This window comes from Cornus florida, unplaced genomic scaffold (genome assembly GCF_030987335.1).
Source record: "Cornus florida cultivar Cherokee Brave unplaced genomic scaffold, ASM3098733v1 CherokeeBrave_3.0.0_Hap2_Chr09, whole genome shotgun sequence".
Lineage (NCBI taxonomy): Eukaryota > Viridiplantae > Streptophyta > Magnoliopsida > Cornales > Cornaceae > Cornus > Cornus florida.
In genome coordinates this window covers 64,155,942-64,290,594 of record NW_026775579.1, presented here as the reverse complement: position 1 = coordinate 64,290,594, position 134,653 = coordinate 64,155,942, and the positions used below count along the sequence as shown (strand labels likewise).

The 134,653-nt window shown below is 36.8% G+C and overlaps 5 protein-coding genes across 7 annotated transcripts; 3 read left to right on the top strand and 2 right to left on the bottom strand.

The window, feature by feature from the left end:
- Nucleotides 1-18,875: 18,875 nt before the first annotated feature.
- Nucleotides 18,876-19,544, bottom strand: LOC132272720 (uncharacterized). The gene has a single exon (XM_059773815.1). The coding sequence runs from the start codon at nt 19,542-19,544 to the stop codon at nt 18,876-18,878; it is 669 nt and encodes a 222-aa protein (XP_059629798.1).
- Nucleotides 19,545-31,528: 11,984 nt separating this feature from the next.
- On the top strand, nt 31,529-37,478 carry LOC132274140 (putative late blight resistance protein homolog R1A-3). Of its 3 annotated transcripts, none has more exons than XM_059775317.1 (2): nt 31,529-34,012; nt 37,230-37,478. In XM_059775317.1, exons 1-2 carry the CDS (start codon nt 31,758-31,760, stop codon nt 37,300-37,302), a joined length of 2,328 nt encoding a protein of 775 aa, XP_059631300.1. In that variant the 5' UTR covers nt 31,529-31,757; the 3' UTR covers nt 37,303-37,478. The 3 variants fall into 3 exon arrangements, with proteins under 3 accessions (XP_059631300.1, XP_059631299.1, XP_059631298.1); XM_059775316.1 differs by having other exon boundaries at nt 31,529-34,097; XM_059775315.1 differs by having other exon boundaries at nt 31,546-35,184.
- Nucleotides 37,479-50,734: 13,256 nt separating this feature from the next.
- Nucleotides 50,735-51,511, top strand: LOC132274139 (lysine-rich arabinogalactan protein 19). The gene has a single exon (XM_059775313.1). The coding sequence runs from the start codon at nt 50,918-50,920 to the stop codon at nt 51,311-51,313; it is 396 nt and encodes a 131-aa protein (XP_059631296.1). The 5' UTR covers nt 50,735-50,917; the 3' UTR covers nt 51,314-51,511.
- Nucleotides 51,512-54,491: 2,980 nt separating this feature from the next.
- LOC132274138 (uncharacterized) lies at nt 54,492-55,748 on the bottom strand. Its single transcript, XM_059775312.1, has 2 exons — nt 55,698-55,748; nt 54,492-55,399 (listed from the first exon to the last, which is right to left on the bottom strand). Exons 1-2 carry the CDS (start codon nt 55,701-55,703, stop codon nt 54,770-54,772), a joined length of 636 nt encoding a protein of 211 aa, XP_059631295.1. The 5' UTR covers nt 55,704-55,748; the 3' UTR covers nt 54,492-54,769.
- Nucleotides 55,749-62,327: 6,579 nt separating this feature from the next.
- LOC132272719 (uncharacterized) lies at nt 62,328-63,452 on the top strand. The gene is made up of 3 exons (XM_059773814.1): nt 62,328-62,544; nt 62,680-63,170; nt 63,222-63,452. Exons 1-3 carry the CDS (start codon nt 62,328-62,330, stop codon nt 63,450-63,452), a joined length of 939 nt encoding a protein of 312 aa, XP_059629797.1.
- Nucleotides 63,453-134,653: the final 71,201 nt, after the last annotated feature.

The following is a 134,653-nucleotide window of genomic DNA, read 5'->3' as shown; positions in this document are numbered from 1 at the left end:
GCGTCCAAGCACAAGTTAAAAGTAATCCACAATTAAAACTAGGAATTGAATGCAAAATCAACCAATGGCGGAAAGACAAAGGACATATGGTCTCAATGACCAAACAAGTGATCTCGGGTTACTAGCCCGCAAGGTACTACCTAGTGCGCACTATATGTTGTAGAAGGAACTCTCATCCCTTGTACTAGAGACATACTCTAGCCTTAACATATTACAATATCCATACAAGTTTTCCAAAAATTATCAAGTTGTGCAACAATTATATCACATATACACAATGCACATTGTCAATTACCATGCACAACCAAGTCATGTAATACACACAAGATATGCTCTAGGCCTTCAAGCTACAATGACATATTAAATGTCATACAAATATAATGTGTATACAATAAGTTAAATCATAACTTCTACTCATGGAATACCATCTTGTAATCATACACTAAGTTACAAATTATAAATTAAGCAAGAATATAACATCAATACTTAATTACTTCAATGAAAGCATACAAATGGAACTTAATTGAATTAAATAATTAAATTCTCAAGATTACAAAGCAACTCCAAAAATTCTAAATATATTATATGTCAAAGGTCATAGCAAAACCTAATTTAATTTCAAGTTACAAGCCAATTCTACCTTAGTTACAATAAGGTAAATTAAGATCAATGCCAAGAAAATAATTAAATAAATTTCTCAAAACTCTTTCAAATATTCTCTATTTAATATATATGAAAAAACATGTCAAGACATTGTTTAAAATCAAGTTACAAGTTAATTCTACACTAGATACAACTAGGTGAATTAAATTTTATACAAGAAAATAATTAAATAGAGTTTCCTAAACTCATTCAAATATTCTTAATTTAATATATGTTAAAGAACATACCATACTCATTACATATATCAAGTCAAATGTCAATTTAAATGAATGTAACACTTGAATAGAAATTAATTAAACTAACTAATTAATTTATCTAGAATTTAAATCAATTTCAAATGACTCCAAATAATTATATGCCAATGGTACTATCATGGTAATCACATATATCAACTCAAAAACTTAATTAAGTAAGTGGAATAATTAATTAGAAATTAATTAATTTTAAATAATTAAATCTCTAGATTCTAAAATAACTCCAAATGACTTTATACTAATACAAGTTATAGATATAGTCATGACTTTCAAGAATATCATGTCTTAGCTTAATTTCATGCAAGGTACTACATCCTATTAATTTAAAAAAATAAGTATAAGACATGTAAATAATTTATTATAAGCTATAAAAATAATTAAAACACTTAAATTAAAAACCTAAATCACTCCTACCTCACAAGAGGATTGTTCCTCTTGAATCCAAAGCAAACAAAGGAATTTTACAATTTCCTTCAAGGGTTATATAGAGGAAGGTGAGGCAAGTGTTTTGTGTTTCAAGATTTTAGGTCTAAGGTGAGTGGAAGGAGATGAAAACCAAGGTTTTAAGCTTATGTTAATGGTTTCTTTCAATGGTGGCTAGGGTTCTAAGTGAGGAAGAAGAAGTTTAATGTGTAAAATGAAGTAATTAAAACAGTTTAATGTATTCCTCCAGTCATTTGGTCAATGGAAGTCAAACACACCTAATTTTGCACCATCCCCTCACACACACAAAAGCTAGACTTTAATTAGAAGCTTACACTTGTCATTAATCCAATGGTTCATTCTAGGCTTAATTTAAAGCCTACACTTGTCAACAATCCAAGCCAACAAGTGCACCAATGCTAGGCCAACAAGTGGGTGAATCTCCACCCTCTACATGTCATCATCCAAGGCTTCCAAGTGTTAACCAATGAGATGCTTACAAGTGGACTAATGAGAGCGCGACACTTATCATACTTTTCGGTAATTATAAAAAGGTCATTTTTGAAAAAATCTTCCAAAATAAATTACAAAAAGGTCCCAAAAAAGAAAAATAATTATTTTCTATAATTACAAAAAAACCCCCAAAACAATAATGTTTCCGAAGAAACTATGCATCCATGCCCTTTTATATAAAAGTAAACAACTAGCATACTTTTCTAGAAAAGTAAAAATACACAAAGCATGTAATTTAAATATCATGGATACATGCAAAATGGGAACCAAATCCGAGCACAAAAAGTGAGGTTACGCGAAGAAAATCATTCTCGGGAAAAAGACAAAAAGTGAATAGTGTCAAAAAAATAAAAATGTGAAAATGACTCGGTCCTTAAAGGAAGTTGTCAATCCAAAGGAAAGAGTCTCGGAAACCATTTCCGAGCACTTGAGATGACACTAAGTGATGAGTAACCAAACTCAGAAAAGAAAATTCAACGTAAAAAATTTATCCATAAAATTTCAGAAAAAGGAAAGGAATGAAAATGACCGTGTCATTACAATGGAAATATTGGCATCAAGTGTAAGGCTAAAACAAAGAAATCTTCTTCATTATGGCACATGAGATTAGGACATATCTCCTTACAAAGAATTAAAAGATTAGTAAATGATGGAGTACTTGACATTTTTGATTTTTCTGTTTTTGGTAATTATGTAGACTGCATAAAGGGTAAGTAGACAAACAAAACCAATAAGGGTGCCAGAAGGAATTCTCAAGTTTTAGATATCATACACACCGATATATGTGGACCTTTTCAAATTCCATGTTTCAATGATCAAAAATATTTTGTTACCTTTATTGATGATTGCACATATTTTATGTATTTATACCTTCTAAATGATAAAAGTGAAACACTTGATGCTTTTAAATTATATAAGGTGGAGGTAGAGAAACAAAAAGAAAAACAAATCAAGAGAGTGCGATCAGATAGAGGTGGAAAATATTATGGTAGATATACAGAGTAAGGACAAAGGCCAGGTCTATTTGCAAAATTCCTTATGAAGAATGGCATTATAGCGCAATATTCAATGCCAGGCACACCAGAACAAAATGGTGTAGCAGAAAGAAGGAATCGAATGCTAATGGACATGGCAATAAGAATTACTAATCATATTTATGGAGTGAGGCCTTAAAAACCGTTATGTATATCTTAAACAGGGTTCTATCAAAATCGGTTCCAGAAACACCCTTTGAGTTATGGAACGTTTAGAAACCAAGTTTAGGACACTTACGCATATGGGGTTGTCCAGTTGAGGTCAGGGTGTACAATCTTATAGAGAAATAGTTGGACTTTATGACAATAAGTTTTTATTGGCTATGCAGAAAAGTCTAAGAGTTTCAAGTTTTATTGTCTTTCACATAAACCCATTGTTTTTTAGGCAATAATGCTAGGTTTCTTGAGGATGTTGATATTAGTGGGACTGAACAACCTCGAAATTTAATTTTTGAGGAAACACGGGATTTTGGTTGATAGACCTGTGACTAAAGAATTTTTATATGTGCTTCAAGACATTTCTCAAGATGTTATTATAGAAGAACATGTAAATCAAGAAGTTCCTACCCACGTGGATTCTATTGTCAGTGAACTTGTTCTAAATAAACAGATAGAGTTAAAAAGGTCCTCAAGAGTTAGAAAACTTATAATTCCCTCCGATTATGTTGTATATCTACAAGAAATTGACCATGATATTGGAATTGATAAAGACCCAATTACGTTTTCATAAGCCATGAGTGGAGCAAATTCAAGGTTATGGTATGATGCCAAGTTAGAGGAACTGGACTCTATGGCTAAAAATCAAGTCTAGGATTTAGTTCAATTGCCAGAAGGGGTTAATGCAGTTGGCTCTAAATAGGTTTATAAGACTAAAAGAAATCTAAAAGGCAAGATTAAATGATATAAGGCTAGACTTGTAGCCAAAGGGTATACCCAAAGGGAAGACATTGATTACCATGATACAATTTCTCCTAGCATAGAAATTTTAATATGAAAGATATGAGTGAAACATCCTATGTCATTGGCATAGAAATTTATAGGGATAGATCCCAAAGGTTGATTGGATTATCCTAAAAGGCCTATATCAATAAATTTTTAGAGATATTTCTTTTGTTGGGTTGTTCTTCAAATATTGCTCCTATTGTCAATGGTGACAAATTTAGTTTAAATCCATGCCCAAGATATGATTTGGAAAAGGAAGAGATGGAAGTCATTCCTTATGCATCTGCAGTAGGATGTTTAATGTATGTGCAAGTATGCACTAGACCAAATATTGCATTTACAGTAGGAATGTTAGGCAGATACCAAAGTAATCCAGGGATAGATCATTGGCGAGCTGTAAAGAAAGTGATGCGATATCTATAAGGGACAAAGAATTACATGCTGACATACAAAAGATCAAATTTTTTGGAAGTGGTTGGATATTCTAATTCTGATTTTGGAGGATGCATTGACTTTAGAAAGTCAACATTAGGATATGTATTCCTCTTTGCAAGAGGAACTATATCATTGAAAAGCTTAAAATAGAAATCAATCACTTCCTCTACTATGGAGGCGGAGTACGTAGCATGTCATGAGGCTATAGGATATGCCTTATGGTTACATAATTTTATCACAGATCTTAAAGTTGTGGATTCTATCTCTAAACCATTGAGAATCTATTGTGATAATTCCGCTGCGATTCGTTTCTGTAACAACAATGTAAGTGGGAGTTCAAACAGGTGGATTGATATAAAGTACCTTGTTGTTAAAGAACGAGTTCAGAATCATCAAGTGTTGGTAGATTACATAAGAACAAGGTCAGTGGTCGTAGATCCTATGACAAAAGGTTTGCCATCCAAATTGTATAAGGAACATGTAGGACATATGGGACTTATTGATATGTCTTGTGTTTGATTTATTGAGACGCTTTAACGTTTGCAATTGCATTTATGTTCTGATGATTCTTAATATTTATTTGTCATTATTTAAGGAAGTATACATAAAGTTTATAAATGATACATTATCCTTTTGGATAATAAAGTAGGACATCGGAATAGGCTTATGGGAGCTTCTTCATACAGATAGTCCATTGGGACAATAAAGTTGACTTTCTTGAATAATTTTTTATTTTTATTTTTAAAATAACTATTTATAAAGTATTACCACATAATGATGTTTATCTAAGAAAGATGGTGATATAATGATACATGGAAGGTAGCACTCATATGTAGAGTGTAATTTCCGTCATGATTTTATACACTGAAATTCTATAGATAAAATTTTTAGTTCTTAAACCCATAAGGGAAATGAGTGTGTTAATATTGGCCAAGTGGGAGAATGTTAGACACGTTTATTCATTAAACGTGATGTGGCCTATATTGCCACACTATATTGATATTCTAACCCACTTAGATTGACACAACGTTAATGGGAAGTTACAACTACGTGGATTTTGGGAAGTTACGTGGTTTAATAACTGTCATTTTGAATCAAAATAAAAGGAAGACTTATATGATCGATGTGTAGACACCCAATTTTGCCCTTACCCATTTGTAGGGGTATTTCGGTAAAACTAGTTTGGCTAAGCTAAGAAAATCAAAAAATCTGACCACCATATCATAAAATGGATGTCACCATTGGATCCGGAACATCCTAAAATCTTAGGTTACACTTAGAGTCAAGTTTGTAATGTGACTCCTACCACTAGATCAAGGAAGGGGTAAAATAGTAATTTTGCACCCCTAACATGTTCAAGTTTGAGTAAAACTTGAGGGGATAAACCAATTTAATATTCACATAAATATATATAAATAAAGTAAATAAATAACACATATTAATAAGCATATAATAAATCAGTGATGTTTGCCCAGAATATTATAATTTGTTCAAAACAGGATTTGCATTAAGTAAGGAAAATAAATAAAATAAAAGATATGATATATATACACACACACATATATATATCATCAGTTAAACTCTTGAAAGTTGGATCTTGGTTTAAGGTTGATTCAGTCCAGACATTAAGCCACGGCTAGGGATGGTAATTTGACCCGCCCCAGCGGTTATCCGCCCCACCCTGCCCCATTTTTGGCGGTTTTGGGGGACCATTTAGCTAAATTGGGTGGGGATAGTTTGATATATTAAAAACTCGCTCGGGTTTGGTGCGGGGGCGGGGGGAGGTCGCCCCGCCCCGTTTAGATATAGAAATTACTTAACTACCCTTATTTGATTATTATATATATTTATTATTTCCTATTAGAAACCCTAGGTTTTCTTAACACTGTAACGACCCGGTCATTTACCTCCCTTTCCTTTTTCCTGAAATTTTACGAATGAATTTTTTTTTTTTTTCGTTTAATTTTCCTTTTGAACTCTGTTTCTTATCACTTAGTGTCGTCTCGAGTGCTTGGAAATGATTTCTGAGACTTTTTTCCATGGATTGACAACTTCCTTTGAGGACCGAGTCATTTCTGCATTTTTACTTTTCGAGCACTATGCGCTATTTCGTTCTTTTCCCTATTCTGTCTTATCTCCGTTTGTCACTTGTTTGGCAAAACCTCACTTTTCGTGCTCGGAGTTAGTTTTTGACTTCACGTGTCTTTATCTTCAGTGGTTTTCCCGAAATACGTATCTTCACTTTTGCAAGAAAATACTTTGGTTGCTCCCGGTGTCTACAGGGGCATAGATGCACAATTCTTCAGAAACTTTTTCTTTTCTTGGGGTGTTTTTCATAAATATCTTTTGAAGATATTTTATTTCAGGGGTATCTAAGAAAATATCTTTTGGAAGATATTTTCATTCTTGGGCAGTTTCGCAGTTAACCCTTTTTGTAGAGGCCATTGTGCAATTAACGAAAGTTATTGCAAAATACCTCGTCTGGAGCCTGGATCCTCGTACGAGATTCATTTTCACATTTCGTCAAGTCATGGACTCTTGGAATTCCGTTCTGGTCATTTTTCTTCAGTTTCAGAGTTTCTAGACCCGGTTGCCGCCGAACTTGTTCGGGGCATAACTCTCTGCTCGGAACTCAGTTTTTGATGCTGTTTCTTCCGTTGTTCATATTTTCTCATTTTGAATCTTTTTCGTTCACGGAGTTTTACCGTTTGAGCGCGTTTACTCAAAATCCACTTTTCCGGACCAGGCGGGGCCCTTTCGGGGCAGTTTTTGAGACCTACTATAAATAGGATGCCCTAAAGTGAAAAATCAGATTTTTACTCATCTTCTCCACTCTCTTGGCTGGCAGCCATGGGAGCTCCTTGGCTGCCACCCTTTCTCCTTCTCCTCCACTTGATTTCCTTGGTAGAAATCCTTCGGCCTTTACATTTATTGTTCCCCTCGACGTGTTCTATCATTCCCCCTTATTAGAAATCATTTCTGACCATTTCTTGAGTTTGGGGTTGAGGTCAAGTTGTGTATTTCATGGGGCTTCCTACGGATTCATGTAGATCGTGTTGTCCCCGACAAAACCCTTCAGTTTCGGCGAATTCGGAACACTTTTTTTTTTTCAGTGGGGATTTGAGGTTTTCATCTCAAATTGAGGTAGGGGGTATTTTAGGTTATATTCTTGCTATGTTGCATGCTATTGATGTTTATACAACTCATATGTTCACTTTTGGTTCAAGATCTAGAAATTGATTTAAATGTGATTTAAATTCTCCTTAATTGATTTAAAATTTTCAATTTTGACTTGATATATGGCATGGCCATGACTTAGTTCATGTTATATAAAAATTTTGGATCATTTGGACAACCTTTGAAATCTAGAGATTTAATTAATTTTAAATTAATTAAATTTCACATGTTTATATCTTGCACACCTTGTAAAATTGATGTGATATTTGCAATCATCATGAAATGGACATTCACATATATTATTTTGAGAATTTTTGGAAAACATTAATTTCTAGAGAAATTAATTAATTAGCTTAATTAATTTCTACTTAGTATTCTAATGAATTAGACTTGTATTTCATGGGGCTTTTGCCTAATTATCATGTATCATGACTTGTTGCAATTTAGCTCTATTAATATGGTTAATGAACTTGCACCCTTACATTGGAATGATTTAGTTGTTTAAGAGTCGTCAAACCAATAATTAAATCATTAATCTTATACTTGAGGTATATTCACATCAATGGATTCCTTGTGTTTTAAATCCTAGTTTGTAGTTTATATCGATGCACTTGATGATTTCTTGACATTTCACATGCCATCATAGTTGTGAATCTAGGGCATGACTTGTGTGTTCCAAAATCTTGGTTGTGCATGGAATGTGGTTTAATGCATTTCTTGTATCTTGATACTATCTTGACTTGCACAACTTGTTGATTTTGGAACTTGGGATATCAATTAAGAATTGACATGGTTAAGACTTGGTTCTAGTACGGGGGAATGTCCCTCTGCAACTATAGTGCGCATTAGGGGAAAGGTACTCATGGGTTAGTAGCCCTAAAGTGATCTCAAGAGTACGGTTTTAATCCAGGCGATATCCAAGTTTCCACATTGGTTGATTTCACTCTTTAAATTGCAAGTTGCTATTCCTTGAAGATTTAAACTTGTCGTGTAAGTGAAATGCACCAATCTTGTCTCATTGCATAGATTTTATGCTTCATTCGTGATTTAATTCCTTAAATTTCAAGTGTTGTATTCCTTGAAGATTTAAGACTCTTTTCGTGTTATGTGGTAGGTTCTACCCATGTTAAATGCATAGATATTATGCTTTGTTCTTGAATCCATGTATAACTCTTATCTTGTCAATCGGAATGTTCTAATCTTGTTCATTTACATAGATATTATGCCATGTTCTTGATTCCATGGATGACTCTTTTTGTGTTTCATGTAACGTCCCATTCTTGTTTAGTTGCATAGATATTATGCCTTATTTTTGATTTCATGTATGACTCTCTTCGTGTTTCATGGAATGTTCCATCCTTGTTAATTGCATAGATATTATGCATTGTCCTTGAATCCGTGTTTAACTTGCATAGATATTATGCCTTGTTCTTGAATCCGTGTTTAACTTGCATAGATATTATGCCTTGTACTTGAATCCGTGTTTAACTTGCATAGATATTATGCCTTGTTCTTGAATCCGTGTTTAACTTGCATAGACATTATGCCTTGTTCTTGAATCCTTGTATAACTCTTATCATGTTAATCAGAATGTACTAATCTTGTTAATTGCATAGATATTGTGCCACGTTCTTGATTTCGTGTATTATCCCTATCGTGTTAATTGGTATATGCCAATCTTGTAAATTGCATTGCTTTATGTGATCCATGTATTCTAGTATCTTCTTGTCGTGTTGTATGGATTATTCCAAATCTTGCTTAATTGTATTGAAAATGCAATTCATGTTAATCTATGTTCAAGCATTCTTCTTGTCGTGTTCTTTGGATTATCCTAACCATGATTCGTTTCATATACGTATGTATAACATGATTCTTGTTGCTTAAACTCTAAGGTAGCTTAGGATGCTCCCTGAGTCTCACTTGGATGTCGTGTAGTTTTCAAGTTTCCATTTCATGCAAATGTTAGCATGAAATGTCATTTTTTAGCCTCACATGTAAAACTTATATTCTTTGATTCCATGTATGTAATGTGTACTTAAGTAGACTCTTTACAATGTATTTGACATGTATGAGATGAGGCCGGAGTCCAATGACTATTATATTGTATTCTATGTACTTTTTAACTTCATGAAATATTATGAAAATTTTGAAAAATCGTAAGTCATTGCTTCACCATGGTTGCATCGGGTGTGGGAATTTTATTCTCATTCTTTCATAGGGTCTTATTAATCTTGTATGAAGTGTGGCCAAGGGTCAAAGGGTCATTTGACCTCATTTTATATTTTTGGATTCCATGTTTTCCATTTTAAGTCCATTTTTGCCTTTTCGGCCGTTGGGGGGTCGAATTTTGCATCGGCGATATTTTTAAGCCATGGACCATTGTAACGTGCCTAAATAGGTAAGTTACGTTTGCGTGCATGGTCGTTTTCGGGCAAAACCTCATCGTTTGTGTTTTGAGCCTTCTACGGACTCATTTTGCGCTTTTGTTGCATAGTCTGATCTTGGGGCATTCTAGATTTTTCACTGTGGTTTTATTTTTTTCTTTCAACATAGTTGAATAGAAAACATGATTTTAGGGGGGGGTTTCTTTTTTGTGTTTTTTCAGAAAATATCGTTTTTGTATCGGAAATCGCTTACGAAGTTCAGCCTTCAGTTTTTTCAATTTAGTAGCTTTTTGGATCTCCATGACCAGATTTATTGGAGGGGCATTTTGGGCATTTTACATTGCTTTTTTTTTTTTTTAATTATCCCTTAAGTCACGTAGAAAACTAGATTTTGAGGGGGGTTTCTTCTTTGTTTGTTTCCAGAAAATGTCATCTAGGCCCTCAAATTTCCATTTTTTTTCCAAAAAAACCCCTGCTTTTTGCCTTCTAACCGGTTAGAAAGATTTCCTAACCGATTAGATGTTTATGGGTTGTCTCTTTTGACCTTTTTGCCCCTGTTTCTTCCGTGAGCCATATCTTCTTCGTCCAGACTCCGAATCATGCGATTCTTGAGTCCATCTTGCTTGATTTTTCATTGTCTTTCCAATGGTGTGGTCGGTAGAACCCACTTTTAGGTTGGAATTGCCATTTTGCCCCTAGGTTCATTCTTGTCTCTTTTTGTAATGTTGCTTCTGCATTTATTTTCTTTGGATTCCGTGACCTCATTGAGGGTCACATTGGTATATTAGGGATGTGTTGTTTCTCTTGAGACCGTTGTTTGTCTTTTGCTTCCGCATTTCGGATCCGTTATCGGGTCATCTTTCGGTTCATCACTGACGCACCGGGTTGAAAAATTTGGGCCGTCACAGGTGGTATCAGAGTGTTCGGGTTCGAATACCTTGGACGAAGGGTTTTAGGTGCATATCATGCTTGTGTTGTTATGCTTTACGTGTTTAAATGCTTCTTGATAACATGCCTTGTTTGATAACATGTTTTGTTTGAAAACATGTCTAGTTGATAATATGTCTTGTATGATAACATGTTCACATGCTTAGGTGTTGTGAGATGCCTATTATTATTTGTTAAGCATGCTTGATGTGTATATATGCTTCTTGATAACATGGTCTGTGTAGCTATCATGTCTGTGTTTCTATCATGTCTATGTGCTTGTGTTAGCATGACCGTATGCGACACATACCTTACGTTTTCCATTCACGTGTATTGTTATACCATGTACTTACGTGCTTTTTGATAACATGTTTTGAGTTGACAACATGTTTGTTTACTTATGTGGCAACTTGTTTAGAAGCTTATTTTGATTATCTTAGCGTATGATATATGCTCATTTGCCTTACATGGTACCTATTTGTTATCTTAGCACGTGGTGTATGCTTGTCTGACTAAGTATATTGTATATGCTTATTCATCAGGATATGATTATATGCAGCATATCATCATACCTTACGTTCTTTTCCTGTATACACTGACATGCCTTTTATGATCCTATTACTTGTTTGAGCAGGTAGTCCGTTGCTATGTTGCATGCTAGCTGTTTACTTTTATGTCAGGTTTTAATATTATCTCGTAGGATCTGTCGTATCCCTTGGATGCATTCTTGTTTCACGAGCTTCTTCCTTGGATAGGAGAAATTCATTCTGTAAGGACCCATGTCGGGAACCTTCTTGTTTGTTTTCTTGGTTGGGTGTTTCGTGACCTTAGTCTGTTCTATCGATTGATGCGAGTAAGGCTCATGTAAGCATAGAGGACTGCGACTCATCCCTTTTCCTTGTCTGGTGGAATGAGACGCGGGCCAGAGAGGCACCGTTTCATTTCCTTTTCCTTCGTGGCTTCTGGATCTAAGGCCTTAAGCATAATGGTGCCAGTGTCATTGTTGTCAGAGTTTTGGGATTAGCTACCCCAACTCTAGCTGATGCCTGGTTCCCGTGGTGTTTTTGGTAATGATCATTTTTGACATTGATGTCATCCGTATTAATAGTTTTATCAGAGTTGACCTGGTTTGGGGAATGTCATGAACTAGTGCCTTATACTGTCATGCTACCTTACTGACGAGTAAGTGTGGGCGAGTTCTGGTCGCTGTTCGTACTTCCTTGTCACTCTCTTCTTTCATCATGTTTCAACGTTTCGTTGTCTTGGGATTCTCTCGGTGGTTGACATTGAGTTAATGTTCCGATTCATATGAGGTGTTGCCTTAGTTCTTGGTTTCGCGTTCCTTCAGTTGATCTTGAGACTTCTGTACTTGTTCTTCAGTGCTTTATGAGTTGTCTTTCATTTGACCTTTTGTTTGGTCCTTGTTTTGTTCTTCTTCTGGTGTGTTCTGAATTTCGGGGACGAAATTCCTTTAAGGAGGGTAGGTTGTAACGACCCGTTCATTTACCTCCCTTTCCTTTTTCCTGAAATTTTATGAATGAATTTTTTTTTCATTTAATTTTCCTTTCTGAACTCTGTTTCTTGTCGCTTAGTGTCGTCTCGAGTGCTTGGAAAAGATTTCAGAGACTCTTTTTCGTGGATTGACAACTTCTTTTGAGGATCGAGTCATTTCTGTATTTTTACTTTTCGGACACTATGCGTTATTTCATCCTTTTCCCTATTCTGTCTTATCTCCGTTTGTCACTTGTTTGGCAAAACCTCACTTTTCGTGCTTGGAGTTAGTTTTTAACTTCACGTGTCTTCATCTTCAGTGGTTTCCCCGAAATACGTATCTTCACTTTTGCAAGAAAATACTCTAGCTGTTCCCGGTGTCCACAAGGGCATAGATGCACAATTCTTCAGAAACTTTTTCTTTTCTTGGGGTGTTTTTCATAAATATCTTTTGAAGATCTTTTATTTCAGGGGTATCTGAGAAAATATCTTTTGGAAGATATTTTCATTCTGGGGCAGTTTCGCAATTAACCCTTTTTGTAGGGGCCATTGTGCAATTAACGAAAGTTATTGCAAAATACCTCGTCTGGAGCCTGGATCCTCGTACGGGATTCATTTTCACATTTCTTCAAGTCATGGACTCTTGGAATTCCGTTCTGGTCATTTTTCTCTAGTTTCAGAGTTTCTGGACCTGGTTGCCGCCAAACTTGTTCGGGGCATAACTCTCTGCTCGGAACTCAATTTTTGATGCTGTTTCTTCTGTTGTTCATATTTTCTCATTTTAAATCTTTTTTGTTCATGGAGTTTTGCCGTTTGAGCGCGTTTGCTCAAAATCCACTTTTCTGGACCCGGCGGGGCCCTTTCGAGGCAGTTTTTGAGACTTACTATAATTAGGATGCCCTAAAGTGAAAAATCAGATTTTCACTCATCTTCTCCACTCTCTTGGCCGGCAGCCTTGGGAGCTCCTTGGCTGCCACCCTTTCTCCTTCTCCTCCACTTGATTTCCTTGGTAGAAATCCTTCGGCCTTACATTTATTGTTTCCCTCGACGTGTTCTATCATTCCCCCTTATTAGAAATCATTTCTGATCATTTCTTGAGTTTGGAGTTGAGGTCAAGTTGTGTATTTCATGGGGCTTCCTACGGATTCATGTAGATCGTGTTGTTCCCGACAAAACCCTTCGATTTCGGAACACTTTTTTTTCAGTGGGAATTTGAGGTTTTCATCTCAAATTGAGGTAGGGGGTGTTTTAGGTTATACTCTTGCTATCTTGCATGCTATTGATGTTTATACAACTCATATGTTCACTTTTGGTTCAAGATCTAGGAATTGATTTAAATGTGATTTAAATTCTCCTTAATTGTACCATGCTTGTTTTCCAATTTTGACTTGATATATGGCATGGCCATGACTTAGTCCTTGTTATATATAAATTTTGGATCATTTGGACAACCTTTGAAATCTAGAGATTTAATTAATTTTAAATTAATTAAATTCCACATGTTTATATCTTGCACACCTTGTGAAATTGATGTGATATTTGCAATCATCATGAAATGGACATTCACATATATTATTTTGAGAATTTTTGGAAAACATTGATTTCTAGAGAAATTAATTAATTAGCTTAATTAATTTCTACTTAGTATTACAATGAATTAGACTTGTATTTCATGGGGCTTTTGCCTAATTATCATGTATCATGATTTGTTGCAACTTAGCTTCATTAATGTGGTTAATGAACTTGTACCCTTACATTGGAATGATTTAGTTGTTCAAGAGTCGTCGAACCAATAATTAAATCATTAATCTTATACTTGAGGTATATTCACATCAATGGATTCCTTGTATTTTAAATCCTAGTTTGTAATTTATATCGATGCACTTGATGATTTCTTGACATTTCACATGCCATCATAGTTGTGAATCTAAGGCATGACTTGTGTGTTCCAAAATCTTGGTTGTGCATGGAATGTGGTTTAATGCATTTCTTGTATCTTGATACTGTCTTGACTTGCACAACTTGTTGATTTTGGAACTTGGGATATCAATCAAGAATTGACATGGTTATGACTCGGTTCTAGTACAGGGGAATGTCGCTCTATAACTATAGTGCGCGCTAGGGGAAAGGTACCCATGGGTTAGTAGCCCTAAAGTGATCTCAAGAGTACGGTTTTAATCCGGGCGATATCCAAGTTTCCACATTGGTTGATTTCACTCTTTAAATTTCAAGTTGCTATTTCTTGAAGATTTAAACTTGTCGTGTATGTGAAATGCACCAATCTTGTCTCATTGCATAGATTTTATGCTTCATTCGTGATTTAACTCCTTAAATTTCAAGTGTTGTATTCCTTGAAGATTTAAGACTCTTTTCGTGTTATGTGGTAGGTTCTACCCATGTTTAAATGCACAGATATTATGCTTTGTTCTTGAATCCATGTATAACTCTTATCGTGTCAATTGGAATGTTCTAATCTTGTTCATTTGCATAGATATTATGCCATGTTTTTGATTCCATGTATGACTCTTTTTGTGTTTCATGTAACGTCCCATTCTTGTTTAGTTGTATAGATATTATGCTTTATTTTTGATTTCATGTATGACTCTTTTCGTGTTTCATAGAATGTCCCATCCTTGTTAATTGCATAGATATTATACTTTGTCCTTGAATCCGTGTTTAACTTGCATAGATATTATGCCTTGTTCTTAAATCCGTGTTCAACTTGCATAGATATTATGCCTTGTACTTGAATCCGTGTTTAACTTGCATAGATATTATGCCTTGTTCTTGAATCCGTGTTTAACTTGCATAGACATTATGCCTTATTCTTGAATCCTTGTATAACTCTTATCATGTTAATCAGAATGTACTAATTTTGTTAATTGCATAGAAATTGTGCCACGTTTTTGATTTCGTGTATTATCCCTATCGTGTTAATTGGTATATGCCAATCCTGTAAATTGCATTGCTTTATGTGATCCATGTATTCTAGTATCTTCTTGTCGTGTTGTATGGATTATTCCAAATCTTGCTTAATTGTATTGAAAATGCAATTCATGTTAATTTATATTTAAACATTCTTCTTGTCAAGTTCTTTGGATTATCCTAACCATGATTCGTTTCATATACGTATGTATAACATGATTCTTGTTGCTTAAACTCTAAGGTAGCTTAGGATGCTCCCTGAGTCTCACTTTGACATAGACGTTAGGTAGCATGAGCCCCTTTAATATGTTTCACCTTAAGGTGATAAATTTGTAAAATGCTAGGTCGATGCATGCCCATTTCCTACGAGTAGCTTTATGTTGCTCACCCCAAAGTTACTGGGGCATATTTTAGGTATGAAGACTTGATTCGTGATGCTTAGCATTCCTTGAATGTCGTGTAGTTTTCAAGTTTCCATTTCATGCAAATGTTAGTATGAAATGTCATTTTTTAGCCTCACATGTAAGACTTGTATTCTTTGATTCTATGTATGTAATATGTACTTAAGTACACTCTTTACAATGTATTTGACATGTATGAGATGAGGCCAGAGGCCAATGACTATTATATTGTATTCTATGTACTTTTTAACTTTATGAAATATTATGAAAATCTTGAAAAATCGCAAGTCATTGCTTCACCATGGTTGCATCGGGTGTGGGAATTTCATTCTCATTCTTTCATAGGGTCTTATTAATCTTGTATGAAGTGTGGCCAAGGGCCAAACGGTCATTTGACCCTATTTTATATTTTTGGATTCCATATTTTTCATTCCAAGTCCATTTTTGCCTTTTCGGCCATTGGGGGGTCGAATTTTGCATCAGCGGTATTTTTAAACTATGGACCATTGTAGCACGTCTAAATAGGTAGGTTACGTTTGCGTGCATGGTCGTTTCAGGGTAAAACCTCATCGTTTGTGTTTTGAGCCTTCTACGGACTCATTTTGCACTTTTGTTGCATAGTCTTATCTAGGGGCATTCTAGACTTTTCACTATAGTTTTATTTTCTTATTTCATCATGGTTGAATTGAAAACATGATTTTAGGGGGGGTTTCTTTTTCTTGTTTTTCCAGAAAATGTTGTCTTGGTATCGGAAATCGCTTACGAAGTTCAGCCTTCAGTTTTTCAATTTAGTAGCTTTTTGGACCTCCATGACCAGATTTATTGGAGGGGCATTTTGGGCATTTTACATTGCATTTATTTTAATTATCTCTGGAATCACGTAGAAAACTAGATTTTGAGGGGGGTTTCTTCTTTGTGTGTTTCCAGAAAATGTCATCTAGGCCCTAAAATTTTCATTTTTTTCGAAAAAAACCCCTACTGCCAGGTTTTTGCTGAGTTGTAGTACAAGTGTACGGATGATGAATCTCGTAACCGGTTAGATGAGTGTGGGCAGTGAGTTGGTCACTGATTTTTGCCTTCTAATCGGTTTGAAAGATCTCCTAACCGGTTAGATGTTCATGGGTTGTCTCTTTTGACCTTTTTGCCCCTGTTTCTTCCGTGAGCCATATCTTCTTCGTCCGGACTCCGAATCCCGCGATTCTTGAGTCCATCTTACTTGATTTTTCGTTTTCTTTGCAATGGTGTGGTTGGTAGAACCCACTTTCAGGTTGGAAGTTACCATTTTGCCCCTAGGTTAATTCTTGTCTCTTTTTGTAATGTTGCTTCCGCATTTATTTTCTTTGGATTCCGTGACCTCATTGATGGTCACATTGGTGTCTTAGGGATGTTTTGTGTCTCTTGAGACCATTGTTGGTCTTTTGCTTCTGTATTTCGGATCCGTTATCGGGTCATCTTTCGGTTCGACACTGACGCACAGGGTTAAAAAACTTGGGCCCTCACAAACTCTCTTATTCACATCATTACTCTCAACGGCGCCTACCCATGTTGAAGAAATTGTGCAGCTATGGAGACTCATGAAGAAATTTATGAGAAGATTGTTTTGAAATCCGAATTTTCTGATAACTTTTTGCCATTGTGTAATGAACTATCTTTATTTTTTATTTTTTATTATTATTAAAACTCTTTTGGGAGGCAATTTGGAACAATGTAATTTGGCTTGTCTGGTTTTGGTATGTTATTTTTTATGAAATTGCTATTATAGAATGTTTTTAATGTTAAAGTAACATTTATTGCCCATTTTTTAATGAATCTTTTTAATAATTATATAAATTTTAGTTGATAAAAATATTAAATGACGGAGAAATTTTGGTTTTAAACGGGGCAGGGCGGGTACCTGCGGGGGTAAAAATGTTAAACGTGGGCGGGGATGGGGTGGAAAGTCCCTCTGTTTTTGTGGTTTTGGGCGGGGACGGGGGCGGAGTTCTAAACGGTTATGGGTGCGGGGGCGTGTACACCCGCCCAAACCCGCCCCCGTTGCCATCCCTAGCCACGACCAGGGTCATGATCTCTATGGAAAGAGTGGTAACATAAATAAGTTAATAAAATAAAAAAAGAAAGGAAAATATAATATAATATTATATATATATACACACGCATACATACATACAGGCGCACACATGCATATTAAAAAAGGAAACCGGTAATCGGTTTTTTGACCCATAAACCTATTGCACGAATTGTGGCACCATTTAATGAATATCATGATTGGTGATTAAGTAATTAAGGAAAGAAATTCGAAATAATATAATGTCTGCAATTCTTTTTGTAACCGCCAAACATTGCTTGTTCACCGATCCTAATTGGCCTTTTAAATACTAGGCTTCACATTGCTACATAGAGGGAGAAAAACCCTAAAAGAAAGGATACACACTAATTTTCAGATCCGTGTTAACCCTGCGGCAATAAGCCCTTCTCCAATATTATCCTCTTTTCTCTCTAATTTATGTCGGCAGACCAATGATCCACTGCACACCAATTGTCAATATATACTGCACAGAAAGCCTCCAATATGCAACTTTAGCGTATAGGCAATAACCTTCAAGTTCCCAGAAAGAAGTCGAAGCTCTGCCCAAAGGTTCCCGAAAAACAAAAATATTTTGATGCCTACAAGAGGTATTTTTCCTAAACTTCTCTTTGTATAGATCTCTATTTATTTATTTAGATTTTTCTAAACTCTATGTTTCATTAGATTTATTTTATGCAAATTATTCATAAATAATTATTTTTCTCTTAAGTATCATTATTTTTAGAAATAATATTTTCTAATCTAAAGAACATGTTGATTTTTGGTGAACATTCTAATCTGTCTACTTTGTGAAATGGGTTGGAGAGTATCAAATTTCTCTTAATTCTTATCACACTAAATTTATTTCTCTTTCATACAAGAGATTATTTATGTTTGTGACGTTGTTCATTTTCTAAGTTCTTGAATTTGATGTGGTCATTTTAATCATTGTAAACAATGTGATTGATGAGAAAGAATCATTGCAGCCAATCCTTTATGCTACGTTTGGTGTGTAGGAATGGAATGGAATCCAAGTGGGAATGGAATGAGAATGGGAATGGAATGGAATGGTCATTCTCATTCTATTGTTTGGTTGTAAATATGAAATGTGTAGGAATGGAATGATAATAACCATTCTAGTGTTTGGTTGGACCAATTTAAAATTTAGAATGGAATAAATTTCTAATTAAATTCTCCAAAATATCCCTCTTAGTAACAAATAAATTAAATTAAATTAACGATTATGGTGGTGGCGGAAGGCGGCGGCGGCGGCGGCGGCGGCGGCGGCGGTAGTGGTGGCAGTGGCGGCGGCGGTAGTGAAAGGCGGTGGTGGTGGTGAAAGGTGATGGCGGTGGTAGTGATGGAAGGTGGTAGAAGGTGATGGCGGTGGTGGAAGGCAATGGCAGCTGCGTTGATGGTTGTGGAAGGCGGTGGTCGTTAAAGGTGGTGGTGGCGGTGGTGGTAGTGGTGGCGGTAGCTGTGGCGGTGGCGGTGGCAGTAGTGGTGGCGGTGGTGGTAGTGGCGGTGAGAGGCGGTAGCGGCGGTGAAAGGCGGTAGCAGTGGTGAAAGGCGGTGGTGGTTGCGGCAAACGGTGGTGAAGGGCAGCGGTGGTGGTGGCGGTAGCGGTGGTGAAAGGCTGTAGTGGTGGCGGTTACGGTGGTGAAAGGCGGCGGCAGCGGTTGCGGCAAACGGTGGTGGTAGCGGTGGTGAAAGGCGGTGGCGGTGGTGGTAATGGAAAGTGGTGGGCGATGGTGAAAGTCGGTGGTGGTGGAAGGAAGTGGTAACAGTGGTGGTGGTGAAAGGCGGAGATGATTGTAGTGGAAGGTAATAGTGGTTTTTGGACTTAGAATATGAGGGTATTTTGGGAAGTCGATTTTTAAAAATAAATTACTTGAGAATGTAATGGCCATTCCATAGGTTTAGTTGTGTAATGGATTTTCATTCCAATGGAATCGTCATTTCCACTTTAAGTTGCATACCAAACAAAGGAATAGCTAGAATGGGCATTCCATTCTATTCCATTCCTGCACACCAAATGTAGCATTATAGTTAACAATTTGAAAGAGTGATTTATTGAGTAGCTTAACTCTTGTTTTTATTATATACGTGTGTATGAACATGTCCTAATGAGCATTAGGACATCTACTTTATACAAAATATATTAGTTTAAATAATTATGTTTCTCTTAAGAAAAATTATTTTCTAAAACAAGCTATTGTTTTCTATTCTTAATCATGTCTTTATAAAATAATAATATTTTTAGTGTCATGCTTATTAAATGATTATTTTTCCTTGCATAATGTTTCTTTTAGAATCGTATTTTTCTAAGAAGCGATTATGTTTTAGAAATCATATTTTTGAATTAAACACTCATCTTGAAATCTCTAGAAGTAATATTTTCCAAAAATAAAGTTGTTTTTTTACTAGGGCAATTGTTTATCATAATTTAAACACCTTATAATAGGAGATAGGCTGGATTCAACATTTACCTACATTTTTTGGGTGAAAGGAATTATATGTTGATAAGAAGGATATTTTTTATATTTAGAAATAAGAATTCGGAGGGCATTTTGGACTTAAATAATAATTCTTGATATTATCTAATTCAATCAAATTAAAAATTTAACTTTAGAAATAGATTATTTTTATATTTAGGGCTCCTAACTTTATTTATGTATAATTTTTTCAAAAAAAATAATTTATAGTTTTTTTTTTTTTTTTTTTAACACAAAAATAGATGTTATGTCCCCTTAAATCAAGTTCTCGAATATCTAATTTTAAAGATGAAAGCTTTTAATTTGGATAAAATTTGGTTGGTTAGAAGAATTCAACTAGGTGTAAATATTATATAGATATTATGAATGTGTGGTAGTGGGCAACATGATGAATGTGTGGTAGTGGCAACATGATGAATGTGCAATAGGTAACACATCACTACACTTACAACAATTACATGGATGTAGGTGCAAAATTTCGCTCAACCAATAATGATTAAGAAAAATAAAACAACTCACTCAATTAATAGTAAAATAAACAAGAACAATATATCTCGAAGCATAGAATTGCTTGATCCCTTTATTGGAGATCTAAGCATCTATTTATATACAAAAGATTGTAAAATTATGGTAGGACTCGCGTTGCTTGCCCTCCAATTCTTTCTATATAAACATTCTTTACTAATAGAGTTCTTTCCATTGTCTAATTTTCCATACATAGAACTTGCCTTGTACAGAACTTCCTATCTCAAAATTTTCCTTCTACGGTAAATCCTTCAACTGGTAGGACTTGTGCATTTTTGAATAACTGGGCTGAACATATTTTGATCCGGCTGGGCTTGAATAACGGACCGGATGTTAAATATTAACAAGTTGGGCTGATGACCTCTTGATTCAGCCTTGATGGAGGTTGGAGGACAAATAACAATGGTCTCGGGTTATAAATACCCTCAATTTGGGCTTGAGTATGATGGGCCTTATATGTCCTTGGAATGTAGATATGTGTAGTGATGACGTGTGCGCTTTTTATTGGAGGGAGTTTTTTTTCCTCCATACTTTGCCCTAAATTTCATTTTTAATTGAGTGACGGCTCCTATTAAAGAGGGAATTGAAATCGGTTTTTTACTTTGCTTCAGAAACGGTTCGAGGTCTTTCTTTATTACTCCGTCATACAAGATTTTGCAAGAGTTACATTCGCCCTTGCTGCACTTCTGCGTTCTTCATTCCATCGCTTTGTCAGGTTAGTTTTTTTTCGCATCTTTCTCTTCAATCTTTCATTATGAGTACTTTATCTACTCCCGAACGTATAGACATTGGGGATTCTGAATCCACACCTTTATCTTCCCCCGTTTGCATTAGGGCTCCCCCTCCTAGGGTTTCTACATATCGTCTTTCGTTGAATCAATTAGGTACTTCCCCCCTTCCAGCCGAGACATCCACCTTAGGCTCTGATTATGTTCTTACTCATGAAGAGAGGAAAACAATCATCTCTATTCGCCGCATCAAGTTTTCTATTGCTTCGGTAATGGAAGAATTTGATATTCCTGAGGGAGTAGAAATTGCAGAATATCCCGAGGGTGCCGATTTTACCTCCGGCGAGGGAATTGAAGAGAGTGAATTGCTTCTTTCGGTAGGGCATCTTAACGCCCTCCGATTCCCTCTTCATCCCTTCTATCATTTAGTTTTCAACAAGTTAGGTCTTGCCCCCCTTCAGGTAAATCCTAATTTCTTTCGCATCCTTTCGGCACTGTTGGTGCGCCGAAAATTAGAGGCTCTGGATTTGACCCTTGCCGACCTTCTGCTTACTTACAATATATCTAAGCATGGGACTGAGCCTGGTCGCTTCTTTTTTACCTCTCCCCTTCATCAGAGGATATGCACGAACCTTCCTTCATCCGAAAAGAAGTGGAAAGAAAGGATGCTTATAGTTAAAGGAAAATGGTTCGTGCCCCAATCAATTACGCTCCCCATCCCGCGTAAGTTCGGGAAATTAGGTATAGAATACTTAACCTCCCTTCATACCAAGTGTTCTGGCTGTTTTCCTTGCCAAGTCTTAATGTTTTGCCGTACTTATGAGTTTCTTGGTGTTTTTTCAGCTACATTCCCATCCTCCGCAGCAAGGAACAGACTTTCTTTTCTTGAGGAACGAGTCTGGAGTGACCCCTCGCCTATCGAGGACCTGCTAACTTCTTCAAACCTCAAGGATATTGCCTCCAGTGCTGTTGCTGCAGACCTCATGGATCTGTCTCTACCATCCTTTGACAGTTTCCCCATGACTGAGGAGGAGATACGGAGGGCTGAGGCTTTAAAAAAGAAAGCCAAAGATGCCCAACCCTTGGTCGTTATTAGATCTACTGAGGATGAGGTGGAGGCTGAGGAACCACCAATGAAGAAATCTCGCCTCAACCCCCCATCCTCTGGCAAGGGCAAGGTCCCTTCTAAAAGCAGAAGGAAAAAGGCTGGAGAGGCCGAACTTGAAGATGAAGTCAGGGCCTTTGTTTTGGCTGAGACTGGGGCTCCTTGGACTCCTTCCTTCACCAGGGCTGACAAGTCAGTCCTGCACTCAGGGGATTCTGTGATTACAGACCCTTCAGCTGCACTGGCGGTGGCTCTAGGGATGTGGCTCCCAAAGGACGAGGAAGCCATCAGCCAAATGGGGTTGGAACAACTACTCCCCTTTGCCCCGGTCCGGGCCATAGAGGTTCGCATTGCTCCTTCAGAATTATGTTACTCTTGCTTGCTTATGTTTCCATTTATGCTCATATTTGTTCCTCTATTATACAGAGTCTATACCACACCATGGCCCTCTGCGCCACTGCTGAAGCGCAATCCCTCTCCATCAAGAAGCTGGAAAAGGATCTTGACAATGCAGAGAAGAGAGCCACCACTGCCTCTACCAATCTGAAGATAGCTTCTGAAGCCAAGGATGCGTATAAGAGGCAGTTGGCAGCCTCTGAGGCTAAGGTGGATTCTCTTCAGGCCGAAGTTTAACGCTTGACCGAGGCTCTTACTACTTGCTTCAAGGTGGGGAAGCAAATGCAGGGGCGCTACTCCTGTCTGGCACACCTGGCTAGTGCTAAAGCGTTCCGGTCTGGCTATAATCAGGGCTCAGGCCCTAGGACGATGGATCCGGACACTTTTGACAAGCAGGTGGGGGTGCACTTCCCATATGATGAAGGGCCAGAGGCTTTGGAAGCTGAAATCCGCTTTGCCGAGATGGTGAAGGCGCACCTGAAGGGTATTCCTAGCTCTTCTGCCTCTGCGGCTTCAATTCCTCCTACCCCAAGTCCTATTGTAGTGGATGCTTTTGAATCTACTCCCTTTGATCCGAAGAGGAAGTAGAACCATGTATTTTGTTTTTATGGACAGCATGTTTGGGATAATGAATATAATTTTTTGTTTTAGGCTTTCAATACCTGATTTGTTTTTGCTGTATGCTTTTGATACTGTTCATATTTTTCTGACTGGTAATGTGTTTAAACAAAACACATTGTCTTTATGCCTCGGATTTATGCTATCCGAGAAAAAGCAAGGATGGTGGGAAGAAGGAAATCCTTTTAACAGTTTAGTTGATATCTCAGGATGATTCATATGGACAATGTTTTAACTGTTAAGTGAACTCTCATTGCCTTTTACTTGCCTGCAGTAGACGTATACATACTCTTTGCTTCTCGTGTGTTCCTGATGTGGGGTGGATCTTGATGAACTTATGATATATCCACATCCACAGGGTATTAACCACTTGGAGTCTGGAGGAAAGAGTTCTGATCCGGGCACCAAAGGTCTGAAGCGAATTATTCCTCGGCACTGAGTGTGGAGGAATATTGTTGAATAGGACACTTAGGGTCCGAAGCTGTCTCGGACACTTAGGATTCGAGGCGGATTGTCCCTCGGCACTAAGTCGTGGAGGAATAGTGTTGAATAGGATACTTAGGGTCCGAAGCTGTCTCGGACACTTAGGATCCGAGGCGAATTAAACACTCTCTGGCGCGGAGCCGGAGGGGAGGTTTTGCCGAGCCGGACACTTAGGGTCCGGAGCGAGATTTTTGCCGAGCCGAACACTTAGGGTCCGAGGTTAGATTTTTGCCGAGCCAGACACCTAGGGTCCGAGGCGAATGACCTACTCCCCGGCGCTGAGCCTGAGGGGAGGTTTAAATCAATTATTCCCCGGCGCTGAGTCAGAGAGGAGGTTTTGCCGAGCCGGACAATCAAGGTCCGAGGCGAATGAACTACTCCCCGGCGCTGAGCCCGAGGGGAGGTTAAATGAATTACTCCCCGACGCTGAGCCTGAGGGGAGGTGTTGCCGAACCGGACACTCAAGGTCCGAGGCGAATGAACTACTCCCCGGCGCTGAGCCTGAGGGGAGGTTAAATGAATTACTCCCCGGCGCTGAGCCTGAGGGGAGGTGTTGCCGAACCGGACACTTAGGGTCCGAAGCGAATGAACTACTCCCCGACGCTGAGCCTGAGGGGAAGTTCGTTTATATTTTTTCTCAAACAACTTATCATGAGGCCGATGATTCAAAAATGATAAGAGGCCAAGAAAGCGAGTAACAGTGGCTGTCAAGTTTCCTATTTGTTGACTTTGGAGACTTTCCTCCTCCACTGATACTCCCTTCTTGGCAACCAAATGTTGTGGACCACGCATATATGAACCGCATTTCTTTTCTATTTCTATCCGATGTGGGATATAGACTAAATTTTGTCAAAAAGGTTGGTGTAAGGAATGCCTCTGGTATCGAGCTTGATAGCCTTAAATACCAGTGGGCCCTCCTTACACCGTAATTAACTATTTGAATATTCCCATATATAACAGAATGTAGCACATACTTTTTTGTCGATGTGGGATAGAAAGTTTTAAGCATAGGCCATAACTCATGTTTTTTGTTTTTGTTTTTTTTTTTTTTCCTTAAAAATCATTGTGACGAGCAGCTTGCTTCTAATTGCATAAAAATTGCATAGTGCGACTTGGCATGCATAAAAATTGCCTAATGCGATGCATGTATAAAAGTTGCATAATCATAGAGTAGTATGGCCCCCATTTTTATAAAAAGAAACAAAAATAGAGTAGAGTTGTACGGAATAGAAGCAAAATAAAGAAAAGTTTGGCTGACTGTGGACATACTCAGCCTTATTTGTGAAGAATTTGTAGCAAAATTGACAAACTTAACTAATGGAAATACCTTTTCAGGTGTATTGCGTTCCAAGGACGCGCAATGGGACGTCCGCCAGCTTCGGCCAAACGATATGCTCCTTTCCCCACTACTTCTGTAACCCTGTAAGGTCCGGTCCAATTAGGTTCCAGTTTCTTTACATGAGCTGTCTCCTGCTTCAAAACCCAATCGCCTACCACAAAGCTCCTGAATCTGACGCGTTTGTTATAACTGTTACAAACCTGCTGTTGGTATGCCGCGAGCCGAATTGCTGCTGCATCTCTCCTTTCGTCCACAAGATCAAGGCTATGTTCGAGGTGTTGCTCATTGTTCCCTTCCAGTACCAAGGATGTCTGAAGGGTTAGGATTATGGACTCGGTAGGAATGACAGCTTTGGACCCATATGCCATAGCAAATGGGCTTTCTCCCGTGGGTCGTCTTGGAGTGGTTTGATAGGCCCAGAGCACTTGAGGGAGATTCTCGTACCACTTTGTCTTTAATTTCTCCAATTTTTTCTTTAAGCACCTGAATATCGTGCGATTAGTTATTTCAGCTTGCCCATTGCCTTGTGGATGACTAACTGCAGCCAATTTTTGCAGGATTCCATGTTCGCTAAAGAACTTTCTTGTACTTCTGTTATCGAGGTTCTTACCATTGTCCATTACGATGACTTTTGGTACCCCAAACCGGCAAATAATGTTGCTTCAAATGAAATGCTTTACTTCTTCGTGGGTGACGCTAGAGAAGGCTTCAACTTCCACCCACTTGGTGAAGTAATCCGTAGCCAGAAGCACATGCTCCTTTTTTTCCATGGTTTTGGGTAACGGTCCTACTACTTCAATCCCCCATTGGGCGAACGGCCATGGATTAGCCATGGCGTGCAAACCTTCGGCAGGTTGATGCTTTATTGGACCATGGCATTGACACTTGTCACATCTTCTTGAGTATTCTTCGGCATTCCGAGCCAAGTATGGCCAAAAATAACCTTGGGTTAGAATTTTGTGTGCAAGGGATCTTCCTCCCGAGTGATTTCCACAATCTCCTTCATGAATTTGTTTTAGAATTGTGAGAGCCTCAGTAGGGGTTAAACACTTGAGATAAGGACCGGAGAATGACCTTCAGTACAACTGGTTATTGATGATTGAGTACTTAGCCGCGGTAAGCCTAAGCTTCCTTGCCTCAGCTTTTTGATTTGGGAGAACTCCCTCCTTGAGGTAGGCCTCGATTGGATCAATCCAGCATGGCTCGCGTGGAACTTCCGGGATCACCATCACCTCTTGCCGGGGATTAATGCTGGGTTCTTCGAGAACATCGATTGGAACAAGCCGAATCAACTCTTCGTTTGAAGATGATGCGGCTGCGGCCAATCGATCTGCTTCGGCATTTTCATCTCGTAGTACCTGATAGAATTCGATTTGATCGAACTCCCGGATATCACTCTCTACAGCATCTTTGTATGACTTCATACGTTCCTCCTTGGGAGAATAGTGCCCTGTCACTTGATTGATCACAAGTTGTGAGTCACTAAAAACTTTTAAACACCGTACCTGTAGCTGTTTAGCTAGCCGAAGTCCGGCAAGCAACGCCTCATACTCGGCCTCGTTATTAGTAGCTGGGAAATCTAGCAAAATTGACTGCTGCAGCTTGGTACCCTCGGGTGTTGTGATGTCAATCTTGGCCCCTGCCCTTTTCTGGTTGGAAGAGCCATCAACCCGTAACTCCCAGTACGGCTCTTGAAGTGTCGGTTCCTCAGGTTGATCTTCATACTCTAGTAGGAAATCCGCTACTGACTACCCCTTGTGAGATACCTTCGGTGCATTGGTGATGTCAAAAGAGCTAAGTTCAATAGCCCATTTTGTAATTCGACCAGACAAGTCTGGTTTAGCTAGGATAGCCCGTATAGGGTGATTTGTAAGTACCACTATGCTGTGAGATTCGAAGTAATGTCGAAGTTTCCTCTTGGCATAAATTAACGCCAGGATTACCTTTTCCGTCTTGCTGTACCGTGTCTCGGCATCCGTCATCGTTTTGCTTGTGTAAAAGATTGGGTGCTGAACCTTGCCTCCTTCTTTGATCAACACTGCGCTTGTTGCTACAGCTGATACTGCCAAGTACAGGATGAGAGTGTCTCCGGGCGTTGGAGCAGAAAGGATTGGGGGTTTTGTCATGTAGCTTTTCAATTGATTGAGAGCTTCCTGCTGCTGAGGTCCCCACATATCTTTGTTTTTGGATCGAATAGCATCAAAGAAAGGTTTATACTTATCAGATAATCGGGATATGAACCGGTTGAGAGCTATAATTCGGCCGGTTAGAACTTGCACTTCCCTGCGGGTTTTTAGCTCTTGGTTTTGTATGAGTGCCTTTGCCTGAGCTGGGCTTACTTCTATCCCTCTTTTATTTACAATGTGCCCGAGGAACTGTCCTGAAGAGACGGCGAAGGAGCACTTGGTGGGGTTCAGCTTCATATTGTACCTCTTGAGAGTATCAAAGACCTCCTGGAGGTGCTTCGGGTGATCCTCTTTCCGTATACTTTTGACCACCATGTCATCGATATAGGCTTCAACTGTATTCCCCAGTAGATTATTGAAGATTTTATTGACAAGTCGCTGGTAGGTGGCTCCGGCATTCTTTAGACCGAAGGGCATCACTCTGTAGCAGTAAGTGCCTGTCTCTGTGATGAAAGCGGTTTTCTCCTCATCTTCAAGATTCATGGGAATCTGATTATAGCCGGAGTAGCCTCTCATAACCTGTCGTAGCATCCACCATTTGATCAATCTTGGGCAGAGGGAAGCTATCTTTTGGGCAAGCTTTGTTAAGGTTGGTATAATCTACATATACCCTCCATTTCCCATTCTTCTTTTGAACGACTACTACATTTGAGAGCCATTGTGGGTATTGCACCTCTCGAATGAATCCTGCTTGTAATAGTTTATTTACTTCCTTGGCTATTATGCGATTCCGTTCAGGTGCAAACCGTCGGTGCCTCTGCTTGACTGGCCTGAATTCTGGGTTAACCCTCAAACTATGGCATGAGACCGAAGGATCGATCCTTACCATGTCCGAGTGATCCCAGGCAAAGGTATCTGAATTGCACCGAATGACCCTGATCAATGCTTACTTCTCTTCGGCTATGCAAGATGAGCCAATGTAGGTGACTTTCTGAGGGTCTCCGAGGACTACCTCTATAGCTTCGAGGGATTCCTCGGTAGGTGCTTCAACCTCGGCTTCTTCCTCTGCCTTGAGATACTTGGGCAGAGGATACTGTAACTGCTATTTGATTGCGTCTTTGGGATTCGCCTTTAACGGAGGTGATTTCGACGCCTTCTTTGCTTCATGTAGCGTTAGCATGTAACATTCTTTTGCAGCAACCTGGTCTCCCCAGAGGTCGATGACCTCCCTGCCATCTGGGGATAAACACCTCATTACTTGATGAAGGGTAGACGGGACTCCTTTCATACGATGGATCCAACCTCTCCCCATAATGAGGTTATAAGATGGATGAATTTCTGTCACTACAAAGTTCTCATTCAGAGTCCTCTTTACTGCAGTAACGGATAGATCGATCACCCCAAGCGGATTCACCTTAGTACCATCAAACCCCATTAGGGGGCTAGAAGTTGGCCTGATGGATGATGGTGGGACCCCCAGCTGATCGAAGGCTACTTTTGTAATGATGTTGGTGCTACTTCCTGGATCTATAAACACCCTCCTGATCATATAATTCGCTACCAGGAGGCTGATGACCAAGGGGTCCTCATGCGGGCGCTGGACTCTAGACAGATCATTGTTACCGAATCCAATGTTGATGCTGCCTGGTGCAACCGTGTTTACCGAAGACAATCTTCGTAACTTATGAGCCTTTCTCAGCCTGGATCTGTACAATTCTTCAGACTCTTCATCATCCTCTGACCTTCCGTGTATGGCATGGATAACCTTTACCTGACCGCCCTCCACCCGTCGAGGGTTAACCTCCCGAGGTTTTACGTACTCCTTCGTGGCGAGATACTCCACCAACTCTCCTCTCGCTATCATGCTTTCTACCTGTCGCTGAAGGGACCTGCAGTCATTGGTGGTATGCCCATAGTCTCTATGGTAGGCACAATGTTTGCTTTTGTCCCTCTGCTCCAAGGGTTGTTTCATGGGCTGAGGAGTTGCGAACCTCGTCTTATTCTCTTGGAATAGGCGCGCTAAGGTAGTACGGAGAGGGGTAAGCCTGTCCTCTGTCCTTCGCCTCTTCTCAGGCGCTTGGGTGACTTGTGTGGCGGTATGAGGAACCTTCTGCATCCTTGTGCTTGCAGCTTTCTCTCGAGACTTGTTTTCCATTGTGACGAGGGTAGCGTGCTGTGCACGGTGGGCTACGTTTTCCTCCAACAGAATGTAGATTTGTGCCCTAGCGTTCAAAGTCTGCAAATCCGGGGGGGAATATTTGATCAAGGATGTGTGAAACTTGGTTCCCTGGATCATTGCTAACTTAAATGTTTCGATTGCCATGGCAGGGTGGCAATCTGCTATCTCCGAGGCTTCCATGTTAAACCTGGATAAGAAATTTTGCAGAGTTTCTCCCTTCCTTTGCCTTATGGTGAAAAGGCTGGCGATACTTTTCTTCTGCTTCTTATTTCTACAATACTGGGCTAAGAACATAATACACAAGGTCTCATAATCAGGGATAGACTTGTGTGGCCTATTCCTGAACCATTCTAACGCTACTTCGGTTAAACTGGTAGGAAAAACCTTACACATCCATGGATCGTTATGATCGTCCAGTGCCATCTTTTGCGCATAATGATCGAGATGCCGAGAGGGGTCTCCTGCCCCATCGAACTGGGTGAAGGATGACATAGTGAACTTCTTTGGTCTCTCCACAAGGTACACATCATCAGTAAAGGGGGTCTTGACCAATGAGTTCTTGTGCTCTCTAGCCATCTCGGCTGGTGTCTGAACTCTTAATAGCTTCTTTTCGTCGAAGGCATCTTGTACGCGTGCGCCATCTGGAACGCCATTGGACCATACCGTAAGCCTATGGCTGGACTCGGCCTGTTCGTCCTGTGTGCGGCACGGGAGATTATCTGAAGCAACCGCCTCGGACCTCGTCCCTTGCTTTTGCTGAACCTCATTAGGTCGAGCCCCGTTGGGTGGTGTCCCGTTGGCCGGAAGCTCGTGAACTGGAGGTAAATTCTGGGTGGGGGGTGGTGCTGCAGCATCGCCTGGTGGTGGTTGTGGCGTTAGCCTGGCCATTGCCGTGTGCAGCGTATGAGTCTGCTGCTGAAGCGCAGCTATCTGGGCGACACTCGTATCGTTTGCTTGCCGGAGTGTCTCAAATTGGTGCAAGAACTCCTCTCGCATCTTTTGCATCAATTCTATCTGTTGATTCATTGCCGACTCTCCGTTTGACATTCCAGATACGACTAAGGATTTGATTTGAAGAACAAGTGGGAGTATATTTTTATACGATTCCCACAGACGGCGCCAAAGCGTAGGTGCAAAATTTCGCTCAACCAATAATGATTAAGAAAAATAAAACAACTCACTCAATCAATAGTAAAATAAACAAGAACAATATATCTCGAAGCGTAGAATTGCTTGATCCCTTTATTGGAGGTCTAAGCCTCTATTTATATACAAAAGATTGTAAAATTATGGTAGGACTCGCGTTACTTGCCCTCCAATTCTTTCTATATAAACATTCTTTACTAATAGAGTTCTTTCCATTATCTAATTTTCCATACATAGAACTTGCCTTGTACAGAACTTCCTATCTCAGAATTTTCCTTCTACGGTAAATCTTTCAACTAGTAGGACTTGTGCATTCTTGAATAACTGGGCTGAACATATTTTGATTCGGCTAGGCTTGAGTAACGGATCAGATGTTAAATATTAACAAGTTGGGCTGATGACCTCTTGATTCGGCCTTGATGGAGGTTGGAGGACAAATAACAATGGTCTCGGGTTATAAATACCCTCAATTTGGGCTTGAGCATGATGGGTCTTATATGTCCTTGAAATGTAGATATGTGTAGTGATGACGTGTACGCTTTTTATTAGAGGGAGTTTTTTTTACTCCACAATGGATTTTAAAAAAAAATTAATATATAGTTGACAGTAGTGAATAACTTATTAACACAACACAATTAATAAGGATCTATGTGTTAGCAGTAACACAACAATTAGTTGATAAAGATCATCCCTAAACATTAATACAACCCTCTGTTCATCATTTATGCGTCTGCGTGTGAAAAAGGTCAGCAGTCAGTCGACAATGGTGGGGCCAAAATCATGACTTTAAGGTACTCCGCCTCCGCGTGTGTAGTTTCTTCACCATCCGAAACATTGAGTCAATCCGTGTCATTGACAATTACCAGAAAATTAGTAATTCATCAAGTGATGTATAATTAGTTACAACAAAAGAGAGAAACATATAATTGATGCAAATATTTTGAAGGGAGGGAGATCATCTATCAATCTTGAGAGAGAGAGCTATGACAGACAGCGCGCTGGATTTTCTGTTGGAACACATGATCCAGCTAATGAACTCCCGGAAGGAATTGATTGTGGTTGAGAAGGAGCAAATGGAGTGGGTATACGAACAGATAAAGTTCCTGCGCCAGTTCCTCAAGGATTCAGATCAGGACGTGATTCGCGCCGAGGTGAAAGAAGTAGTGGCAAAGATTAGAGATGTCACTTACCAAGTTGATATTATTATCGACTCCTTTGTACTCATCAACACTCTGTGGGAGATGGATCTAAACTCGGCATTCTTTAATTTTCGTGTCAAAATGAGTATTACATCCCAAATTGAGGAGATGATGAAAAATACTTACAAGGAATGTGTCGACCAGTCTAAGAAAATTGAAAACGGCTCTAAGCTATTGATGGAATATACTGATTGTATCAAATTGATTTCCAACGCAGAGATGATGGAGATTCTCTTATGGCTTGAGTCTCAGAAAGTTCATCATGGACGACGACATGGCTCTAATTCTGAATCTGATGACGTTGTCATAGAAGTAGAGGAGATCAAGTCTCTCATAAAGGAGGTGGTGGATATTTATGACATGGGGGGATCATCTTCTGATGAAATTCATCTCCTCCGCAGTTTTTCCGATAAAACATTACTCATGTGGAGTTCCGGTAAGCCATGGTTTACTCCTCACTCCCTTAGTTTTTCCTATCAAACTTTATCACTCAAGTGGCCTCGCCGTAAGGAATGGAAATTGCCTCTCTTCTTTTTTAGATTCAACGACATGGTCAAGCTAGCTCAAAAAATTAATCATGAATTTGGTGGCATCACTGAAAAGCTCAACCCAATTATGATACAAGTAATCAATATTTATGACAAGGGGTTGAGTGTCACATGGCCTCAGTCTCACATGCCGGATCGATTTCGTCTCCTCGTCAATAAGTTCCAACATTTGATCAATCTGGCTCAGAAAATTCACCATGAATTTGGCAGTGTCATAGAAATGGAGGAGGCGCTTAGGTGCCGAGTTATTGAAATTATGTCACCAACACTTGCCTATGTGAATATGCATCGAAATTTAGGCGACGTGACGGAGGACATCAAGTCTATCAAGAGAGAGGTGATGGAGATTTATGAGAAGAAGAAGGTGCATGGCATTGGAGAAGGAATCCAGCAGATCACGAGTTCTTCCCGTGGAGTTTCATCAAAAACTGCCAACCCCATAGCAGTGGAAGAAGAAGTACTTGGTTTCGATGAGGACATAAGGACATTAATGGAGCTGCTTGCCGGAGACCATGAAAAGGATCTTAAATACATCCCCATTGTTGGAATGCCTGGACTAGGTAAGACAACTCTGGCAAGAAAAGTGTATAATGATCCTTTCATAGTGTATTACTTTCATATTTGTGCATGGACCTATGTCTCTCAAGTCTACCAGAAGAGAGATATATTGCTTAGCATTATAAATTCTGCACGCATTCCTGTTTTTGGTAATATTGGCAACATGAGTAATGAAGAGTTAGGTGAGCACTTTTACAAAGCTTTGAAAGGAAAGCGATATCTTGTTGTCATTGATGATATATGGAGTATCAAAGCTTGGGATGTTCTGAAAAGGTATTTTCCAAATGACCGCAATGGAAGCAGAATTGTGTTCACTACTCGACTTGTAAATGTTGCAATGGCTTTGCAGGCTAAACCTCACCATTTGAGTTTTCTAAATGAAGATGAAAGTTGGAATCTATTATGTTTTAAGGTATTCCAAAAAGAGAGTTGTCCTGTAGATTTGATAGAAATTGGAAAGGAAATTGCAAAAAAGTGTGGAGGATTGCCACTTGCGATTGTTGTAATATCAGGGCTTCTCGCAAAGAAAGACAAGAATTTAGAGTGGTGGAAGCATGTCAGTGGAAGTGTAGGTTCCTATATTATTAGTGATCCAAAACAATACATGGACACACTAGCACTGAGTTACAACCACTTACCTCAGCACTTGAAACCATGTTTCCTCTATTTTGGAGCATTTCCAGAAGACTATGAAATCATTGCGAGGCAATTGATCTCTTTATGGGTCGCTGAGGGATTTATACGGCAAAATGAGCAGAAAACCTTGGAGGAAGTGGCAGAGGATTACTTGATGGATCTAATTGACAGAAGTCTAGCAATTGTTTCAAAGAAAAGGTCTGACGGTGGAATCAAAGCATGTCGTGTCCATGACCTTTTGCGTGATTTATGCTTGAGAAAGGCACGTGAGGACAATTTTCTTGGACAGATTTCCAGGTATGAACAGAGTTCTGCATATAAGCAATGTCGATTGTGCATCCATGATAACCTTGTTGATAATGCTTCTTTCAAGCCTTATGAGGTATGCACCCGATCTTTCTTGTCCTTCGGTCGTTCGCCTTTTAATTTACCTATGATTGAGGATGATTCATTCATCTGTCAAGCCTTCATGCTTCTTCGGGTGTTGAATTTATTATCCATTAAGATCTTCTCTGTTTCACTGGCATTAGAAAAGTTAGTTCACTTAAGGTATTTAGCACTTCATGTTGAGGGAGAGTCTGTCAGTCCAGAGATATCCAACCTCTGGAACCTCGAAACTATTATTATTAATGGATCGAAAGGTTCATTACACTTACATCGCATCCAGAAGATGGTGAATTTGAGGCATGTGTATAGTACCCGTCCTATAAAAATCCTTAGTGACTCTCTATTCATGAACCTGCAAAGCACAAGCGAACTCCCTGGCTCTCCCTCGGTATTTGAGAACCTGCAAACCATAGGCAAACTCCATGGTGGACATGATTTGGAATGGTTTCCCAATCTTAAAAAATTAAAATGTGAACATGACAATTTTCCAAAATTGGACTTTTTAGTTCACCTTGAAACACTAAGCTTAATTTACAATGGATACAAAAGGTGTTCCCATCTTGATAGGTTCCCCCCAAAACTCAAAAGCCTCACTTTATCGAACTTCCGTCTACCATGGGATCAAATGTCAATCTTGGGGAGTTTACCCAACCTCGAGGTTCTCAAATTGTCATACAAGGCATTCGAGGGACCAAGTTGGAGCACAAGTGATGGGGAGTTTCGCAAACTCAAATTCTTGAAACTCCGGGGCTTAGACATTAGGCAATGGAACACCTCCAACAGTCACTTTCCTAACCTTCAAACATTGGTGTTGGATGACTGTGAACTACTTGAGGAGATCCCATCAAGTCTAGGGGATGTATCTACTCTAGAGATGATTCAGGTACGTTGGTGTAGCCGCTCTACGGAAAATTCTGCCCGACAAATTCAAGAAGAACAAAAGATCATGGGAAATGATGGGCTTAAGGTCGTTATCTACTCTTTACATCATAATGAGGTAGTCTTTGAGGATGTGGATGAGGATGACGATGAGTGAAGCACATTCCACCTCATTGATCATGCAAAAGAGTCAGCCAATTTAGGTATGTTTTAATGAATGTATTAACTTTTGAAGACTGCAATTTGCAGTATTTTTTTTTTTTTTGGGTGTGTTTTCTTGTATTGACTCCACAACATGTATGATAATTTTAGAAAATGCATTTCAAGTGTTACGCCCAAAACAACAGCTCCCTCTTTCTTGGGAAAAAAGATTGACTAACTTTTTGGCCTCTATGTTGTTTTTCAAACCATTGTTTAGTTTCTAATCAACCCCATTAATTACATGTCTAGGGGGCATCTAATATGATGAATGCACATGCTTTGGTAGAGTCCTCATTTTTGTGCATCACTAGCTTCAGGATGATCACGTTTGAATTTCCACATAAATTTTAGGCTCCATTTGATTGAGTTGTGCTATTTAAACCGAGGAGATGGGCGGAAATACAAAGCCTGAATAAAGAGCTGTCTGAAAACTTAATGGAATTGAGTCTGCTCCTGATGAGTTTTTTTCTTTTTACAACTTAATCAGAGCCTGGGGAGATAAAAATTTCACTCTAAAGAATTTCTTTACAAGAAGATAGTGTAAACAGAAGCATTGAAAGCAAGCTAAAAGTTGAATGGGCAGGCATTAGGAATGTTAAGGTAAGAATATTGAGTCGATTCCTATTTCTTGCCATCAAAGTAGAGTCACATTGCCACTAGCTCTACCTATAACGCATTTCCTTGTGTAATTTATAAATAGAAAAAAAACACCAGATACAATTCACGGGACGCAAGGTAATATGACTGAATAAAATACTTCATAAATAACATATGATAAATATACGAAACATGTAAAATGTCACAAGAAACAATATGGTTCTTGAAACACAACTCATTAATTAAAGTAAAATAAGGGACATAAACAAAATTTACTTTCTTTAATTTTTATCCTATGTTAATTTTGGTCGCCCTCTCGGAGTCTTCTACCATTCAAATTAGTCTTCCTCATCTTACGTGCGCTTCTATAGGTCTTCTTTGTACATGTTCATATCACTTAAATCTACTCTCTAATTTTATCGTTAATAGGTGCCATTTGTAAGTTCTCCCTCAAATTTTGACCAGAAGGCTATCAATCTATGACTATCCAAAGTCAGACTACTGATCTGCCAAGAAAAACACATTTGATTCTATAAGACTCCAGCGGAATGCATCAAACGCATACCGCTATGCTTTAAGAGGCCCCTGAGTAAGAGTATCAATAACAGAATTCAACACTAGAACATAGAAGGTTCACAGCTCAGGACACTCTAATGAGCATCACAAATCTTCACGATGTAAGCCCATAAATGTATGGCTAGAATTTGAATTCCCCATTCCAATTAACAAAATTCTATACTAAGATCTGAACTAAGGGAGAAACATAATCCAAGGATCCCTTCTGTTGTTACAGTTGCCTATTATGCTCAAAGAAAAATGTTGACAAGGGTAATAATAGAAGCAAATAACAACAATAAATCTCATGCATGCATCATCCCTCCATGTTGCAGATAAACAAAAACCAGTGAGCAAATGAGAGCAGAATACAAGTAGATCACTACGAGCCTCCATGAAAAGGATTTAGTTGGCAAGAATACATTAAAAAATCCCTCATTCTCTGCACAGCCACCTATTAGAGGGGGAGCTAATGACATTTTTCAGAAAACCAGTTTGTTTCCTGACTACTTCTACAATGTACTTTTGAAGAGTAGTTGTATCCTTATATTCATTGGTATATTTTCCAGGTGACGTGGGATCATGATATCTTGTAGCCTGCCAGCGCTTGCCTAAATCCAGGGGCAGAGGCAGCATGTGCCCGGGGGGCAGCTGCCCCCCCTGCCCATGCTGCCCCACTAGAATATATATATATACAGCGATTTGTATGGTATCTCTACTTAGGCTGAGACAGACCTATTGGGCTAGTGAGCGTCCTATAGTGTGTATTTATACTTATATGGACTACTTTAGTTATTGTTGAGCTATCTAGGATGTATCTGCGTATTAGGTTTCTGTATGGATTGTTGTATGATAGAACTTGCATGTGGGCTTGACCTACTCTCATATTTTTCAGGTGTTCCTCAGTTCCAGGGTTAGAGCTTGATCGTGCTGAGCAGATACAGTCACTCATTCCTCCGACTACGTAGGATTGCTTTCCATATTTAGCTTTGGATTTTGTTTCAGTTGTTTCCTTTTCAATTTGGGATTTTGATAGGGGTCCACTAGATGGATTCCCGAATTGTTTAAGTAATGGAGGTTTTGGATTATTGGATTTTAATTATATTATTTTAAGGATTTTTAATTTAGAATTCTTTCAGCTTTATTATTTTATTCTTATTTCATTTTTGTATTCCGTGCTTATTTAGATTTTAATTGTTTGGTATCCCTCGGATTTGTGCTCAGACTTGATCACCCGTGGCTCTAGAATCGAGGGGTATCACAGTTGGTATCAGAGCACTCCAGGTTCAAGTGTCTCTAGGATTTTGTCGTATAAGACTTCCGTGTAGCGTTTTCTCTTGTTTAGAGATTAAGTTTAGGATTCATTGTATTCCTTTACGGTTCGATTTAAATCGTAGATATCTGTCTTTCTATGTTAACAGAATGGTTAACGCTAGAATCAGACGGAATAATCAACGACAAAGGGAAGCGGCCTGTAGGTAGTAAGATCTCCTACAGCGTCAGCAAATTAAGGAAGAACAACAAATGCCTAGGTTTCAGGATGATGATGGTTAGTTCTACGAGGAGCAGGAGGAAGTTCAGCAAACTTAAGATCAAGGGGGAGATCCAAAGTATCTTCCTCATATCAATGACATCATTGCTCGGGCTATAGAAGCAGGTGTGACAGCTGCACTTCGGAATCAACCACAGATTCAGCAGGCACATGTATCAGCACCAGTGGTTTAGACTGATCCTTGAGAAAATGCTAGGAGTTCTTTCACAAAGGGAAGCCCACTTGAGTTCACAGGCTCCACCGATGCGAAAACAGCTCAGCAGTGGAAGAAGGATATTGAGCGACATCTTCGAATAGTTTAGTGCACGGAGGTTCAAAATCAGATGCTTACTACATACAAGCTGGTCGGAGATGCACTACAGTGGTGGGAGTCAGTTACCACCACAGATGAGAGGATTTCATTGATTTATGATCAGTTCAATGCTCGCTTCATTAAGAAGTACTTTCCTTATGCAGTTAGGACAGCTATGAAGACCGGGTTCCTTAATCTGCAGTAGGGGAACATGACAGTGATAGAATATGAGCAACAGTTCACGCACTTATCTTTTTTTGTACCAGAGGAGGCAGATATAGAGGAAAAGAAATATAATAGTTTCGTTAAGGGACTGGTGTGGTCTATTAAGTGAACTATTATAGGTAGTCCAGCTTACACTACTTATACTCAGGTGGTGGATGCCGCTCTACAGCAGTATTAGTTGATCGTGCACTTCAGACAGGTTAAGGGTGAGAAACGGGGTGACAGAGACTCTGCAAATCAGTCAGCTGAGAAAGGAAATGGCAATGGACACCGACAGAATGACAAGGGCAAATTCCAGGGACAACAGTCTTAGAAGAAGCACAAGGGTGGTTCAGATGCTCACAGGGATGTGACACATATTCAGAGGCAGCAGAATGGGGGACCACAGGCAGTACAGGGTCAGCCACAGGCTAACCGACAGAGGAGGCCATTTAGCACTTTCCAGGGTAGTTGCTACATTTGTGGAGAGTATGGTCATACTTCCAGGCAGTGTCCTAAAGCAGGACAGGGACAGGGACAACATGTGCAGCAGGGACAGAGGGCATCGGTACCTTTACCTGCTCCAAAGGTTCCACGGATTCAGGGACAGACATATCCGGCTTTACCAGCACCGCCATGCCTCAGGGACAGACACCGCAGCAGTTGCATTATGGCAGGGTTTTCAACCTCATGCCGTAGGATGTTCAGGCACCTCAGGTTGTTGATGGTATGTTTCCTATTCATGGATCATTGGGTCATGTTTTATTTGATACGGATGCTACGCACTTATTTGTATCTAGATCTTTTGTTACTTTATCGGGGATGACGACGCGGGTATGCAGTAGACCTCAGGGTATTTCTACACCTTTAGGCAATACAACCATCTTACATGAGAGTGATGGGCCTGTGACATTAGATATTGGTAGACTTAGATTTCTAACCAATCTATTGGTCCTGGACATGCACACTTATGATGTGATACTTGGGATGGATTGGTTATTTCACTACCATGCCCAAGTTAATTGTTATGATAGATCTATTATTTTTACCATACTTGGTCAGGATATGTACGTCATTGCTATGCCAAGGTCTAACGGGGTCACTAGCACTTACTTGTTCCATGTGGAGGAGGAAACGGAGGAGGGGATTACTGGTGTGTCCTTGGCTCAAGGTCGTATTAACACACAAAGTTTCAATAAAAGTGTGGCCAAGTTTAAATTTATAAAGGGCCACTATTACCTCTAACTACTAATATAGCTAGGGTGAGTAGGGATCGTCCCAAGGGATTGGGGGCAACCTTAATATGGAAACACGGTCGGATTAGTAGGTCAAATGATCAAAAGATTGTTTGTTTGGTTAATTAAACTACAATGTAAATGAATTCAATATAAAGCAATTGAAATAAATAAAAGGGTAGAGAACAAGAGAGAGAGGTCTTGGGATCTAGAGGTCACCACTAAACATCACCATTCTAAACATTCAATGTGTAATAAATGAGGGGAAACATGTTTTGCAATACAATAAGGTGTGATTAATTGAATCAACAAGCATAGATTGACTAATTAAGTATACATTATCTACACAACCTAGTGAATAGTATAATATATCAAACTAAGCCATTATTCCTTCCTTTAAGCTCTCAATCAACACATTAACAATTTAGAGAATCATACTACTTGCATTCACGAGTATGGAACATCAAATAATAAGTATGGATTATCTTCACATCTAAGAAAGTAAAGCAACTACATTACTTATAAGCTAAAGACATAAGAATTAAACTAATTAACTAAGGTAGAGGCACAATCCATCAAGAAATGAGTATGAACCATCAAACAAACCACAAAAGTATACCATTTAAGCACTATGCCTTGACAATCTCTAGATTTATAGCATCAAAGCACATAGACATGCATCAATATCATAAAACCAAGAGATAAACACATGAACATCTACTCTAGCATACATAGACATATGGATAGAATGAAATGATCAATTAGAAGTATTAATGAACACAAATCATTGTAAGAACAAGAGTCATATATAAATCAAGTGTCAAGACAACATTACAACACAAATTCACTCAAAATACAAAGCATTAAGGTCTAGAAGGCATGCTTAGGGCTAACTCTAGCCCCAAAAAGATGTTTAGCCACTCATTGATGTAGTCATCCAACCCTCAAGGGCCATCTCTATGGTAGAAATGCTCTTCTTTTTTATGAAAACTCTAGAAGAATGGAAGAACTCCCAAAATAGTGTATGTCTCTCTAAGCTCTAGCCTCCTCTCCAAGATATGTGATTCTAAGTTATGTTCTCTCAAGATATGAAGATATGATGTAAAAATGGCTCAAAATCCTTTTATAGGTAACTCAAGTGTGACACTCAATGGTCAGGTCTCGTGCACTAGGGTCCCTTCAATGATTGCACCACGAGCCATCTTTTAATGAGCTGGACTCTATTTTAATTCGGACTTGAGAGGAGGTTCGATCGATCGAGTTCAGATGAGATAGATCGAACTGTGGCCAGATCAATCGAAGTTAGGCCAGATCGATCAATCCTTGGGGGTGCTTTTCTAGAATAAGACAAATCTGAGATATTTTTGGGATATTTTAGGAAAAAGACAAAAGTGGTAGGTGAGGATAAGATCAAAGAAGTTCGATTGATCTGAAGAAAGTTGGATCGATCGAAGATGGAAATTCTTTGAGGATAAGGACAAGGGGTCTGATCCATTTTGGTGAGGTGAGATCGATTAATGTGAGATCGATCAAAGGTATTCCTGATCGATCGAAGATTGCTGATTTCCACCACTTTGCTTCCACTTTGCTCCATTCTTCCATTCAGCTTGAGATTACTTCTTTTATGCTCTAATTTGGCTGAATTGGCTTATTTTGAAAGGGCAATAACATGAAATTAGTCTAAAATAGGAAAGTAAGATAGATAAAGGTCCTAGAATACTTGAGTTTAAGGGGTTTAAATGCGTATTTTTCAGCGCTAATCACACCCCCAAACTTAAATATTGCTAGTCCCCAACCTAACAATGAACTACAAAGTAAAGGAATGAAATGAACATCTATATAAGTATGAACTAGAAAATAATAAAAAGATAACGCCACTTTCATAGGGAACACGATTGCATTTAACATATGCAATAAGCCTTTTAAACCCCTAAATTACCCCTAGTGAACGAGTGAAGTCTCATGAGAGTTTGCAGAAATGATACCCACAAACATTAAGCTCTTTCTCACTAAAGAGGCACCAATATTCCAAACAAGTATTGGGAGAAAACTACCTCAAGTATGCAATTTTTCAACCATTTCCAAGCAATCTCCCAAAATCTCAACATCAAGCAAACAATATGATCCTCCACACATCAAGAAAATGATAATGCAAATCAAAATAACACTAGAATCCTTTTTGAGTGGACCAATATCAAATATGTTGCTATCTAAGCCAACTAGAGAAATGATCACATCCTTACTCTCAAACTAGCACACAAATCTAGTACCGATTATCAAAATAAAGATATGACCTTTTATTAAAACTTTATTGATCTATGTGCACTTCTCCTTCTTTTTTTTTTTTGGTAATCCTAAGGATTAAAGATGGAAGCATAGTGTAATGTGTTGATCTATTAAGCTTTCTAGCGATCCATGAGGTCGAGCGTTAGGTCAATGACTCTCAAACCAGACGGCTTTAGGGCACTAGATGTTCAAACACCCCTAAGGACTTACAAGGTCAAATCAACTAGGCTACAAAACAAAACAACCTCTATCTAATCATTTTCCACTTCTCACCTTTTTGAAGAAGTCCTTACCTTCTTTTTTTTTTTTTTTTTTTTTTAAAGCAAGTTCAATTGTTAACCTAGAGTTTGGGCCCTCCACCTTTCGGCGCGAGAAATTCAGTGCTTGATGAGGCTAGAATCTTGGTTACTCAATGAAAAGGGTTTGTTATCCACCTTTATCAAAATGAAAACTTTCAATGCACTACTAGCTCAATTGGGATATAACCAATTCAATAATCAACGAAGCACGTACCCCACAAATGAATGCTAGTGTGTATCTGTGCTAGTGTAAAATCCTAGAGTGAATCTCAAAACAATCACAAAATCAGGATGATATGGACCACAAGTACAAGCAAGATATCAATCTTTCAAAAAATTTACTCCTAAATGACATCCACAAAGCATACAAGGAGTATTAAACTCTCAAGTCAAGCAATTTTTAAATTCTAAGCAATATAGTCCTCAAAAGATTAAAATCACAGCTAGCATGGATCTCCAATCTCAATCATGCATTTAAAACTCAATTTTAAGTAGAATGCAACAAAGACACCTTACCCCCAAACTTAAACCGCACATTATCCTCAATGTGCAATGAGAACAATAGAAAAGATAGAAAGAGTATACCGTAGTGGCGAAAACATGAAGTTCGGCAATGATTCAAGTCGAAAGACGTCTCCCCTAAATTTGTAATCAAAACTTACTTGAATAACCACATTAGCAAACTCACATCAAATATCAAATAGGAAAAGATTAATCAAATTATGCATTCTAAGGCGATATAGTATAAGATGGTAGAGATAAGAGAGCAAACCCTACACTAAACATGAAAGCATGAATACACACAAGGGCATAATGGTAAAAAGGGTTTTATTTTATTTTTTTAAATGAAAGCAAGATTAAACAAAATGCAAGAAAATATGAACAATGATTGTTAAGTTTAACGTTTCTAGCTAGACAGAATGCTGCTTTGAAGTTTTTTTTTTTTTTTTTTTGTAAGGACATCCTGATCGATCGAGTATAGATCGATCAAATCTTCGATCGATCCAACTGGTGAAATCCTGCAGACATGTTCGATCGATGCACACAGAGGTGATATTTCAGAGCTTCAAATTTTTTTCTAAGTATAGAACTTCGATCGATCCAAGAGATACCGGATCGATCTAAGAATTTCAGATCGATCGAGAATGAAGTTCGCACGATACACAGAGAGCTGAAATATGCAGGAAATTTACGCACGATAGGATAAAGAGGTGATTGGATGCATAGATGACTGTTCGATCGATCGAACTTCTTTTGAGATCGATCGAACATGCAAGAATATGCAGGAAATTGAACTTTCTCTTGGAACCACTGAGTGCATCAATATATCTCTTCATAGATTGGATCTACCAAAAGGGCAGCTTCCATATGTCTTTGAAAAACTTATCCCTCAATGTAGGGTTTCAACCTTTGCCCATTCACCTTGAATGTGTTGCCATTCTTTAGACTTTGAATTTCAACCGCCCATGAGGCGCAACAGAAACGATTTCATAAGGACCTTCTCATTTGGTCCGCAACTTTCCGGGAAAGAGTTTTAATCTAGAGTTGAAAAGCCAAGCTTTTTGACCAGGTTCAAAAAATTTCTTCACAATGTGTTTGTCATGAAAAGCTTTGGTTCTCTCTTTGCAGAGTTTGACATTATCATAGGCATTATGTCTCAACTCTTCCAACTCACTCAATTGGAGTAACTGATTCTCTCTAGCTTTGTTAAGATCAAGATTGAGCTTTCTAATCGCCCACATGGCTTTGTGTTCTAGCTCAACTGGAAGATGACAAGGCGTTCCATAAACAAGTCTATAAGAAAGACATGCTAATGGGAGTCTTATATGCCGTTCGATAAGCCCACAAAGCATCATTCAACTTACGTGACCAATCCTTCCGGGTTGTGTTAACCGTTTTCTCAAGAATATATTTAATTTCCTGGTTTGAAATTTCTACTTGCCCACTTATTTGAGGATGGTAAGGAGTGGCGACTTTATGAGTAACGGAGTACTTAAGAAATAATTGCATTAAGAATTGATTGCAAAAATGCTTTCTTCCATCACTAATCATTGCTCTTGGCATACCAAAACGAGTGAATATGTTGGATTTAATGAATTGAACAACCACAGAGTGGTCATTGGTTTTGGTAGCACAAGCCTCTACCCATTTAGAAACATAATCAACGGCAAGCAAAATGTATTGAAATCCATAACACATAGGAAAAGGACCCATAAAATCAATGCCCCAAATACTAGAGATTTCAACAACAAGAATATTTGTCAAGGGCATCATATCTCTTCTCGACATTGATCCAATTTTTTGACATCTTTCACACTCCTTGCAAAAATTATAGGCATCTCTATGGATGGTGGGCCAAAATAGCCCACTTTGAAGTACCTTCAAAGCGGTATTCTTTGCACTAAAATGCCTACCACATGCAAGGGTATGGCAAAACACAAGCACACTTGGAATTTCACTCTCTGGAATGCATCTTCTCACAATTTGATCTGGACAATATCGAAACAAGACAGGATCTTCCCAATAGTAATTCCGGATGTTAGCAAAGAAAAGCTTCTTTGCTTGCTTTGACCAATTGGTCGGAATCTTGCCAATTGCAAGAAAATTCACAATGTTGGCAAACCAAGGCATTTGTCCATTAGAAACTTGGAATAGTTGTTCATCCGAAAATGAATCATGAATTGTTGGGCCAGGGGAAGATTCTACTACTAATCTTAAAAGATGATCGGCAACCACATTTTCGGTGCCTTTCTTATCTTTGATTTCAAAATCAAATTCTTGAAGAAGCAAAATCCATCTTATTAAACGAGGCTTTGTTTCCTTCTTAGTCAAAAGGTGCCTTAAAGCAGCATGATCGGAATAGACAATGACATTTGACCCTAAGAGATAGGACCGAAATTTATCAAGAGCATACACTACGGCAAGTAATTCCTTCTCGGTAGTAGAGTAATTCAATTAAGCTCCCGAGAGGGTCTTGCTTGCATAGTATATGGCGCATAGAAGTTTTCCTACCCTTTGCCCCAAAATTGCTCCCATGGCATAGTCAGAGGCATCACACATGATTTCAAATGGTAATAACCAATTGGGAGGTTGCATAATAGGAGCAGATGACAATAAGTCACGCAATTTATGAAAAGCATCAAGGCATGCTTGATTAAAGACAAATGGAGTTTCCTTAGCGAGAAGATTGCACAAGGGTCTAGTAATTTTGCTAAAGTCCTTGATGAAACGGCGATAGAAGCCAGCATGACCTAAAAATGAGTGAACCTCTCGCACCGTAGAAGGTGGGGGTAATTCAGAAATGAGCTCAACTTTCGTTTTATCAACCTCAATTCCCCTTTTTGAGATGACATGACCCAAAACAATACATTCTTAAACCATAAAATGGCTCTTTTCCCAACTAAGAATAATGTTTGTTTCACGACATCTTTTAAGCACTGAGTTTAGATTTTTGAGGTATGCATCAAATGAAGACCCAAAGACAGAAAAATCATCCATAAATACCTCTAGATACTCTTCCACCATGTCCGAGAAAATTAACATCATACACCTTTGGAATGTTGCGGGAGCATTGCACAAACCAAAAGGCATCCGTCTATAAGCAAATGTGCTAAAAGGATAAGTAAAGATGGTTTTCTCTTGGTCTAAAGGGTCAAGGGCTACTTGATTGTAACCCGAATAGCCATCAAGAAAGCAATAATATTGTTGCCCGGCCAATTTCTCTAGAATTTGATCAATGAATGGCAAAGGGAAGTGATCGTTTCTAGTGGCGGCATTTAATTTGCGGTAATCAATGCATACACGCTGTGAATTGGCGGTACACTTAGGAATTGCCTCACCTTTTGAATTTTCAACCACCGTAATCCCCGATTTCTTGGGAACTATTTGAGTTGGACTCACCCATTTGCTATCAGAGATTGGATAAATGATACCGGTATCTAAGAGCTTAACAACTTCTTTCTTAACCACTTCTTTCATGTTTGGGTTTAATCTCCTTTGGGCATCCCTAAAAGATTTTGCATCCTCTTCCAAAAGAATACGATGCATACAAATGGAAGGGTCAATTCTCTTTAGATCCACCACACTCCATCCAATAGCTTCTTTATTTTCTTTAAGCATATCCAAAAGAGAATTCTCTTGATCTTTTTCAAGATTTGAAGTGATGATGACCGGAAGAGTCTCTTTCGGGCCTAGAAAGGCGTACTTAAGATCAGGATGGAGAGTTTTAAGCTCAAGAGTGGGTGGAGATACCAAAGATGGGACCGGTGGAGTGCTAGAGAGTGGAGGAAGATGTTCTTTTAGAACTTTCTAAGGTGGAAAACCTAAACTTGCAACGGATTCCATTAGGTCATTAACCTCGCTCAAACCCACAACTTTCATACATTTCAAGGAGACAAGATGCAAGAGGATCCTCGGCTAAAAGAGATAAAAGATTATCTTTGGTTGGTTTTTTTATAACCATGGAAGGAATGGACTCCTCCACAATCTCATCCAAGACATCTATGAGGCAACACTTGTCTTCATCTATGGGATGTCAACTTGCATTGAATACATTAAGCTTAATCATCATGTTACCAAAAGAAATGTCTATAACCCCGGATTTACAATTGATAGTTGCATTTACGGTGGCAAGAAATAGTCTTCCCAAGATGATTGGGATGTGATTGGTAGGATTAGCAACCGGTTCAGTATCAAGAACCACAAAATCAATCGGGAAATAGAACTTGTCAACCTTGATGAGAATGTCCTCAACCATGCCCCTGGGAGTTTTAATGGATCTATCGACTAATTGAAGCACCACCGAGGTTGGCTTCAACTCATTCAAACCTAGTTGGATATACACGGAGTAAGGAATCAAATTGACACTTGCCCCTGAGTTAAGAAGAGCTCTACGAACTTCATGGTTTCCAATTACACATGAGATGGTCGGAGCACCGGGATCTTTGAACTTAGGTGAAGTGTTATGTTGAATGATGGAACTCACTTGCTCCGTTATGAACATTTTTTTAGGGCCTTGTCCCTTGCTCTTCCTCTTTTGCGTGCAAAGATCTTTCAAAAATTTTGCATAAGGCGGAATTTGCCTAATTGCATCTAAGAGAGGAAGATTTCTGTTAACTTGTTTGAAGACTTCCATCATGTCATGGATTTTTCCTTCTTGCCTCCCAAAAGATGAAGTCTCTTTCAAAGCATAAGGAAATAGAGCTTTTGGATCATAAGACCTTGCAACTTGAGGGGATGATGAAGAAGCTTGAGATTTCTTAATGATTACACTTTCCTCCAAGGAAGTAGGAGTAGGGTTAGAAACAGGACGAGTATCAACTGTTGGTTGCACCGGTTCACTATCTTCAATTGGTTGCTTAACCCTATTGTCAACTTGCCTACCACTTCTTAAAGTAGTAATGGCTTGCACTTGCTCTTGGGAGGGACACCTCGATGTAAAGTTTGCTTCCACAAGATATTGGGCTTTTGGGTTCCTTTTGGGTTGATTAGGCAATTTACCCATTTCTCTCGCATTCAATGCATTAGCTATCATTCCGATTTGAGACTTAAGCTTTGATATTGATTGAGAATGAGAATGTAACAAATTGGTGTTCATTTCCAAACTATTCAAAGCCACTAAGACCTTATCTTCAAATGTGGAGTTACTAGAAAGTACATGAGGATGATTAGAGCTACTTTGAGAATTATAAGCTTGATGATGAAAGAAATGATTCATTCTTTGATGATAAGAAGAGAATGAAACAAATCATTTTGAACCTTTATTTCTTTGATGAGGAGGAATATATTGATTTTGAAAATTTTTAGCTTGAAAAGGATTTGAATGTTCATTTCACACCGGAACATAAACATTTGAAAGAAGGTGAGCAAATGTGACATTAACTTGTTCATAGTGTTCATCAAGCACATGTCCATGGGGACAATTGGAAGTAGTGTGCAATACACTTGAACAAGTCATGCATGGATCACAAAAATGATGAAAATGGTGATTAAGAAGAGGAGATGATTGAGTTACCAGTTTTTGACTCAATAGAAATTGATCAAGTTTTTGAGTATAAAACTCTCGCCCAAACTATTAAAATGCCTCCAAAACTGTTTTAAACGAGACAAGTGCTCGACGGAGTAAGCTATTTTTTCGTCCCTTAAATTCCTCTAGGCCCAACTCAATGCAAAACAAAATCCTCTAGGCCCAACTCAATGTAAGTCATGGGTCTCAAAGGATCTGATTAGAGTGGGAAAAAAAGAATGTGTTGGGTCTGAAAAATAGGACAAAACAGAGAGTTCCCACAGGGCACGGGGTTAGCGTCGAGCTTGGTGTCGAGGATGGATTTGTCGACGACCTTGAGAGCAAAGGGGTAGCAGGTAGTGGCAGAATGGTCATGGACAATAAAAACCTTGCCTATTGCACCTTTACCCAATACTTTGATGGCTCTAAGTTTGTTCAAAGAGAGGAGAGTGATTTTTTTTGGGTAGGTGTACAAATATTAGATAGAAAGGGTAAAATTTTCAATTCATACTGACTTAGTAGATTTAAATGAAAATGGAGCAATGTGATATTGTTTTTATATTTCAAGGGATCGTTTAATTTTAGTAGGGGGTTTTTTGCACTAATTTCAAGGTTGAGGGAGGTTATGTGATTTTACCCCTAGATTTTATTTATTTATTATGTGATTCCATACGGTGTTGTGCACTTAAGATTAGGAGGGGTTGGGATGGCAAATGGGACAGTCTTGGAAAGGATCCCTTCCCTTTTTCGGTTTAAGTTTTTCGTCTTGTCTCAAAACCATTTACCTAAAACACCCCTATACTCAGTGGCCTGCACCTATTTAAGTTTCCTCACTTCTCCTTTTTTTCAACTATTTGTTTCTTCTAATTTTCTCATTCAAAATTTTAAAACTCATACTTAGGTATATAAATCAAATAAATAAATTTTTTCCAAAATTCACACAATTGTACCAAATTAACCCAATAAACATTAGCATTCTTCAAACAATAAGAGTAGTTTTGTATATAACACAAGGTATAAGAGAAAAATAGTATTTTGCTTTGTTTCATTATAAAACCCTCACCCAAACTACTAAAACAACCTCCAAAACTGTTTTAAACGAGACAAGCGCTCAACGGAGTAAGCTATTTTTTCGTCCCTTAAATTCATCTAGGCTCAACTCAATGCAAAACAAATTTATTTCGCTTTTAATCCAAGCTTCTCAGCCTGATTCTAATTCAACATTCAAAATTTGAATTTAGGTTAGAAAAATTGGTTGGAAGCTGGATTAATCTCGAAAAAATTTCTATATATATGTAAATTATAAACAAAATTTTCAAAAAAAAAAAAAAAAAATCTAAATTTTAATAGGCAATAAGTTAAGATTTAAAGGAAAAGAAGTTAAATGATAAAAGACTCGCAATTATAAATACACATTTTTTTTTTCTTGTGATCCACATAAAGATGAAAAATTAAACTAAAATTTTTTGACAAAACTTTCGAAATTAAAAAGACTCTTTGACAAAAAAAGTCAAGCAAAATCTAGATGGAAATTAAAAACAAATGAAAAAAGAGTATTTTTTTTGCAAGGTAAGGTTATATAGATTAGTAGATGCAAATAGTTGAAGTTTGGCATTCTAAAATTTACAGAAAATAAACCCAATGAGCTATCGAGGCATCTGAAAATAATAATAATAATAATAATAATAATAATAATAATAGTATATTTAGTTACAGGTTACGTGAGAATTTGACAATCTAATCAACAATTTAATTTGAACATTGGCTAAAAGCCTAAAATCCCATAAAATTCTCAACAACCAAACCTATAAATTGATACGAAAAAGAGCTAGAAACCTAAAATCGCCAAAACTCTCAACAACCATAACATTTCAAGCTGTTTAAATTCCAAAAACAATTATTTTAAAACCCACAAAAGTGGTACTAATAATGACATGATAAGATTATAATAATATAATATTGATTAATGTAGAAAATTAAATACAAAACAAAATATTAAGGTATGTGATCTGTAATTTGCCCGTTGGCGTCATTTATTGACAGTCCACAAGAAACAATAAAATAATCTACCGAGAACGTGCCAATCATAACCGTTACGAGGAGAGATATATATATATATATAAAAAAATATATACTATTATTTTTTATTTTTTTATTTTTAGGATATATATACACATTTTTCTATAAATTATAAATGATCAACGGTAATAGAGAATCGTAGATCTAATCTCAACTGTCTAATTATCAACAAATTGGACGGCTGAGATTTTCCATCAAAGACGTGGGCGGTTAGGATGCTTTGAGGCTGAAAGAGAAGTGAACAACCGTCTGACATAGCGACCCACTGAACGGGTGAGATTTACGATACAAAACGTGGACGTTCCAGATGTGTGCTTCCCGTAAAGTAATTAAAAATAACGGCTAGGATTCGATGAGAGTTTGCTGAGTTGTCAACTAATGATTAGACAACAGAGAAAAATTAATTAGTTCTAAATTAATCGTCCACACCCCGACTTAGAAAAAAAAAACGGAGTCTCTTTTTCTTCAATCCTATATAAATACTCCTCCTCCCTGTCGCTTCAGTTCTTAAAACACACACACTCTCTAGAATTACAAGTCTCTCTCTATAATTACTTGTGAATCTGTGATCGTTAGGTTTCTCTCTCTAAAATCCTGTTTTCAGTGTTTGAAGAGAGAGGAAAGCGACGAGAATGGCTTACTCGAGAGTGGTGTTTGCTGTGATTTTTGCTCTGGTGGTTGGATCTGCTCTCGCTCAGGCTCCGGCGGCTACGCCGACCGTTTCGCCGACTGCTTCTCCGACTAAGTCGCCGGTGGCGGCTCCCGCTCCCGTCGTGGCGCCACCGACCTCCGCGCCAACAACCTCACCGCCGACCTCCGCGCCAACAACCTCACCGCCGACCTCAACTCCTGTTACTTCTCCGCCAGCTCCTCCGTCTCCCGCATCGTCTCCCGCCGCCAATTCTCCATCGATCTCTACTACTCCCAGCGAATCTCCGTCGTCGACTCCGAATTCCGCCGGTCTGATAAGAGCTGCCTTCGGCGGATCTGTATCTGCACTCGTGTTCGCTTCGGCGGTGTTGCTTTAGATCTGATCTGGATGTTTTATACTTTGCAGTAGTGGATGATTTTAGGGTTTATGTAGTGGTTTTATTTTATTTATTTTTTATTTTTTATTTTCTTTTGTAGTAGACGTTGATGATGGCGATTATATGGTCTGATTTACTGTTGATTTTGAGATCTTATTCTGTTACTGTTAATTATTTTATGGATTCAATTTTGTGATACATATTTCTATTTATTTATTTATTTATTTTGAGAAATTATTACAAATCACATATATGTGACTATGTGAGTGAGTCAACTGAAATTAGCTTTGATGGAGATGTTCTTGTCACTTTGCACAGCTAGAAACTAAATTGAAATTATTAGGTTTTGTCACTTTGTGTACAAGAAATTAGATTTTGTAATTATTGTTTTTAAAAAAAATAAAATTCAATGTAATTTAAAATATATTACATATTAATTAAGAAATAATATAATTTTTTAAAAATAAAAAAAAACAAACATTTAATTCTAAATTTAAAATTATTAATTTATTTATAATTATATGTACAAATTGTAAAAATTATATTACTTTTATATAAATTACATTAAATATTTATGTTTACGTATATTTATTTCGAGATAAATAATAATTTATTATATTTTGAAAAAGGATTTATAAATTGGGATTATGTAATTTTGGACTCTTATATTGTAATAAGTAGAATGAAAGCCAGCTGTGATCCACATAATAGGGGACAAACTTAGAGGAGGACGCAACATGTATTAATGAGAATGCTAAAAACTTAATGTAACACATTTTATCTTAAAAATGCTTAGTTAATTTGATTGATGCAACATTTTATATATATATAAAAAAATAAAAAAATAAAAACAATGGTGTGACACACTTTATTGGTGTTGTGTACTTTTGGTTTCTTTTTAAAACTTTGATTTTTGTTTGAAAAAAGAAGTTTCACGTGGGTCACAGCTGTTACTGTACCTGGTTTGTGCTCTCACTTTATGTAGTCCCATGTGCAGTTGTATCAGAAGACAGACAACAGATGTATTAAGATATTTTAGCTTGAAAGGAGAGCATGGTTTTTAGGGATTGTTTGGTTGGTTATCTTAAAAACAGTTTCAACCCAAACAAAAAATGATGTACTGTGCATATGGTTGCACATATGCATGTATAACTTTACACCTTCTTCGTTTTTGTTTTTTTTTGTTTTTTTTTTTTGGAATAATTTGGGGTATTCGAAATTTCACCCCAACTGATTTTCGATAATGCAGGAAGGGCGTCTCCCCATCTCGGACGGGGTAAGTTATTGAGTATGGTTATGGAGGCGTAGCCTCAAGCAATCGTAAACTCCTCGTGGGAATAGAACCCTAGACCTAGTATTAGAAAGATATCAAAGCCCAAGTAATTTTATCACTAGGCCAACCCCTTAGAGTTGTTGCATGCATTACTTCATCTTACAAAGATGAGCATGTAATTTTTTTTTTTTTTTTTTTTTTTTTCTGTTAATGGTTAGATCTAGATTTTGAAAATATTTTAAGAAGGAAAAATTATTACATGGTCATTAGCTTATTTCTTGCACGTACCAATCGAAGTATTTTGAGAAATGAAAACAGAAGAATAAGAATGAATGCTTCCTCGGCATGGTCAATCACTATTTTTGAACGTAAGTTGAATAAATCTTATACATTTTTGATACATTTATTTAAATGTCAATGGTGATGGATCGGAACCATTAATACTGGAAAGAAGTTATTACATGATCCTGGAATTAGTTGTTCGGAGTCAATCATCATTGGACACATAAGCGATTGTGTCGAAAATGTGTAAGATTTATTCAATTTTATCTTAGGTGTCTAATGATGATTGGCGGGAACCAATTATGTCCTGAATCATTTTGGACATAAATCTAATTATTACATGGCTTGACAATCAATATTTAATCTGATTTTGGAGTCATTTCACAATTAGAATTTGGTTAGTTTTTCTTTTAGTTTTTTAATTCTTGGATAAGAACTAGGATTAGGTTCTTAGTTCGCACATACTTGCAGTTTTTTTTTTTTTTTTTTGTTTTTCAGAATTGGGGTTGGGTTAAATCAAATTGTGCTTGAGTTAAGCTATTAACATACGATTCATGTTACTCAGCCTAAATAATTGAAAAAATACTTAATTGTTGTTGTTTTGGATTTATATACTTTCAATTTATTTATTTATTTATTATTATTTTTATTCTGGCTACTTGGGCTGGCTTGGCCCGATTTGATCACTCACACAGTGGTGGAATCTCCCTTTCATGTGAGTGCTCGGCATGGACCGAGTCGGCCCTAAAAGCATTTTCAAATTATTTATTTATTTATTTTTTTTTTTAAATGCACTCTAGAATCATTCAAGATCAACTAGAATTTAACGATCGAAGCAATACATGTTCGTATGCCCATTCCAATCTTATCCAACTTTACTAACCCTCCCTCCTTGTCGTATTCTATTTTTTTTTTTTTGGTGCATGTGGACGGAAAATAAGGTGAGGGGAAATAATGAAATTTTTTAGAGTGTACTGGATTGGATGATTGAGAGAGACAGGAAAAGAAAAGAAAAAGAAAAGAAAGGATAGGGTTTAAGTGTGTTTGGGTAGTTTAACGAGGGAAAAAAAGGAATACGAAGATATAGGGGTTATCCCTCCTTATTCCTCATTTCATATCTCTCAAAAAATGAGGAGATAAGGAGATAAATGATACTGTTTAAGTAGTATTTTTATAATCCTGAAAGTGCCTTTAACAATTAAAAAGAAAAAACTATTATTATTTCACTTATATCTCTTCTATTTAAAATGATGTGATAATAATTTGATTGTTATTAATTCTCTTTTTTTCTCTCTTATATCATATACAAACAAGATTACTTTAATTTCTTTTCTTTTCTCTTCTATCTATCTAAATATAAATACAAATTATTGTTATCCTTTCTTTTCTTTTCTCTCATAACTAATACTATCATTTCTTTTTTCTTCTTCCCTATGTATCCAAACAAAACCTTAGTAATTTGACAACAGTAATATTTTATGAGTATATAGTTGAAAAAGAACTAATTAGTACTGTATATAAGTTAAAAAAAAAAAAATTTATTCAATGTAGGTCCTGCATGTGTCCGTATAGTGGATTATGAGAGTGAAAAAGCCCGACACCACCATCGTCCAACAAAAAAAATAATAGTAATAGTTTTAATACATTAATGTGTAATTTTTCAGTACAGAAGAAGAAAAGATGGAGCATTACATGTTTTGGCTAAATATAGCAGTACCCTAGACCAAGCCCATTGACATTATTCATATAATATTTCAAAAAAAAAAAAAAAAATTCAGAGGACAAGGAAGTTCAATTCTGGCGGGCAATCTTGTGAAGTTAGGGAAATTGCAAAGCTGATGAGTGACCCTTTTTTTTTTTTGTTGGTTCCTCTGCATCAATGATTATTAGTAGTATACGTTTCAAGCACTTCTCTCAAGCATTTCTTGATACCTTTTGAATGAAGCCAGCTTCTGCATTCTCATTTTCTTATGAAACTTCATGATAAACAAGTCGGCTACGTGATCAATCTCGTCTTCAAGGCTGAATTCCTCTCCTTCCTCCTTGGAATTCCTCACCAGATCGATCACTGATCCGTTGGGATCGCCCAAGTCCAGCTCATCAGCCTCGTCAAACAACGAGTGCCTGAGATCCGGATACTTACCATCATCATCATCATCCTCGTCGTAGTATACATAGCCCTCCAGCCTCTTACTGGGCTGCAGGGTGTTACTAACTGAACTCCCGTGTGGCTCCGAGGCGTTGTATAGCACGATGGCTCTGCTCTGATCACTCTCGTCGTGGCTGCCTCCCCTGTTTTGCTGCCCTAGTATGGCATGAATCCTGTGAGTGATGGAATCGAGCGAGAGCTTCTTGTTCTTCACCAATGAGAACACGATGAGCCGCGCTCTCATAGCGTCCGTTTTGCTTTTGATGGCCATTGATTTATTTTTGGCCATAGAACACAACACAGAGATCATGTGTTTTAAGTAAACAGAAGCACTATTCTTCATTTTTAATTGTGGGAAAAAATTCTTCATTTTTAACTTGAGCTACAACAAAACAAAACACGGTTTTAGCTACGGAAAAATATCGTAGCAAAACGATTGAATCTAGAAGAAAATATAGAAAAATTGAACTATGAGAGCTATAGTATAAAAGAAAGTTTTTTGAAAAAAAAATTAAAATTGATTGAAGTTGGAAATTGAAGTATGAGAGAGGTTTGGTAGAAAAGAGAGTGTTTAAAGAAATGTTTGGCATGAAGGAATACTAGAGCATTTGATGGGTTTTTATAGAAGTTAATGGGCTCATATCTAAAGCCCATTTAATAAAGGTGAAAGAAAAGCAAACCTGCATACTAGGGAAATTGTGTCTTTCTATGAACCTTCAAGCTTACCATTCATCAACAATGGAGTTAAAAAAAAATGGAAAGAAATGATTTAAAACAATTTGATTTTGGTATTGAGCAATCCCGGGACGCCACGTTGGGTAAGAACCAGATTCTTTTCCTGTTAGGCACAGCCTTTTTTGTTGTTTGCCTAAAAAATGAAGATGGAAACACTTTAAAAAGGTGAAAGATGAAAAACCGAAAGCAAAATTGCAAAAGCAAACTACAATCTTTTTTTGTCCAATTATGCAGTCAAGTGGCTTTTGACAAAAGAAAAGTGTAATTTCCATTTGAAAAAATATGATTGTAAATTGTAAAGCATTCTATATAAAATGTATCAAGTGATATAGAAGGGTTCTCTGTTCACTTTCATGTCTGGTTTTCACATGTGGATCCACTGAACAATATTTTATGATTCAATCTGTAGCCATGGAATGGCTTACTTATTGGGGCCAACAGAAGCAAAACCACTTTTGTAGGGGTATCATTTTCACCTATCAGTTTGTGCAATGTGTGTTGGATGAGTGCAATACAAAAGAGAGCTTAATTTTTTTATATTTTTTATTTATTTTTTATTATTACATTCTGCTTTCTTCTGCTGCTGAGTTGGAGTGCAAGTACCTAATTAACATCGGTCTATGCTCCTAGGTTAAAATTTCCTTCCCCCATCCCCATTAAAGAACCTAACTAACATCAATCATAAAACTTAAATGTACTATTAGTGATAACTTAGGTTCCGCGGAATTGCTGGAGTAGTAAAGGATCAGTACTTAACTGCCCCCGTCCTATGCTCCTAAGTTTGAATCCCCTTTCACTATTCCCACTAACTACTAACTTTCCTTTATCTGTATGTATGTTCTATGCTAATATTAATAATAATAATAATAATAGTAATAATAATAAATCACAACATGAATATATATATATATATGCTAAAACTTTGCTTACCATACTTCTAGTCTTCTAGCTGTCTTAGTTATTAAAATCTATTGTGTCACATTTGCATTACTTTAAACACGAAGAGCATAGTGATAAAATAATATTCAAAGTCACATAGTATTTCTTGTTTCTCTTAACATTCAATGGAAACAATAAAAGGGGTTACTCATTTGAGTTCCGATCAACCAAACAAAAGGTCTGTGCATCTTCTAATTTTTTATATTTTATTTTATTTTATTTTATTTTTTTTTGTGCGGAGGGAATCCAATGCTTTGCACCAAGCATTGGTGCACAACACCACACCCAAGGTAGGCTACGCGGAGCTCCAACCGGCCCGTGTTGAGCTCCCGCACGAGAGGAATGATCTTACAAAACAGAACATTGGCTTTTACTGAAGCTCACTACCTAGCTACTTGTTGAGCAGAGTGAATAAAAAATATATATTTAAAGAAAAAATATATAGTAGACGACATTGTGACAGCGACTAAGAGATAAAAGAGGTGTGAAGCAGTATCAACAATTATAGAATTACTTTTAAGTTATATCTAAATCATTTGCTTTAACCTCAAAAAAGAAACCAGAATAATAGTAATACTAACAATAATAATGAATGCACACATACTTTTCACTGGCTGTCAACGGTTCCTTAATAGAGAATATTTCAACAGCTAGGAATTGGATGCTTTCGTTGTTAGAAAGTAAATTCCTCGCAAATTTTTTTTTTGGCTTGACAAGAAAAGCGTCATGCGGCATTTACAGGAAAAGAGAACACAAAAGCATCCATACAAGAACCACAACGATCCACCAAAACAAAAGCTACCAACAACAACTAACACCCATGGCAAGATCACGGTCTTGACAATAATACAGATTTGGATAACCTCATTGTGGAGGGAAAAAATCCCCCCTCTAATAAGAATCATCCACGTCATCACACTATAAATTTATATTAAATATAACAAGGGCCCGATCGGTATCAAGCCCAAATTGGGAGAACCCAATTCGGATCAAGCCCAGGCAAAGTCTTGCTTCCATATAGACCACTGACTCAGGCCATTCGGCCCATTTACTAAGCCCAGACGTCAACAGCCTGGGGCGCCAAGTATAATACCCCTAATTTTAAACGGACAGTTCTGGAATTTAATTATTGTATTTAATTGCATTTTATTTTATTATTGTATTTAATTATTTTATTGGATTATTTGCTTGATAATTGATTATCTGCTTGTTTGTCCTTTTATTTGAATTAATTGTTTTCTTTTATTAATATTATTGTTTTTGTTATTGGATTATTTTGAATTGGGTTAAGTTAAATGTTAATTTATTTTAGATTAGGATTATATTTCTGTGGAAGTTATTTAAATGTTAAATTATATAATTAAGTTGATTTACGTATATGTCAGTTAGGGTTGGAGTTACTGTAGCCGACCTAGGTTGTATTAAGTCGCCGTGTATTATAACTTGGACATTTGCATGGGCCGACTAAGGGTTTGCATTAGGGCTCTAGCTATATACGGATTAGGGTTAGAGAATTAAGCCTATAAATATATTTCTTCATGTGGGTTTAGGGTTTAGCAAACAAACATCACACAACCTGCATTCACGTATCAGGTTTTCAGAGAGGGAAAAACAGAGAGTTGTAGAGAGTTTCAGAGAGAACCTTTGGGGATTAAAGGAAGAATTTAAGGAGAAGGTTGGGGATTGAATTAGGAGCAGCAGAGGGAGTTAAGACAACCATCGTTGCCGGAGTTGACAGGGGTCTGCAGTTCCACAGTCTGAAACTGAAGGCAAGTTTCTGTTCCGCTCTATTCTCTTTAACCTGTGTTCTGTACATGCTTAGCAAGACTCCAGGAATTAAAATCAGACTTAATTGCATCTTTTCTGCATCTGTAATTAGTGTTTAATTGCATGAAAGTAAATTTGTTAATAGTTGTTTAAAAATTCAATCTGAAACTTAACTGCCGTTGTGAAACAACTTATGTTTTAAATGCAATTTGTGTTTTAAATTCATGTCTTGATTTAATATCATTGTGTATGACTAATCTGGAAGAGGATGGGACTTTCAAACATGGATAAAACTAAGTTCAGAGATTTGAATTCACCGGAGTCAGAGAAGACGAGAGGAGAACAGGCTACGGCTCTTAGGGGTGAGAGCAGGCTCAGAAAAACGGAAGGAGCCTGCTCACACAAAGCTAGAGCCGGCTCTCTAGGGTTGAGAGCCGGCTCTCAACAACCTAGAGCCGGCTCCCAAGGGTGGGGAGCCGGCTCTCCTTGCCCAAAGAGCAGGCTCTTCAATTTTTAGAGCCTGCTCTCTCCTATTTGTGCGTCTATTTTGGATTTTAAGGATTGTTTGGTTAGGACTGATTTTTAAAGCTATCTTAAAGCTACTGGAGGGTGAATTTCACTGATAAAAACTTGTAAAACAATAGTGAAACATTAATTTATAAATTGATTTAATCAAGGAATAACATTCAGTTAGGAAAACTAGTAACCTTCACACTGTCTGGTGGGTTTTATATTACTGGAATTTGGCAGAGTGTATTTATATAATTTAATTATGTATAATCATATATTTTTCCAGCGTAATAAGTATAGTGAATTAATTATGTTTAACTATACTTGGGTTGGATTTACATTGGATACTCAAACGGTTGTAGTTGTATCGTTTTATTGACTGATTTAGACAATAAACTATGTATTGGACTGTGGAATTTCTGTATTATATAATTTACTGTTTTATTGTATTTATACAGAAGTATAAGAATAGTAAGTGCGTGAAACTATCTGTTCTTGATTTGGAATGAATTGATAGGGTTGTTTATAAACTCTATCAATCTAAGGATTTTGTGGAGGATTAGAATACTGCGACTTGTATTAGCATTTTAAAAGATTAAAATGTGATATTTGGATTCTGTAATAATTCTTATTGTCTTGGTATATGTTTTAAATGGTATTGATACATATTATGGATAATAGTTGATGATTATTTAATGTTGTTATCAACTATGGTAACCGAAGGATGGTATGTACCGGTATGGGACGGTGACATACTAGGTATAAACTAGATCAAACACTAAGTTCTAACTAATTTGGATTAAGGTATGGATTAACCATATGGGTTAAGTCCATCACCTACTTGGGTCATATCAATTGAGAATTGAATGAACTACTATGGGTTCAGGATGGATTTGTTATACAATATATCAAACTGTTACAAAGTTGGATGGTATTTTGTATTAGGAGGAGTATGGATTATATATATATATTTTATAGTAATATGGTATGAGTTTGAGTCTCAGGACCATAGTTAGGGCGCGTATATTGCCTAGGATGGATAACTAGACATAGGTGTTGTTCCCTGGTAGGTCTAGGTACTCATGCCCACCTTAGGGTGCGTATTCGCATGTTGCATTCTATTCAGGCTGAGACAAACCTATTGAACTAGCGAGCATCCTATTAGTGTGTACTATATAGATATGGACTACTCTAGATATTGTTGAGTCTTCCTAGGATGTATCTGCGTATCGGATTACTGTTTGGATTGTAGTAGATCAGGACTTGCATGTGGGCCTGACCCACTCCTTTATTTTTCAGGTGTTCGTCAGTTCCAGGGTTAGAGCTTGAACGTGCAGAGCCGATACAGCTACTCATTCCTCCCACTACGTAGGGATCTACTTTATGTTAGCTTTAGTTTTATTTCTGTTATTTCAGTTTCAGATTGAGAAGTTTAATAAGGGGTCCAATTGATGGATTCCCAAGTTGTAAACTGATGGAGTTTTGGAGTTTGGGTTTGATGGATTTTAATAATTATAATATTTTGCGGATTCTACTTTTAGTTCCTTTCAGCTTCTATTATTTTTATTTCTTAAATCAATTTTGTATTCCGTGTTTGATTTAAAATATTAATTGTTTGATATCCCTCGGGTTTGGGCCTGGGCCTGATCAACCCGTGTCTCGGATCCGAGGGTTATCACACCAAGGTTGAATTCCAAGCCTATTTACCGAGTTATTTGGATCAACCCATGCACTGCCCAATCTCAATTAAAGGTAGACCAGTCCTGCTAGACAAATGATTCAGCAAAGAGAGCAAGTTCTGTGCAAGGTAAGTTTTGTATGGAAAGAATTGTAAAAAGGAAAGGATTATAATTGTAAAGAATGTCATATATGGAATGGATTGGGGGACAAGCCAGGTGAGTCCTACCATAATTCCACCACCTTGTTTCTTATAAATAGAGGCCTATCGAGCATTATACACTTATCTCTGAGTATTATAATTGCTTGTTCTGAGTGAGTTGTATTTTTCTTTTTATTTATTTTAATAGAGAGAAATTTTGCACCTACACTTTGGCGCCGTCTGTGGGAAACGTATAGAAATATAGTCCCACTTTTGTTTCAAATTGTTTTTGTTTCCACGATCTGGAATGTCGAACGGAGAATCAACGGCGGCTGATAAGCAGATGGAGTTGATGCAAAAGATGCAAGAAGAGTTTTTGTACCAATTTGAAACACTTCGTCAGACGAACGAAGTCAGCGTAGCCCAGATTGCATTGTTTCAATAGCAAAACGACACCCTTCAAACTGTTATGGCTCAGTTGACACCTCAGCCACCACCAGTTGATGTGGTTGCGCCTCTTCCTGACTAAAACGCTCTTCAGGTTAACGAGCTTCAGGTCAATGGGGTTCGGCCTAATGAAGTTCGGCCCAGCGAAGTTCAGCAAGAGCAGAGGACAAGGTCCAAGGCGGTAGCTTCGGACACTCTTCCTCGTCGCACGCAGGACGAACAGGCCGAGTCCAACCGTAAGCTTATGGTACGGTCTAATAGTGTTCCAGATGGTGCAGGAGTAAAGGAGGCCTTCGACGAAAAGAGATTTCTGAGAGTTCGAACGCCTGTCGAGATGGCCAGGGAACATAAAAATTCTCTCTTGAGGACCCCATTCACTGATGATGTGTACCTTGTTGACAGACCTAAGAAATTCACCATGCCTTCTTTTACCCAGTTTGATGGTACGGGAGATCCTTCTCGGCACCTAGATCACTACGCACAAAAGATGGCTCTGGACGATCACAATGATCCATGGATGTGCAAAGTTTTCCCTACCAGTCTAACAGGGGCTGCGCTGGAGTGGTTCAGGAATAGGCCACACAAATCTATTCCAGACTATAAAACTCTGTGCGCTATGTTCCTGGCGCAGTATTGCGGTAATAAGAAGCAAAAGAAAAATATTGCTAGCCTTTTCACTATAAGGCAAAAAAAAGGCGAAACATTACAGGATTTCTTGTCCAAATTTAACATGGAGGCTTCGGAAATAGCAGATTGCCATCCTGATACCGCAATAGAAACGTTCAAACTTGCAATGATTCAGGGAACCAAGTTTCATACATCCTTAGTTAAATATTCCCCTCCGGATATGCAGACTCTTAATGCTAGGGCACAGATCTACATCTGGCTTAAAGAGAATGTGGCCCACCGAGTGCAACATGCCACCCTCGTCATAGTGGAGAACAAGCCTTAGGAAAGGGTTTCAAACTCAAAAAGCCGAAAAAACCAGCACGCTTCAACATAAGTCATTCAAATACCCGAGAAAAGGCAAAGGACAGAGGAAAGATTCACACCTCTTCACACAACCTTGGCTCGGCTATTCCAAGAGAATAAGATGAAGTTTGCAGTCCCTCAGCCAATAAGGCAACCTTTGGAGCAGAGAGACAAGAACAAGCACTACTCCTACCATAGAGATTACGGGCATACAACTAATGATTATAGATCCCTTAGGCGGCAGGTGGAAAACATGATAATGAGAGGTGAATTGGCAAACTACCTCACAACAAAGGAGTACGTGAAGCCCCGGGAGGTCAATCCTCGGAAAGTCAAAGGTAATCAAGTAAAGGTCATCTAGGCAATACATGGAAGATCGGAGGATGATCAAGAATCAGAGGAGGTATATAGATCCCGACTGAGGACAACCCATAAGTTAAAAAGGTTATCCTCAGTGGACACTATCGCTTCAGGAAGTATCAATATTAGGTTAGGCGATGAAAATATATCTAGAGTTCAACTCCCCCACGAGGATTCGTTGGTCATCAGTCTTTTAGTGGCGAATTGCATGATTAAGAGGGTTTTGATAGATCTAGGTAGTAGTGCCAATATCATCACAAATGCGGTCTTTGAGCAGCTGGAGATTTCATCATCATCAATTCGGGCCACCTCTAGCCCCTTGATGGGGTTTGATGGCACAAAGGTGGACCCCCTTAGGGTAATTGACCTATCCGTGACCACGGCAAAGAGGACACTGAAGGAGAACTTTGTTCTAACGGAGATCCACCCTTCTTATAATCTTATTATGGGAAGAGGTTGGATCCACCGAATGAACGGGGTTCCATCTACCCTTCATCAAGTGATGCAATGCTTGTCTCCGGACAATAAAGAGGTTATTAATCTTACGGGAGATCAAGTCGCTGCCAAAGAATGGTACATTTTGACACAGAATGAAGCAAAGAAGGTAATAAAACAGTCCCAACCAATCGCACCTCCTGGGAGCATGTCCAAATAGCAATTACAGAACCCTCTGCCCAGGTATTTGAAAGCAGAGGATGAGGCCGAAGCTGAAAAGCCTACTAAGGAGGCTCTGGAGACTGTCGAAGTAATCCTCGGCGATCCTCAGAAGGTCACCTATATAGGTTCTTCCTCCACAGCGAAAGAAAAGAAAACATTAATCGATATCATTCGACAGAACGCAGATGCATTTGCTTGGGAGCATTCAGATATGGTGGGATTCCTTTAATCTCATGCCATAGCCTGAAGGTGGATCCAACGTTCAAACCAGTTAAGCAAAGGCACAGAAGGTTCGCTCTTGAGCGCAACCAAATTATAGCTGAAGAAGTAAGCAAATTGCTTCAGGCGGGTTTCATCCGAGAAGTGCATTACCCACAATGGCTCTCTAACGTGGTAGTAGTTCAGAAGAAGAATGGAAATGGAGGGTGTGCATAGATTTTACTTAGCTCAACAAAGCCTGCCCTAAAGACAGCTTTCCATTACCCAAAATAGATCAGATGGTTGATGCTACTACTGGTTTTGCAAGGCTCACATTTCTTGATGCATACTCTGGCTATAACCAAATCCCAATGAATCCAGAGGACGAGGAGAAAACTGTTTTCATAACAGAGAAAGGCACCTACTGTTATAGAGTCATGCCCTTCGGACTCAGGAATGCCGGGGCAACTTACCAGCGTCTTGCTAACAAGATCTTCGACGAGATGTAGGGAAAGATGGTCGAGGCCTAAATCGACGACATGGTGGTCAAAAGTGTGAAGAAGGAGGAACATCCTAAGTACCTCCAAGAGGTCTTTGACACTTTGAGAAGGTATGATATGAAGCTAAACCCTTCGAAGTGCTCCTTTGTGGTTTCTTCAGGACAATTCCTCAGCCATATTGTAAACAAAAGGGGAATTGAGGTGAGTCTGGCTCAGGTTCAAGCCCTTATACAAAATCAAGAACCAAAAATCCGTAGGGAAGTACAGGTGTTGACTGGTTGAATCGCAGCTCTCAGTCGATTTATCTCTCGATTGTCAAATAAGTGCAAACATTTCTTTGATGCAATAAAGTCCAAGAGTAAAGACATATGGGCACCTCAACAGCAGGCTACTCTCAACCAACTGAAGTGCTACATGGCTGAACCCCCAATTTTGTCGACTCCGAAGCCTAGTGAAACTCTTATCATGTACTTAGCAATCTCCAACATAGCCATGAGTGCAGTCTTGATTAGAGAAGAAGGTAAAAATCAGTATCTAATCTTCTGCACCAGTAAGACAATGACAAATACAGAAACACGATACAACAAAGCAGAGAAGATCATACTAGCATTAGTGTATGCAAAGAGAAAGCTTCGACACTACTTCAAGTCGTACAGCATCAGAGTTCTTACCAACTACCCCATGCGAGTCATTATTTCCAAGCCAGACTTATCCGAAAGAATAACTAAATGGGCAATTGAACTCAGTTCCTTTGATATATCCTATGAACCAAAGGTGTCACATAAAGGACAAGCACTGGCTGACTTCCTCTTGGAGTATGAGGATAAGCCCGAAAGGCCAGGTCCTTCCCAGCCACAATGGGAGCTTCGGGTGGATAGTTCCTCGAACCTGATTAGTGCCGGGGCCAGAATAGTTATCATAACCCCCGAAGGCACCAAGCTGCAGCAATCAATCCGTCTAACTTTTCCTGCTATTAACAACGAGGCAGAGTATGAAGCCTTGCTCGCAGGACTTCGGTTAGCAAACCAGCTCCAGGTAAGGTGTCTAAAAGTTTTTAGTGATTCTCAACTTGTTGTGAATCAGGTAATAGGCCAGTATCAGCCCAAGGAAGATAGAATGAAAGCCTACAGGGAGGCTGTGGAGAGTGCCACGCGAGGGTTCGATCAACTCAAATTCCATCAGGTACCTTGTGAGGAGAATTCCGAAGCAGATCAGTTGGCTGTTGCAGCATCTTCCTCAGATAAAGATTTGGTCCAGATCGTACCAATTGACATCCTGGACGAACCAAGTATAAGCCCTCAGCAGGATATAATGGTGATCCCAGATGTTCCATGCAAACCATGCTGGATGGATCCATTAGAAGCTTACCGATCATTAAGTACAAATATCATTGTTGTATTGTTTGGTCTACTATTTTTTATGGGTTCAACTTGTTTATGGAATAACTCAAGTTCTGTTTGGCTTCTGGGAAAGTAAGGAAATGACAGTGATGTTAAATTTTGAACTTTATTAATTATGCAAAACAGTGATAGCAAAAAGCAGCATCACAGTAAACTAGTTACCACCCATTTTCCCCTTGCCATTTTACTAATTATTTTAATAAAGAAAAAGGGTGAGGCCATTTGTGATGGCTAAAATTTGTGTCATTACTACTATAAATAGCCTGATTGGTTTTTGAAATATTGTCTTATCATTATTCTATTATATATATAATTTTTTCAATGATTGAAGTATTCTTTGCGAATTGATAAATTTCAAGTAACTTTAAATCTAGGTCTAAGTCAAAGAAGCCTGAACAGGCTGGCTATCTATTTTTTATTTATTTTCAAAACATCTCATCATATATATATATATATATATATATATATACACCAAAAATAATAGTCAATAAATTCTTTTCAAGGAAAAAAGAACTTTGTTTTCACTTTGGCATTCCGGATCCGAAGCTTGTTAGGATTGGTTCCATAGTAGCTAAAAGATGTATTACTTAAAAATCAAAAGAAAAGTTGAATAGTATTTCTATAAATAAAATATAATAAATCATATTTCCAAATAAATTAACAAAACTGTCCCAACTATTACTTTCTAAAAAATCCAAATAACGAATCTTTACTAAAAAGTCAATCTCTCCTAAAAAATCATATCGTTTATTTTAATAAGATCAAATATTTTCAAAAGTCATGTTCTTAAAATAAAACTTTTTTCTAAAAGATACTATTCTTAAAATAAATCTTTCCTATAAAGCCATTTCTCTCAGGAATCTTTTCCTATTTTTCTTAAAATAAAGCTTTCCTACATTAGAAAAATTATTTACTTTTTTATTTCATAGATATTTTAATTCTTAATTTAAAATTAGAACTTAATCATAAAAGTTTCATATTTTATATTCTCTAAAGAAATCATATTTTCTAAAATATTATTTTCCCTAATAAATACTTTCCTAGAAAAAAACTATATATATATATATATATATTATATTAGCTTATTAAAGCATACAAGTTTTCTTATACACACTTAAATTACAAGATTCCTTATAAACATTATTATTTTTAATATAAGTTTCCTTAAAAGACTGTCCATTAATTTTTAATTGAATAATACATTTGTAAATGTTAAAGCTACACATATTTTATTTTTTGGAATGCAATATAGAAATTAGGTAACTGTGTTTCACGGGTGTTGTGGGGTGTCTAACACCTTCCCTATGCACAACCAAACCCCCGGACCCATTAATCTATTTTTCGTAGACTAAAATGGATGTCAAATAAATATAGTTTTTTTAGTCCATAGACATTACATAGGTGACCTAGCACACCAATAAACCCTATGTTAGGTAGCGACTCCAAAATTAATAATTTGACCATAGTCACTCCATCGCATCAAGCCCCATTTTCCTAACCCCTAAGTATTTAATATAATCCTTATATGAAAGGGCGGGGGGAAAATTCGGGCGCGACACCATGTAAAGATCAAACTTAAACAACATAAAAGCTGCTGGAGCATTGGTTAAACCAAATGGCATCATTAGAAACTCATAATGGCCATACCGTGTGCGGAAAAGCGGTCTTGGATACATCCTCATCCTTAACCCTCAACTGATAGTAACCTGATCTCAAATCAATCTTCGAAAAGCATGTCGCTCCCTTTAATTGATCAAACAAGTCATCAATCCTAGGCAAAGGATTCCTGTTTTTTATTGTGACGTGATTCAGTTTGCGATAATCGATGCAAAGTCTCAAAAACCCATCCTTCTTCTTCGCAAAAAGAATCAATGCTCCCCAAGGTGAAGCACTAGGACGAATAAAGCATTTAGCTTTCAAATCATCTAATTGACCTTTCAGCTCATCAAGCTCTGCCGGTGCCATAGAGATCGGCGTTGTACCGGGAATGACCTCGATGGCAAAAATAACTTCTCGAAGAGGAAGAAGCTCGGTAAACTCCTCTGGAAAGACATCCAGAAACTCCACAACAACTGCTGGAAGAACACAGCCCAAACTGCTATCCTCGTCAGCTAACAGGCTAGCCAAGTAGAACCTGTGGCGACTTCAGTCACCAATGCTGAAAATCATCGTCGAGTGGGAATCGCTCCGATCTCCCACGAAGTGAAAACAATCTCCCTTGGGAATGCAAACAGACACTCGCCCGCGGAAGCAATCGATTGTGGCTTTTAAGAAAGACAACCAGTCTATCCCGAGAATGACGTCAAAGCCTACTATGTTGAAAATGACAAAATTGAACTCTAAAGTCCGCCCAGCTTTCTCGATAGCATAACCCTGACAAATATGGTCCAAAAGCACTTGACCCATAACTGGTGTGTCAACACAAATAAAACCATCCCACTGTCCGACCTCCAGTCCCAATGAATGTGCAAATGAAGCAGATATGAATGAATGTGATGCACCTGTGTCAACAAAAACTCTAACCCAAGAACTGAAAACTGGAAAGATACCTCGAACTGTAGAAGTCCCAGTAGAGGTATCAGCCTGTGGCAATGCGTAAGCTCGTCCCTAAGCCCCCAATTGCTGAGAACTGCCCTGGTGGCCCGACTGATGTCCGGAAGCAGTAGGCGTAGAACCCCTACTCGGATAAGAACCAACCGGCGGTGCCATTGGCTGTGGTGCTTGAGACACCTTGAAACCTAACTAAACAACTGCAGATTGTGCTTGTGTAGCTGTGAACCAGTGACACCCTGTACTCTACTCCGTGGATGAGGGCAATCCTTCCTCATATGACCGGGCTGCTTGTAATAGTTACAAGTCCCCTGAAACCCCTTTGTCGAAGCTGTAGGCTCACTAGCCTGTGATTGACTGGTCTGTGGCTGAAGCTATGGGCAGCGAGGCTTGATATGCCCCGGCTGCTAACAATTGTGACAAATCACTTTTCGGGCTGGCCCCGAAGATACTGGAACTGCATATGCAAACCGAGCCTGCTGTAACTGTCCTTGAGTGCGTAAACTGTCCCCAGCCTTAGCCTTCTTCCACTGATTCCCAGAAGATGACGGAGCGTCACTGCGAGGCTACTTGTGTGAACCCCTGATCCATAACTGATCCCGTTCCTCTGCCTCAGCTAGCATAGCCCTCTGGACTACCTCTCTGTAAGTCCTCAAGTCAATAATTGAAATCCGTGGCCTGATGTCAAGATGTAGTCCATCCTAAAATTTCATTGCCCTGGCCTCATCTGTTGCCACCATATTTTCGGTATAACGAGAGAGAGAAGTAAATCATGTCTCATACTCAATGACACTCATAGTGCCCTAATAAAAACCTGTGAACTGTATCATCATCTCCCGCCTCATAGCCCTAGGAAAGAAGCACTCGTAGAACAATTCTCTGAACTCATTCCAAGTCATCGCCTTCACATCGTGGATATTGGTCCTAGACCTTCACCAGATATTGGCATCTCCCATGAACATAGAAGCTGTCAAGGAGATCCTCAATCAGTCTGTAGGCACTGCCATGCTATCAAGCTTGTGTACCATGAGATCTAGCCATGCCTCTGAAGCAAGCGGATCCATACTCCCTGCAAACTGGTCGACCTTAACCCTCTGTAACTTCATGAAGTAGTCCAATGCCTCATTAGCAACTGGTGCCGGTGCTGGTACCGGTATCGGGATCTGCATCCCTGCAATATGCTGACGAAACATCTACTGAATAGACTCTGACATTCCCAGAGCCACTCCATGTGCAATCTGTTCCTCATAAATTGGCGCTCGTGGTGGATTAGGATCCACACTACGAGGTCGAACCCTGGGCCTCCCTGGACCCCGTGTGAGCCCAGTGTCCTCAACTTGCTCATCCACTCCATCATGACGAGAAAACTCTCCACGAGTCAAGACCATGATGCTAAACGCACGAAAGGAAGGAGGTCAACAATAACACAAGTTATTATGACCAAATGCAACTCATGTTATGAATGCACGAAACAAGAAACATGTCAATGCATGTGACATACAGTGATGCTAAAGCAGGTAAGCATATACAACGTGCTAAACAGATACTGAAATCCTCTAGGTACTTCAACATGTAAGCACATAGACATATTATCAAACTAAGCACGTAAACATGTTATAATACTAAAACATGTTATCAAAGCATATGAATAAATCAAAGTACACCAACAAAAACATGATATGCGCCCAAAACCCATCGTCCTAAGGTTTTCAAACCTAGGAGCTCTGGTACCACTTGTCGTGACCCGAGTTTTATCCAACCCAGTACGTTGGTGATGGCCCAAAAATCGACCCGATAACGGATCCTAAATGCGAAGCGAATGACAAACTAAAGTCTCTAGAGATAGAAGTCATCCCTAAGGCACTAATATGACCTTCCATGAAGTCACAGAACTCAAGGAAAGTCAAATGAACAAACGAGAGTCGAAACGAGTAAAAATCGTTAATTAAGGGCAAAATGGTTAATTCGCAATTAAAAGGAGATAAATGACTCTAAACAAGTCAAACAAGGTGAATATGACCTAATCTAATCATTTTAAGACATTCTAAGAGGTTCTAAGAATTTTAAACAAAATGCCCTTTTCCTGGTTTAAGCGAAAACAAACACCCTCTCACTAAAATATGAATAACTCTCATTTTGATTGGAAACTAAGAATGGCATTGGTCCCATTGGAAAGCTGACTCAAAATCCATGAATTTAGGCTCAAGAATCACCCCATTTGGGTCAGAAACGAAGAAGTTATGACCTTTTGAAGTTGGAACTTCAATGCTAAAACATAACAGAGGTGTTGTGTATATGAGGGCTATTATGGTCGACCAAAACTCACGAAAACTTTTCTGAAGTTTTGTTGTTAAGTGAAGGTTGGTTTGGTAGACCGAAATGAGCCATCGGTCGACCAAAATAGGCCATCGGTCGACAGAAATGGTCCTGAACAGTGCAAAAGCCTACTGGAAATGATGATTTACTGTGCATTGACGCTTCCAAAAGCCATCGGTCAACTGAAATGGAGTTTCGGTGACTGAAAAACTACGAAAAGCTGCTATAAAGCCTACTATATGCCAAAGGTGTTAAGGTTCAACCCATGCTTTGAATCATATGATGATTTGGTTAAAAAATAAAGGTTTATGTGATACTCCTCGATTACAGAGCCACGGGTAATCAAGTCCGGGCACAGATCCGAGGGATACCAAACAATCAATATGTAAACAAGCAAGAATACAAAAGAATTTAAAATAAAATAATACGCAGAACAGAAATCTAAATATAAAAATCCTCCAATATTAGAAGTCTAGTAAATTTTAAACCTCCAAATCCGTACAACTCGGGAATCTAACTAGTAGACCCCTAATTATCCCATACTATAAATAAATTTACAATATTAAAATCCAAAACTAGAATAAGAAAGGAAATCCTATGGAGTCGGAAGAGTGAGTGACTGTATCTGCATCACCACAATCAAGCCCTAAACCTGGTACTCACGAACACCTGAAAAATAAGGGTGGGTCGGGCCCACATGCAAGTTCTGTACTACTACAATCCATACATAAACTTGATACGCAGATACATCGTAGATAGTTCGGCAATAGCTAAAATAGTCAATATAGATATAGATACACACTATAAGATACTCACTAACCTATAGTCATCACACCTGAGTAGAAGGTAACACGCAAAACGCCGTAGCGTAGTCATGCACACCTAGACCTACCAGGGAACGTCATTAGGTCCAGTTATCCATCCAAGTGATATACGCACCCTAACCATGATCAGGAGACTCAAGCTCATATCACAGTACCATAAAGAGATATATATTTAAAGATCTATCCTACCCATCCATAAGAAAACCAGTCAGTCGTTCAGCTGATTCAACTGCATAGACTAAACATCCATATGAAATCCAGTTAGCCGTTCAGCTTATTCAACTGCACAGACTAAATACAAGTAGGATTTTATATTCATAATCCATTTCCTTCATTCTATAGAAAAAATAAACAAATATCCATTATGTCATTCAACTGTTTTAGTTGACAGGACATGCATCCGTGTAGAATTTAACTGTTTTAGTTAATCCATTCCGTATGTATAAAGAGGTAGGACTTAGCTTTTTGATCTAATCCATCTCCGATATGCCACCGTCCCACACCGGTGCATATAATGCATATGATCCAAGAATGATGCACACTCCAAATGAACATCAAGTAAATCCAGAAACTAACATAATAGAAATCAGATATTGATAAAATCCTATCATGCATCCAGTATATGATTATAATCATAGATCCTCATTTTAAATTGTTAAAATAATAATAAATAATTTACACCATCCATTTTCATATAATTGACAGAACAGAAATTTAATGCAGTTCAGCAATTAACATCCATAGCATGTTATAATGATTATCAGAATTATAAACTGAGCAACATTATATTATAATTCCCCACCAATTCTTCCATACTAGTTTATTTACATTGCTAAAACGAAGACTAGCATTTAAAACCTTCTCAATCCTTGACGACATGTAAATTAATATCGAAATTTCATGACATTCCTTTCCAGATCACACCCACATTCCTCGGTCTTAATTATGCATTATATATCTTTGATATAACATCCCTAAAACATCTTTCATTTCAGTCCATTTAATTGGCTAAACAAACTAGAAATTTAAGTCTTCTTCCTTCCTGGACAGCATGCACATTAATCTTTAAAAATTCATGATGTCCATTAATATTAACAAACTAGCATATACTAACTAATTTAAGGTTTTAATAGGTTAATTTTAAACATTTAAAACCCCACATCACTTTCCAGAAATTTCAATTAAGACCCAGTAATAAATAAAAAATCAGCAAAACGCGCACAAAAGTGTGGAGCCTGCTCTACCCTCTTGGAGCCGCCTCCACAAAAGTTTGGAGCTTGCTCCACTTCAATGGAGCCGGCTATATTGAAGGGTGGAGCCTCCTTCACTCTCTCAGCCTCCATTTTTCCTTCTCCGTTTCCTCTGTTTGCCTTCTCCGCTTCCGGCAAAGCTTCAGTCCTCTGTCCCACTTTTGTTAAAGATTTTTAAGGTTCAATTTAAGTCCTAAAAATCCTAGAAACTTCTCCAATTCCAGTATGAATTAATTGACAACAAACATAAACCATAATCAAAACAGTTTATGCTTCATCTGTTTGTCTTCTCTGCTTCCAACAAAGTTCAACCCTCTGCTCCAGAATTTTTTTTAAAGTTCTTACAGTTCAATTAAGTCCCAACCATCCTAAAGACTCCTTAAATATCAACAAGCATTACTTGACAAAAATTTAAAAGCGAACAAAACAGTTTATGTAAGGAACATAATTTCAGTTCACCTAAGCATACGAACAGTTTAAATTCTGTTACCATGAACCAAAATTCCATTTTAAAGTTTAATTAACTTCCTGGAGACTATATAGAATGCACAGAACACAAGTTTACAGGAAGGAGATAGAATGAAACTTGCCTTTAGGTTTTGGTTTGAAACCTTTCAATGCCGTCTCTAAAGTTTCTGATGAACTGACGACTACCGGCAACCCTCCTACTGCTCCAATTCTATCTTACAGTAAACCATTCCTTCCTCCTTGACACGACCTTTAGTCCATAGCTGAAAGCCTTTCTCAGTTTCCCTTCGTGGTTTTCCCCTCAACCTCTTTATTTCTCTCTTCTTCTAGTTAAGGGGAAAAGGGTTTTTAAAACCCTTGCAGACACACAACTTATATATATAGACTCATGCAAAACCTTAATCCTAATCACAGCCTACTCATACGTCGGCTACCCTAATTACATAAATTAAAACCCTAAACTTAAATATATGCAAACACTGTATTAACAAATGACCAAACAGTTATATCCATTACATTTAAATAAATAATTACATAATGACATTTAAAACAAATAAACAAAGGAAAAAATAAATAAATATAATTAACTAAATCATTCAAAACATATAAACAATTAAATTAAAACAATTTATAATTAACAATTAATTTAAATACACACAATAATCAATCAAGCAAATACACATAAAATAAATTCATAATTAATCAATTACGGAAACAAAACACATAAATCACATAATTTAATAAAATGCAATAAAAATCAAAATTAAATTTCCATTTTATCCTTTTGAAAATTAGGGGTATTATATTCTTCCCCCCTAACAAAAGGAATTCCGTCCTTGGAATTCACGAAACTCTGAATTAATGTCTGTGGAAAAATTTATTTCTGTTTTCGTGTGGCACAATCCCTTTAGATGAGCTTCATCAAATTTCAACATATCCAACCATATACAAGATTCTATGTATAAGCAATAGCATAAATGTACAACGCTTAGGTTGTATCTATCAACAATCCAATCTTACCCAATATTTAGTGAAGGGTAACGATCTCTATTCCTCCAAGTCCCATAGAACAGACGCATAAAATTCCTATGCATCCAGCGCTAGCTAATTGGTAGCGCTAAGCAACAGACGACTGCCTAAATCGATAAGCAAAATCCGTAAAAAGTCAGTGCAATATGTAAAACTGACCTTACTCCAAAACTTATTGCTTCCTTTATGGAAGTCCCCTCAAATAACCATTTCCTGATAAAAACTCTTATGTACGAGCTCAACTATCTACAAAATCCGACTGCCGCCTCCAAACCGCGCGCAATTTGGTACCAAAAGAGAGTATTTATCCCCGATGTATCCTTAAATAAAGACAAGGTCTTATTATATAACCTCACTTCCATGCCAGACCAACCAGTGAGAGATCTGTACAACATACTATCCAAAATTCCAAACATTGTCGCACTAACCTCCTTATGCCAACAATAACACAGATAATAACTGAAAAGCTAAGTAACGTTTTCAATCACCCATGCCAACCTAGGATATATATCCTAAGCATATTTGTCATGATTCAATATTATATTGCGATCAAATTTCCCATCTAGAGATGCGAAGCATAGTTGTTGCTCCAACATGTTTGAAAACTCCGTTGACATATCAGTGTTTAACTCCCATAAGAGATAACCACGTACTATAATTTCATTATCAGTGCAATGTAGAACTGACACGACATGTCAAAACAAACCCGACTAACAATGATGTCCACAATCGAACTTGCTTGATCCACGACTCTTAATCCATATGGAATTAAAATTCCAACCAATGTCGATACTTTCTACCAACCATCTACCTCCTGATTAGTCCTACTTCCCTGTTGATATAGGAGGTGGCTAAAACCTCCAATGATATCCAAGCCTCAATTTTCCACCTTGTTAGCAGGTAATACACTTGGAGACAGTGATATACATGTTTCTACCATACCGGATCACTAAGACGAACCTGGTAAGTCGTGCTGTAACTACTATGCATTTGACTGCACCGTAAGATTTAAGAATTTTACATCTCAGTCACTCCGGCCTTCTTGAAATCAGAAAGACAACTACTAATCCTCCTTCAGTACCCTAAACTCATCTGAGTAAGATACTACCTCCTGTGGGGTCAATCCAAATATTCCAAGTTAACCGCCTCCATTTCCTTGGTAATAGCAAGTGTTATTATTTTCACGTGCTAAAATGCAACAGATTGCGCAATAACCACCGCAGGTTCAATCACCACATCGGTTGATAAGATCATCCTCCACCCTATTACTTCCACCCAACAAAACTTAATGCAAAGTGTGAATCACCACATCTATCCATCTAAGCCGTCTCGTGATACGTGCTATTCGTAGGAACTGATTTCTTACCAGTTCCAAAATAGACAAAATGAAGCTGATTTAATTTTATCAATCAAACAATATCCCGACTAGGATCCTGACCCTTGTGTAAAATCAGAGATCTCTCATCTAGATCCTTGGAAACTACCCTATCAGTCCCACTCTAGTATTAGAAGTAGCTGCAAGGATCTAATGATCTCTAACGGTCCATTTAGATTATCTACCAGATATCAGACTTTGAGACAAAATCACTACGTCCCTCCTCTTACCTACCTCCAAACATCTGCTTCCCTCGGTGAAGCATCATGTTTCCTCCAAAATCAATAAAGAACTAAGAGTGGCGAACCTCAGTCCTTACATCCTTCTTCCAATTTGTCTAACGAAAGTATCATTAGTCTGGTAGCACCAACTTCCATATTTAGATGTTCAGTTTCACATTCAAGTCTGTGCCATCCTACTTCTCTAACTCAAGTAAGTGTCGATTAGACTTCCTGTCTAACTTTAAAAGAATATGGAATCTTTCCATTCTCCAAATAGTCAATAATTCCCAGCAACAACTATTTGTTGCGAACTGGGACCTAAAAAAAAATTCCATATTATTTGTGCAAATGAAGAGACTTGCTTCCTCCTCGATACGGAACTCTAGCAATGCCTCCTAATGACACCCCCTCATGAAAAAAATTCTTGATTAAGGATAAATTAATGAATAGTTAATCTGTATACTATCCTCAGTCGGTGGTGTTCCAATAAGTACCTAAACCATCACAAGATCCTCCTGCTGACTTGGGAATACCTTTTAAAATTCCCGAGAAGCTATTCAGTAAAGTCAGTTCCTCCGATAAATCAACGTGGCTTTAAAGTATATCAAATGAATCTAGATTATTTGACTCATACCGCAGGGTTAATTATCATATCCTGAACATATACTATAACTACGCATGTCTAGGTTCCTTAGGTTGGTTAAAGTTAGGTATACTTACCAAATCCTATGACCAGATGCCCCAAAAATCCTAGCGTAATTAATGTTATTCATCCAAAACGGTAGTTGACTGATCACTCACTTGTGTCCCTAACTAAACCGTATTCCCGATCCTAAATAATTTACGAAAATGAAACACATAATACACACACAATAAAATACAATATAATCCTACGTAAAACATCATTCTTCCCAGAAAAGAAAGTTTCTTTCCGAAATCAACTTTACTCGATTGGTTCACAATCTCCTTTTACAGTTTCGGAGGTAATCACCCAACCTCGAAACATAAGCTCAAACTATGGCTTAAAACAAAAATCCATTTGCCTCAGCAAATTCCAAAGGCTTAACCTTCATCCTCCTTATATGCGGAATGCATACCGTCTAATGTAGCTTAACAAAGCCACCTAGACTGTCACAACTTAATCCCCATACTCCCCAGAACGTGATATAAAGTTACTACCTCATTCTGAGAAGAACCCCATCCGATCCTAATCTCCTGAAGTATATTTTTTATCTACCTTTTTTAAAGGTAAAACGAAAGGTTAACTATATATAGATCGATCCACACCACCTCTACAAGTTTCGTTCACTATACTATTAGCGAACCACATCACCCTCGTGCGATCCTTGATTTTCAAGATTCAATACCATCTTTCTTGGGTATGTTGAAATCTCCTCCACTAGAATCCTCTTCGGACTCCTAATCCTCATTTGTCTCCTTTATGAGAACAACTGCAATCGTGTTGGTCCCTTTATGCGGTGACCTAAAACATGCTCCTAAATTCTTCCTTGGCTTATACTTCTAAAAGTAACACCAACCGTAACTAAACCTTCGATCCCAAATTCTGCTTCTGATAAAGAACTCGATAACGTACTCCTTTACTCCTTTGGGTCTGTATCGATTTCGCTTTGGACCCCATCCTTCTCCTAGTGTCAACCACTTCATAATTATAAAATATAATTAACATTAGCTACTCCTCCTGACGAACCGTAAATAGAGTACAACGAATCTTAACATGGCTCTAAGTTTTAAGAGACGTAACGCGGAAGCCGTATAACGAAAGACATTCCTAAGGACACTAGAACCTGGAGTGCTCTGATACCAACTGTGATACCCCTCGATTCTAGAGCCACGGGTGATCAAGTCCGGGCACAGATCCAAGGGATACCAAACAATCAATATGTAAACAGACAAGAGTATAAAAGAATTTAAAATAAAATAATACGCAGAACAGAAATCTAAATATAAAAATCCTCCAATATTAAAAGTCTAGTAAATTTTAAACCTCCAAATCCGTACAACTCGGGAATCCAACTAGTGAACCCTAATTATCCCATACTATAAATTAATTTACAATATTAAAATCCAAAACTAGAATAAGAAAGGAAATCCTATGTAGTCAGAAGAGTGAGTGACTGTATCTACATCACCACGATCAAGCCCTAAGCCTGGTACTCACGAACACCTGAAAAATAAGGGTGGATCAAGCCCACATGCAAGTTCCATACTACTATAATCCATACATAAACCCGATACGCAGATACATCGTAGATAGTTCGGCAATAGCTAAAATAGTCAATATAGATATAGATACACACTATAGGATACTCACTAACCTATAGTCATCACACCTGAGTAGAAGGTAACATGCAAAACGCCGTAGCGTAGTCATGCACACCTAGACCTACCAGGGAACGTCATTAGGTCGAATTATCCATCCAACCGATATACGCACCCTAACCATGATTAGGAGACTCAAGCTCATATCACAGTACCATAAAGAGATATATATTTAAAGATCTATCCTACCCATCCATAAAAAAACCAGTTAGTCGTTCAGCTTATTCAGCTACACAGACTAAACATCCATATGAAATTCAGTTAGCCGTTCAACTTATTCAACCATGATGAGCGCTAAAAAGTACACATTTAAACCCCTTAAGTTTGAGTATTCTAGGACCTTTATCTATCTTATTTACCCGTTTTAGTACTTATTTGTGTTTTTGTCTATTTCAGGTCAATAATGTTAAAATGGGCTAAAAATGAGTTCTTAAGGCCTTTTTGGAGTCAAACTAAGTCTTAGCGATGATCCGGAGCAAAAAGAGGCTGATTTGGAGCAAAAAGAAGCTGATACTGAAAAGCTGAAAAGTTGGATGGATCGCAGAAAAAGTTGGATCGATCGAACTTTTAGTTGGATCGATCGAAAAATAAGTTCGATCGATCGAAAAAAGTTGGATCGATCGAAAAAGTTGGATCGAATGAAAATAAGTTGGATCGATCGAACTGGACATGCTGGCAGTAAGCTGTCACTTTTTCCGTGCGCGCCCAAAAGTTCACCTACCAAAAAGTTGCGGGATTAGATATTTTTGGGCATATATTCTAGACTTAGTGACTAAGAAAATGACTTTCTATATAAAGAGAAGCAACCCATTTGTAAAAGGGGATTCTTTAAGCTTTTATCATTTTTATTTTCTAGATTGTAATTTTTATTTTTCTCTCTCTAGAAAAGTTAGAGATTAGGGTTAGAAGAAAAGAGAGAAGTGGAGGCACATCTCAAGAACACATCTCTAAATCCACTATCTCTCCATCTCTAGAGCTTCAAAGAAGAAGAAGAAGATGGAGCCATGTTTGGAGCTTGATTCCATGGCTACATGCACCTCCTCCATGATTGACTAGATCTACACTTAGGGCTTGGATGAGCCCTAAGTCTTGTGTAATCTAAACCCTTGTATTTCTATTTTTGGGGATTTTTATATATATTATTGTGATTAGTGTTCTAGCCTTGTGAATTTCATGAATCTTGGTATATTTCTATGATTTCCATGGTCTAATTCTTCCTATTAATTCTCTAGTTTATTTACATGTCTATGTGTGATTAAATTAGGAATTATGTCTCACATGATTCATATGGGTTAATACTTCCATTGATTCTTTATTTTAATTACATGTTGTCTTATGTGTGATTATTTGGGGAATTGATCTCTACACTAGTTTTTCTATATTAATTGCATGTCTATGTGTGGTTGATTAAGAATCTAGTGATGGCTAGACATTAGTGCTTAATGGAATGCTCTTGTTATGTCTTTTGATGGTTCATACTTATTCCTTGATGGATTGTACCTCTCCCTTAGTTTATTTTCATACTAGTAGTGTAGTTGTAGTGTAGTGTTAGATGGGGGAGACAATTCATGCTTGTTCTTTGATGTTCTATGTTTTTGAATGCAAGAAGCATATGCTCTAATATTGTGGTGTAATGGAATTTTGAGCTTAATGAAGGATTAATGACTTGTTATGATATATTGTATCTTTCACATGTGTTTAGACAATATATTACTCTCCCAATAGATATATTGTGGCCTCTCACATGATGTTTAGACAATACATGTTTAACTAAGTCATCCTTGTGAATTATTTGGACTATGAGCTTAATGAAAGGTTTAATGACTTGATTTGATATTTTGTTCTCTTCACATGTTGTCTAAACAATATATTCCTCTTCCAATAGATATATTGTAGCCTTTCATATGTTGTTTAGACATTATACACTTGTTGAGTCACCTTTGCTAGTCGAACCAATTTTGTTCACAACAATGTATTCCCCATTGATGGAAAGCAAGTGGTTAATTACATGAGCTTAGTGGTGATTCCAACACCCTAAGTCCTCTCTTCTCATCTCTTAAATCCCTATCTCCACTTAGTTTTATTTTTATTGCATTTTAATTAATTCTTTTCTAGAAGTAATCAACCAACCCAACTCTCTTTTGCAATCATTTGGTACGCTAGAGTCGAAGTTGAAATTCCAACACGTATAATCCCTTGGGACGATCCCTACTCACTCTTGCTACGTAAGTAGTGGTGTTGGTAGTGGTTTTTATAAATTTAAATTTGACATAAAAGGTTTTTCTTGAACTACACATTCACTACATTTAGTTTGGCGTATTGGAACAGCCGTCGTCAGATTTTGGCGCCGTTGCCGGGGATTAACGGTTTTGTTGGAATTAAACTAGACAATAGTGTTCATTAGATTGCTTCTATTTTTATTTTATTTTCCATTGTATATTCTTTTCTCTTGATTCTCATTATTATTTGTTCAATTAGGTACTTGACTACAAGGAAGGCAAACTTTGGAACTTAAAGCAATCATTGGAGCTTAAAAGCTAAATTTGGAGTTGAAGTGCTAAAGGACCATTGTGAGCAATTCTTGACACTCTTGTATTTTAATTATTTCACTTCTTTGTATGCTTGTGATAGCCCTTATTGAGGCTCATTTTATTGCTAAATTTTTGTCCAAGCATAGGCCCTTGTTGAGGCCAATTTTTTTTTTTTTTTTCTTGCATTTGGGTTTTAATTGTGAATGGAGGAATTGTTTGATCCAAGTTTGGGGGGGAATTACATCCCTTCACTTTATGCTCCTCCATCACATTTTAATCCTTATGAGATTGAGTCCAATTCATTTCATGCATCATCTTATTATGGACTTGATCACTCATTTAATCCTTCTTATGACTATTGCCCTCCACCACCATTTTATGATGAATCAATTCCACCACATTCTAAGTACTCACCCGGATTTAAATAAAAAGTGTTAGCTTTACTTGATGTGCATATTTCACACACTTCACTTATTAATTCTCATTCTCAAGCTTTAGCCAACTTAGAAGCTCAAGTTGAGCAAATTGCAAGTACTCTTTCTCATCAAGAGGAGGAGGAAGAGGCAAATGAAAAAATGGCAAGAACCTCAATGTATATAGATGAGGATGATGAGAGTGAGGAGAATGAAACAAGTGAGCTAATGCCTAGCACTCTATCTTGTATAAAGGAGGAAGTGGCAAGTGAGTTAGTGGCTAATCCAATAGAACATAACATGATTAATGAGGACTTTCCTTGTTTTGATTATGATTTTATCTATGATATGGCTACTCTAGAGAGTGAGGAGATGTTGACCACACTTGAGGTAGGAGAGAAGGAGGAGGAACTTGTTGAAGAGGGCCTTCCTTCTATTATCTCTAATGACCCTCTTGAGGAATGTCTTTTGGAAATGTATAAAAATTGTGGTTTTGACTTTAAAAGCTCTAAAAATGAAATAAACTCTCTAATGGACTCCTTAGCTTACTTAGAAGGTGAGGAAATGGTAATTTATAAGGAGAAGAAGAAGGACGAAGAGAGGGTGTTTCTTATTAATCCAAATGAGTCTTTGAAAGACAATGCCTCACCAATTATCAATATGGATGATCATTTGAATGTGTTTCAAGAACACAACAAAGAGGCAAGCCTAACCATGATTGATTTTGTTTTCAAGACCGTGGATGAAAGGAACAATATCATCTATTTTATTTCTTTTCAAGTCATTCTTTTGGAGGATGATTTTATTGTCATAAATGGGACATTAAATGAGAAAAGTGAAACGAGGGTCAATAAGGATGTTTCATATCCAGTTTTTGATTCATTTGATTAGTGAGTTGACTTAACGTCTTACTAGAGATGTTAAACACTAGTATTCGTAGAGTTTCATAACTCTATTACTCCCTCATTTCTTTTTATTTTTCATTCTTGTGTACATTCTTCCATCTATTTTTCAAATTTTCATTCTTGTTACCATCATTGGGGCTTAGCATAGGATTTTCTGCACTTTCAGTTCAAAATTAGGCATTTGGTGCCAGTTCGATCGATCACAAGAGCACCTTCGATCGATCGAATTGTTCTTCGATCGATCCAACATGTGGTTCGATCGATCATGAGTCCCAACACTTAGAAAAATTTTGGACCTGCATCCAAATTCTAAAATGCATGCTCTCGGGATCTCCAAATTTTCAAAAGTTCGATCGATCGTAAACCATTTCGATCGATCGAACTACCTTTCGATCGATCCAACATGTGGTTCGATCGATCATGAGTCCCAACACTTAGAAAAATTTTGGACCTGCATCCAAATTCCAAAATGCATGCTCTCGGGATCTCCAAAATTTTACATATTCGATCGATCGAATTTCATCTCGGATCGATCACAGCTATGTTCGATCGATCGAACTTCATCTTCGATTGATCACAACTTTGCCCCTTTGACCCTTTCACATTTTGACTTTTTCCTATTTCTATTTTTATTTTATTTTATTTTTTTATTTTATTTTATTTCATTTAGTTACCTTTCTCTCTTGACTAAAAAAAAAAAAAAAAAAAAAAAGAAGTTTTTGGAAATTTGTTAAAAACACAAAAATATTTTTGTTAATTTTATTTTATTTTCAAAAATTCCAAAAAGATTTTTATTTTATTTTCATTTTTACTTTTATTTCCAAGCTTTATTTTTATTTTTATTTCAAATATTTAAAATTAAAAAAAAAAAAAAATCAAATCCCAAAAACATTTTTCTTTTATTTTATTTTATTTCCTTTTATCTTATTTCCAAAAATCCAAAAATATTTTGTTTAACTTTAATTTTTAATTCTTCCTATTAAAAAAAAAAAAATGCATTCTTTATTTCCTTACATTTTTACTTCTTGCATTTTTATTTTTATTTTTATTCACTTGTCTTTTTATTTTTGTTTGTGAACATATTTGTTTTGTCTAAAAAAATAATAATAATAATAAAAAAAGACGGTTTTTCAAAGAAGCATTCCGTCTTACTAGAGACGTTAAACTTAGCACCCATTTTGCATATTTCTTACATTTTTTATTTTTCTTTGCATGTTTTCACATATATATATATATTAAAAAAAAAAAAAATGAAAAACAAAAAGTAAGAAAATTTTGTATATACTTGCATTGTACATATTCTTTCCATTTTTTGCATTGTACATGTTCCTTTTCATTTTTTACATTGTACATATTCCTTTTTCATTTCTTGCATTGTACATATTCTTTCATTGCATTTTGCCTTATTTATTTTTCTTTTTTGTATTTTGTTCATGCATTTTATTCTTTGTTTTTCTTACATTTTGTATATACTTGCTTTCATTAAATGAAAAATATAAAAAGATTCATCATTGTGCCCTTATGTGTAGTCATGCATACTTTATGCTTTAGTTAGGGCTTGATCTTATATCTCTCTTGCATCATGTGTTACATTGCCTTAGAATGCTTGATTTGATTATTCTTATCCCATTTGATATTTGATGTGAGTTTGCTAGCATGGTTATTCAAGTAGGTTGTTGATTCCAAGTTTGGGGGAGACGTCTTTCAAATTAGCTCATGACCGGGCTTCATGTCTACACTACCACGGTATACTCTTTCCACTTTTCTTTTTTCCATTGTTCTCATTGCACATTGAGGACAATGTGCGGTTTAAGTTTGGGGGTAAGGTGTCTTGTTGCATTCTAATTTAAGATTTGAGCTTTAAATGTATGATTGAGATTTGAAATTGATGTTAGCTATGATTTTGATCTTTTGAGGACTATATTGCTTAAAATTTAAAAATTGCTTGACTTGAGAGTCCAATACTCCTTGTATGTCTTGAGGATGCCATTTAGGAGTAAATTTTTCAAAAGATTGATATCTTGCTTGCATTTGTGGTCCACATCATCCTGAATTTGTGATTATTTTGAGATTCATTCTAGGATTCTACACTAGCACCAGTGCACACTAGCATTCATTTGTGGGGTACATGCTTTGTTGATTATTGAATTGGTTATATCCCAATTGGGCTAGTAGTGCATTGAAAGCTTTCATTCTTGATAAAGGTGGATAACAACCCCTTTTCATTGAGTAGCCGGGATTCTTGCCTCATTAAGCAGTGAACTTCTCGCGCCGAAAGGTGGAGGGCCCAAACTCTAGGTTAATAATTTATTCAAAAAAAAAAAAAAAAGAGAAAAAGTTGCAAAAGTAATAAAAGTGAGGACTTCTCCCAAAAGGTGAGAAGTAGGAAATGATTAGATGGTTATTGTCTTGATTTGTAGCCTAGTTGATTTGAGTTTGTAAGTCCGTAGGGGTGTCTTAACACCTAATGCCCTAAAGCCATCTGGTTTGGGAGTCATTGACCTAAAGCTCGCTACATGAATCTTCTAGAAAGCTTAAGAGATCAACACATTGCACAATATTTCCATCTTTGATCCTCAATAAAAAAAATAAAAAAAAAAAGAAAAAAAAAATAAAAAAAAAGAAGAAAATGAGTGAAAAGAATAAGCGCACCTAGAAGAATAAAGCTTTAATAAAAGGTCCACTCTCTTATCTTGATGATCGGTACTAGATTTGTGTGCTAGTTTGAGGGTAAGGATGTGATTACTTCTCTAGTTGGCTAAGATAGCAACACACTTGATGCCGAACCTCTCACATGGATTCTAGACTTGTTTCGATTTTCATGATCATTTTCTTGATGTGTGGAGGACCATGCTTGCTTGTTTGATGTTGAGATTTTGGGAGATTGCTTGGAAATGGTTGAAAAATTGCATACTTGAGGTAGTTTTCTCCCAATGCTTGTTTGTAATATTGGTGCCTCTTTTGAAAGAATGAGCTTAATATTTGTGGGTATCATTTCTGGAAACCCTCACGAGACTTCACTCGTCCACTAGGGGTAACCTAGGGGTTTAAAAGACTTGTTGCATATGTTAAATGCAATCGTGTTCCCTACGAAAGTGGCGCTATCATTTTATTGCTTTCTAGTTCATAGTTGTTTAGTTGTTCATTTCATTCCTTACTTCGTAGTTCATTGCTAGGGACTAGCAATATTTAAGTTTGGGGGTGTGATGAGCGCTAAAAAGTACACATTTAAACCCCTTAAGTTTGAGTATTCTAGGACCTTTATCTATCTTATTTACCCGTTTTAGTACTTATTTGTGTTTTTGTCTTTTTCAGGTCAATAATGTTAAAATGGGCTAAAAATGAGTTCTTAAGGCCTTTTTGGAGTCAAACTAAGTCTTAGCGATGATCCGGAGCAAAAAGAGGCTGATTTGGAGCAAAAAGAAGCTGATACTGAAAAGCTGAAAAGTTGGATGGATCGCAGAAAAAGTTGGATCGATCGAACTTTTAGTTGGATCGATCAGAAAAGTTGGATCGATCGAAAAATAAGTTCGATCGATCGAAAAAAGTTGGATCGATCGAAAAAGTTGGATCGATCGAAAATAAGTTGGATCGATCGAACTGGATATGCTGGCAGTAAGTTGTCACTTTTTCCGTGCGCGCCCAAAAGTTCACCTACCAAAAAGTTGCGGGATTAGATATTTTTGGGCATATATTCTAGACTTAGTGACTAAGAAAATGACCTTCTATATAAAGGGAAGCAACCCATTTGTAAAAGGGGATTCTTTAAGCTTTTATCATTTTTATTTTCTAGATTGTAATTTTTATTTTTCTCTCTCTAGAAAATTTAGAGATTAGGGTTAGAAGAAAAGAGAGAAGTGGAGGCACATCTCAAGAACACATCTCTAAATCCACTATCTTTCCATCTCTAGAGCTTCAAAAAAGAAGAAGAAGAAGAAGAAGAAGAAGAAGAAGATGGAGTCATGTTTGGAGCTTGATTCCATGCCTACATCCACCTCCTCCATGATTGACTAGATCTACACTTGGGGCTTGGATGAGCCCTAAGTCTTGTGTAATCTAAACCCTTGTATTTCAATTTTTGGGGATTTTTATATATATTGTTGTGATTAGTGTTCTAGCCTTGTGAATTTCATGAATCTTGGTATATTTCTATGATTTCCATGGTCTAATTCTTCCTATTAATTCTCTAGTTTATTTACATGTCTATGTGTGATTAAATTAGGAATTATGTCTCACATGATTCATATGGGTTAATACTTCCATTGATTCTCTATTTTAATTACATGTTGTCTTATGTGTGATTATTTGGGGAATTGATCTCTACACTAGTTTTTTCTATATTAATTGCATGTCTATGTGTGGTTGATTGAGAATCTAGTGATGGTTAGACATTAGTGCTTAATGGAATGCTCTTGTTATGTCTTTTGATGGTTCATACTTATTCCTTGATAGATTGTACCTCTCCCTTAGTTTATTTTCATGCTAGTAGTGTAGTTGTAGTGTAGTGTTAGATGGGGGAGACAATTCATGCTTGTTCTTTGATGTTCTATGTTTTTAAATGCAAGAAGCATATGCTCTAATATTGTGGTGTAATGGAATTTTGAGCTTAATGAAGGATTAATGACTTGTTATGATATATTGTATCTTTTACATGTGTTTAGACAATATATTCATCTCCCAATAGATATATTGTGGCCTCTCACATGATGTTTAGACAATACATGTTTAACTAAGTCATCCTTGTGAATTATTTGGACTATGAGCTTAATGAAAGGTTTAATGACTTGATTTGATATTTTGTTCTCTTCACATGTTGTCTAGACAATATATTCCTCTTCCAATAGATATATTGTAGCCTTTCACATGTTGTTTAGACATTATACACTTGTTGAGTCACCTTTGCTAGTCGAACCAATTTTGTTCACAACAATGTATTCCCCATTAATAGAAAGCAAGTGGTTAATTACATGAGCTTAGTGGTGATTCCAACACCCTAAGTCCTCTCTTCTCATCTCTTAAATCCCTATCTCTACTTAGTTTTATTTTTATTGCATTTTAATTAATTCTTTTCTAGAAGTAATCAACCAACCCAACTCTCTTTTGCAATCATTTGGTACGCTAGAGTCGAAGTTGAAATTCCAACACGTATAATCCCTTGGGACGATCCCTACTCACTCTTGCTACGTAAGTAGTGGTGTTGGTAGTGGTTTTTATAAATTTAAATTTGACATAAAAGGCTTTTCTTGAACCACACATTCACTACATTTAGTTTGGCGTATTGGAACGGCCGTCGTCAAACCGCACAGACTAAATACAAGTAGGATTTTGTATTCATAATCCATTTCCTTCATTCTATAGAAAAAATAAACAAACATCCGTTATGTCATTCAACTATTTTAGTTGACAGGACATGCATCTATGTAGGATTTAACTGTTTTAGTTAATCCATTCCGTATGTATGAAGAGGTAGGACTTAACTTTTTGATCTAATCCATCTCTGATTTGCCACCGTCCCACACCGGTGCATATAATGCATATGATCCAAGAATGATGCACACTCCAAATGAACATCAAGTAAATCCAGAAAGCAACATAATAGAAATCAAATATTGATAAGATCCTATCATGCATCCAGTATATGATTATAATCATAGATCCTCCTTTTAAATTGTTAAAATAATAATAAACAATTTACACCATCCATTTCCATATAATTGACATAATAGAAATTTAATACAGTTCAGCAATTAACATTCATAGCATGTTATAATGATTATCAGAATTATAAACTGAGCAACATTATATTAGAATTCCCCACCAATTCTTCCATAATAGTTCATTTACATTGCTAAAACGAAGACTAGCATTTAAACCTTCTCAATCCTTGACTGCATGTAAATTAATATCTAAATTTCATGACGTTCTTTTCCAAATCACACACCCACATTCCTGGGTCTTAATTATGTGTTATATATCTTTGATATAACATCCCTAAAATATCTTTCATTTCAGTCCATTCAATTGGCTAAACAAACTAGAAATTGAAGTCTTCCTCCTTCCTGGACAGCATACACATTAATCTTTAAAAATTCATGATGTCCATTAATATTAACACACTAGCATATACTAGCTAATTTAAGGTTTTAATAGGTTAATTTTAAACATTTAAAACCCCATATCACTTTCTAGAAATTTCATTTAAGCCTCAGTAATAAATTAAAAATTAGCAAAATGCACTTACTGTGCATTTACAAAAGAGGAGCCGGCTCCACAAAAGTGTGGAGCCTGCTCTACCCTCTTGGAGCCACCTCCACAAGAGTATAGAGCCGGCTCCACTTTAATGGAGCCGGCTCCATTGAAGGGTGGAGCCTCCTCCACTCTCTCAGCTTTCGTTTTTCCTTCTCCGTTTCCTCTGTTTGCCTTCTCCGCTTCCGATAAAGCTTCAGTCCTCTGTCCCACTTTTGTTAAAGATTTTTAAGTTCAATTTAAGTCCTAAAAATCCTAGAAACGTCTCTAATTCTAGTATGAATTAATTGACAACAAACATAAACCATAATCGAAACAGTTTATGCTTCCTCTATTTGCCTTTTCCTCTTCCGGCAAAGTTCAACCCTCTGCTCCAGAATTTTTTTTTAAATTCTTAGGGTTCAATTAAGTCCTAACCATCCTAAAGACTCCTCAAATATCAACAAGCATTGCTTGACAAAAATTTAAAATCGAACAAAACAGTTTATGCAAGGAACACAATTTCAATTCACCTAAACATACGAACAGTTTAAAGTCTGTTACCATGAATCAAAATTCCATTTTAAAGTTTAATTAACTTCCTGGAGACTATATAGAATGCACAGAATACAAGTTTACAGGAAGGAGATAAAATGAAACTTGCCTTTATGTTTCGGTTTAAAACCTTTCAACGCCGTCTCTAAAGTTTCTGATGAACTGACGACTACCGGCAACCCTCCTAGTGCTCAGTTCTATCTCACAGTAAACCGTTCCTTCCTCCTTAGTTCTATCTCACAGTAAACCATTCCTTCCTCCTTGACATGACCTTCAGTCCATAGCTGAAAGCCTTTCTCAGTTTCCCTTCGTGGTTTTCCCCTCAAACTATCTGTTTCTCTCTTCTTCTAGTTACAGGGAAAAGGGTTTTTAAAACCCTTGCAGACACACAACTTATATATATAGACTCATGCAAAACCCTAATCCTAATCCTAGCCTACTCATACGTCGGCTACCCTAATTACATAAATTAAAACCCTAAACTTAAATATACGCAAACACTGTATTAACAAATGACCAAACAGTTACATCCATTACAATTAAATAATTAATTAAATATTGACATTTAAAAAAAATAAACAAAGGAAAACAAACAAATAAATATAATTAACTAAATCATTCAAAACACATAAACAATTAAATTAAAACAATTTCTAATTAACAATTAATTTAAATACACATAATAATCAATCAAACAAATACACATAAAACAAATTTATCACTAATTAATTACGAAAACAAAACACATAAATCACATAATTAAATAAAATGCAATAAAAATTAAAATTAAATTTCCATTTTATCCTTTTGAAAACTAGGGGTATTACAGTTTAAAACTGATTTTCAAGGAGATTTAAGTAGGTGAACATGCCAACAACCTTAATATGAATAACTGAATGCAAAACATTGGCTCATGGCCTCACACATGTCAATTATAAGAATCTCATTTGCTAAACCTTCAAGGTTGGTTAAAATATGTTTTTAAAGCAAACTATTGCACTAAATGAATACAAGTGCTAAAGTAAATATGTTTGGTCCTTAGCCTCATTACAAATATATCCGTAGAGTATCAAAAGGTGCACTTAAGTGCACATTACATGGTTTGAATAATAAATACTTATTTTGTCGTAATAAGCAAAATGAAGTGTGATATGCTAACAAGTGCATATTCTAATATAGCAAAAATACTCCAAGTAGTCTAGCAAGTCTAAGATTGTTATGCATCCCATAATATTGCTTCTTTACCTAAAAAACACCCGGTAACTTGGGGTGAGTAAACAAGTTTACTCGTAGGGAATGAGCATGCATAAGTTTAACTTATTACAAGGTTGCAATTTAATATAATTCAATCCATGCTATTAAAGTAACATTGAAACTTTCAACATAGCATAATGAGATGCAAATTCACAAAGTTAACAACTTGGAATTTAAATGCGAAATCAAACCAAAGTGGATATTTGGATATTGCCCGGATTAAAACCGTACTCTTGGGATCACTTTAGGGCTATTAACCCATGGGTACCTTCCCCTAGTGCGCACTATAATTTAGGGAGCTCTCTATCTCCCGTACTAGAACCAAGTCCTAGCCTAGTCAAGTTCTTGATAATATCCCAAGTTTCCAAAATCAATAAGTTGAGCAACAAGTCATAATATATGTTACAAACATAAAAGCTCCATGAATTTAATGACTAAATCATTAGAACAATGAAATGGAAATTAATTAAACTAATTAATTAATTTCCTCTAGATATCAAGAGTTATTCAAATAATCCCAAATGAATATATGACAAGAACTAAGTCATGGCCATGCCATATACCAAGTCAAAATTGGAATACAAACATAGTACAATTAAGTAGAATTTAAATCAACTTAAATTAATTAATTCTCTATATTTAAAAACTCATTTAAATCGTGCCAAATTAATATATAACAAAGATCAAGTCATGGCCATGCCATATATCAAGTCTAAAGTGAATTATATGCAAACTACCATTAGTCATTTATTTCTTAAATTAACATAGAACATGCATACAACTTTTATATCATTACAAGAACAATTAAATCACTTGGAAAAATAAATTATAACACCCCCTACCTCAATAGAGAATTGAATCTCTATAATCCAAGGCAACCAAGCTTAAAAATGGAAAACCAAATAAGGGTTTTATAAAGGAGAGTGAGAGAAAACCAAAGTATTCCAAGCTTATAAGTCTAAGGTGAGTGGAAGGAGGCCAAAATGAATTCTAAAGCTTTAAACCAAGCTTAGTCTTCAATGGTGGCTAGGTTAGGGTTTTTGAGAGGAAAGAGATGAATGAATTAAATGTGAAAACCCTAAGTTAAAATGGTGTGATTCTCCACTCACTAGGTGCTCTTGCACTACCTCTCACACACACACTTGCAAGACTAAAGGTGAGTCCTACACTTGTCACAAATCTATGGCTTATCCCTAGACTTAATCTCAAGCCTACACTTGTCAACCATCCAAGCCAACAAGTGCGCCAATCCTAGGCCAACAAGTGGGTGAATCTCAACCCTCCACATGTCATCATCCAAGGCATCAAAGTGTTTCCACACAAATGTTAACAAGTGGACCAATGAGAGCGTGACACTTGTCACACTTTCTGAAAATTACAAAAAGGTCCTTTTTGAAAATATCTTCCAAATAAAATTACAAAATGGTCCTTAAGATGAAAAATAATTACTTTACTTAATTACACAAAACCCCCAAAGTTTAGGATAATTACCAAAAGTCATGCATTCATGCCCTTTACACGAAAAGTAAACATTTAGCATGTTTTTCTACAAAAGTAAAAATGTAGATATCATGAAAATTAAATATCATGGATGTATGCAAAGATAGAATCAAATCCGAGCACAAAAAGTGAGGTTATGCAAGAAAAAATGAAAAACGACTAAAGGACGAAATAGGGAAAAGACGAAAAAAGAAATTTACCGAAAAAAGAAAGGAAGGAAAATGACCAGGTCATTACAGATTGCCTATTGACGTCGTCAAGTTTTAAGGAAATAAGATTGGTGACCTCATAGTCTTGGGGTTTTGTGAGGTGTTCTTGGGAAGGTCTATGTTATTGGCCACTTTCTTTTAAGGAGAGTAGATTGTAACGATCCTGATTTTTCTTATTTTCTGGGATTTTTTATTTTTCTGGATTATTTTAATCTGTCTCGTTTTACGTGTCGGATACCGTAGAGTGTGCTGGGTGAGTCCTGTGAGTGTATTGGAGCATTTCTTTCAGTTCACGACTTTTCGAAATGCATTGTTGGCCATTTAGGCATTTTTTAATTTTTCAGGCCGGGAGGTCCCAATAGGGACCCGCTACCGGAGTTGTGATCGGTATGACAATTATAGATCAACCTTTGTAATAGCACAAATCATTGTAAAATAGGGCTATTGGTCGGGTAAGTCGAACCACTGGGACTGCTAGTTTATGGCAACTAAGATATTTAGAATCACTTTTAGAATGATGAAAGGGTAATAGAGTTTTGCTGGTTTGTCACTAAAATTAAGAATTAAAATGCATAAAACACTAAAGTAAAGAGGTAAAGATAAATAAGAGGGACTAGGGAAGTGAATCCACCTTCAACCCTATACACATGCTAGACAAAGACTAAATTGGAGATAGACAATATATAATGGTCAAGAATTATATAGCAACACAAGATTGCTATATAATCATCAAGAAGTTCATTAAATCACAAACAAGAATAATCCATCAAAAGTTTATACATTTGAACTACCTAAACTAGGGTGTCGCATCAAGCATACTCTCTTAAGCAAAAGATCATTAAGCCTTTAATCAAATGATAAAGCACATGAAACTAGGAATCAAGCATAAACCATCAAAGGAAATACCTAAGCAATAGACTATCAAGTTTCTCTATTAACATGTGATACCCCTCGGATCCGAGACACGGGTTGATCAGGCCCAGGCCCAAACCCGAGGGAATATCAAACAATTAAAGTATTTTAAAGCGAACACAGATGACAAAAATGAAATAATAAAGATAGAATAAAGCTGAAACAAATACTCATTATAAAACCCTCCATGTATAACTGAATAATAAAACTCCAATCCTCCAAAACTTTAAGGTTACAACTTGGGAATCCACTGGTGGACCCCTAACCAAAAGTTCAACTGAAACTGAAAACTAAAAATAGATAACGCTAGAAACATCGAGAGAAGTCCTACGTAAATAGCTGAATGTGAGACTATCCTCAACAAGCACGATCAAGCTCTAAGGCTGGAACCGTCCTATACCTAAAAAGAATAATAAAGGAGTGGGTCAGACCCACGAGCAAGTTCTAATCTAACTGCAATCCATACAGTGACCCGATACGCAGATACACCGTAGACACCTCACAATATCTATCTAGTCCATACATATAAATATATCCACACTAAGGGACATTCACTGGTCTATAATATGGGTCTCAACCTGAATAGAAGGCAACATGCGAATACGCACCCAAAGGTGGGCATAAGTACTTAAACCTAACAAGGTACACCTCAACCTATAATAACCAGCTACGCATCCACCGCATATACACACCCTAACCAACGAGTCTGAAACTCAAGCTCAACTCATGGTACCATAAACATATATATAAAGTCTGTCCAAATCCAGGGTATGTAGTTCAACTGTTTATTAAACTGACATACAATAAACCAACTAGTTAGTCACTCAACTTATTCAGTTGATATGACTTAACTACCATCCGTTAATCCAGGAAGTCATCCAACTTGATTACAGCTGATCTGACCTAGTCACAAATAGGATTCAATATCTTTCAATCCATTCCATTAATCCATTAGGTTAGGTTTATGCATTTTGAACTAAACCGTCCCTAGTATGTCACCGTCCCATACCGGTACATACAATCCTCCATATCCATGTAAATTACAACATATATAACAGTTCAATAATTTACAGACCCAAATCCACCATCCAAATAATTGCAGAAAAATATTTAAAGTTTCAGCAATTTAAATCCAAGTATTTAACCATATAGTTACAGGCGACGATTTAATAAATCAACAACTAACATCCAGAGCCTGCATAGACCAAATTTAATATGTCAAGGACTCTATCATGCATGTGAATAGGTTAAATAATCCTATTATTATCCAATAAATGGCTAAAAAAATTTCAGAAGATCGTTTAATGTGTCAGCAATTTAAATCCAAGCATTAACCATATAGTTGCAAGAAACGATTTAATAATTCAGCAACTAGCCTCCCGAGCATGCATAGATCAAAATTAATAATTAAATGACCTTATCATGCATTTGAATGCATTTTAAAACAATTTTTATAAACACATTACATTCCATCAAATTGCTGAAATTTAATTTAACAATTAATTTATCTTCCATTTGTTAACAACATAGGAAGTGCCTTAATTTTTACACTGTTTGTCCCGACAATTTAGAATTAAACTTTAATCAATTTACGGTCTTAATAACACCCAAATTTAGCCTTCTAAACTCTCTGTGGAACCCCAGAACCAACAGATTAAATCCCATGCTCCAATAGTAAAACACAGTACGTAGAAAAACTAAAAAAAAATTAAAACAGAACGTAAAATGAAAAGGGAGCCTGCTCCAAAATTTGGGAGTAGGCTCCTTTAGCCTAGAGCCAGCTCTAGGAGTCCTTGGAGCTAGCTCTACTTGTGTGGGAGCCGGCTCCCACTTCTATGGAGCCTTCTCTCACCTCTTTTGAGAACCTTCAGTCCTCGGTGCTTCGTTTCAGCTTCTCTACTCCTTCTCCGGCTTATTCCTATCACTCTGTTAGTTTTTAAAACTAATCTTAGGTGTCATATTAATACCCAGTAGCATCCCAATGGCTTGATAACAATAATTAAAATCAATTGCAGAGATTAAATTTGCTACCGAACTAACCCGCGTTAGGAACAAACTGAAACTATAATTCTATTCCAACCTCTCTGTTCCTCTTCACAAACTGATCTTAGGAGTCTTATATCATCCCATTAACATCCCCAGGGTTCGTTTACAGAAGATAAAAGCAAGAATCGTAACTAAAATCTCAACAGATTTTAACATGCTTTAATGAATAGAACTGGAAGCAACCATACACGAACTGTAAATAGATTTAAATTCAAGGTAAACAGATCATCAACAGAGCATATATTAAACACGTAAGTTTCAATTACTAATTAGTTAAACCCTAGAGACTATCTAGGTGCACAAAACACAAGCCAAAAGGGAAAGAGGAAGATAACAACTTGCCTGTACAGTTTTATAAACAAAACCTTGTCGCCGTTGTTCTAAGCTTTCCAGCAACCACTGCAATAATGTCTAACCTCCTAATACTTCTGCCCTTTCCTTCTCCTAGGTTTGGCCTTGAAACCTCAGTTGAGAACTCACAACCTTGCTCTGTTCTCTCAAAACCTCACTCTGTAACTCTCTGTATCTATGTTATGTGAGTAGGGTTTTTCCAACCCTTAATACAGATTATAACTATGTATATATAGGCGTAAAAATCATAAACCCTAATCCTTGTTTAATTAGAGACAGAGCCCTAATTATAATCCTAGCCGGCCTATGAAACTATCTCTGTTACCATAGTGCAGCTTACCTATACGTGAATTGCAACCCAAAGTTAACACTAACCTAAAACATAATTAAATTAAAATCCAATTAAATAATTAAAGACACTTGACCAATTAATTCCAATTAAATAACCCAATTAATCAATTAAAACACTTAAACAATTAATTCCAATTAAATAACCCAATTAATCAATTAAAACACTTAAACAATTAAATCAAATAATAAATAAAAACAATTAAACCAAAAAAAAAAAATCACCCAAAAATACAATAAAATAATAAATAAAATGTCGAGACTATCCTTTTAAAATTAGGGGTATTACATAGCATGCCATGAAAACCATTCACAATCTTATTTCCATTGTCACCATGAAAATGCAAGCATTATGATTGAGATAAGAAACCATCCAAGACAAGATAATTAACTTAAAACAATCATTTGTGTGCATTAAAATTCATTACATCAAGTAATATGCTCTAGATTATGAAAAGACCAAACTATACATCATTATCCCCAAAATAGAAGCTAATCTAAAACATGCTTACAAGGGAGGGCTTCATCACCTCCTTAGAGAAGGATTTACTTACCCATAGGAACAAGGAATGAAGGAGAAGAAGCAAATCCACCCTCCATTTTCGTGCTCAAGCAAGCTAGCACCTAAAACCCTCAAGATCACTCATTTCTCTCTCTAGAACTTAGCTAAAATGTGTGTTATCTCCCAATAATAATGCCTCAAGGCTCTTATCTTGCCAAAAACCCCTCTCCTCACCCTTCATCACGAGCTCCAACCACTCTAAGGAAGTAGAACCACACAAAAATTGCAGAGGGAACAAGTTCAGCACAAAAACATGAGCAGGTGGGCTGCTCTCTGCAGATTGGCGGGCGCCCGCGGGCTTTCATGGCTCGAGGGGAGCTACTGGCATAAATGACGGGCGCCCGCAGTGGCGCGACGGGCGCCCCCGGGAGCTCGGCGGGGGCCCGCGAGCCTATGGCGGGGCCCCGCGAAACAAGGCAGTGGGTTGACAAATTTGGTGGGCGCCCGCGGCGGCGCGGCAGGTGCCCGCGGGGCCTTGTGACTGCAACACATCAACGCAGCTTCTCGTGCCACTCCGAGCTGGTCCGTCGACATGATTACCATTATGAGCATTATGCCACGAACTCCACACATATAACGACTCAAGAGGTTCGATCCAGAAGATGGCTCCCCGGCAACAGCGCATCTATTTCAACAAGAGATTTGTCAAAACTACTTCTTTAATCATATTTGGGGAAACCGACCTGAAACAAGACAGAAATACACAAATGAAGTTAAAGTGTACATTATACTCCATTAATGGACTTAACTAATGCAAGTAAAGGCGCTTGAATATGTAATATTCGGCACTTATCAAGTTGTAGTGTACGAAAATTATTTTTCACGATCGTTACTCTTTATACATTATTATTTGATATATATTTATGTGACTAAGTATTTAGACATGTATTGTGGGGTGTTTGGTGTACGTACATGTGTATATGTTTATATAAAGGATGAAAAGGAGATATTTTATTCGAATGTGCCCCACGTGTTATAAGCTTAATTCATATATATTACACATTCATCAGTTTTGGGCCAGAATCACTCTCTCCTTCACACAGCTTTCTCTCCTCTCCTCATTTTCTTTTCCTTTGAGGTTCATTATTTCTCCTTCATTTTTCGGCCAATCAATCGGGTTTCCAGTCTCAATTTCTTGAAAGAAAGTGTTCCTCTCATCATCATCTATCATATAGTCAAAGGATTTAATTTTCGGAGGAGCGAGGATTATTTTACGAATTTTTGAAGATCTTAGATCTAAGACTTCGGAAAGGGGTTTGGACCACTTCGAGTCGGATTCTGAAGCCGCGCCTTTGGAGTAGTTTACTCTCCTCGTCGATGGCTACGTTTCTACTGAACAGTTTTTCATTCTGTCGTCGTTGACCGGCATTGACCGCGTTGACCGACGTTGACTTTTCTGGCCGGGGATGCATTTTGGCTACTTTTGAGGTAGGGATGTCTAAACCATTACGTTCGTTTACTTGATTTCTTGCTAAGCATGCTTAAAATGATAAATTCATAATTTGACTATTGATTATGTGTAGACGTGTTTATGTGGCAAAGCATGTTCTAGATGATGTAAATTATATATATATGTGTGTGTGTGCGTGCTTGGTTGCAAAGTTGTTTAAAGAGAATGCCTTACGTTAGATTGTTTCCTTGATGTCATATATATATACATAATGATGATGAGGAGTATGTATGGCTGAATTGATGAAGTTGCAAGCACGTGTATGTCAATTTCATTCATGCTTGATTCCATTCATGGCAAGGGCATGGTTTGGGAAAAGTGAGGTTAAAATGATTTTTTTTAAAAGAAATGTGTTTGGAAAGGATTATGAGAAAAGGTTTTGTAAATGGAACCGGGTTTCGCAAGCCCGGGGCTAACTCGACCTAGAGGGAGCGCATGCCGGATTTGGACGTGAAAAAGTTGATACAAGGCCTGAAATGGTTGTCGGATTTGGAACCAGTGATAACTATCAATCTCGCTTTGTTAAAGTCGATTAGCGGTTTTCGGTGTGTGTTGTGTTGGGCCGGAACTGTGGTCGGGAAGGCATTGCATTTTATGGCATATTGGCATATATGATTATGGCTGATTATATGATGATACTCTTTTGAATTTAATGATATGGATTATAATTTTGATAATTCCCCGTGTATGATCCCGACTTATATTCCCTGTTCTTTGGTTGTTGGCTCAAAAGAGTCCAAAACCGATGTTTTAGGCATTACCTACTGAGTTGTTGAGCTCACCCCTTATCTTAATATTTTCAGGAAACTAGAGGAGTATGGATGTATGACTCACATTTACGGACTTAAACGACATTGCCAATCCACTTGCATTTGTGATCCTTCAGTGATGTTAGTAGTTCAGTGTGTTATTACCCTTGGGATGATATGTATATAGTGCATTGATGTTGGAAATGACTTCTTGCCCTTAGATGACCTTGGGTTCGGGTAAGGACCCAGTTCGCGATTTGGACCCCCGAGTTTGGGTAGTTACTGTTGGGGAAACAGAAGTTTTAAAAAATTTATGAGGGATTTTTAAATAAAGATCTTGATTCATGTGTAGAGACAAGTTTTATGCACGAAGAATATGATGATTTATTCAATTAGAGATAAAATACTTACTTCAAGGTTTAAGTAAACCTTAAATCTTTTCTCTAAAGTGAATGTTCTTACTTATTATAAATCCCTTTGCTAGATGCCTCTTCCTTGGATCTTCATCTTGTTGGTAATAATCTTGACTTTAGGAATCACCCATAAGCCTCCATGAATGACCTTGGAAATGTGACGGCCCTGGTTTTTCAAGCCTGTGCATACTGTGATGACCTGAATTTTGACCCGATAACGGATCTGAATGCGGAAGCGAAAACAGAAACCAAGTCTCTAGATATGCAATACATCTTTAAAACGCTAAAGTGACCTTCCATGAGGCCACGGAACTCAACGAGAATAATGCGGATGAAAAAGATAAAAAAAAAAAGACCAAATAAGCCCCCAAGGGAAAAATGGTCTTTTTATATGGAAACGTCTTTAGAAATGTACATTATCCCCAAAACACAAGCATGACATCCCACGAAGTTACGGAATTTAAAAGAAAGCAAGCGAAAATAATTTAAAAAGAAAACCGGACAAGTTTAGCCCCAAGGGTAAAATGGTAATTTCTAGCAAGATTTGGGTGCTACCAAGCACACCATTGGATAGACTATGAAAAATTAATAAATTTTAAAAAAACGATAATCACATTTAGAGTTCGAACGAGGGAGAACGGACCCAGAGAAGAAACGGCGTTGCGACCGCCCAAGGCACCAGGCTAACAAGCCCATGTGCGCATTGTGTGCGTGCACTGAGGCATGGTACTCTCACGTGTCATGCGTGCCGTGAGCCCAAGAAGCCTGCCGCGCGACCGTACGTGAAGTGTGCCATACGCACACGAGGCTGAAACCATGACAGCAGAAAAATCCTGCAACTGAGAGCAATTTTGGGCATCTAAATGAACTTTTTTGGGAAAACACAAAGAAGAAACCCCCCCTAAAATCAAGTTTCCTACCCAACCATGTCAAAATAAAATTTTAAAATGCGCTATGAAATGCACAATATGCCTCTAGATCAGTATAGGTCAAAAACGATAAAAATACAACTTTGCACCAAGTGCTCATTTGACCCTAAATGCATTTCTAGGCTAAAACAATTATGCACACAAACATATTTAGTGATTTTAAGTACGCGGGAATGGTCCGTGGGCCCTATACAAGCCCGATGCAAAATTGGACCAATCAAAACCCAACTTTGCCTAAAATGGACTTTTAAAAGAAAGTTTGAAACTTAAAACCATAAAATGGTTTCAAAAGACCGTTTGGCCCTTGTCCACACTTCATACATAAATGAAGAGACCCTATGAAAGTGCTAAAGCGCACTTCCCATACCCCATACAAATATAGTGAAGTTAACACATGCCATATTTCTATTTTTCAATAAAATCCCTTGAAGATAAAAATACTTAGATTACAAAATAAATATCTTTGGCTCATGACCTCATTACATACATGTCAAATACATCCTAAATGGCACACTTAAGTGCCCATTACATATTTAGAACCAAATATACAAGTTTTGACAATTTAAATCAAAAATAACATTTCATGCTAACATTTGCATGAATTAAAAATTCAAGTCTACAAAAACATCCAAGGGATATTGTGCATCCCGAAACCACGTCTTCTTGCCTGAAACAGGTCGCATTCAGCGAGGAGTGAGTAACCTGTATTACTCGTAGCGAATGAGCATGCATAGACCTAATGGTGGTTGAAATATGTTTACCAGTAATAATCAACACTTGCAATAGCATAAATCATTGTAAAATAGGGCTATTGTAAGGGTAAGTCGAACCACTAGGATTGCTAGTTTATGGCAACCAAGGTTGCAAAATCACTTTGCTTGATGAAAGAGGTGTAAGTTTGGTTTGTTTGTCACTTAGAACTAGGAATTGAAATTTACATAAAACGGTAAATGGAATGGATTTAAGATGAATTAAACTTATATAAAGAGAGCTAAGGAAGTGAATCCACCACCAACCATATAAACATGCTTGCTTGCTATTAACTTGGAGAGCAACTTATGTATGTGACCATGATATGTAGTAATACATAATTGCTACAATATCTTCAAGAAATTCATAAAATCAAGAATTAAGTATAATTCATCAAAGTTTTTGTAATGACCCGGTTATTTTTCTTCCTTTCCTTTTTCTCAGATTTTTACGGATTTTTTTTTTCCGTTGTCTTTTCTTTTCCGAATTCGATTTCTCGTCACTTAGTGTCATCTTGAGTGCTCGGGAATAGTTTTTGATACTCTTTCCTTTGGATTGACGACTTCCTTTGAGAATCGAGTCATTTTCACATTTTCACTTTTGTGACACTATTCACTTTTTGTCTTTTTTCCGTTTGTCACTTTGTTGGCACAACGTCACTTTTTGTGTTTGGATTTGATTCCGGTTTTACATGCATCCACGATATTTAAATTCCATATCATGTATATTTTTACTTTTATAGAAAAGCATACTAAGTGTTTACTTTTCTTGTAAAAGGTATGGATGCATAACCTTTTTGTAATATCTTAACTTGTGAGGTTTTAGTGTAATTAAATAAAGTAATTATTTTTCATCTTAGGGACCATTTTGTAATTTAATTTGAAAGATATTTTGGAAAATGACCTTTTTGTAATTTTTGAAAAGTGTGACAAGTGTCACACTCCTGTGGAACCACTTGTTGACATTTTGGTGGAACCACTTCGAAGCTTAGTCTATTGACACATGGAGGGTGGAGATTCACCCACTTGTTGGCCTAGGATTGGTGCACTTGTTGGCTTAAATGGTTGACAAGTGTAGGCTTGAGATTAAGCCTATGAAGGAGCCTTGGATTTGTGACAAGTGTAGATTCACATTTTAGTCCTGCAATTATTTTTGGGTTATCTTGGGATTATGGTTTTAAAGAAGGGTTTTTGTGCAATTGACCATAGATGTGTGTGTTGACCATGGTGTAGGATCACATAGTGAGTGGAGGATTTCTATTTTCTCCACTAACACTTTTTCACATTATGTCATTATCTTCCTTACCACAAACCCTAGCCTCCATAGAAGAAGATTAAAGCCTTAAGCTTTGACTTTGATTTTTGATAGCCTTCCATTGATTTCCAAGTTGAACCTTGGGAATACTTTTTGTTCCCCTCATTCTCCTCTTCATAACCCCTGAAGGGTTTTCCATTTTGTGTTGATTTGCCTTGGATTCAAGAGGAACAATCCTCTTGTGAGGTAGGGGGTGTTATAATTTATTTTCTAAGTGATTTTACTTACTTTTGTATGAAATATAAGTTGTATGCATGTCTTTTGTTAATTTGAGAAATTAATGATTTATCTTAGCTTGCATATAACTCATTTTAGACTTGATATATGGCATAGCCATGACTTGATCTTTGTTATATATTAAATTGGAATGATTTAAATGAGTTTTTCAAATCTAGAAATTTAATGAATTTAATTTAATTTAAATTCTAGTTAATTGTGTTTTGCTTGTATTCTATTTTTGACTTGAGAGATGGTATGACCAATACTCAGTGCTTGATATATATTAATTTGAGATCAGTTGAACAACTTTTGAAATTTAGAGATTTAATTGATTTAAATTAATTAAATTCTATATAATGATATCTTGCCTATCTTGCACTTTTGATTTGATATATGTAATGACCATGTTATGTTATTTAACATATATTAATTTGAGGTTATTTGGAATTGATTTGAAATCTAGAGAATTTAATTATTTTTGTTTAATTAAATTCTATCTAATGGCTCCATGGATCTATTTATGTTTTAGAAGTTGTTTCTATATTCAAATCATAGACTTGGACTTGTTGCGTATTCACTTGGTTGTGTTTTGAGCATTTGATAACATTGTTGTTATATTTATATTCATGAGAACATGTTTTCTTTATGGAATATATTGTTGCCTTGTGTAATGAATTGCACACTTTGTAATTGATATTATATATGCCATTTTAGAATTTAAACTCTAAGGCATGGATTGTGTGGTTTCAACCTACTTGTGCATGAAAGGTGATTTCGTGCATTATATATAAATTATGTATAAGTTGTGAACTTATTTGGTTTATTTTGGAGTCTTAGGACATTGTTGTTACAAGTAATATGGCTAGAGTTTGGCTCTAGTGCGGGAGGTATAAGGTCTCCCCAATTTATAGTGTGCACTTAGAGTGGTATTCCCAGCGGGTTAATGCCCGGAATAATCGTAGTTCTTAGCTTTATCCAAAATTTGATGTCCAAGTCTCCCACTCTTTGATTCGCATTCAATTCCAAGTTGACAATCATGTTTAATTGTGACTTATGGTTTTGGCTATTGGCGATTTAATGTTGTTAAGTACATTTGTGCATTATGATTTTTAAGGAATCATCGTATGTTTTTGATGTTGTTAAGTACATCTATGTTAAATTGTCATATTTAGTTATTTTCGCATTTTAGATTTCAAGTTGATGGCTTTGAGAATCTATATCTTGTTGCTTTGGATAGCATGCTCTTATGTTGTTTAGAATTGCATGAATGATGTGATTTATGCTAGAAATGATCTAACGTAGCTTAGGATACTCCCTGAGTCTAACATTTGACATAGACGTTAGGTGGCATAACCCTTTTGAATTGTTTCATGTAAGTGTAAAAATCTGCAAGAAATCGAGTCTATGCACGCTCATTCTCTACGAGTAAACTTGTTACTCACCCTAAAGTTACCGGGGGATTTGTTCAGGTACGAAGACTTGGTTCGTGATGTTCATCCTTACTTGGATGATTGTGGACTTGAAGGCTTTAGTTTTGTAAAGGTTGGCTTAAAATGCCACTTGTAGCCTTAATTGTCAAAATGTGTAATTTGGTTCTAAACATGTATTGTGTACATGAGTATACCTTTTGTATTGTATTTGACATGTCTGAGATGAGGCCGGAGGCCAATGACATGTATTTTGAATCCTATGTAACTTTTGACTTCGTTAAATATTATGAAAATATTAAAAAATGTCAAGTCATTATTTCACCATTTTTGCATCGGGTGTGGGAATTCCATTTTGATTCTTTTATAGGGTCTCAATAATCATGTATGAAGTGTGGCCAAGGGCTAAACGGTATTTTGAAACCATTTCATAATTTTGGATTCCAAGTTTTCATTCCAAGCTTCATTTTTGTCGTTTTGGCCGTCGGGGGGTCGTATTTTGTATCGGCGATATTTTTAAGCCATTGATCATTATAGCACATCCTATTAGATAAGTTACATTTGCATGCATGATCGTTTTTGGGAAAAAAAAAAAAAAAAACTCTTTCGTTGGTGAAATGAGCCTCTTATGGACTCATTTCACATCTTTGTTGCATAATCTGGTCTAAGGGCAGTTTGGGGTTTTCCTTCAGAAAATGAATTAAGGTCTTAACATGGTCACTTAGAAAACATGATTTTATGGGGGGTTTCTTCTTTGTGTTTTTCCAGAAAATGTCATCTTGGTACTGGAAATCCATTGCAAAGTTCAGTTTTCGGTTTTTCATTTTAGCAGCTTTTTGACCTTCATGACCTGATTTCATGGAGGGGCGGCATTTTGGGCATTTCACATTGAGTTTTTTTTGTTTTCTTCCACTTTTTCAAGTAGAAAACTCGATTTTGAGGGGGTGTTTCTTTTTTGTATTTTTCCATAAAATGTCATCTAGGGCCTCAAAAACTCACTTTTTGCTGAAAAAACCCTTCTGCCAAGTTTTTGTTGAGCTTTCTGTTTTTTTGCTTTGTAACCGGTTAGAAGGGATCTCGTAACCGGTTACATGAGCGTGGGCAGAATGCATGACCTCTATTTTTGGCCTCCTAACTGGTTAGGAAGGTTTGGTAACCGGTTACATGACCTTGGGTTGACCTTTTTGACCCTTCTTGCTTCCGTTAGCCATATCTCCTTCGTCCGAACTCCAAATCGAGTAAACTTTTTTTTGAACTTGACTAATTTTTCATTGTCTATCCAACGGTATGCTCAGTTGCACCTAGATATTCCTGGATAATTACTAGTTTACCCTTTTACCCTTAAGTGTTCATTTTTCTTCGTCTTGTCATTTCTCCTTCGTTCAGACACCGAATCGTGTGATTTAAGAGTCCATCTTGATTAATTTTTCGTTGTCTTTCCATTGGTGTGCTCAGTAGCACTCACTTTCATGTTGGAAATGACCGTTTTTCCCCTGGGTTCATTCTTGTCCGTTTTTTAAACGCCGCTTCCGCATTTGTTTCCTTTGGATTCCGTGACCTCATTGAGGGTTACATTGGTGTCTTAGAGGTATGTTGTATCTCTAGAGACCGTTGTTTTTATCTTTTGCTTCCGTATTTTGGATCCACTTCGGGTCATCACAGGACACACTGGGTTGAAAAATCTGGGGTCGTCACAGTTTTACATGCTTTAACTACCTAGACTAGGGTGTAGCTTATACATGCTCACTAAACTAAGGACTATCAAATTCCTTAATAAATACACATGAAGTCAAAAACCAAAAATAATCCATCAAAGGGAGGCCCTAAGCTATGGACTATCAAAATTTTCATACAACATACCATTAAAAACCATTTCATAATCTCATCTTTATTCCCACTATAAAGATGTAAGCAATATAATCATGAGAAAATATAATCTAAAATAAGACAATAAGTTCAACACAATCATTCATTGAAATGAAGAGCCATTACAAATTGTGTAAATCTCTAGACTATGAAACTATCATATGCATACTTCATTCCCCAAATTAAAACACAACTAGAGCATACTTACAAGGAAGGGTTTCATCACCTCCCTAGGAAGGGAGTTAGTTACCCATAGAAACAAGGGAGAAAGAGGTTGAAGAACTCAACCCTTCCATTTTCGCCTCTCTCAGCAAATACAACCCAAAAGCTCTCAAAAACTCAATATTTCTCTCTCTAGAATTCCTCTCAATATTCAATTATGTTTTTACAATGATCCCCCTATCTCATATAGACAAGATGTTTACCAAACCTCCAGAAAATCGAGGTCAATGTTCCCCAAAAACAATTAACCAACAACCCCAATTAAGGAGGGAATCAAATTGAAAAGTTCAAAATGCCAGCTGGGTCTGCATTGTCTGGATGAGTGCTTGTCTAGTGAACGGACGAGCGCACGTAATTAGCCTTCAACTCTTTTGCTTTCTGTCTCAAATTAGAGCACTCGTCCATGAAGGACGAGGGCTCGTGTGACATGGTGCGCGCGCCGAGTGTTGATGAATGCCAGACGAGCGCTTGTATGGCTTTGGACGAGTGTTCGTCCATGCCTTAGAACTTTTCTTTTCTCCTGCTTTGAACTTCTTTCAATTCTTCAAACTTTTGATCCTCTTTCACCTTGATCTTGGTTTTGGGTCATTGAGTCCATCCTTTGCCCTTTTGTTTTGTAGAGATTATCCATGAGCAAAATTAGGTAAATTCCTCTTGGAAATCATAGGATGTTAAGGCCTGCAATAACTTGATCTTCAAAAAGCCTTTAAGACTTCCATTTTATTTCTTTTTGGGAAATAAACCTAAAAATATACAAAAACACGAAATTGAAGATAATCTAAATAAAATGTTTAAATAGTGGACTTAACTAATGCAAATAAAGATGCTTGAATATCCAATATTCGGTGCTTATCACACCCCCAAACTTACATTTTGCTAGTCCCATAGCAAAACTAAAATGAAATACTTAATGAAATGATAGCAATTCTTTTCCTTCGTGAGAGTCACAGTTGCATTTTGCAATGCCACAAGCCTTTTAAAACCCCTAGGCATCCCTAGAGGATAAGTGAAGTCTCGTGAGGGTTTAACAGGAATGTTACCCACAAACATCAAACATGGTGCAAAAAGATGCACAAAGCTCATTTGCAACTTGGAACATAGAGAACATTGGAGATGGAATCATTACGAAGACTACCTTGTGTATATAAAGTATTGATATAACAAAATGGCTACTCATCTTTCAACTCTCATGTATTAACATCATAGTCTATATAAATACTTCAATTGTCATATCTATAATAGAAATCATCTCTAACTTCATTTAAAGTGAACCGGATTCCCAATATGCAGCTTTTACCCTCTTTTTCCAATTTCAAGAACACAATTTTTCAATTCATTGAATTTCCTTTTAAATGAGGTCTCTAAGGCATTATTTTATTCAAAATACATTTTTTTTTCTTTTTTTTTTTTTTCTTTTTTTAGAGAATGGTTGTGCAATGTCGAAGTCCCTTAAGCTTTCTAACCAACCTATGTAGCAAGTGTTAGGCCAACAACTCTCAAACCGGATGGCTTTAGGGTGCTAAGTGTAAGGATACTTCAAGGGCTTAATAACTCGAATTAGCAAGGCTACGAACTCAAACAAACCATATTTATTTATTTTTATTTTTGTGAATGACCGTGCAATGTTTAAGTCCCTTAAGCTTTCTAACTAACCCATGTAGCAAGTGTTAGACCAACAAATCCCAAACCGGATAACTTTAGGGTGGTAAGTGTAAAGACACTCCAAGGGTTTAATAACTCGAGTTAGTAAGGCTATAAACTTAAACAAGTCATTTTCATTACTCAACTCTCTTTTTTTTTTTTTTTTTCCTTTTCTTTCTTTTTTTATCATACCAAAGATATCCATTCATTAGTGTCATCAATTTAAATCAACTGAGTCATAGTCAAGGTAAATCGGGTTGTGTGCCTCACAATTAAGTTTCCGGTGTGCATATGTGAAGTGTGAAGCATAGAAGAGAGTGATACTCGAAGATAATCTAATTGAAACATTATACAAACCATTTTGAATCCACATGTTCATTTTAGATTTTTCTTAATTCAAAACTATCATTTGCCTCTATACACAGAGTATTCAACACATACTTCAATCTCCAATAAGTTCCAAGACTACAAAATCATTTCTTTCCAATTTATTTGAACAAAATAGTAAAACCAACAATATAAACACTATATACACAAAAATACCCCCAAACTTGAATGTCACAGTGTCCTCAATGTGTGAAGGCAAAGACTGGAAATTTTAAAAATAGAGGGTAAAAAGAACAATAATACCAAATATGGGAGGAAAAGTTAATGGCGTGGACTACATGCCACCATGCGAAATCCAAAAGCAACACCCCCAAACTTGGACTAAGCAATCTACAAAGAGAACACTAATAGACACAGATGAAAAATGTGAATACACACCAAAAAAAGAAATAAAAATGAAAAACTAAATACAAGTATGCAGCAACCAGTAAAAACAAAAGAGGGAATTTTTATTTATAATGAGGTTGACAGTTACAGATAATATTGTAGCACCAAAATGCCAAACCTAACATGCTAATCAAAACAGATTCCCAAACTACAGCAAAACAACATCACATATAATAAAAACAACCCAAACACTGAAATAACCACACAAAATGCGAAACGCAACACATAGACAAAAACGGGTCAAGCGGTGTTTGCTAGGGGCCAGGAGGGAAACGGGCAAGGAGTGTATGGAGGAGGTTTTTAGTTTCAAGCCTCTCTTTATGAGCAATCCGACGGTCGTCCGCAGTAACACGACGGTCTTCCACTACAGCAAGGTAATCTTCCCGCACGACCCTATTATAGTCAGCAAGGGTGCTCCCAAAAGTGTCTATCCGAGCATAAAGACTAGCAATGCTCGCTCTAAGAAAGGCATGCTCATTCGGAGGTATAATAGGCGGATCCTCCCAATCGATGTAATCTTCTGCCATAGGATCATCCTCATGGATGGGAGGAGATGGTGCTCGTGGTGGAGAAGTAGTAGCTGGCTGATTTGGCCTAAGATGACCAAGAACATTGTTCCATCTCTGTATAAAAAATGCCTGGATCTTTTTGCCCTTCTCTTTATTGGCTGGAATGACATAACCTTTGTACTTAAGAAGCTTGGTAATGAAGAATGGCAATGGCAAAGCCCAAGTTTAGGCCTTTTGATGCTTCAAGTGAATGCATTCTTCCCAAAACTTCATGAACTAGTTCTAAATTAAATCCGGAATAGAAATCCAAAAGCCTTGGTCCAAAGCATACAAGGCATCTAACATCAAACCGCAGCGCTCGGTGCTGTGTACTAAAAGGCACACAATATGCTTAAGAACCGAATCAAGGAACCAAACACGCTCGGGCAGAGTGGACATGAGAGGGAAACTACGAGGCTTATAAGGATCAGCCACATTGTAAATTGCTGCAACAATTTGCTCTATGGTTAAATCATTAACTTCCTCAAATAACGGACAACCCCTAGCGTCCAAAAGATCATCAGGGCACTGAAGAAGATAGCCCGAAATAGCCACAATGTCGTCGAGGATGAATGAATAGATAGTGCCATAAATGGAGGTGGCGAGAGTGTTGGCCGGCTCGTCCGGGCAATATAGGTTTTGATAAAACAACTTTACCACTCGTGGGTAAGCAACTTTTGCAACCGATTTGCATATGCCTTGTAGACGCCAATTTGTCAATTCAGTGACTTCCTAAGAGGACATTGGGTGATCGGCAAAAACATTCGTCAAAGGGAAGTGGTGCTTACAGTTAAGCTTTTTGGCAAGCCAAATAGCCCTTGGAACCTTTCGGACCATAGCTGGGGCAGCCTTAGATGCTCTAGGACGCTTAGATGATTCCCCATGAGCCATTTGAAGATAGAGAATTGGATGAGGAATTTCAGCGAACACCTGGTGTACACACAGAAAAAAGAAGGGCACAAAGGTTACTAGAAATAAAGAAGACCCAAAAAAATTTTATCCAAGAAATGACCCTAGCAATGCACAAATCACCAAAACAAATCAACAACCTCCACAATTTAATTTCCCACACTCCTCAATATGAATAGAAAGAAAATTGGAGAAAAGGAAAATGGAAGAGAGCTTACCCGGGAAAGAAGGAGCAAGAAGAAGTCTAGGCAAACTTGCAAGTGCTGAGAATAGAGGGGTGAGTGGGGATATTTAAAGGAATGGGATGCATGAATGAGGAAGAGGAAGAGATAAGAAAGTAATGGGGTGGTGCATGCATGGGGCGGTGAATATAGAAGTGGAAGGAATAATGGGTAAGTGAAAAGAGAGGGAGATGAAACATTTTAAAAGGGAGGGCCGAATTAGGACGAGTGCTCGTTAGGCTGGACGAGCGCTCGTATGACATGGGACGAGTGCGCGTTGGCCACTGGAGGGCATGCGTGGCTGTATTTTTGAGGCTGAACGAGCGCTAAAAAACGAGGCAGTGAGCAAATTGCTAAATACAAGCGCTCGTGTGTCCGGACGACCGCTCGTATGACATTAGGTTGGGCTGCGAGGATGCAATGGCTAGATGGACAAGCGCTCGAAAATGAGACAATGAGGAATCATGTAATTATGAACGCTCGTCTGATGAAGGGATGAGCGCTCGTCCCTACCTTGGAAAGAAAATATTGAAGAAATGGGATGCCACCAGGGCTTGGGAACGCAAACCAAAATCAAACTGAACCCACAAGGCTTGATAAGACAAGGAAAAAGAGATCGTAGACTTAAAAACACAGTTCTTCCCATGAATGCTAAATTTTACGTCGATAGCTGGACGAACACGATTTTGCATTAGTCCTCATAAATTGGGTCCATCAATAGGACTTTCTCCAATTTTTGAGTCAAGACTCTGACATCGATATGAGGTTTGAGCCTTTGGCCATTAACCTTAAAGAGGGATCTATTTGTGGGATCATGAAGTTCAATAGCACCGTGAGGAAAGACAGATAAGATAACATATGGACTATCCCATCGTGAACAGAGTTTACCGAGAAAGAGTCGCAACCGAGAGTTGAAAAGCTAAACTTTCTGTCTAAGGGCAAAAGACTTAATTGATAATGTGTTTGTCATGGAATGCTTTAGTCTTTGCCTTGTAAATTTTGGCACTTTCATATGCATCATTTTAAATTTTCTCAAGCTCATTGATCTACAATTTGCCAGTAGAGGTGGCTTGCTTAAGATCAAAATTGAACCGTTTTATGGCCCAAAAAGCACAGTGCTCTAACTCCACTGGGAGATGACAAGCTTTGCCAAAGACAAGTCGATATGGTGACATGCCAATGGGCGTCTTATACGCTGTCCAGTAGGCTCAAAGTGCATCGTTTAGTCGTAACGACCAATCTTTGCGGTCCAGTCGAACCGTTTTTTCCAGAATATGCTTGATCTCACAATTAGATACTTCCACTTGACCACTCGTTTGAGGATGGTAAGGTGTAAGGTATAGCAACCTTGTGAGTGACGGAGTACTTAAGAAGGACGGATTTTAGATAACGGTTACAAAAATGAGAACCTCCGTCACAGATGAGGGCTCTAGGCATACCAAATCGGCTGAAGATGTTCGATTGAATGAACTTAACCACAACTTTATGATCATTGGTTTTGGTAGCCTTAGCCTCAAACCATTTAGACACGTAATCCACCAATACGAGAATATACTCATAGCCATAAGAGGATGGAAACGGTCCCATGAAATCAATTCCCCACACATAAAAATTTTCTATAATTAAGATGGGGGTCAGGGGCATCATGTCTCTTCTAGACATGGCTCCGAGCTTTTGGCAGCGCTCACAAGACTTGCAGAAATTATAAGCATCCCAAAACAGAGAGGGCCAATAAAATCTGCTTTGAAGGACTTTGTCAGAAGTTTTCTTGGAGCTGAAGTGTCCTCCACATGCAAGAGTGTGGCAGAAATTTAGGACATTTGAGAATTCATTTTCAGGAATGCATCGCCGGATGATTTGATCCGTGCAATACTTGAACAATTCCGGATCTTCTCAAAAGAAATTTCTGACTTAGGAGAAAAACCAGTCTTTCTCTTGTTTGGACCAATGGGATGAAATATTTCCTACCGCAAGATAGTTGACAATATCCGCAAACCAATGAAGATTTGTATGAGAAATCTGAAACAGTTACTCATCCGGGAAGGAATCACGAACTGTAGAAAATTCAGAAGATTTCTCAATGAGTAGACGAGAGAGATAGTCGGCGACGACATTGTCTATCCCTTTTTTATTCCGAATTTCAATATCAAACTCTTGGAGTAAGAGTATCCATCGAATTAGCCGATGTTTGGTTTCTTTCTTTGTGAGCAAATACCTTAAAACGGTATGGTTCGAAAAGACAATGACCTTGGACCCAATAAGGTAAGAGCGGAATTTGTCCAAAGCATACACCACAGCTAGCAACTCTTTTTTAGTGGTGGTGTAATTCAATTAAGCATTAGAAAGAGTTTTACTAGCATAGTAGATAGCATGTGGTAGCTTGTCTATACACTGGCCCAAAACCACACCTAATGCATAATTGGATGCATCACACATGATCTCAAATGGAAAAGAACAGTTAGGCGGCTTCATGATTAGGGCTGAAGAGAGAAGAGTACGAAGCTTCTTGAAAGCTTCCAAACATGCTTCATCAAAATTGAAGTGAATATCCTTCGCATGAAGATTACATAAGGGCCGAGATATTTTGCTGAAGTTTTTAATGAAACGGCGATAGAAGCTGGCATGACCAAGAAAAGAACGGATTTGTCGGACAGAATTTGGAAGAAGAAAATTAGAGATCAATTCAACTTTTACTTTGTCAACCTCAATTCCCCTTTTAGAAATAATGTGCCCCAAGACAATGCCTTCTTGGACCATAAAATGACTCTTTTCCCAACTTAGAATCAGATTTATCTCCTTGCATCTTTAAAGCACAAGGGATAGATTATGGAGACATGAGTCAAAGGAAGATCCAAAGACGGAAAAATCATCCATGAATACTTCTAAAAAAAATTCAACCATATTAGAAAATATGGACATCATACATCTTTGGAAAGTTGCCGGTGCATTGCATAGCCCTAAGGGCATGCGTCTATAGGCAAAAGTTCCAAAGGGACATGTGAATGTGGTCTTCTCTTGATCTTGAGGATCAATTGCCACTTGGTTATAGCCGAAATAACCATCAAGAAAACAGTAGTAGCTTTTGCCAGCAAGCCTCTTTAGGATTTGATCAATGAATGGGAGTGGAAAATGATCCTTCCTAGTGGTAGAGTTGAGTTTCCAGTAATCAATGCACACACGCCACCCGGTGGTGGTGCGTTATGGCACGAGCTCTCCCGCTGAATTTTTAACAACGGTGAGGCTGGATTTCTTGGGAACAACTAAAGTGGGGCTTACCCACTTGCTATCTGAGATAGGGTAGATGATTCCCGCATCTAGTAGCTTGATCACTTCTTTCATGACCACCTCCTTCATGTTTGTATTTAACCGACGCTGCACCTCTTTAGAAGGTTTGGCATCGTCCTCCATATGAATGCAATGCATACAAATAGAAAGGTCAATTCCTTTCAAATCAGCCACTGCCCAGCCAATGGCTTCATTGTGCTCTTGTAGCACCGCTAAAAGGCTATTTTCTTAGTCCTTTGAAAGGTCCGATGCAATGATAACTGGAAGAGTTTTATTTGCAGCAAGAAATACATACTTAAGGTGGGCCGGGAGCGGCTTTAACTCAAGTTGGAGTGGAGATTTCAATGAAGGTACCGGAAGAGTGATGGAAAGTTAAAGAAGTAGTTCTCTTGGCACTTTCCAAGAGAGAAAGTCCATGATAGCACCAACTTTGAGCAAAGAATTTACTTCTTGGATGGATTGGTCAACATCAGTTTGCGAAATCAAAATGAGACATGCAAGTTTCAAGGGGATCCTTGCTTAGAATGAAAGGGAGAGATTCTTCGACAACTTCATCTAACACATCAATGAGAAAACCATTATCCTCATTGGGAGGATGTTGAGTTCTATGGAAGATGTGGAGTTTGACTTGCATATTTCCAAAGGCGATATCCATCACCCCAGTTCGGCAATTTATTGAAGCATTAGCCGTAGCTAAGAAAAGCCGATTAAGGATCACGGGAATATGTTTCTTTGGATCATAGACCGGTTCTGTGTCAAGAACTACAAAGTCTACCAGGAAGTATAATTTGTCCACTTTGATTATCACGTCTTTAAGAATGCCCCGTGGGTGCTTGACTGATCTGTCGGCAAGCTGCAAGACCACGGTGGTCGGTTTAAGGTCTCCCAACCCAAGTTGTAAGTAAACTGAATAAGGAATCAAGTTCAAACTCGCTCCTAAGTCAATGAGGGCCCTTTCTATCTTGTTGTCACCAATGACACACGATATTGTCGGGGTACCCGGATCCTTATACTTTGGAAGAGTGTTGTGTTGAATTATCGCAGTCACTTATTCAGTTAGTCTTACCTTCTTCGGTAAATGACTTTTGGAAGTGCGTTTTTTAGTACACAAATCCTTGAGAAATTTGGCATAGGGAGGATTTTTTTTTTCGGAAATTAAATATATATATTAAAGAAAAATAAGGAGGAATTTGCTTGATAGCATCTAAGAGAGGTATGTTGATCTTTACTTGCTTAAAGACCTCCCACATATCCTGAATTTTACAGCCATTGTTCCCAAAATGTGTCGACTCTTGGAGACGTTGAGGAAAAGGAGCCTTAGGCTCATAAGAGGTCTCCACATTTGGGGTCACAAGTTTGGAATTTTCAGTGCTGGACTTTGGATTTTTAGGAATGAAATTTGGATTAGATGAGGTGAGATTTGGATTTTTGGGAGGAAGAACTTTTTCATTTTTTCCTCCTTCAACCATATTATCCAAAATTCGACCACTCCGAAGTGTGGTGATTGCTTGGACATGTTCATGAGTGGGTCCACTCATATAAGGGAATTCGTCAATCACATGGATCCATCTAGGATTCACAAATGGTTGAGCGGGAAGTTTTCCCGTATCCTTTTGAAGAAGTTAGTTCATTGAATTAGCTATTTATCCTACGTAATTCTCAAGTTTAGCTATTGACTGAGTATATGAATAAACCATTTGGAGAGTGAGCTGCAAATATGTCAAGAGTTGTTTGTTAGATTCTAACATTTGCTTGTTAAGGGATTCCATCATTTGTTTATTTGCAGCAAGAATCTCATCAGTTGGAAACACAGGAGGTGGAGTAAAAACATTTGGATTATAGGGTGGACAGGAACTTGAGCAGGCCTGAAATTTTCGATTTGGAAATTGAAAAGATGGCTGATTTTGCTGCCCTTGATTCTGAAATGTCGAATTTTGTGGGGCTGGTTACCTCCATGAAAAATTCGAATGATCTCTCCATCCCGGATTGTAGGTATTGGAGTAAGGATTATTTCTGGGCCTGGAAAACATGGCATTTGCCTGCTCTTGATTGTTGGTAGAAAATTGCTCCGGTGTGGGGCAATCTTTCGAGAGATGGAATGGACTAGTACATGATGCACACACCTTACTTGCTGAATTTTAAGACAGAGAAGGAGAGAGATGTGGTGCCATTAATTGGTAGAATTTGTGAGTTATGGCATCCACTTGAGAAGATTCATTGTCTTTGGTTGACATGGATTGGTGTTCTTTGCATTGGTTGATGTTAGAGCCCTACAAAAATAATGTTGCAATGAGTTTTCACTCAAATTCTCGAGTAAGGTCCAAGCCTCATCCGCATTTTTAGACATGAACATTCCTTCACATGATGAGTCAACCATAAGTCTATGTGGTTCAGTTAAACCATCATAAAAAGCTTGCACCAATTGCCATTTTGGAATTAGGTGGTCCGAACAATTCCTAAAAAGGTCTTGAAGTCTTTCCCAAGTCTCATAGAGTTATTCTCCATTAATTTATGAAAAACTAAGAATGGAACGCCTCATTTGATTAATCTTATTCACCGGATAATATTTTTTTAGGAATTCTTGTTGCAATTGTGCCCATATAGTGATAGAATTTGCAACAAGGGAGTTCAACCAATATTTTGCCCTATCTTTTAAGGTGAATGGGAAATGATGCAAATATAGTGCATTTTCAGGGAAGCCCATCATCTTGATGGTACAGCAAATTTCAAGGAACTCATCAAGATGCTTATAGGGGTCTTCATTTTCAAAGCCATGAAAGGATGGAAACATTTGAATTGTGCTAGATTTAATCTCATATTGGGCTGCATCGATGTTTGGCATCACTATACAAGAAGGAGAGGCATAATTTGTAGGGATGAAATGGTCCCTAAGAGTCATAGGTACCACATTTGGAATTTCAGCCCTTCAAGATTGATTTCCTTATCCCTCAATTTTTCTTCATTTCCTGCCATAGTATTAAATTCAGGTTCGATTCCTCTTATATTTTCGGATTCCCTAAGGTTTCTTCTAAGAGTCCTTTCAAGTGAATTTATGTCAATTGGTTCTTCAAGAGTTAGCAAAGATAATGACCTACAACCTAACATCAACAACAAAATTCGCACAACAAACACAACACCCCTTCACCATAACATCCACATACAATGTTCCATTTCTCCTCAATTATCAACAAAATAGAAAATAAATGGCCGTGACAAGGATCGATGCTTTGCAAAACAGAAATTCAGAAATAGCCTCTACAAAGGCTTCACAATTAAAGATCATTAATTTATACACATGCAAAATATTCACACTTTTAAAACTAGAACTTTTGAAAAACTTACCTCGGAGTCCTTTAGACTTACAATTTTCAGTTTTTCCTTGGCAAGCCTTGAGTTCCTAGAATCTCACAAATAATACTTAAACACAGAAATCACCAAAACCAAACTGAAAAATATCCACGAAACACAATATTCACAATCAAACCAAAGGTGATCTTCAAGCCTCAGTTACAAAACCGTTTGCAATCCCCTGTAACGGCGCCAAAAATTGGTGGTAGAAATATGTTTACCAATAATAATCAACACTTGCAATAGCACAAATCATTGTAAAATAGGGCTATCGTAAGGGTAAGTCACACCACTAGGTTTGCTAGTTTATGGCAACCAAGGTTGCAAAATCACTTTGCTTGATGAGAGAGGTATAAGGTTTGGTTTGTTTGTCACTTAGAACTAGGAATTGAAATTTACATAAAACGGTAAATAGAATGGATTTAAGATAAATTAAACTTATGTAGAAAGAGTTAGGGAAGTGAATCCACCACCAACCATATAAACAGGCTTGCTTGCTATTAACTTGGGGAACAACTTATGTATGTGACCATGATATGTAGTAATACATGATTGCTACATTGTCTTCAAGAAATTTATAAAATCAAGAATTAAGTATAATTCATCAAAGTTTTACATACTTTAACTACCTCGACTAGGGTGTAGTTTATACATGCTCACTAAGCTAAGGACTATGAAATTCCTCAATAAATATGATGAGAGCACATGAAGTCAAAAACCAATAATAATACATCAAAGGGAGGCCCTAAGCTATGGATTATCAAAATTTCCATACAACATGCCATTAAAAACTATTTCATAATCTCATCTCCATTCTCACTATGAAGATGTAAGCAATATAATCATGAGAAAATACAATCTAAGACAAGACAATAAGTTCAACACAATCATTCATTGAAATGAAGAGCCATTACAACTTGTGTAAATCTCTAGACTATGAAACTATCATATACATACTTCATTCCCCAAATTAAAACACAACTAGAGCATGCTTACAAAGAAGGGTTTCATCACCTCCCTAGGAAGGGAGTTAGTTACCCATAGAAGCAAGGGAGGAAGAGGTTGAAGAACTCAGCCTTTCCATTTTCGCCCCTCTCAGCAAATACAACCCAAAAGCTCTCAAAAACTCATATTTCTCTCTCTAGAATTCCTTTCAATATTCAATCTTGTTTTTGCAATGATCCCCCTATCTCATATAGACAAGATGTCTTCCAAACCCCTAGAAAATCGAGGTCAATGTTCCCCAAAAACAATTAACCAACAACCCCAATTAAGGATGGAATCAAATTGAAAGGTTCAAAATGCCAGCTAGGTCTGCATTGTCTGGACGAGCGCTCATGGTCTGCATTGTCTGGACGAGCGCTCGTCCAGTGAAGGGACGAGCGCTCGTAATTAGCCTTCAACTCTTTTGCTTTCTGTCTTAAATTAGAGTGCTCGTCCATGAGGGACGAGCGCTCATGTGACATGGTGCACACGTCAGGTGTTGATGAATGCCGGACGAGCGCTCGTATGGCTTTGGACGAGCGCTCGTCCATGCCTTAGAACTTTTCTTTTCTCCTGCTTTGAACTTCTTCCAATTGTTTCAATTCTTCAAACTTTTGATCCTCTTTCACCTTGATCTTGGTTTTGGGTCGTTGAGTCCATCCTTTGCCCTTTTGTTTTGTAGAGAGTATCTTTAAGCAAAATTGGGCAAATTCCTCTTGGAAATCATAGGATGCTAAGGCCTGGAATGATCTTCAAAAAGCCTTTAAGACTTCCATTTTATTTCTTTTTGGGAAACAAACCTGAAAATACACAAAAACACGAAACTGAAGATAATCTAAATAAAATGATCAAATAATGGACTTAACTAATGCACATAAGGGCACTTGAATATGCAATATTCGACGTTTGTCACCTAACTTTTTACAAGTTTATCACATTAATGTGAAACAATTCGTAAGGTTCATGCCACCTAACGTCTAGGTCAAAAGTGAGACTCAAAGATTATCCTGAGCTACTTTAAAACATTCCTAGCATAAATCACAATATTTATGCAAGTAAACAACATAGGGGTATATGGTGTAACGCAACAAGACATAGGTATTCAAAGTTATCAACTTGGAACCTAAAATGCAAGAACAATTAAAACAGTTCATGCCACCTAACGTTTATGTTCCAAATGAGTCTAAGGAATCATCCTAAGCTACATTAAATAATTTAAACCCAAATTACAATATCAATGCAATTTTAACTAACATTATAACTTCTAATACAACGCATCAAAATATATATTATCAAAATTATCCATTTGAAACCTAAAATGCGTAAACAACTAAATATTACAATTTAGTAAAAGTAAAACTTCTAATACAACGCATCAAGGCATAGATTTTCAAAGTTAACAACTTGAAATCTAAAATGCGGAAACAACAAGTTATAACAATTTAGTACTATTAACTTGTATTGAAAAAACAAGGCACGCAAGTATACTAAGCACATGTATACTATACCTAATTGAAATGTCAAACACCACATCACAAGTTATAAATAATTCATATTAAACAACTTAGAATTGAATGCGGAATCAAGTAGTGGCGGAAAGACAATGACATATGGTCTCAATGACCAAGCAAGTGATCTCGGGTTACGAACCTTCAAGGTGCTACCTAGTGCGCACTAAACCCAGAATAAAATTTTATATTGGTGTTTTTGGGTTACTAGCCATCAGGGTACCACCCAGTGTGCACTATATGTTATAGGGGGAGCTCTCATCCACCGTACTAGAGCCATGCCCTAGCCGTAACATATTCGAATGTCCGTGCAAGCTTTCCTAAAATCAACAAGTTGTGCATCAAGGTATAATACATATACACAAATACACTAGTCAACTACCATGCACAAACAAGTCATGCAACACACAATATTCGTCCTATGTCTTCAAGCTACAATGGCATATGACATGTCAAATATATAATATGTATATAAACAAGTTAAAATTATAACTTTTACTCATTGAATGCTATAATGTAATCATACAACAAGTCCCAAATTTATAAATTAAGCATGAAAACAACATCAATGCCTAATTACCTCAATGGAAACATATAAATGGAATTAAATTAAATTAAATTAAATAATTAAATTCTCAAGATTACCAAGCAACTCCAAATATTCTAAAAATAATATAGGTCGAAAGTCATGGCAAGGCCTAGTTTAATATCACATTACAAGTTATTTCTACCTAAATTACAATTAGGTAAATTAAACTTCACACAAGAAAATAATTAAATAAAGTTCTCAACACTCATTCAAATATTCTCGTATTCATATATGTTAATGAACATATTAAGGCCTAATTTAATATCACATTGCGAGTTCAGTCCATGCTAAGTATGACCATGTGAATTAAATCCCATACAAAGAAAATAATTAAATAAAAGTCTCAAAACTTATTCAAATATTCTTAATTTAATGTATATGATAGAACATGCCAAGTTTATCAAAAATATCAAGTTAAAAATTGAAATTTAGTACTTAGAACTCTTAAAATAAAATTAATTAATCTCATTAATTAATTTTCTCTAGATTTTAAAATAACTCCAAATATTCTCAAATTCAACTATGTTAAAAAAACATACCAAGGCCTAATTTAATATCACATTACAAGTTGATTCCATACTAGTTACAACCATTTTAATTAAATTTTCATTCAAGAAAATAATTAAATAAAAGTTTCAATACTTATTTAAATACTCCCAATTTAATATATGTTAATGAACATATCAAGACCTAATTAATAGCATGCCACAATTTAATTCCAAGTTATATACAACCATGAGAATTAAATCTTATACAAAGAAAATAATTAAATTAAATTTTAGTTAAAATACATAGGCATGCATATAAGTTGTATAAGCTTATAAAACAATCAATACAACAATTATATGAGCCTAAGACATCCCCTACCTCACTTGAAGATGAAAGCTCAAATCCCCACCGAAACGGAATCGCTCCGAATCCGACGATACTTCGGGGTTACGATGGGGACAACGAGGGAAACAACAATCGTTCACGAGGCAACACCAAAATCCCAACTTGAACTCAAAACCAGAACTCAAAAATGGTTTCTAATAAGGGCGAAAGGACCGCCTCGCCAAGGCCTATGATAAACATTAAGGCACTACGGCATTATTCAAGAGAGAAGTGGCCGGAAAAGAAAGAAGAAGAGTGGCAGCCCAAGGGCCGATCAAGAGAAGAAGGAGAGAGAAAAGTTTGACTTTTCATTTTACCAATCTCTATTTATAGAAAAACCCTAAAAGTGCCCCGAACGGGCCCCATCGGGTCCAAAAAAGTGAATCTACGCAGACGCGCTAAAACAGTAAAACATCATGAACGAAAAAGAACCAAAATGATAAATAATAAAAATAAAAAATAAAAAATGAACAACGGAAGACACGGCGTCGAAAACTGAGTCCCGTGGAGGAAGATATGCCCCGAACAAGTTCAGCGCTAACTAGGGCCGAAAACCCTAAAATTGGGGAAAACGTCCGGAAGGAAATTTTAAGAGTCCACGACTCAACGAAATGTGAAAATGAATCCCATACGAGGATTTAGGCTTAAAATGAGGCATTTTGTAATAACTTTCGTTAATTGTACAATGACCCCTCCAAGAAAGGGTAACTGCAAAACTGCCCATAATGAAAATATCTTCCAAAAGATATTTTCTTAAAAACCCCTAATCAAAATATCTCCAAAAGATATTTATGAAAAACACCCCAAGAAATATAAATGTTTCTGAAGAATCCTTTCATCCACGCCCCTACGGGAGAAAGAAACAACCGGCGAGCTTTTCTCCAAAAGTAAAGTTACATGTTTTGAGAAAATCAACTGGAATGAAGACTCGTGAAGTCAAAAGTCAACTCTAAATACGAAAAGTGAGGTTGTGCCAAAAAGTGACAAACGGGGAAAAAGACGAAAAGTGAATAGTGTTCAAAAATGAAAATGTGGAAATGACGTAGTCCTTTAAGAAAGTTGTCAATCCAAAGGAAAGAGTCTTGGAAACCATTTTCGAGCACTCAAGACAATACTAAGTGACAAGAAACCAAATTCGGAAAAGAAAATCAACGGAAAAAGAAATATCAGTAAAACTTGAGAAAAAAGACAGGAAGGAAAATGACTGGGTCTTTACAAGAAAGTTTACCTTGTGGGAGCCTCCATCAGATGAGAACAGTAACCCTAAAATCTTAGAGAGAGAAAATCATTTCTTGTCTTCTAAAAAACTATTGCACAAAGCCGTACTCTAAAATATACATGGACCCCATGTATATATAGGCAAAATAAAAATAATAATTAAAGACAAGATATTTTTCTCAATCTCTAAAATTCACGTGATATCTCAAATCTAATGGGTCTCTAATATCAAGTTGGGCTATAAATGAGAATCATTTGGGCTTATTATTTTCTTTGCTATAATGAATTAATAATTGGCCCAATCCATTTTACCATGGACCCAATTCAATTAATTCATAAATTAATTTCTACTCTACTAAAAGAAATTAATTGAACTCCAATTAAATAATAAATAATCTCTAAGTCAATGTTACATTTTGACCCCTCTATGCATAATTAATTATCGGATAAATAAAGCTATCAATCCGACTACTAAATTAATATATTTATTTTGGTACCTTTGATTATTTTCGACTTGATCACAATAAAACATTTGTTTAACAAAAATAATAATTCAAATAAATAAATATATAGAAAATTATTTTATTAAAAAACAAACGAAGACCTTCGAATTTACTTTGTGATCAACCATAATCAATACAAAATAAATACGAGTAACAATGATGCAAATATTGAAAATATAACCCTCTAATTATTAATTACATAATTACCCAAAGTGCCGGTATATGGATTCCAAAGAATCCGTCGATCAAATTAAAGTAGTTACTAATTAATAAAAGAATCTATACTTCTCTCATGCTTAAGAGTTAAATGCTATGACAGTGATATGGAGCAATTGCATACGAAGGCTCTGGCAATATATCTTAACCTAACACGGATCCGATTCAAATCTTAGTTAATAATGAGTCCATCCATAATTACCGATTATGAGCTATTTATGATTACTATTTATATTCATGTATTAATCGCCATCGCATACAAATAAATATCTCTTGCAATCAAGTGGACACTATCAATTCCATAATGAATCGAAACGTAATACATTTGAATTCACCAATTGTATAAAGCATAAATATTTCAAATATGTTAGGAACATATGTCACTTTAATTCAAATAAGAATTCACTATGCCAGGGCATACAAATCCCAAAAGTTACATGATCCCTTTTTATTTCACGAAACTTAAGACTCTAGGTTGCATGACTTTTCATCCTTAGGATGCCAACCACTTTTCGCATGTCCTTGGGGATTCCAAAGGATGCATTTTATTTGTGTAATCCACCATATCCTACTGAGCGGCGGCCCTCACCCCTATTATACAAATATTTTTCAGGAACGAAGTAGCTTGAGATGATTCAAGAGTTAAAAACTCAATTATGGATTTTGATGTAAAATTGCTTCGTGGATATTTTTTTTGAGATTTCAATCTCAATGTTGTATATTATTTCCTTATGGTATAAATTCGTGTATTTACTTCGGAGTATGTAGAAATGGTTTTAAAACAATGTATTCGAGGCCAAGGCGCAATATGTATGCATCTTTTGTTTTAAGATACACTATACATGTCGTATTTAATTCATTTATGTTGTATTCATGTTTCCCTACCATGTATCGTGTTGGGAATAGCTTTTATTTTTGCATTGGAGTCCATTAGAATGCTTTGTGATGACCTTTTGAGGTCTAAGGACCATTTATGTAGATTTCAGGACTTGGGATTATTGTTTTGCGAAGTTTCGGTCGACGTGTAGGGAGTTCACGTCGACTGGTATCTCATTTTTGCTAGGCAGTATACTTTCTTGAGAGGGCCGAGTTTCAGTCGACGTAAAATCCCTTCACTTCTACCGAGTTGGCCATTTCGATCGACATGTGTGCCTTACACGTCGACCGAGTCCTGGCAACTCCTTGTTTGCTGCTTTTTTCTCCTGTATTCATTCTTTACCACTTCCTCTTGTCCTAAAGAACCTCACATTGCATTGTATTGATGTATATGCATCCTTGGGATATCGTATGATGTCCCGTTTGTCATTTTGACCATTTTACCCCTTGGATTTCGTTTTAGGAATCGCTTTAATTCCTTTAGTCCGTCGCTTCAGTATTTGTATTCCAGTTGAGTCTTGTTGACTCCATTTAAGACTTCTTATTGTCCTAGAAATAGTGTTTTCTCTAGTAACCCTTTTTTGTTTGGTTTCTGCTTTCGCATTTCGGACTCGTTATCGAGTCAACGCTCCGCGTTATAAAATTTTGGGCCGTTACAGATTTGTTATATATGCATAAGTCAGTTTATTTTGTTACAAATCTATATATGAATCATGTATTATCAGCATCTTCATATATATCCTCTAATTTTAATGATGCAGGATTATATTTTGAAAAAGAACTAAAAAAAACTTTTAATGAATTGAACCAGAATAAAAGGGTAAATTCTTTCAATATATTTTACTTTTCCATTAGTTGTACGTTGTTTATCAATTGATAATTTAATCTGTTAAAAAGAAATCCCGTGTATCACTTTATTTTTACCTTGCATTGCATAGATAAAGATCACCATTTGTTTATTTTATCCATTGATTTCTTCTTGTACGGGGCAACAATATATTCTGTTTGGACACATCATATTGCTTATCCTGGCAATTCAGAAACAACACATATATCAACCACTAGTTCAGAACATTAAGTGAGGTTTCTCACATTGATAAATATGATTACAGCCAAAAGTCGCATTTATCTGGATACACCACAAACATGCTCCTAGGCTTCCACCAATCAGTTTATACATCTATATATACTAGAAGAATCAACGTGCGTTGCACGTGATGAAAAATATTTATAAATTTATTTTTTTGTATTTTGAATTATTCTTTTTTGTTTCAAATCTTTATGATTTAAAATTTTCATCTATAATATATAATTTAATTAAAAAAATATCTATTTCTAAAGGGTTATCTTCAAATTGAAACTTCTATTGTGTTGAAATCTTTTTTTTTTTCCCCTATATATATAAAGAGAGATATATTGGGTGAGCGAGTCTTTAATTCAGAATTAATCAATAAAAAATAAAAATTCAATTGAAAAAGATGTGACTTTTGAATGAGTCACATTTTTTGGAATTAATAAAAGAATAAAAAATTAAAGATATATATATATATATATATAATATAATATATATATATATATATATATATATATATATATATATATTATATTAAGAAAGAAATTATATTGAGAAAACATATCGCTTCTGCAAACACAATGATGTAAAGTTTCTGGAGTAAATCAATAATAAATTGGGTTTTGATTTGTAATTTGTTGCACACTAATAAAAGATTTGTCTCCAACGAAAAGGGTTTGAAACTAATTTAGGTTGTTGGAATGTCCGTTTATCTTTTTATATGATCAAATCAACATATACTTTCAAGATCGAATAGACATATACTTTCAGGAGTCTTGCGGTTTGAAGAAGGAGAGAACGTTAAAAAAAATTATTAAAAAATATAATATATACAAAATAATTTAAATAAAGAACTGATGTATTTTAATCAGATATTATATAAAGAAAAGGTGTTTAATATGAAAAAGAAAAGGTGTTCTTTTAGGTATTTGAATTTAAAAGAAACTCCTGGTGAGCAAAATATATAAATTATTTATTTTATAATAGGATAGGTGTTGATTTTTTTACTCCAAGGTGTTAGTAGTTAAGAAGGTAACTTTTGAAGTGTTCTGTATTGGCAGAAGGTGTTACGTTTAGGAATTCAAAAGGTGTATAATGTAAAATAGAAAATATGTATATATATATATATATATATATATATATACACGATACAAAAATATTTATTATTTTAGAATAGAGGAGGTGTTTGCGGTTAGAAGGTGTCTGTTACAAGAGTTTAATTATTTTGTTATTTTTATTTGAAAAGTCACGTTTCTTGAGAAAACAAAAATTTAAAGTCATGTTTTCTTTTTAAATTAAAAAAACTAATTTTAGTTTATATAAATAATACGAAATAAAAGGGATATAAATATAGATATATTTAATACACATATTACAGATAAATATATATTAAAGTGATTAAATTAAATACCATTTTTATTCTAAATGTAACCCTAAAGTGTCTCTTAATTTCGCACTATTCTTGTCCTAAATCTTTATGGAACATACTTCAAAAAATCTCTTCCAAATAGAAAGACATTATATATTGGAATCATAAATACTTTGAAGGGAATTAAGCAATGTAGAGAACCTACAAAAGAACAATACTTCCTAAGAATTAAACGAAAAAAATACAGAATTAGACATAAAATCAACACAGGAACAATAAACACATTATATATGAAAAGAAGATATATAGAGGCCTTAGGTTGTTGGGATCACAATGTAGTTAGGCAAAAATAATTTGTTATAACATAATATAAATAGTACAAATAAAGTATTATAAAATAATAATAGTTCAGTAAAATATCAATAAAAACATATTAAAATAAGAGAGTAAGAAACTTACTTCTGGCCTCCCGGAGAGTCACGACTATGAAAGACTCCAAAATAGTCAGGTTGAAGAACATTGATCAAGTCTTACATTGCCATGTTGTTCATAAATTCAGGATATATATATATATATATATATATTGGATGGACAAAGGAACAAAGTTTAGAAAAGAAACAAAGTGGAAGATTTAAAACGTATATTATTTTTATTGGACTACTATTCTATTTATAGGCTATTACACACCTATTCATGAAAGGATAGGTCTGTTCATGAAAGAATATGTCTATTCAACTATAAGAAGTTTTTACCGTTAACGTTTTTCATAACTGTTCATATTTTCTTTCACACCATTCATCAATAGATTTTTTTAAACTTTATTTTGTTGGAAACCAGTTTGATTCATGCTAATAAAATTTGTGTAAGGGTTCAAAATGACGGTGAATAAAACCTCTACTAAATTTTTGCAGAAAAATTTTTGCATGGAAAGATAGAAAGAGAGAGAGAGTAAGAGTGTAAATTAGAGACTTGAAATATCCCACGTACTTTTTTAAAAAAATAAAAAAATAAATAGAGAGGTGATATATTTTAACTGAGAAAACTCTCCATGAAAGAAAATGTGTTTGATATGAATAAGTGTGGGAATTTAAAAGAAACTCTTTTCTAAAAAGAAGACAACTTGGTAATCAAAAAATTAAAAAAAAAATTTATTTTTCATATTAAATATCTATCTATCTAAAGTGTAAAAGTGTATTGGCATGAAAATATCAAAAAATATTGAAATCCTAAAAGGTACAACCTTTAAGAATAAAAAGCTGTATAATAGCAAAAATTGGAAACTGAAAAATTAAGTAATGAATTTTTTAAATAAATTAATTGTTTTAAAATGTATATAAATATTAGAAAATGAATCCACTTTTATTAGTAGTATAGATATTTATATATACATGTAAAATTTATTTGGTTCTGTGTTCTATTTTATTAAATTGGTTTCAGTTCTAGTCTTCAATAGTAATTTGAATTTATCCAGATGAATGCAATTTTTGGCTGTAATCATATTTATTATATATATATATATATATATATATATATATATATATATATTGTTATTGGTAAGAAATTCACACACTACTCACACCCACTTTGCTTCTTTTAGAAATGTGATGTTATGAAAATTGTTGAAAAAGGAATGCATATGTTAAAATAAATATATAGTGATATATTTTATTAATTCACTGTCTTCTTCTTTTTTTTCTTTTTTTCTTTTTTTTAATTAGACATAAAAACCCATGACAAACTTATTGTTGCAAAATTTAGTCCAACGTCATTTTGAACCTAACAAATTCTCTTAAAGCATGACATCAGCCAATTTTAATACCAAAAATACCCTTGCATGAGTTCTTAATTTATTGCAAATGTCTCATGCAAATCAGGGATTAAGTATTAACAATAGCATTAAAGATGAATAAATTAATAGCAAGTAATCCATACAAAAACATATATATACTTGGATGCCAAATCTTTAAAATAGTAGTCTTCGAAATGATAGACAGGTTAATGAACTTCTAATTTATATAGCAAAATATTGAATCAAATGCATCAACAACTCTCAAAGCCTGGGTAAAGTTTCCATATTAGGGAACTGATTGCGTTTTAGATATAGGGGTTTGTTCTAGTACTAAAACTAACAGTAGAATTTGAAGCTTTGTTCAATTAATTAAAGTTAGCCATTCTTTTTCACAACAGCAGTGACAATGTATAATCATAGTGACACGGTTGATTCAAGATACACAAATAAACATCTAAATCTACAATAGACTCCTGATATATTAATTTTGAAGCAAAGGCCCAAATTTAAAACAAAACAGATGATCAACTCTTAGGGTTAATTAAGAAGTAGCTCTAATATTTTAATCTGAAATGAATTAAAAAATTATAAAAAAACAGAGGCCGTAACTTTATAACTATAAAAACCTAATTTCAAATGACCATGCACAATCATGTTATAACAGAAACCCTAACTTTTTACAGACCATATGAACAAACAAGTATTCATCACTACTAAAGATTTAATAAATTATTATTAACCTTAGTTAAACAACTACAAAACCCTAAAACCATGAATAAAAACAAATTCCCTAAAAAACCAATGGACAATTGAACAGTATAGGAATCGAATATACCTGAAATTATGCATTTAAAGTCGTCTTTTTCTAATAAATTCCAACCAAATGGACCACCACCGCCTCAAAAGTCACACCTTGTTTTCTTAATGTAGATAGGCAATTTAGTAATTTAAAAAAATAAAAAAATTTATGTAATTATTTTTTTTTTCAATAAGTGGGGGGTAATTTTGTAATCTCCAATAGCAAACTGAATTTGGACTAAATTTTGCAACAATAGGTTTGTCAAGGGAGTTTTATGTCTAATTATTAATCTAGGTGGGTATAGTCAGAGGGGGTTTCTTGCATTTTGCTCTTATTTATATATACATATATATTTGGAGATTTACCATGGTTTACATTGAGCTCTATACAAAGTTATGGTTCATTGTCTGATTAATGATTTTGTAACTGTAGACATGAAGGTGACCCCTTGGTGTTTGTGAGAATACTTCCAGAACAAACAAGAATTTGACTGATAATTTGGAAGACAAATTGTGCGTGTGGAAGGAAAAGTAGTATTCGGAGGAGACTTGGTACCGCTACGCCACTGGCTTGTTGATCATTTGGTGTAGATAGTTAATTTACTCACGTTAGTAATCGTGGAATCGCTCTAAGCGACCAAGTAAGTATTACAAACAACCAAGACAGCTTACAAAGATCAGCATAGCACCAAATCCACAAACTAAAAGAGGAGGTGAGGTTACAAGAGGCTTTATAATGACAGAATCATCCTTTCTCCAGAATCACATTAATTAAAGATCATATGAAGTAGAAAATACAACTAGGAATGATATGTTAGATAGATTCTGCTAATTCAATTACTAAGCCTCTATCACATAAATAAAGAGCATTACACATACACACACACACACATACAAATATTTAACTTCAATTATAAGAGGCAATCTATCACTCCAACTTGTCAAAAGAAACTATTACACACACAAAAACACAAAAATAAATAACAGACATAAATCACTAAAAATGGAGTAACATTGATCATTCAGATTTGAGCAAATTTTTGAAACGCACTTTGGCATCACACTCTCTATGTTTGTAACACATCTCTTATTTAGTCTTGTTTATAATCTAGCAACACATAAAACATAAGATTAACAAAGATGAATTGGAATATATGAATGATTCTAATTAATTAGAAATAGAACAGTTGATTTTGATCATAACACAATAAACAAAGTTGGAATCGAACCTGAAGGTTGAATTCATAGCAAAATCACGACAGGGGATCTGAGCGTGACACCTGGTGTGAATAAAGATCTTAAGCCCATCATTTCCCTCCCTTTGTTGTTCTGCTTGAATATCTCTTGCAGAGGTTTCAGCAGAGCTGCTACAATACTGCACTTGAATCATCTTTAGTGTACATAAATCCCCAAAATCAATCATATGGATCTCCTCGAGTTGTAGACAACCATCGAACACCAGCCGCCAAAGGTTGGGAAAATGTTTACTCGAGGTGTTCCATTGCTTGATGTCTTCATGTTTCAGAAATTTGAGTTTGCGAAACTCATTATCATTTGTATCCCACCTTATTCTTCGAAAGCACCATCTGATAGTTTAAGAACCTCAAGGTTGGGTAACCTCCCGAGACTCCACATTTCCTCCCAGGGTAGACGAAAGAATAATAAAGTTAGGCATTTGAGATTCGAGGGGAACCAACCTGGATGAGGAAGCCTTACCAGACCTCTTTTTTACTTGTCGCAAGTTGCATGCAACGTTTCAAGGTGAATTAGAAAGTCTAACTTAGGAAAATGATTGCATTCACATTTTAGCTTTCTAAGATGGGGCATCCCGCATCCCATCCGTGCCAAGATTTCTGTTCTTCCATTTTGAAAGTCTAGTTTGCTTATGGTTTGTAGGTTATGTAGTAGCAAGTGATGGCCAACATCATTGACTACGTAACGAAATTCAACAAACATCGTAGTATACAGATGCCTCAACTTTGCCATCTTCCAAATATCATGCTCCAAATATATCCGACCCCCTAATCCACCAAGAAAAAAAGTTTCTAGCTGCCAAATATTGGATATTAACGGCATGACATTATCCTGTATCACTCCATAAATTGCTAAATACCTCAAGTGAACTAAGATTTGCAATGCTGGAGGAAAGATGGGGACTTCAATGGATGATAAATTTAACACCCTAATAAGTTTAAAAGCTCGGCAAATGTGTGATATAGAAATATAATCAATAAGGTCAGAATGGGTGCATAAATGACGTTGCTTATTAGAAACAGGATTTAAAGAAGTCCGTACTTATCAAAAAAAAAAAGAAGTCCGTTCACAGTCATACCAAGAAATCTGTTGAAGAAAATACTTTTGTCGTGCCTTTCTCAAGCTAAATCACGCAAGAGATTATGGACACGACATGATTTGATTCCACCATTTGACCTTTTTCCCGGAAACAACTACTAATCTTCTGTCAATTAAATCCATCAAGTAATCCTCTGCCACATCCTCCAAGTTTTTTGGCTCATTATGTCGTATAAATCCCTCAGAGACCCAAAACCATATCAGCTTACGGACAGAGATTTCATAGTCTTCGGGGAATGCACTGAAATAGAGGAAGCATGGTTTCAAGTGATGAGGCAAGTGGTTAAAACTCAATGATAGTGTCTCCATGTATTGCTCTGGGTCACTTGTCATGTATGAACTCACACTTTTAGCAACATGCCTCCACCATTCTTGTGTTTTGTCATTCTTTGCCAGAAGTCCAGATACTACAACAATTGCAAGTGGTAAACCTTGATATTTTCTGGCAATTTGTTTCCCAATTCCAGTAACTCGGGGGGAAAACTTTCTTTCCCAAAAGTCTTCTCCTTCAACAGCTTCCAACTTTCATCCTCACTTTAAAAATACAAATTGTGTGGTTTAGCATGTAAAGCCACATTTATAAGTTGACTAGTGAACATAACTCTGCTTCCCTTGCGGTCATCTGGAAAATATCTTTTCAAATCATCCCAATCCTTGATCGCCCATTGATCATCCATCACAACAAGATATCTCTTACCTTTCAAACTTTTGCACAAACGGTCACCTAGATCTTTGTCTCTCATCTTGTCAACAATTTTTTATTTTTTTTTATAAGTAAAAATTTCATAGAAGGGCGGTCAAGAGGGGAGCGCTCCCAAAGGAATACACAAAACGCCAAAGGCGACAACTAAAGCTTTAAACTATCCACAAAATCCAAAAGATCCCCCAAAGATTTACAATTCTGCCCATTAACCCAAAAGAATAAAGTGTGCAATATAGTGTATTTGAGAGACCAAATAGGAGTCTCTGTGCCTTCAAAGTCTCCGTGCCCTCAAAATGTCTCCTATTTACCTCGTGCCCCAAACCCCACCAAAGAAAAAGGGGAGTGGCCCTCCAAACAACCTTGGCTCGGCTCTCCACAAGACACCCCTTCCAAGCCTCCATCAAATCCACCGTGGTTCTAGGAAACACCCAAAACATGCCAAAAGCAACCAAAAACATAGACCAAACATCCCTTTCCACCGGACAGTGAATAAGAAGATGATTCATTGATTCCTCCATCATCTTGTCAACTTCACCGTTAAGTTGGATGTGTGCAGTTTAAAATGTTAAGCAACAAATCTCTCTTCTGGTATACTTGAGACACATAAGTTCATGCAATAATATAAAAGTGATATGCAAATACCTTTTTGGCGAGAGTTGTCTTCCCAAGTCCGGGAATTTGAGACACAATTCCCAACAATCACTATTAAGCAATTTTAATTTTAATTTTTTAAATTTTGGTCACCAAAATCTAATTTTTCCTTTATATTTACGTAATTATTAATTTTGGTAGGTAGTAGAGTTGGCAAGTTAGAAGAAACTCTTAAGTAAATGGAATGATAATAAAGGCAGGTCTAAGTTTGGTTCAAGGTTGTTTGGCTTCCCTCTGGTTCTAATTTCTCAATTTCTTCCCTCTGGGATTGTGACCAAAGAGTAATAGAATAGCATGGCATGAGATGCTCTGTTTCAAAGGGCATATTCCCAGACATTCTCTCACCCTTTGGATGACCATCAAAGAGAGACTAGAAACACTGGATGGGCTTATGAAGTTTGGGTTGATCAACAACATGAGCAGTGCTTTTTGCAGGCAAAGTCTTGAGGATCACAATCACTTAATTCTTTGAATGTTGTACTACTAGCAGGATTTGGTTTATGTTGGGAGGAAAGGCTACACTCTACGATCTTCGAACAACATTTAAAGGTTGCTCTTATAGGGCACTTCAAATGTCGGGAATGGACACATACAAATATATCTGAAGAGGAGGTGGTAATGGAACTTGTTAGAGGTAGTATTGAAGTTACACCCTCTCTAACAGCTAAGCTTTTAGGGTAGAAGGTGGTTAACATGGTATCAGAGCCAAAGGTCTCAAATTCAAACCTCACCGTCACCCTAATAATTAAAATTGAAAACAATTGTTGGACCAAGCTTTTAGAGTAGATGGTGGCAAACTATCAGAACTCAACTGGTTTGCAATTTAATATTAATATTATATTAGTAGTATAAATATTCACCAAACTTATTAGAACCTTAAGGCAGATTAGCTTGACTAGATGAGAATATCAATGTCAATATCAGTAACTATATAGAAAAGGAGTAAAGTTTCTTCAGATAATCTGATGACAAATTAGGACCTGCCTCAGGAGTTGGCATCTCATACATAAGTTGATAAGTACCTTCTCCGATACTTTAGTATGCAAATTTACAATCAAATTCATAAATCAGATTGTTTGGCCTAATTTGGATAAACTAAATATTTGTCACTTCCAAACGATTTCACTAAATTTCAGTTGATTTTTTTTTTTTTTCAGTAAGACTTTTTCTAAAAATAATTCCTTTCTAAAAATTTTAAATCCTAATTTCCTCTCTACACAAAGTTACTCAATCTCACAAGTCAAAATCGACTTTTTCCATCCTCCTTTTCTCGATCTTGAGATTCAGTAGTTAACAAATATCCCAGTTTCACCGAATCTACCCGGATTTTAGGCACATCTCAGATAGTGTTCTTGCTGCCAAAGACATTACTTATCCGATACCATTCCACCAAGGTAAAGCCTGTCAATCTATCACTATTACAACTCTGCTTTCTCTTGTTGGATTAATGATGAATGTCCTTGATTATATATGATTTTCTGATTTTCAACTAGGCCTTGACAGAGACAGAAACTGAACATTTCGTGAAATGCCAGATGCATTTGACCTGATGAATAAGAGGCTGCTAATTGATTTTCAACGAGGAACTATAGACATGCTAGTAAGAAGGAAGAATAGTTTTCATTGAAGGTAAGAATAAGAGAGGGCGACCAACATTACCATGGAAATGATGCAAGAATGATGTTGATTTTGTTCCGAAGTTCAAAACCACAACCACAATCAAAAGATTTTACAGTTGTCTCAATGACAAGTGATAATTTGTGCATGGATCACTTCTTTATGGGGGACAAAAGAGTAATTGAAATTTACGCTTCAAAATATTCCAGTTATCTATTAAGTACCACAACAAGAAGGCAAAGGATGTCAAAATGTCACATCATTTTATAGACCAAGGTCTGATCCACAGAATCATATCATAAAAAAATCAAATTTAGAAAATAAGACGAACTTCTTAAAAAAAAAAAAATACAATATTTTCTAGCAATGAGTAATGTCCAATTTTCTGTGCAAGCAGTCAAATGGTGACAAATGTCATGGTTTTGAGTTCTAAATAATGGAAGCTTACATAAACTTCACCTTGGATCTTCTACGATGCTCAAAATCAACGCTAAGGTCCAAAATGAATATAAGATTTTGTTACATGGAGATGCTAATGCCAGGAATGTTAAACCAACATGAGCATGATAAACAAAATTTATATATACAAGCTGAATAGGAAAAATAAACAAACAACAAATTGATGCTATCACATTTACTGAAAAATATATATATTTGATGCTATCACGCTGTTATCGAAAACAGAACGATATTAAGCCCTGACCATATTTTCATTCATAGCAAATACTATAAGCCTTTGACTTTTTATTTAACAAACCAAGAGCTTTTGGTTTAGCCATTCACAGCACAATAAGCCAAGACCATAGGTGGAATTTGATTCAAGGAAGTTTGCAAATTAACTACTTCTGCATGCATCAGGCACTAAAGCTCATTAATTACAACCATTGCCTACATTTACAAATTCATGATTCAATAAATACAAAACTTCAGCAGAAATCTCTTCCGAACAATTCGTTATGAATATTTGTTATCGTCCATTGAAATCAAAAGAACTTTTACACGCAATGCAAGCCTGTTGCAGGTAATTACTAGAAGAAACCACACTTTAATTTAGTGATTCGAAGAATAATATAGGAATATGCAAGTCGATACACATTGCATTAGCACAACATGCGTCTTTTATTAAGAAATCCTTATCACAAGATTTTATAACATACAAACAATAATGTGAAGGCACCCTTGACACAGGTCTGGCAAGACTTGTTTTTAAGAGAAATTCTGCTCCGAGCGAGATATTTCCTTTTTCTTTTTCCCTAACAAAAGAGATAATTGAAGTAATGCAAACCTTAGGTTTCCGCACTAACAGTTACAGAAACCTTTTGAAAGAGAACTTCAAGGCTTAAAACTTTGATTAATTATTATATCTATCATCCCTTAGATCCTTTGAGTAAGAAACTGCTAAGTGATGCTCTCTGTTTGGTTCACTACCAAAAGTGATTAACTGTCATGTAAGAACTACAACTTTGACCTTGAACTCCAGTTTCCCATCTTTACAACAATTGGCAATGCAACATCGGATTTGAGTTTCTTAGGAAGTGTATTTTCGCACTAACGAAAATTATCTCCTTCATAAATTATTAGAAACCAACTTGTCAGATTCACATTTTACCTCGATTTTCATTTTCTAACCCAAATCTAACAATGGAGAGACATCTACTAGTTTGAAGAATTCTCTATTGAATGGGGCATCAATCTACATCAACAAGCAACAAGTAAAGGAAGAAAGAAATTATCTAGCACTTCCTTTGGATACTGATTGAAATTGTGTTGCTGTGACATAAGAAGGATAGCTATATTGATTCGGTAGCCTCTAAAGGCGCCCTCGGTACAATATTGACGATTTCAGAAAGATTCAATTTACTGATCTCATTTTTTACGGAATCAATCCCCCTTTGCTGTACAAGACTGTGGAATGGAAGCAAAAGTTCCTAGATTCCTGGCAATATAGGACAACATATAAGTTAT

Coding starts and splice junctions, on each gene's coding strand:
- LOC132274140 (XM_059775315.1), top strand. CDS start 31,758: ATGACAGACAGCGCGCTGGATTTTCTGTTGGAACACATGATCCAGCTA.
- LOC132272719 (XM_059773814.1), top strand. CDS start 62,328: ATGAAGTTTGCAGTCCCTCAGCCAATAAGGCAACCTTTGGAGCAGAGA. Junction 62,545..62,679: donor CAATCCTCGGAAAGTCAAAG/GTAATCAAGTAA, acceptor CTATCGCTTCAG/GAAGTATCAATATTAGGTTA. Junction 63,171..63,221: donor CACAGAATGAAGCAAAGAAG/GTAATAAAACAG, acceptor ATGTCCAAATAG/CAATTACAGAACCCTCTGCC.
- LOC132272720 (XM_059773815.1), bottom strand. CDS start 19,544: ATGGCCATTACATTCTCAAGTAATTTATTTTTAAAAATCGACTTCCCA.
- LOC132274139 (XM_059775313.1), top strand. CDS start 50,918: ATGGCTTACTCGAGAGTGGTGTTTGCTGTGATTTTTGCTCTGGTGGTT.